Raw genomic sequence first — 126937 nt, forward strand, 5'->3', positions numbered from 1 at the left:
TTTTTGTGATCCTTTAATTATAAAAACAACCTTCTAAGACAAATTTATGTTACAGTGATAAATCCTTAATAATATTTAATCTTTACATGGTATTATCATAGAACATTTTTCCTTCTAAAAAATAATAGCAAATTTTGGACAAAATCACACCTGGCATTTTTTTTCTCAAAATTCTTCATTTTCAATCTTCAATATTTTGTTAAGAGAAGTGCGATTTTTCCCACTTAAGAGTATACCCGACCCATTAATTAATTGTTTTTGTTTTTTTAATATCAAGTTCTGTACAACAAAATTATCAAGTGCTTAATTTACACAAAAAAAAAATATATTTATTGTTTCAACTTTTCATGCATTAATGCACGTGTAAAAATGTTGAGCTTTAGGTAGAGAATTTTTTATTCCCCACATTGTATTTTGGCCATTATATATTATATTATTAGTTTTTCTTTCTTTTGAAAAAGAGAAAGAGTTTGATGCAACAATAATATAGTAAAAGCTGCTTACTCCTGGAAATTGTAGTTAATAATCCTAAGAAACAAAAAAGTTGGCACGACATGTTCTGGTTATGGCGTCCTTTTTGTTCAAACATATGATAAATTTTTATCACACACACTTACATATCAATATATAATACTTCTTCTTGCTCTTTTTTCTTTGGGTGGGGAGCACATTCTTTTTTTTTTCATATTGCTTCAAACATAGAAGAAGATCACACTTTTGCAAGGAAAATGTAACAATATTCAATTATATTATAATTTTCATAAAAAAAAGAAGTTAAATATGTTGTTTATACTGTTTCACATATTTTTTTTAATGTTAAGTCAATTATATTGCATCTCACGATTGTATGCAAGGAAAAGGTAACAATATTCAATTCTATTCAATTATATTATGTTGCATCTCACGATTGTATTTAAGTTGTTTATACTGTTTGACACATTTTTATTTAATGTTAAGTCAAATACTATTATGAAATACGCTTGAAATGTCAAATAAACATAACAAAATTTGATTAAAATGACTAAATTTACGTATTTTGAAATATGAAAGACTAAATTGCTCCAAAATTTCAAAATAGACTAATTCCAAAATTTACTAAAAGTTAAGGAGTCGAAAACATATTTTAAAAAAAATTATCTGATAAAGATCACATCCATATCCTTTTTTTTTTTCAAATAACATCAAAATTTAAAATTAATTTTGAATAATGCTTCGTTAATTAATCCAGGTAACACTTGTTTTTCTGTCAGAATTTTTATGGTATTGTGGATAGTCGTAAGACACTCTAATACGCAAAAAAAGAAAAAAAAAATATAAAGAAAGAGTGCGAAATGATGGAGAAAAATGTTCACAAACACAACAACTGTATATGAAATTGATTTGTTTTCAGTGATTTCATGGTGAGTCTCGTGTAAACATCGAATTAATTTACGTATGAAATTGAAAATGGTATGAAGATCATTTTTAAAAAGATGCAAATGCAAATACCAATTAAATCAGAACTCTCTGAGACGTGTTACGATCATATGCTTTAATAATTTATTTTTCTAAAGTTAGTTTCTTATTTTTGTAGTCATTATATTATGATAAACTTTTCGACGATTATTTTGTACATAAAACTTTTGAATTTATTTTCTATTTAAATATTCATGAACTAAAAAGTTTTTGAAATGGAAAATTATTTGAGTCTTAATAAATCTAGAAGAATTTTATAACCTGTAATATATACTACATGAGTGAAGATGAAGTAATTGAACTAATTTAACATTTATTTATTTTCTTAGTTATAGTATATGTCAACGAGTAATTGGATTAGAATTTAAATTAAGAACAACTATAAGTATAACATAAGTATCATTTTGGTTATATATTTGTATTAAATTTTATTGATATTACACAAGTATAATTATACAATTAGGATATATATATATATATATATATATATATATATATATATATATATATATATATATATATATATATATATATATATATATATATATTATTTAGATTCATTTAAAAAAATATTTAAATTCACTTTTACTGACTTAATTTAGATTTGTATATTATAAATTTTAGGATTAAATATGTTTTTTGTCTTTTAACTTTCAGTGAATTATGAAATTAGTTATATTTTGAAACTTTGGACTAATTTAGTCATCATTCTTTCGAAATACGTGAATTTAGTTTATTTAATCTAATTTTTTAAATTTATTTGACATTTTAAGCGTGTTTCATAATAATTTGACTTAACATTAAAGCAAAAACGTGTCAAACAGTATAAACAACTCATATACAATGTTGAAATGCATACGAAATATCAAATAAACCTAACAAAGTTTGATTAAAATGATTAAATCCACGTATTTCGAATGAAAAAGACTAAATTGGTCCAAAATTTTAAAATAGACTAATTATAAAATTCACTGAAAGTTAAGAAAAAAAAAATATTTAACCTTAAATTTTATCTTATTACTTAAAATTTGTAGTCATAAATTTATTTTATCGTTAATTAATACCAAATGTCTACCCAAATATGATATAGTGTGAATGAAATCTAGACTCGAACCTCTCTAAATTTAGTTGGCGTATCTTTTCACACAATAATGTTTACAACTTATATTCCACAAAAGCTTTTTTATACATATCATCATTGAATTTAAAATCAAATACACATCTCTCCCATTTGGATTGGCACATGTAATAGTGTTTGTGACTGAGCAGGTCTAGACCCACACACTCACTTCATTCCTTGAACCTGTTCTTACTTATTGGATTTTTGTGAAGAGGACAAATTTAAATTAGTTTAATAATTTATGAAAACTCAAAAAAGAAGAGGATAATTCAAAAGTTTTTACAAAGAAAAAAAAGGATAACAAGAAAAGTTTGCAGATCTAAAATAAATGATTCAATAATAAAATTTAGATGTGGTTATTCTGTCAACAACTTTAGGGATCATTTTATGAAAAATTTACATGTAAATTGTTATACCTTTAATTTATATTTTTATTGTGAATAATGATTTTAGTGAAAATACTGTTTAAAAAAACAAACTACACTGTATTTCTAGAGTCTAAATTCTCTATTATTTTTATGATGTTCTCTATTAAACATTAAAAATAATTTATATTAATATTTTAAAACGTTAAAATTAGCGACAGTCAAAGTATAACAGAAGAACACTACACAAAAATCAATCAGAAAATTTAAATTCGTATTTTTATAAAAAGAAAGAAAAAATATTAAATAACTAAAACCACATGTCAATCACATTAAATGTTAAAATTGTTTTGATTATGTTCAAATAATAGTAATTATTTAGAAAAAAAAAAATTTATTTTACTGCGCATTGGACAAAAAGAATCGGGTAGGTAACATGGCTAAATGGCTCCAATTTGATTTTTAATGATTAAAGAAAAGAGGCTCTAGTTTCAACAAGATTCCAACATCTGTGCACTCCTCCGTCTTAAATATTGAAAGAAAACAAAACACAATAATTAAGAGATTTTTTTAAAGAATTTCGTATCGCTATCTTTGTCTTTGAATGCTCACATTTTTCTTCAAAAAAGACAAAAAACATTGTAAGGAGTCGACTATGGAGTTGTCAATGTTTTAGTCACAGATGATAGATAATTAAAAACTGTGTACGCAACTTCCCTTGATTAAAATAATGTTGTTTTGGAGAGTAACCATTAAAGATTGTTGATTGTTGTCAACCTTCAATACTTTGGAAACAGACAAGACCAGCACCCCCATTCAAGCATGTCTTTCAAATCACAATTTGGCCATTCTAGGACTTTCAATGCCCTAATAAAACAAAATTAATTACACATGCAAACCAACATTAATTAATTAACTTTCTAACCTCTTTATCTCATTTTTTCATTTTGTTCTCTCCAAGTATAGAACAACTTGTCCTCCGGATTTTCTGTGATTGGAATGGATGAATTGTTCAATTATTGAAAAACTATACGAGTAGGAGTAATGGTAAACTTGCAAGTGACATCAATTGTTCCGTGACTTTAGTTTTTTGTCTAGTGGTAAACACTCGATCTTAACCATATAGTCATTAGTTAGGGTACAACTCTTTTTATTTAAGAGTGTAACTGTTCAAGCGTCTGTGACCTGGTTTACTTGACCTCTGTTACAGGACAATTGATGTTACCTGCAACAATTTCCCCCTCAGCAATTGTTCTACTAAGAATCTCACTTGCAGTGTGACTTGGCCCACCATGGGACAATTGTGCAACCCGCAACAATCTTCCCCTTAACAATTGCCCACTAGAAACCGACGTACAATGTGTATATTTACGTCCACGACTACACCAAAAAGTATTTATTTTTGGTGTATCTCAAGTTTTATATAAGTCTCTTATATAGTAAAATAAGAACTCACATCTTACAATTCTAAGCGATGTGAGATTAAATCAAACACCATAATATTAACAAAACCTAGATGCAAAAAATCCACTATAGTAAAACAATTTATATGCAAGTAAACCTTTTACACAGTTAACCTAACATAACAAATTAGATTTTTATGAATGATATAACATGATCATCATGATAATCGTAACAAAAGTTGTTCTAAATAATCATAGTAGCATCTTAATCTTAATCGATATAAGTGTGTTTAACTTACTCTAAAATACCTAACTTATTTTTGAAAAATGCATCGCATTAAAATTTGAAGTTATTTTTAGATGGTGTAGGATTTCTAAACATTATTCTCAAACTTTAAAAATTTACATCAATATTTTATTTTGTTTGTTTTCAATTATTTTATTGTATAAAATTATAATTGCATTACAATATTTTAAAAAATAAAAATTTGAGAGATGGTTTTTTTTTTCCTGAATATGACTACATTTAATGCCATTAATAAAAAAAAAATTATTTGAAGTGAAATAAGTTGTATACAAAAATTAATACTAACCTAATAATAAATATGAGTTAACAAAAATGTGTTGTTAAAAACTCTCACATGGATAAGAGATAACACAAAATTAGAATATATAAATTCGTATAAGTTTCATCTAACAAATTAATTATATGAATTATATTAAACTTAAATTTCATTTCTTCAAATAAAATAAATGTGAAGTTTATTATAACGAAATTAGGTGTTAACTAAAAATTAGACGTAGTGTTTTTAAAGGGATGAACCGAAAACTTTATTGATATTAGAAATGTGTGGTCTAAAGTGATAAGTTATATTTTGATTTTCCTTACAAAGAATAACAGACCAACTTTATTGAAGCTAAGTATATATATTTGACTACAACATGAACACGAGATGAACCTAGACAGAATATGTACGTAGCAAGCATACAAAACCCTAAAAAAATGAGAAGGAATATGAGGAACAATTTCTGCAACTTGTAATAAAGAAGTGTGAAGAAAGGAATTGGTGTCAGTTGGAGTGAAAAAGCATGCTCAGGAGTTAGCCAAGAAGTCACATTTTGGCAACAAAGGTCGGTTAAAGTGCTGGAATCTAAAAAAATTAAAAACATCTGACAAAATGAAATCAAAGTGTTTATCTTTTTCAATTTTTTTTATTTTTTATGTTATGATCAAGAATGGTAGCCTTAGGTTGAATATATCATGGCTGAGTGGCTGCCACACAATATAGCAGTAGCCATCACTGCAGAAAAGAAAGAACACAGTTCAATTTAATTTATCCACAATAGTTTAAAGCAGACATTCCACACAGTAATTTATCCACAAGAGGAAGATTTTTTATACTGTGCTTTGAAGAACCTGCATTTTCTTTGTTTTAGTTAATGATCCATAAAGTTGTCCAAAAAGAACCTTAAGATATATATATATATATATATATATATATATATATATATATATATATATATATATATATATATATATATATATATATATATATATATATATATATATATATATATATATATATATATATATATATATAAAGCTGTAAAAAATTGGATTTTCAATATACTTTCTCACGTCGAGATATATTTAATTTGTGTGTGAATCTAAAAATAAGTGATTGTGAACGGCTTAATAGTGTGTGAAACAGAATGTTTAAAAAATTTTGTTTGGATACCATGTTAAAAAATGAAGTTTAAACCTAACTCAATTCTATAAAATCGACTTTTAACATGAAATTTGTACCTCACTTATATATTATAAAATATCTTTATCGTTTATTGTGTGACTTCCAACATATATAAATAAAACTATATAAGAGATTAAGACACTGATTTCAACGTGAAATCTAAAAACAATGAATTTATAAGTTATTCTATACTTGTATATATATACTATTTATATTTTTCGTATTAACTTTCAAATTATTTTGAACTCCTTAAAGAAAGGACCCAGATAGTGTGTATTAGTTAAATTGGTATATTTTCGGTGAAGATAACAAGATTTGCAACGGAGGGTTGGCAACAAATTTGGAAGAATAATTCGAAACTTTCAGAAGAAACATGGAAGTGTATATATATATATATATTTATATATAATCTGGTGTTTGGAATTATCTGAAATTTGAATGTTGTGTTGAAGAATAAAATCTTATCCTGATATGTTCTACAGGGTGAGGATCAAGATATCTTTTTGTTCCTTTGATTAAGAACTCATGCATTGAAATGGAAAGAATAATTCTCAAAATGCAAAAGGAAAACAAAAAGAATGGTGGGCATGGAAATGAAAGCAGAGAGTTTCTTTTTAGGATGCTCCATGGTACTATATATGTATATGTTATTGTGTGGGATCAAAACAAGCTATAGATTGCTCTCTAAGGAACCAAAATAAACGAAAATGGAAACTATAAACATGAAAGTGCTTAGAAAATAACACTTGAATAGATCGATAAAGATAAAGCTTTCTCTATCACCAACTCAACCATCCAGCATTTGGGACCGTTCATAAAAAAAAAATTGAAAGCAAAGGAAGCACTATGGTGAAAAATACTAGTTATGTTATTTTGTCGAACACTTGGTGTACGTCTCTTATTAGTGCAGTTATTACTCCTCTGTAGAAGCGAAGACTTTGGGTGCAAATGTGGAGAAAAATGAGTGGTACAACAGATTGTTTGTTTTGGAGTAAAAACGTGTCACCAATTAGGTTCTCACACATGCAACATAAAAGTATCGGGTTTTCATAATTTGCTCCACTGTCAACGGCACATGAAAAGAAGACGTGACACTAAGACCCCATGTTCATGTTTTCAAAACTTTTCTCACACTAAAAGATAATACAAAACAACAATTGAAGAAAAAACATTAAAAAATATAGTTTATTAAGGTTTTATAGAATAAAAATGGAGAAGTCTTATAATATTGTTTGATAAAATATAAGTAAGAGAAAGGTAGAAGAGAAATATTTTATTAGAATTATGAAAATGAGAGTTTGTATCTTGTTTATTAGAAACTTGTTCAATATATAAGGAACAATATTCTATATTTATAAGAAAAAAATAAAATTTATTATCTATTATAACAATAATAAAAAATAATAAAATATGTAATATCTCTATTAATAAAATTAAAATTAGAAAATATATGATATTTTTATCAACTTATAAATCAAATAAATTTGTAAATGTTAGATCATAAAATTTCATATCATTGTAAAAGCTTTTTATGAAGTAAAAATAGATAAACTGATAAGACTACATAACATTTTATTTGTTTATTCCATTATTTATCTTATTATTTATTCTATATGTATGACTTTTTTTAATAAATACTATTTTTTTAAATAAAGTTATTTAAAAGTAGTTCTTTAAATTATAAATTCACATAAAAATTTGAATTTGAAGTATAATTTAAATAAAATTGTATAAAATATTAGTGTAAGTAAATATAATAAATATAGTTTTTCTAAAACATGAAGAAGTAGTAAAGTGTAAGTTTTAAAAAATTAACCTTTTTAAAAAAAAAATCACATATTTAAATAAAAAATAAATAATTCTTTAATAACTAATATTTTTCTCATTAATAACTTTATCTATATAAATTAATAGTTACAATAATATATAAATAAAATTTATTAATAATGATTAGTAGGTAGAAAGATTTCACATGTTCAATTATGACATAATTTCAATACATGTAAATCAATCCATCGTTCAAAAATATCCATTAAAAATATTCATTTGGTATTTATCCGTTCCGAATTTTACCCATTTGCATATACAAATAAAATATTTTATAATCCTTAGTTTTAGGTTTATTGTACGATTTATTTGTTTATCCTTATTTATTATATTTTTAACTTATTAATTTTTTTTTTGCTTTGATAGCATGTAAAAATGAAGACCTAGAGATATCAAGAATGATAGATGAGTGATGGTGTGAGGAAGAAAAATTAGTATGGAAGTTATATTATTATATGGATGTTTATAAGTTGAAGATATGAAAAGAGGAGACAAGGATGAGAAAATGTCCCACCATGGCTTCTTCTTTCTGGTTTTTATTGCATCTTAGGAAACTTTATTTATATCAAACAGATAAGAGCATGTGGCCAACCATGTCTAAGACTTTTTTTTTTTTTTCTATTGGGAACAATGCAACTATTTTATGCTACCTATAGTAGCTACACTCATCTACGATTTGTTAATTTCCTAAAGATGAGATCCACTATTCCCATAATATAAAATAAATAAGTTGAAGGATACAACAATTATTATAAATATGATGTATGATGTTTAGGTTAAGTGAAGATATGCATTTTTTTTAATGTGTAGTTACTTGTAACAATCAAAGTTCATTGAGGTATAAATAACTATTTAACAAATAATGAAGATAAAATATACAATATTATATAATTGTGTTATCGATAGTAAAGAAATTTACAATAAGATCATACAATTAAGATAAGATGACCTTGTAATCTATGTTTAAGATGATTTTCAATATATTGCACTATAATGAGTTAACTCGAGACAAATTATTAAAAAAAATCATGAAATATATATTTTTATAAATTTCATATCAATTAGTGATAAGGTCAATTTATAATATAAAAAATAGATGTAAAATTCACTTTATAAATTAGTTTAAAGTCCACTTTTTAAAATTATGGATTGAAACTTATTTTAGCAAAGTTCGACTAATGATAAAATCAATTTATAATATATAAAATGGGTGCAACTTTACAATACAATCTAATTTTTGTAGATTAATTTAAGCTTAAATTACATATCTAGAGATATTTTAAAAATATATTGAAACAGTAAAAAAGATAACAAATATATTTTACATAAAATTGTATCCTTAATAAACAAATTAAAAACTTATTAGAAAGAAACAAAATTATGGTAATCTAGACTCATGGGTCCATTAAGACTTTATAAATAAATTCACATTTTACATTTTACATATAGAACACATTAAATAACATTTAGTAATGATAAATTGACTTGAGTGTCAGTATTTTTTATTTTTTTTTCAAATACGTTCCTTTAAAAAGTCAAGCGTTCAACAAGAATATTTATCATTTTTTTTCTTATAGAAAGTTACAAGCATATTTTCTTTTTAGAAAAAAGATGAAAAATTGATGACAAAAATATTGTTATAGAGGAGAATTATATAATTAACAATAAGCTAAGAATTATTTTCACTAATAGTAAAGAAATTTTTTATATTGAGTATTTTTAATATTTTACATCAATTATTGTATAATTAATGTATATTTCGTCTATATAAAAAATAGTAGAGTTTATATATCGATTTAGCACGTAACATATGTATAGAATATGGTATTACATCACTTAGTATCAAAGTCATTGTAGATTTAAAATTTTAATTTATAGTAAAGTCTCATGAATTTCTATAATTCATAAACACACAACACTATAACTAAAAACATCTCATATTTTTTTCTATGGAAAAAAGTAAGAGTATGTTTGGTTTGAAATGTTATGATTTGTTTACTTTATTTTCTGTTTTAAAATATTTATTTAGGTAACAGTGAAACTAAATGGGATACTTTTTCCCGTGCATAATAAACATTTTAAAACGGAAAATTACCTATTGACAAAAAACAAATGAAATTGTATACAATCTCAAGAAAAAAAAATTATGAGCAGGCATATATATCAAATATAATTTTGAAATAATTATTGCAAAACTTAACTATCTTACCATACACTTTGAATGGCGATAAAAATTAGTATTATTATTATTAAATAAAAAATAAAAAAGTTTTTTTTTTAGTTAGTTTGATTTTGAAGTAAGTAACAATATATTTACTCGTGACTTTAGTGAAATAAAATCATGATATACTTTAAACTAAATTAAGAATAAATAGAGTATACTTTTTCTTCTATTCTCTTCGTAGTTAATTTTAAACACCCCAATTTTATTGCAGCTTTATCCTAATTATCTATAATAATATATAAAGAAGATTCATTCTTTTGTGTCCATATTTTATAATGCCAATTCTATTATTTACAATATAATTATTTATTAAATTTTTTAAAATTAACAGTTATTTTTACTTATTTTCTATAAAACTGTTTATCTTTTTTTCTTTTTTTTTTATTCATCAACAATTAATTTTTCTATTCATTTCACTTTATTTTTAATAAATATAAATTTATCTTATATATTAATTTAATAACATTACACTATTATCACTTTCTAACATATTATTATTCACATATAAAGTAATACGTAAACACAGACGTGATAACTCTATGTTTATCTAGTATATCATTATGACTTTTCATTTGTTTCACTTAATTAACAAGCTGGATTATATTAAAACTAATAGGGATTAATTATAATGTTTCACTTTTCTTACTCACGGTAAAGGGAAAAATTAAAAGCAATTTTTATAAAGTTTTTCTTTTTGAGTGGGTGCACATAGCGACCGCAATAAAATGGGATACAAATATGGAAATATTTGATTGAAGAATCTAAACCAAACTATGAATTGAGCATTAAGAAGGTTCTCTAAAAGAAGAAGAAAAACGACACTAGAAAAACATCCATTTTAAATTCATTATTTTAGAATTTTCTTGGATCGATTTTAAAATCAATTTTAAAAAACTATATTGTAAAAAAATGGATAGTTTTGCACTGCTTTTAAATTAATTTAGAGAGAATTTTTTATATTTGTTTTGAGAAAGGATTTTAAACAGATGGACTTCATTGTCATAGCTATTCCTTGTGAATAAAGTGACAATGACTTAAATAAGAATAAAAAGAAACTTTTAAATAAAGGTTTATTAAGAGTGGATGTGCAATAAAAAAAAATTACAAAGAGCATATTTCAAATAAACTAGATATAATACATTAGTTTCCTCTTAAATTGATTATTTGTATAAATGATTTAATATAAATATTATGTTCCTTTCAATCCTTTACGTCGTAAAATTATATTTAAATTAAATATTTTTTATATTTACTTAAAATTGTGTATAGCAAGCTTAAACTTGTGATTAATATGATATCAGAGTTTATTTTAATACAATTTATTAAATTATTTATTATTAAACCACTTATAAATATGCAGTCTCAAACACGAAAACGTGAAAGAGTGAGTTAATGATTTTATATTGACTATAACTAAAATAAAGATGAAAATAATTTTTATTTAAAATAAATTAATTTTATAAAATGTCTGAGACCTAATCTCATTTTGTAATAAAAATAATAATAAAAGTGAAGAAGAATAAATGATTATGTAATACTCAATCTAAAATGCTGAATAAAATCTACAGAATTAGCATTGTATTTTATGTTAAATAGGTTCTTATTAAAGATTCGCATTGTGTTGTGAAAGATACTTTTGGTAGAAGGGAAAGGGAAAAGCTTAGGGAGGGTAAAGGTTTAAATTAATTTTTATGGTGCGAATTGATTGAATGTGAAATGAGGTTGTACAAGTTTGTGTGGTAGTTAAATTAGAAAAGAAAAGGCTACATAACTTTGTAATGTAGTAGCGTCTCTTCTAGCTTCTACCAAGTTGTAGTGTCCAAAATATAGGTTGTTTCTTCTCTACACAAAAACCAAATATATAGGATATAGAACAATGATATTATTTTGACTATTAAATTTCGATAATTTTCTCTTACATAAGTAATTTTGAAATATTGAAAATGAAAAAATAAAAAATTACTTAAAACATGACATTTAAGATTGTAAGAAAAAATTATTAAAATTTAATAGTGAAAATTTTCCTATACATAAAGTTCTTATTATCAATTTTTTTTAGTGATAAAATTAGAAAAGATTTAAAAAAAATTGTGGATTTAGCTTTCCGTTTTAAAGATATAAAATTGAATTGTAAATTTTAAATTTTAAAAATAATGACAAAGAAGTAAAGAGCTTCTGAGTTTAACTCTACCTATTAAAAATATTAATAATTAATACTTTTTATTTTTTGTCTTCTAGAAATCATGTTAAAAAAGAATGCAATTGACGTACTATTATTATTAATCAAAGTTGATGAGCATTTTATTGAACGAAAAAGAAAAATGTTTTTGCTACCATTTTTTATTTTCTAAAAAATGGAAACGAAAAGATAATAGCTAAGTTGAGATGGTCCATTAGGTGATTTAGGTTTGGTGAATCGAGACCTTTGTTTGAGGAGAAAAGGTACAGTTACAAAAAATTAAAAAATAATAAAATTCAAAATCTTATCTTCAAGAGAATAAATGTGGCAAACAAAGTAATAGTTCATATTTAACACAATTACCCATCTTGTTCAACCAGTCCAATAATTGCAAATAAAAATAATTATATTTAGTTTGTTGAATATGAGTGATAGAGTAGGTTAATAATTTTTAATAAAGGTTGGGCTCCAATTCCAAATCTACTTCAAAAAGTAACTCAATTTAGGCAATTTCTTTCTGAATCTCCATAAGGCTTTTCATGCACTTTTATATAAAGAAACTATTATTTTATTATTATTTTATTATGTAACTTATAAATAAAAATGATTTTTAATTATATAATCTAAAAGCTTTTTAAATTATATAATCTTAAAGTTTTTGAATTATGTAATCCATAAAGCTTATTTTAAGAGAAGAAATACCTTTTAAGATTGCACAATTTAAAAAACAAAAAATATTTTTTAAATTAGACAATCTGAAAAAAAGTAAAATAGAAAGTTTTCTACATGAGGAGTATAGAAAGAAACTACCCTCATTTTACTCCTTCCAAAATTGAATGTAGGCCCAGTGGAGTGGAAGTGTAGTACTTCCCATTGTATTCGTATACTGCTCTTCATCTCTCTGATTTAAATCAAATAAATAATAGAGTTGGGTCTGTGTAAGACCGAAATGTCTGAATATATTCTCTAAAATATTCTATTATTCAAATCTCTTTTCTTATTGACGTAAAAATTAATTATAATAAATTAGAAGTTGTTAAGTCACAGTATACATATTTAGTGAATTTGACTCATTACTTTGCTGTTTTCAATGACTAATATTTTTTATGGAAAAAATTCTTTGATACAATAACTACCATTTAACAATCTGGGATAAAATGGTTCTAAAAAAAGTAAAATTTTATATCTGTAAAAAAAAAATAGAGTGAAAGCTTTTTCGATGTCAATTGCTGTGTTAGTATCAGTCTGCGAAAACACAATCAAGTCAAGCTACACATTTGAGAACACAATTTTTTTTGTTACTCATAAACAACGGCCATTTAATTTAAGTGAGTTCCTAGTTAATATGAATATAAATCCAATAATAATATAAAAAATATATTACCATCCAATAATAATTTGGCATATAGGTATAGATTACTGGTTTTTTTTTTTATAGTAACTACTTTGAAAATCACGTATACATCCCATTTAAATAAAGATTTCTAGAAACACTTGTAACAGAAAATAATAAAATCAAATGATCAAAGTTTCTCAAAGATTAAAATGAGCTTAATCACTTGATTAAAAAAATAATATAATTTCTCTAAATTCCATAACCCTCATGTTCAATTTATTAAATTAGTTCGATTTATTTTTTTCTCATAAATATTATTACTTAAAATTGGAGATAATATTTTTAATTATAACAGTACAAAATCCTATATTTGATTGTGACTCGAATTTAAGAAATGATGCAACGTGGTGAAGGAAAACCCTTTGGTAAAAGAATAGCAAAGGTAAAAGCAAAACTGTCATGGCTCAACCTCAAGATGGAGAAGATGAATCACACAACCATGTAGTTTTCTGTGATCAACTGTGTCCTCTGAAAAAACTTTGGAGGATTACCACCCTTTAGCGGTATGGTGTTGGTGACCTACAAAGAGAAGCGAATGCATAAGTTTAAGCTCCCATTCAGATTTAACTTCGACTCATCATTTAGATGGTACTGTACATCCATGACCATAAGTTAAATAAAAAAAGAAACTGAAATCCAAACGAACCTTCAGTTTGCTAAATGTATCTGTTGCTGTAAAATGAATGTAAATGGGGAAGAATGCTGATGGATCAGCTTGCGGAACAACAAATTCCATTGATCCACTGAAATTGTATTACGTCAGACAAAACAAGTTCAAAAATTTAACATAATAGTAAATACTGCATGTCAACTCTTAAAAAGATCATCCAAGATTTAACATACCTGCGGTTTGAATTATCAATCATAAGGATAGTCCACTCTAAAAGGGAATTCCTGGAATCATACCTGTAAAACCAATTTTATAGGGGATTATGAGAGAGAAAGAAAGAAACAGTGAAATGAAATAATTTCACAACATAAATAATATGTATGCTTGCTAACTAAGTCATCAACTGATGATGATCTTGGGAGGGGAGAGGAGCAGAGTTGATTCTGTGAAGCTTTCTAATTCATCCAAATACGGTCAGCATTTCAAAGATTGCCATCCGTTAACATAACACATCGATTTTAATATAAACCGGCTCATTTGCAGCAATGTCCAATGCAAACCACAAAAATTTGGCCCTAATATTTATTCAGAGGGAAAAAAGTAAAGAAACAAATCCCACACCTCCATTCCCCATCAATCTGGTTAACAGATGGTGCTTCCCGAAGAGATGGAAGAGGTACTGAAATCATAACATCCCGCAAATCAAACATTGAGGAAGCCTCATACTCGATGCTGACATAAGTATTGTTTCCAGAAGTAGAGGGCCAGCAGTTGACTGCAATAGGCATCGTTAAGTTATTAATGAGTTAATACAAATACAAAATAGTGAACCATATGAGCAGCAGTTGTAAACCCACTTGTCAGCGGTACCATTGATTCATCAGTGCTTTGCATTCTCCACTTTAAAAGACCCACACCTTCAGAACCACCAGTTTGACCAGTGGGGAAAGGTCTATTGGGATCCTTTAGGCCTAGTATATTTTCATTGGAAAATAAATCTTTATTCATGTTGGGGTGTGTCTTGAAAATGATGGCTTGATTGTCACCAGTCTGGACCTGTAAAAACATGGCACAGTACGCAAGTGCTCATAATTTTAATTGTCCTCTAGAATTGATATTTGAATTAAAAACCGTCTCAAGCAAGAAACCCTAACAATACATGCTGACGAAAATTGTTTTCAGTTAAACATCAACTATACATGACATATCGAAAGCACAAAAATACTTCATATTAATCAAACTACTGAAGCAGCACTAATATCATCCTGCAGGAATTTTAACCGCCAGTATCTTCCACATCATTTCATCCTTTGTGCGTAACTGAGTTATATCTGATCCCTTCCTTTTGTCCTAGTTATCATGATGTCATCATGCTTCATTCATAACTGTGAGTTTTTTTCATGCAAGAAGACTAAAACTGATATATTGTAATCCAACTGTATTAGTTGATGGTTGTTCACGAAAAGATCGTTCAAGTTACTAAGGCACACCAAAAGTTATGAAAATCAGAAGCTCACTGGAGACACGTCGAGGTAGAAAGAGATAGTGAGAATGTGATACCTGAACTTGAATGTGTCCATCCTCTTTGCTGAGAATTTGGAGGGACATTGTGCCTTGAACATCAAAATTACCGATTCCACCGTCTCGTTTTAGTGTCACATTTAGTTTTTCTTCAACAGTTAAAGTGATGGGATCCGTAGGTGGTGGGGCAGCTGCCTGAGACAGGCCAGGTTTTGGTTGAACATCTTCAAGAAAGACCTCACCTTCTGCTTTCAATGATTCCAAAAACTGTTTTGTCTTTTGGGATTTACCAAGCTTCATTCCAAGACCTTTTGGTGGAGCAGTAGCAGATGATGTAGGACGACCTAAGGATGGGAATAATACACAAGTACATACATGAACATCTTAATTTGGATATAGAATAAACCACAGCCGGGATGCAACATGTTGCGATGCCCTTTCCGGTCATTATTAGAAGCATTCTAGAAGATTTCATGAAAATCCATGAAGACCAAACCTTTAGACTTGGTAGGAAAGGAATCAACATCAGAACTAAATCCGAGACCAGAGCCACTTCCAAAAGCAGTTCCGCTGCTAGATATGCTCAAATCACTAAGGCTATTTTCAATTTTTCCAGAGCCTAGTGCCTGTGAGGGACCAAATCCCCCTTTCTCTCCTTTGTTCTTTTCAACCTGGAGAAAACATACATTAATTTGAACAAATAATGTCACTCCCAGGATATAAAACAATGTAACATAGTCCCTCCAAGCATACCTTGCTTTTATCAATCTCACTAGCTTTCCGCTTCATAACATCCTTAGTTTCATTGATTTTGCTCTGCATAACTAGTTTGTGCAGTTTTTCTTCATGACTCTCCATCTCACAGTAGTGCTTAACTTGTGCAACAGTCACATTTTCCTTGTGCCCAAGAGAGATGACTTCATCAAATGCAAAAATCAACTCAAATGCATGTTCGCAAATACCCTCTTCATCGAGGGAGTAAGAATATTCAGGCACCTAAAAGTATTAAGGAATGAACTAATTATAACTATTCTTGAACTTTTAAGTCTCTTATAAATTTGGATACTTTAGTAGAGCCTCTATTTAAGAGGAGAACGTGGTTGTCATTTTACCCTTTGTTTGTGATCTTCTATTTTTTTCATGTGCATGTGTTAAGAAATGTGAGATCTTGTAGTTAATATAAAACGACAATACAATTAATGTAAAATAACAAGTAACTTTTATTGTTTTCATTGAAAAAGAGACCATCATCGACGCCTACATCAATAGTGGTAAAGACAATATCCTCTAGGTCAATCTAGGTGATGACAGGTAAGACATGAAGAGCATAACGATGTTATTATTCAACATGTTTTCTTAACACGTGAAGATAAACAAGTAAGATGACGGAACAAGATAATAACTATATCACTTAGTTAACGAAAAAATTAAAAAACTAAAGTACTCAATAAATAAATAAATAAGTAACTAAATCGAAAATACGTAAATTAGTGAAGGATTTTAAACATAATAAGTCTTATAACTATAAGCACAATATTTTGGCAAAAAAATATATAGATATTAAATGGCTCCAAATCTGACCGATAAAGTTTAAGAAGATCCTAAACTTGCAGTACTAACCAATTGATCAATCCTGAACCATCCTATAAAAATTAACATACTAAATGCCATGTTTAAGAAAATCCTACATTGATTGATTGTACCTTTAAAACCCTAAAAGAAAATCAAAATGAGTAGAAAAGGCACAAAACAAATTCTAAATTCAGGGCAAGACAAAACCAAGCAATTGAAAGAAAATTGAGCTAATGGCATAATACATTAAACATAAAGCATCAAAAAAGGATACAAGTCTGGAGAGGAGTCTGAGAGTTGACAAATCTTCCAGTATGTTGCTACTTTTGTTTGTTATAATAAGTAGATAGAGTGCTTCTATTGGCTGGTAAACATAGCGTACGTTCTCCGTCTCAAAAAATGTGTGCTGCTTTCCGGTGCCTACCAATTTGGGAAATGCTGCTAGAAGACCCTCAATTCTGATACGAGACATGTCCACAAACTGTCTAGAAACTAGCACTGCAAACAACACAAAATGGTGCGTTGGTAAAAAAGAGCATAGATGTTGAATCCATTCTGTTTTTCAACATTGTAAGCGATGCAAATTAAGCTTTGCAGAACAAACTAAAAATTAATCTTGAATTTGATAATATTAAATAATGGGCCAATTGATAAGATATAATATTTGAGTAACATTCACAATTGAACATTTTGAGTTATTAAGTAGAAAAAGATTTCCTACCTCCATTTATGTTGCTGACGGAGAGTAACGGGAAGATAGATTACAGATACAAGAAAACAAAGACTAAAAATTGTAAATTATGTGTCCAAAATTTAACAATAGGAGTATACAACATATATTATTGGGAGTAGATCAAAAGATATGGTATTGAGAGTAGATTCCCACATATCAAACTTATGTATATGCTTTTTAGTTCCTAAGACCATATAGCCTGTTTTTCAGGTTCAGATTACTAAAAAGGAAGAAGCCAACTATTCTTTCAAAGGAAAAGTTCAGGGACTTGGGTAGAAAGCCACGGAAAACGCACCTTTTCCAGATTTGCTCACAATGGATGCAGCAAGGACAACCTGATCAACAAGTAAAACAAAATTTAATTGATCATAAAGAAAGTCAAGAATAGATCGAAAGAGAGAATACCATTTCCCTTAGTCAAAAAATAGTACTTCTTTCAGTTACAGAAGGGACTGAACATGTGACCTGTCTAAATCTAATCCCAACCCCGCATTTTAGTAACACCAATTGGCCATTGACACGCAAATTGATCAGACAGTCAAGGCCAACATTAATTAAGGATTAAATTAAACATTCAAAGCAATATAGCTAGAATTGATATGAAAAGAAGGAAAAACAACACACATAGAAGATCCAAAATTACGAGTAATCTTGAAGCAAATTCAAACTTGAATGTTACCAGAGGATGCAGAGGACATATTTATACAAGATTTCAATTTCAAAGCAAATAAAAATATATATTAGGAGGCTCCTTCGGACTGTAGTTCGAGATCATGATTTAAAACTAGATGTATAACAAATTGGAGTAGCTACAAAGAAAATATATTATAAGAAGTAAAAGAAGTGACAATTCAAAGAATTTAGTTGAAGAAAAATTAAATAATTAATGTTAAATAGTCAAGCAAATCAAGCAAGTCCTTCAATATTTAACCAGGGGACTGTAAGGAGACAAAAGTGTTACCATCTTTTCACTTTATCTTTGAGATGAGGGAGTGTTTCCAGTGTCAAATTGAATCTGCAAAATAAATCCATGATGTTGTTAGCAGCCGCTAGCCGCCAGATCCTGATGCAAGTATACAATTATAGTAGTCAATATGAACACCCCTAGCTTATTCCGGTCATTGTTGAAAAAGTTTGCAAAATCAAAAAGCCTGTAAAGGCCAAAATTCCCACAGGCCTAAAATCAACCCTTGCATATCTTTGGGCTTTTGAAATCAGGCACATCAAGTTATTAACCAAAAAATGAAAATCAATCAACTCAAGAAATTATTATTTAAAAGAAAAATCCACCTATATACCAACACTTATGCTGCTGACACAGTGACACTCAACAAAAAAATGAAACAGTGTAAATGATCAAGGTTCAAGTCTATTAGGTGAAAAATATCAACAAATGCTGTAATTTCAAAAGTTCAACATAAACTCATTCATAAAAGGGCGGCTATTACACAGGCGCAAGTCGTGCATTTGTAGGAAGAAAGGTAAAATTAGTTTTTCCAAAAAGTTAAAACTAACTTCCATAGAAGTTGATTTGCAGAAGATATCTCATCATATTCTCCACAAGTTGTCTTTTAACCTGTGTAAGTTTATAACTTATTGAGAAGTTAGCGCCATAGTTCTTTCTTATAGTACACTAACGTAATTGACATCAGACACCCTTGGAACACCGCCTTGAGAATTCATTGTTTATCATCCCAGGGGAACAAAAGTAGCTAAAAACACAACCACATAAAAGGAAATCGCCCGGTTTCACGGCATTTCGAATTGACTCTGTTGAATCTAAAGCTACGCAACCAAACACAGCGACATAAGACATTCCATGCGGCGGAGTCTAAATCTAATCAACAACGACTCGAATCTCATGCAGCCTATATCTACGTCCTGATCCTATCAAAATGGCTACATTCCCAAACACGCATAATTAGAACCAAAATGATACAAGGTTAAGTGCAGATGGATCTCTTTTAACGAACCAAAACACAGAAGTTAGAAATTATCGCACACGAAAACTAAAGCGAGACGAAACATTAGGAAGAACGAAATGTGCAAGAAATAAGAACACAATGTTACCTGCTGGCGCTGGATCTATGAGCACCGTGCAACTGAGAGTGATTACGAAAACTGGTAGCAAGGCTTATAGTTATGATCGGAAATGAAACGGAACCAAATCAAATAAACATTTTCATTTCGCCCGGCTCAAGAATTTATAGATTTCGTAAATTCATCTTTTCGCTCGCTTCTCTGTCGTGTAGGAGAATGGTTTCCGCTTTTTAATAAATTTTATTTATTTTTCAAAATTGAATTATTAGTGAACTTGGTCACAATTTTGTTTTCTTTGTTTAAACTAGTGAAAATACGTGTGTGTCTATTTTTTTTTATGGTGATCAAAAAAGTAAAAAAAAAAATAATGAAATAATGAGTCCTATATTCATTAAAAGAATATCAATAATTGTCTCTTTCATCAAATTATCATCATGATCTCGTTAATTGTATAAGAGAAACATAATAATAATTGACGACAACAATTAAAATCTTTCCGATGCAAAATAAGATAGTCGCGAATTAATTCTTAGAGAGATCAAAATTCTAACTTTTTTTTATATTTTTAAATCTAATTTGTCTGGAACAAATTGTGTCATGAAGATCAGTTAATTGTTTAAGAGTAAAACTAATGTAATTGAGATAAAATATTAATATTTTTATTATTGAAGTATAAGTTTTTAAATAGAAAAAATAAGTTAAAAATTTTAATTTTATTTTTTTATCTTCTATTTATACTTTTGAAAATTTTGTTCTCGTTTTATGGGTTGGGGTAGATAATAAAGTAAGTTTGTTTGATTACATTTGGTTTTAAAATAGGTTTCTAATTGTCTCTTTTATTAATTTGGTTTTGCATGTATAAGAACTAGGAATTTTGCATATAGTATTTTAAAGACCAAGATGAATCTTTATTAGATGTGCTAAAATATTTGACATGAATTTTTTATGAACGATATTTAATTTGTAATAGTAGTATAGTTGAGAGATTAAACTTGAGTAAATAAATTCCAATAGTAAAAGAAACTAGTTAAATTTTTTGTAATATCTTATGGTAGATGTTTTAGATGTGAATGTAACATGACGACAATATATAATTGTATACATGATAATTTTAGATGAGTCTTATTGTATACTTTAATAATTAAAACTTATAATATTTCAATTGAATCATATTGATTCAAGTTCTTATTATTTATGAAAAAAAAATAGTTCACGTTAGACACAAGAAATGAACTAAAGTTTAGTTTTGACCAATTAGACCACTTTATATATTTAGTAGAATTTTTGAATTATGTAAAGTCCGAACTGAAAATCTGATAGTTTTGGCTACTAGTCATTGCATGAATACTTTGTTCATTGACCAACTAAAAATTGTAGGGTGTGATGACGTATTTGCTTGAGTGATCATAATGATGGCTGAACGAACATACGAGAGTGTATACTATTCTAAAACTCTAACTTGTCTTATTCATATTACAATATAATTATGATTATTACAACAAATAGAACATTATTCTTTATTTAATTTTTTTTAAAACATATTTTACAATTGTTTTTATAAAAAACATTGAAAATACATGTGTTAGATCCATATGTGAGGAGAATTCCAACAGCAAAAATATACTATGTAACACAATTGATTAAGTTATCATATATTGAAGGACTAAAATAAATTTAGTTAACTAAATTTAGAGACTTTTTTAACATGGATTTATTACAAGTGTCTGGACTACTTATATTATCATATACTTTTTATGTGTTTATTTAACTAATGCAATAAATTTTCTTAAAATATTCATACTTTTTTATATTATTATAGTAAAATCATTTTGGGTTAAAATTATTATTTTTTACAACTTTTGTGCAGAAATAGGAGATTGAACACTTAAGAAGATGGAAGTTGTTATTTAAACTATTCGTTCTTACCGAAAACGGGTGTAAGATATCATAGGTAAGGTGAACAGATTGATAGTCAAAGTATAAGTGAAAATCGAAGACAAATGTAATTGTAAAAGATTTATCGACAATAAATTAACAAATATTTAAGATAATTTTGACCATATTTCGGTATATCCACTAATCCAATATTATTTTAAGAGTTGAGATTAATAACAATTTAGATATAAATATATTTTTTAACTGTTCGATACATTTTTAAAAATAAAACCATAAAAAGGTTACCACTCAAAAGCAGAAAATACTAGAAAAGAAATCCAAAATGTCTACAATTGTTAATTATGCCATTTTTACTGGCCAAAACATCAAAATCACGAAGCAAAATTTCACTTCACATGTATAAGACATTGGATTATGATATTTTTGACAATTTTTTTTTTTTTGATATAATTTGCTTTATAGCATGTGTTAAACTTTTTTTTTTCTCTTTTCAAATCATTTTAAACCTTTTTCTTCATCCATTAAGGTACGGTCATATGTGCATTGTAAAAAATTTGTCAAAAATATTTTTCGAACAAAATTTTACTGCGAGGGAAATCACTTTTTGCATTGTGAGAATTTTTTAGTGCATGGGGTTATATACGGATGACATTAAAGACACTATCAACCTTTTACGTTTTCTTTTATTTATCATTTTTCTGAAATATTTTTTAATCATATTTTACCTATATTTCATAAATACCGTGAATCTCACCTACATTTTATATAAATATTTTTTTTTCTGAAATGATTACCATGATAACAAGTGAAGGAATAATAAAAGAAAAATAATATTTTGACTACTAAATTTTGATAACTTTCTCTTATAACTTGAGATGACATTTTTTAAGTGGTTTTGAAATATTGAAAATAAGAAAATCAAAAAATAGAAAATCACTTAAAAATGACACTTAAAATTATAAGAAAAAGTTTTTAAAATTTAGTAGTTAAAAAATATTTTCCATAATAAATATAAATAAACGTGCTTTGATTGATTTAGAGATTAAATTATATTGAAATTCTTATGGATAACCCATCTAATTTCGTTATCAGTCTGTACAATGTAGCCCTGCAATCTCCTAAAGAGTAGTTTTTTTGTGGACAAAAAAATGTCGTGAAAATATAATCGTTGGATCTTTTCTTGATTTAATTACCTTTTGTTCTCTTTGATCTCTTTAGTCCTTGTTTTGCTTGTTCAAATTTCCAAAGATAGGATAAATTTGTTCAAGATCCAATTCCTCAACAGACCGAAATAAATGCTCCAATTATCAGTTTTGTATGTTTTTCCTCTCCTTTTAAACTTCTCACTTTACTTATTATAACACAAAAATTAGACTAAAACCTAGTTACATGCATTAAATAAAAACTTCCAATTGCTTTTGCAAGGAATAACATAATATTTGTAGCACTTCTTTTTCCCTTTCAGCAACTGGGTTTGGAGAACACAATTCATCACATAGGTTATAATTGACAAAGGCACCACATTTTCCCCTTTCTCTCTCGTTTTTTTCTTCTTTTGTTTGAAAAATCATCAAAAATTTTATTACATATCTTCCTAGGTTGAATCTGAAAACAAAAAGAAAAGAAAGATGAAGGACGCAGATGTTTCAAGGCAGATCCAGCAGATGATCAGGTTCATCCGCCAAGAGGCTGAAGAGAAAGCTAATGAAATATCTGTTGCTGCTGAAGAAGTATATGAACATTTTCTTCTTCTTTTTTGACATTTTTTTATACTTTTTACATCGATGTTTTCTGACGTTAAAAGTATTGATCTTATCAAATTATCGATTTGTTTGTCCTTTTTGATTCATCCTAATGTTTGATGATTTTGATTTATTACATTTGTTATAGGAATTCAATATTGAAAAGCTGCAAATACTTGAAGCTGAAAAGAAAAAAATCAAGCAAGATTATGAACGAAAAGCCAAACAAATTGACGTTCGCAGAAAAATGTAAGCTCATGCGTTTCGTTTTCATGGCATTTGATCACAAATTATGAATTATTTCACGTACAAAATTTTTAAAATGTTCGCAAAAAAACTTGTTCGTTTCATGAACAGTGAATACTCAACACAACTGAATGCATCCCGAATAAAAGTTCTTCAAGCACAAGATGATGCAGTGAATTCCATGAAGGACGCTGCTAGAACGGCTCTTTCAGATATCTCAAACGACAAGAAAGTATACAGAAAACTCGTCAAAGACATGATGATTCAGGTATTTGAAGCATAATCATATAATAATGTTCATCCAAATTTAGTTTTTTGCGCAAAACACAAAATCTTCTCATGTTTTTGTTGTACATGTTTTAGGGTTTACTACGCTTGAGGGAACCATCTGTGCTAATAAGATGCAGAGAGAGTGATCGTAAGTTAGTTGAGTCCTTGGTAGAGGAAGCCAAAAAAGAATATTCAGAGAAAGCAAGTGTGCAAGCTCCTAAGATTACCCTTGATGATCGTGTTTATCTCCCACCACCACCTAAGAATAATGCTGCCACGGATTCTCTTGAACCCTTTTGGTATCTTCTTTTCTTAGTTGTTACCTATCTTTCATTATAACAAACACCATATGTGCACTTTTTTTCATAGTATTATATATACTAAACCTAACTCTTGTGTGTGCTTAAATGAATCAATAAAGCTCTGGAGGAATAGTTTTGGCCTCAGAGGATGGAAAGATTGTGCTGGAAAACACCCTCGATGCACGGTTGGATGTTATTTTTCGACAGAAACTGCCCGAGGCATGTTCTTGTTAATCTTCAATTTATTTGTTTTGAATTTTTCAATTAAAATTTTAATTTAAGACAATAAATTTATGAATTTCTATTCTTATATAGTATTTTATTTTTTTTTCCTAATTAAGGTGGAATTTAGACTCATATTTAAATTCTTAATCGATTAAAAAGTTATTTGATATATAGATTTATTTGTTCTTGTTGTTATTGGTGTTTTTGCAGATAAGGAAGATGCTGTTAGCTGGAGTTTGAACACAACATGCTGCAGTTTGAAATTGAAGATCAAGTGATCCATTTTTGTTGTTATTTCACTTTGTTTTTCTCTTAGACCAAGTTTTAAATGATTCCCCTGTCTTTTGTTTTGTTGTTGTGATTTTTTTTTTTTAATAAGCAAAACTAAAGGAATAATATTTCACTCATACTTTCGAGAGTAACAAAATTGATCAAATTTTTACTTAAAATAATGTTATACGCAATTTTATCATTTTGAGCATTTAGTTTATTTTCTGTACGACTGTTTTTGATTTATGAAATAATTTAACCACGACAATAATATCATATAGACATACTAATTAAGTGCAATAATGTATAACATAAACGGTTATTTTATGCAATGCTTGATTTTTAACATTCAATATAATTAATAATGAACAAAATATAAAAATGTTTATTTTAAGATTAAAAAATTAATTTCCACTTCAATTTTTTTGTTCAAGATAAATAAATATAATAAGATGGCTAGAAAAGCTATACATTTAATTATAGAACCATTTATATACTATCCTATAGCATTGAGCAATATGACCATTTTTCCTTGTAATTAATCACATTTTCATACAATATAAGAGTTAATCATGCTTTTTCAATCACAATGTCAAAGAAAAAATAGAAAATCATCACCATCACCAATAAAATACTATTATTTCCTTCCCATCCACATCCCATGTCCATATATAGGGCTGGACAAAATAAACTAAACTGTACTGCACTACCAAAAACTGTACTGAACTAAAAAACTGTTTGCATGAACTTAACTGAACTGTTATTCTTAAAAATAAATTGGACTGAACTGCACTGCACTGCACTATAATATAAATTGAACTGAAATGTTATAAACTAAACTATTTTATGAACTGCACTACGTCAGAACTGAACTGCACTATTTTTGGACTGAACTACACTAATTTTTAACTTAACTACACTGTTTTTGAACCATTTTTTAATCGAATTGCACTGATTTTGAATAAACTTCACTCTTTTTGAACTGAATTGTACTATTTTTAAACCGGATTGCATTGATTTTGAATTGAATTGTACTATTTTTGAACTGAATTACACTATTTTGAATTGAATTGCACTAATTACATATGATTGTACTACGCAATAATAATCTAAAGTTTATAATTTGAAAATGCTTATAAAATAATACTTGAAATATGCATCATACTTCAATACACCAATTAACATTTTTATATTTTTTTATTTATATTAAAGTTTTTCGTAACTTAAAATGTAATTAAAATATTAAAATTAATATAATAAATATAAATATCGGTATTAACTTATTTTTTATATTTTAAAATCTTATGTAATATTACTTTTTAGTTTTACGATGTTTATTATGTTGCGTAAAAATTTTTAAAAGGATTTATTTTAGAAAATTCTCAAAATTAATATATTTTTTAACATTTGTATTCATTAATATTTGTGTGAAAAATGTTATAGAAATTTTATGAAGTTCTAAAATTAATATTTTAAGAATTTTTTAAAATAAATTCTCTTTAAAAAAGTTGATGTCACATAATAAATATTTTAAAACTAAAAAATAATATTACATAAGATTATAAAATAAAAAATAGCATAGTACCAATATTTATATTTATTATACTAATTTCAATATTTAAGTTACAAAAAACTTTAATATAAATAAAAAATTATAAAAATGTTAGCTGTCACAGAATTTAATTTTTAAAAATAATTTCTATAAAATCATAACATAAAAATAACATTACATAGTAAAATTCATTCAAATTAATTATAAATATTTTATATTTTTCTCAAATAAAGAGTAAAGAAAAAAATTAAGACAAAATAAAATAAAAATTTCAATATGAAAGAGAAAGAATAGAAGGTAAGATATAAAACACATAAGTCCAATTCTTATCATAATACTAATATTTTATTTGAGGTATTTTGCTATTTCAATCTACTATAGTTCAATAGTTAACTTAGTTAACTAAGTTAACTTAACATAAGTTTAGTTTTTTAAAACTGAACTATTTTATAATACAATTCAATTATTATTATGAATAGTTTAGTATATTTTAATTTAATATAGTACAATTAACTATAGTTTAGTATAGTTTAGTAAATTATGCCCAGCCCTATCCATATATAATAATTCTCGTATCACATTTTTATAATCTCTCTTATTAACTACTTGGGAAAAAAATAACAATCAACATTTTTTTTATTAATTTTAATAATAGAAAGTAATAGAATAATAATTAAAAACTTGAAAATAATTCATTAAGAGTCAGACATAAATATAAATTATAGTGATTTTTACAATACAAATATTAATATAATACTGTATATAAAAATATTATCATTTAAATGCTAACTTTGGGTGACATTATACTAATAGAAAATTAAACTATGATTAATATAGTTATAATAAATTATAAATGTACTAAAAATAACACATTTTTATTTATAAAAAAAATCCAGAGGTTTTTTTTAAGTAATCGACATTTATTCTTTAACAAAAACTGATTAAGACTACTGATTTAACTTAAAGCTAAAACATATACGATTTTTGTATTCGTTTTTTAAATTACAAAATACATTTGCTTACACAATATTATTTCAAAATTTATTTTGTTAGTATACATTTCTTGTAAATGAATTAAATGTAATTTTATAATGTATGTTATCACATGAAAGTATTAGTTATATGAAACTTAGTTTCTACCAAATTTAAAAGAAAAAATCAATAAAATTAAACTAAAGAAAATAAAACCAATAAGAAAAGTTAAAAAACGAACGAGAATGTCTATGTGGAAAAATAAGGACGGTAGAATAAATATGAAATTAGAGGGAGAATAAAGGATAAAGTGGTGTTATTTCTTTTAAGAAATTTAGAGGTGAAGTAAAGAGGTTTAAACTTTGTTCACATCTGAAAATGAATTTGGGGAGAGTAAATAAAAGGGTTTGAAATGATAAAGAGGATATTATGGTATTGTTTATTTTGAGACCGAGAGGTGAAAGTAAATGAATTTGAAGAAAAAGTATGTGAAAGTTTGTGAGATATTTGATAAAAAAATAGAAGAGTTAATCATGTTTTAAATCTTTAGTAAATTTGAGAACTTTCAATCCTATTGGAGTTTGATGGTCTACTATTGAATATGGAATGAATCTAAATTTTGATGTGAATTGTAATATAGTTACTGAGTGAGTGGCATTGTTATTATTTTGTCATATCACATTGTTTACTTTGTTGACTTGTCGTCACATGTAATTGTATTTATTATTTATTTTATAATTATAATTTTATACTTTATGATTAATTTTAAACTTTTGTAATTTTATAGTCATATTGTTATATTGTCATTTCGTCATATTGGCATGTCGTCATGACGTTATATAATAATATCGTTACATCATTATATTGTTATATCATTATATCATCATAATGTTATATCGTCATATTGTTATATTGTCACATCGTATATTGTTATGTTGTCATATATTCATATCGTTATATTGTTATATCGAGTTATCATTATATCGTCGTATTGTTATATCGTCAATATCATCATATTGTTATATCGTTATATTATCATATTGTTATATCGTGTCATCGTTATATTGTTATATCATCATATTGTGATATTGTTATACCATAACATGCATTAGGGAGTGATGTTTGATGCAATTGTTTGTAGTATTGCTGGTTTTTGATAGGGTTATCAAGTTTGTAGTGCTTTAGAGTTTAGGATTGTTAAGATGCATTTAAAATCTTGTAAACTCTATTTGATATAGTCAAAATCTTCTAGCTAAGTTTGCTATAAAAAAAAATTAGAATCTATGTTTCTTGTATTATTCTTTCTTATAATTGTTTATATTTTGAGTACTAATTAGATCCTTTAATTATACATTATCCATCCCTTCGTTAGTTGGTTATAAAAGATGATGAAAATTGTTTCTGAAAGTGAAAAGGGATAAATTTATAGACACAATCAATTTACCCCTTTTGTGTGAATATTAGTCACATCTATCTATTTTAACATAAGATAATGTGAATTTTATAAAAAGTTATATTTCAATCTTCTATCATGGTAAATAGGTAAATAAAACACATATTAAAAGTAAATTGGTAATTACATTTTTCATCTCCTCAAACTGCCTTATCGTAGGATAGATAAAATTTCATATCTCTCCCTCCGATGTCCACAAATTTTTTAAAAGAAAAAAATATGTTATCTTCATTTATTCTTTATCAAATAGTAAATATTATGAAAGTAACATAACAATATAAAAAGAAATTAAAAAGAGAAAATATATAATATATCATCATAACAAGAAAAAAATTTATCTGTTTCTTTGATTCCAAAAAATTAATGTTTTATAGTAAGTAGTTTAAGCCGGTGTTTGATTGAGAGATAATGAAGTGGATGAAAAAACTAAAATTTAAATATTATTTTGTTTGACAAAAAACGAACAAAGGTAAATGGAGGGAAGAAAAAATCCATTTTTATTATTTTCTCTCTCTCTTATCTTCTAATATTAAGATTAATTTAGAGAAGAGATAATTAATTAAAAATATTTTTGAATACACAAAATATAAAGTATCACATGTTAATTTTCAATAATAGAACTAATTTTAATTTTAAATATAGTGATTCAATATATATATTATAATAAAAATATGTATTTTAATAAAATAATTTTATTATTATTTTTTAAATATATTTATCATTTAATAAAATTTTAAACAGATTGTTTCATGGACTTAGAATTTGACTCCACCTAATCCTACTTAGATTGTAAACTTAAAGGTCAAGTAGAAACTGACTCCATTAAGTTATAAATTTTTCTTTCCAATGATTGTGTTTGTAATAAAGATTTGAATAATTATAAGAAATTCAAATCTATTACATTTGAATCAGGACTTGCAGTTGTTTTTTTTTTTGTTTTAAAATATTTTATTTAAATAAAATAATTGAAATATTTTATATTTATATTTTTATTTAAATCAAAAAAATAACTTTATTTTTCAACATATTTTTTTTAAATTCGGAAAATATTAGTCAAATTTTAATATTATTGAGTAATTCAAAATTTTAATATATAATTATATTATGTATTATATATATATAACAATTCATTTTACTCTAAAAATATTAAATAAATGAATTAAACTAGAGGGGCAATGCTATTGGGTCAGCCCGATTGATAAGTGAAGTAAAATATGGGCCGTCATGACAATAATTAGGGCCCATTAATAATAGCATTCTTCCCCAATATATATGTTTCATGCCTAAACCCAAAATTGTTTGGCTGCCGCCTCTTCTTCTTCAACGTGTACCTTCTCTCTTCAACCCTAGCTTAGGGTTTATGTTCTAAAACCCTCTCTAGGATCGAAATCCTATTCCAGGTTTTATTCTTCTTCCATTTTCCTCTCTTTTTCTTTCCATGCCGTAACACTAGTTTTAACTTAGGATTTACACTCCTGGTTTTTATGTAGTTGTTAACTGTTTGCTTGTAACTTGTGCTTGTTACGGTGATCAACGCTTTAGTGTAACTTTTCCAGAAAAGAAAAAACGTTTACTTCGTTCGGTCAATGTTTACAAGTGTTCCATGCTTCTTCTTTTTTGACCTTTGTCCGTTCATTACACTAACGTTTGGTGTTTTTTACAGGTTTATCGGAGCAAAGCAAAAAAATGCTTGTGTTGTTTGAAACTCCTGCGGGGTTTGCCCTGTTTAAAGTTCTGGATGAAGGCAAGCTTTCAAAAGTTGAGGTATGCATTCCTCATTTTTGTCGTGAAAATTTAAAGCATGCTTCGCTTGATTATTTTTGTAGAACGTTTTCTGTTGGATTTTCTTTATTTTCTTAGTTTACTTGTAAGCTTCTGAAGGGGAAATGCATTTTTCTTTGTCATAATTATTGAAACTATTACATCTTTAGAAATTTCTGAAGCGGAAATTAGATTAAACTTGAAAGATTAGTACAGTTAGTATGTTACTTTAACGAAATGCCTTACATGAAACTATTGCTGAGATCCACATTTTTTAATCATTTTCCTGCTCTTTATTCTTACTTGCTCTTTCATGCATTTGAAATTTGGAACGTAGTTGAGTTTGTATTATTATTAATATGTTATTTCGTTTGTTTTTATTTCTCACGTTCTGTAGTTTTGATCAATCGGTTTAATTTATACTTGTTTGTTAACGTAGGACTTGTGGAAGGACTTTTCCAGCGCGGACACTGCTAGACAGGTTTTCCTTTTTCTGCCTTTCTTGTCACCTATTTTTTCCCTGGCTATTATTTGCTGATGGTATCAATGAGACAGTGAAAACTGTGTTCAATCTATTTATACGAATCCAGTTTTTATTTTCCGGTGAAGTTTTTTAATTGCTTGTGAAGCTAATATAAATTTCTGCAAATATAGGTGGTCAAGTTGAAAGCATTTTCTAAATTCGAAAACACTTCAGAAGCTCTAGAGGCAGCCACTTTATTAATTGATGGAAAAGCAAGCAAGGGCCTGCGCAAGTTCTTGCGTGTTCATTGTGAAAATGAAACACTGGGTGTGGCTGATTCGAAACTTGGGAATGTGATTAAAGAGAAATTGGTGGGCCACCTTATTTCCCATTAGAATATGTGATATGATAATTTATGTTCCACTCAATTAATTGGTAAACTAATATGTTTTGTTGATCCTTTCAGAAAATCGACTGTATTCACAATAATGCAGTCATGGAGTTGATGAGAGGTGTCAGAAACCAGTTAACTGAACTCATATCTGGTCTTGCTGTTCAAGACATGGCTCCAATGAGCTTGGGTTTATCCCATAGCTTATCCAGATACAAGTTGAAGTTTAGTGCAGATAAGGTGTATTTTCTGTTGACTTTATGGTTATAAGGACTTGAGGTTATAATTGATCTTGTACCATTTTTAATTATGTTTTCCTATTAAGTATATTGACATCCTCTAGATTTTTCATATGTAGAAGTTATGTCCTAGTCTGCTATTCATCAAAGAATTCTCCCCAATTATTGTTACTGATTGGTAGGAATGAGGATATAATGATAGTGTTCTTAGGGCTGTGAAGCTTTTGTTAATCATATCATGCGAGGAAAGTAACATTGTTAAAGTATGGGAACATTACACACGTTCTCTTTGGACTTTTTTTCCTGGAAATGTACATAATCCCTTACTTTTAATGGTTACCAAATCCTCACAGGAGTGCACAGTTTATTAAATTTTGAACAATTTCCGGCTTTAATGTGTGGACAGAGAGATTGGTATAGTGTGGAGTGATGAATTCTTGCGGGTGTTAATTGTAATTTCTCTTAGAATGTGTTTGTTTTAACTTAACAGTTTAATTTTTTTTATCTCGTAACTAATTCCAGTGTTTTTGTCCTGATATTTCTATTTAAACTCTATTACATCCTAAATTTTAAGAATAAAGTATGTCCCAATCAAGACCTATCTTTGCCACAAATTATGTCTTTAGATTTTATAGTTTGCTTGTTGTCTCTCTCGCTCATGCTATTTCCGATCAATGACCTTATTTTTTAGGGTTTCATATCTTTAGGTGGTTTCACTGGCTGCTTATTTTACATGTCTGAATAACTGTTACCTTAGTAGCAATTTAAGCATTTCATCTTAAAGAGTCCTTTAGAGTTGGAATAAGATGAATCTTTGCCTTTCAGATGTCGATTGTACAAACAAGATTTTGTCTAGTGTGACAAACTTATTTTGGTTATGCAAATTTTTACATTTGCAAATGATTTTTTATTGTGTAACTCTGCTGACTTCGAGATGTTTGTTTAGGTGGATACCATGATTGTTCAAGCTATTGGTTTACTTGACGATCTTGATAAAGAGTTGAATACATATGCCATGAGGGTTCGTGAATGGTATGGTTGGCATTTCCCTGAACTTACTAAAATAATACAAGATAACATCCAATATGCAAGGGCAGTCAAGTTGATGGGTGATCGTGTTAATGCTGCTGAGCTTGATTTCTCTGAGGTATAATCATGATCTCTAAGTTAATTGCTGCCAATTTATTTTTTGTACTTAAGCCAATATGTTCACAATCATATGTAATGTTCAACTTTTACGCCATTTGTGAACACTTTAGGCATCCTTCTTTATGTGAGAAATGATGTTTCTATTTTTAACTATGTTTCTTGATAAATTTTAATTATTTTCTTTTGTTTTGTCCCAGATTTTGTCTGAGGAAGTGGAGGCAGAACTTAAGGAGGCATCTGTAATATCTATGGGAACCGAAATCGGGGAGCTTGATTTAGCAAATATTAGGGAACTCTGTGATCAGGTTTTGGCTCTTTCGGAATACAGGGCACAACTCTATGATTATCTAAAGAGTAGGATGAACACCATTGCACCCAATTTGACTGCGATGGTTGGGGAGCTTGTTGGTGCTCGCCTCATTGCCCATGGTGGTAGCTTATTAAATCTTGCCAAGCAGCCTGGTAGCACTGTGCAGATTCTTGGTGCTGAGAAGGCTCTTTTCAGGGCTCTGAAGACTAAGCATGCTACTCCCAAGTATGGTCTTATATACCATGCATCCTTGATTGGTCAGGCAGCTGCAAAGTTCAAGGGCAAAATTTCTCGGTCACTTGCTGCAAAGACAGCATTGGCTATTAGGTGTGACGCACTTGGAGATGGCCAAGACAACACGATGGGATTGGAGAACAGAGCGAAGGTACAATTTATATTTTGTTTATGTATTTATTCTTCCCTTTTTTTTATCCTTTTAAACTTTTAACAAGTTTTTTGTTTAGCTTGAGGCGAGATTGAGGAACCTTGAAGGCAAAGAGTTGGGCCGTTTTGCTGGTTCTGCTAAGGGAAAACCGAAGATAGAAGCTTATGATAAGGACAGAAAGAAAGGAGCGGGAGGACTGATAACGCCGGCTAAGGTCTGTTTCTTGTTCTTTTTGGTTTTGCTAATACTTTACATTTATTGTTCTGTTTATGCTGATTGTTGTTTACTTGTAGACATATAATACTGCGGCTGATTCTGTTATTGGGCAAATCAATTCTGCCATGGATGAGGATACACAAGAGGCTTCTGTTGCTGATAAAAAGAAAGAAAAGAAGGAAAAGAAGAAAAAGAAGGGTAATAAAAATGAAGAGGATGCAACTGCTCAAGCTGATGGAAATGTTGCTGAGGAGGCAGAACCTGAAGTTGTGAAGAAAGAAAAGAAGAAGAAAAGGAAGGAGGCTAGTGAGAGTGCTGAGGTGCAGAATGGGAATGAGGAGTCGAATGCAGGAGAGAAGAAGAAAAAGAGGAAAAAGCAGGCAGAGCAAGAAGAATCTGCTGAAATGCCAAGCAAGAAGAAAGGGAAAAAAAAGAAAACTGAGGACTAAAGTGTAATAGCGGTGTAGTCATCTGTGGTGAATGACAACCATTTTTGTATACTTCTGGCAGGTCGGTAGTTTGTTCGGTAAAATTTTTGTTTTCATTTTTATGCAACTTGTAGCCTTATATACATCCTTATTATTTTTTAATGGGATACATTCCTTTTTTCCGGACTTGAGTGGATAATTTGATGCAATTATGTTTGTGAATCATCGAAGATGGTGTAATGCTATTTTCACATAGTCGCTCCTTTCTGTGGTAGGTTATATGTGCAGGGCTTCTTACAGCATCTTTGGTTTTGCTATCCCAAAATCTTAACTAGCTTGTTCATACAGAGGTTTTTGGTTTTACTTCAGTTACCGCTCCTATATTTTTATCTTTCTTAAATTCTCTAATGAATGTTTGGATATTGTTCTTTTCGAACGATTCATAATTAACCACCTACTCTTTTACTCATATTATCAACATATAAAACTTCAATTAAAAATGTTTTTCACCGTAACAAAATCAAGACAATTATTTAAAAATTTTTATTCACAAATCTTAGTTGTAAGATACATGAAACCTAAAATATCATTTAATGAAAGTTTGTTTTAGTGTAACGGTACATGTTTAATTTATTACGGGACACTGCTTATAGAATAATTAACTAATCTAGTGCTGTCATGTTTCTATGTTTCTTTGGGTTGAAAAAAATGTAATATGGTTTTATCTTGGTGACAGCAACGAAGAAATATCAGAAGGTATCTTATCGATTTTGCTTTATTTTATATGTAACTCAAATTTTATATCCTTTTGGTAATAATTTTGTTACCTCAAATTATAATTTTTTTATCTTTTACCATTCTTTTGCATCATATTATTTCATTTTATATTTTACATATAAATTTCTAGCTGGAAGAATTTATAGTTTATTTATTATTTACACATACACATAATTCTGTTATTTCCATAATTGTATTTTTTTAATAATTGTTACTTTGAAGCATTTCTAATTTATTTTATGCGATATAAATCAAGAAAGAATTTTGTAATTAAGGATTTTCCAATTTATTTAACTTTCTTAGCATTCTAATAATTGAACTAAATCAAGAAAAGAGTAGTTAGGAAATCCTTGAAGTATATAATATATTCTATTTAGTTTTTTTATATAAATTTATTACTTAAAGAATTTCATAATTTATACATTAATTTTCTAACTTTTTTTTAATCACAATAATTAAAATTTAAAGGATGTAAAAGAATGAAAATAATGGCTAGTTGAACTAATAATTATGTTGCCATTCTTTTCATATTTAATTATCATATATAATGAAACTTTGCATAACCTAGAAAAGGTGCATGCAATCAAGCTGCAACATGGTTTTAAATTTAAACGTGGATGATGCATGTTAATCATTTAATTCTAATCGCAGAAATTTTATGATCACTGGCATGAAGCTCTTTTTTGAAGCATCACTGTGTGAGAATCTGGACATTGTAAAAAACAAAGAAAAAAAAAGAAGAAAGAAAAGACATGTTAAAGGATAAATATGAGATTAGATATCTATAAATGATTTAAGGGTAACTTGATAACAAATGATATAATAGGTCTAAGTAAATTTAACAACTTTCCCTATAATAAATTTTAATATAAGTTATATAAACTTTGTTCTTCCTATATTTGTAATATTTGTTTTTTTATTTGTTTTTACTCAACGTGATATTTTAGAATACTTATTTTTAAAATGATGTTTTGTTAATATAGTTATTCATTTTTAATGTGTTTATTGTTTAATCTAAAACAAAATGAGATGACTAACGGTTATATTAATTTAACATAGGGATCGCATTAAATTATTTAAAAAATATAAAAAATCAAATTGAGAAAAATAGAAATAAAAATAAAAAGACTATAAATGAAGAATCACAAATGCTTTTAGGTCATATAAATTTAAAATTAAAAATTGACTTATACATTAAAAATTATCTCTATTTATATAAAATTTGATTTATTTATAATTGAGGTGGAATCTAACTCTCCTCTTCAATTAAGACAATGGAGTTTAAGTGGAAATGTTTGGTGCGGAACCAATTGAAATGAATAATGTGAAACAAATAGAATAAGATTCTGCAATTTGTATAGTGCTTGATTGTTGACAGAACAACTTAAACAGAGAACTGATGCTTTGGCTTTTCCATGGCAATAATTATCACATTGATGAAACTTCTTTTATTTTTATTAATTTTTTTAATTTGCTGAATTACGTAAAGTGACTTTTGTTCCATTCCAAATGAAAAGCTTAAAACCTCACAATGTCAGGAATATATAAACTGCATCTTTGACTTAATAAAATTCGTGAAGTGCATGGCCACCTAATACACATAAAAAAATGTAAGAATACTTTAGTCTTATAAAAAATATTTAACTTTATACACATTTACTTGAAAAAAATCCCCCTCTAAACCTTTTGTCTTAGAGATTTTCTTGGTTGGAACATTATAACATCCATTATGTAGTCGGAGAAATACTTCTCGACAATTTTTGTTTTTTTCCATTTAGAAGCAAATTCATAATAAAATAGAGAAGGGAAAAAAAAATCTGCGATATTCGATAAAAAGTATATAATTTTCTTTTCTATAGCTTTTATTACAAGGTATTACTATCTGTCATCAATTTTATTTGGTTACATTCGAATAAAAAAATTGTGTTTGGTAAACATTTTATTAATTTGACTATTAGTCTCTGCTCCAAAGCTATTGAATGAAATGAGTATAAGACTATTTGGAGAGAAATCATGCGGAGTTTGAAGACCTTTTAGAGTTATTACTTTTTTAAATATGATTTAATCAACACAATAATGAAAATAATAAATAAATTAAATAGTAAAGAAAATTTTGATATTATGATCTCTATATTAAGAAAACCTTAATTATAATAAGTGGCGGAACTTCTTGTTATTAGAGAAGCTTTGGCCCCAATTTCTTTTAATGTATGGTATTTTTAAAAAAATTATATATTTGTTTCTATAAATTTTAACTTCCCTTTTATATTCACTATTTTATTTTTTATTTTGTCCTTTTCTTTACTAATTTTTTTTTAATAACCATATTAGTTTTAAAAATGGATTGTTAAGTGATTACTAGAATGCTATTTCTCACAAAATAATAAGTTCAACAACAGTAAGATGTAAACGACAAAACACACACACACACACACACATATATATATATATATATATATATATATATATATATATATATATATATATATATCATCTACAATTAGATATAAAAAAATATTAAAAGGAAAATATCACGCTATTAAAAAAAAGACAATTTTTAACAATTCAATATATCAATATTTTAATTATATATTTTTTTATACTTTAATATAAATTATTAATATATTATTATATTATTAGAATAAATTGTAAAATATTTACATACTATGAGAGTATAATTTTTGTCTCTCAACATCGGGGTCCACCAAAAAATATCCTTTATTTGTTTGAGACTGAATTAGCCATGACACAACCTTTGAAAAAAAAAAGAATTGAAGACAAGCATTCTCTTTATGTTTCTCCTTTCTTCAAAGTTTGAATTTTCCTAGTCATCTGTGTTTTTCGTTCCTGCTTTTGATTTTCTCTCCTTCTTTTCCTTCTGGTTTTTTCACCCCTGCTTTGTTTCTTCTTTTCAGAACTCACTTTCACTTATCGTAATTTGACAAAAAAATATCTTACTAAAGTAGACGGTCTCAGTTTCAAGACGTAATTTTTCCTTTTCTTTTTTCGATTTCCTCTCTAATTTTGGATGTTACTTCATATCTACAAATAATAGAAGGTGCATGCAGTAGGAGGAGTGTGGTAGAAAGAAGAAAGAGAGACATGACAAAGATACTGTTTTTTGTTTCCTTCGTATGGTTCCGCATGATGACTTGTTCATCGTTCAGTGACATGGATGCGTTGCTGAAGATGAAGGACTCCATGAAGGGACACAAAGCCAAAGACGATGCGCTCAGCGACTGGAAGTTTTCCGCCTCGCTTTCCGCGCACTGTTCATTTTCTGGCGTCGAATGCGACCAAGACCTTCGAGTCGTTGCCATCAACGTCTCCTCCGTTTCACTCTTCGGCCACCTTCCGCCGGAGATTGGACAGTTCGACAAACTCCAAAACCTAACCATCTCGCAGGACAACCTCACCGGCGAGCTCCCCAAGGAGCTTGCTGCCCTCACTTCCCTCAAGCTCCTCAACATCTTGTTGGGTATTGGGCTCCCTTCCTATGTGGAGAAAAGGCCCAAAATTTGAGAAGCCCATGTCTCACTTAAACCTAGTGGAGAGGAGGCTATAAAATAAAGAGAGAGGCAGAACAATAGAGTAAGAACACACTGAAAGCCCTAACACATAGAGGGAGAGGTAGAGGGAAAATTCTGTTCACGTTTTTCATAGAGCTGTCGCAGTAAATTCGGCGCTGCGGATTCGTTCACCGTTGGATCGGGCTGAAATTTTTACAGCAGGTTCGGAACTCATTGCTCTTCATTCTGACCGGTCGGATCTTTGATACGAGGTCTGAGTTGGGAGATATTAATTTCGCACTGCAGCAGTGATTTGTAGAGGTTTTCCTCTCTTGTTCTTCTCTATTTGAAAGCTTTGTTGCTTTGTTATTTGGTTGGGTGTTGGCACTAATTTGTGCTATTGATTGAGACTCTTTTGTACTCTTGTTGATCATAGTGAAGCTATTTCTTTGGTCTGGACGACTCGTGGTTTTTACCCTTGATTTGAGGGGTTTTCCACGTTAAAAATCTTGGTGCCTTTATTTGTGCTTTTGGTGATTTATTATTGCTGCTCTTTGATTATTGCTCCTCATAGATTCTTGCAAGTTAGGGGAAATTATATCCGCTGCATTCTCTGGTATATTGTTTGTTGTTGTTTTCCCCATCAGAGTGGTATCAGAGCCGATGGTTAATGCCGGCTTAGACGAGTGCAGTACCAGTATGGTCCTAGTATCGAAAGTCTTCCTGGCAAGAGTCCCAGTTAAGGGTTCCAGGTAAGCGTGTCCCGTTAAGATGAACGGCGGTACGAGAAGGGGTACTCGTGGTTGGGAATGCTTCCGCTGGAGGGGGAGTGTACCAATGTGGTTGAAGGGACTCACCCTTGAGGGAGAGATTGTTAGGAATCCAAGTGTGAGTCTAAGTCCCACATTGACCAGAAATGAGAAAGTAGAGCACTATATAAGAATCAAGACCCATAAACCCATTGCCTTAAGGTTTTGGGTTGAGAGTGGTGTCAATGTCTTATGTGGTTAGGCTCAGGTCTCATTGGTGTTGTTCTCCCCGGTGAAACCCCCTCTGTAAAACCTAACAAGTGGTATCAGAGCCGATGGTTAATACCGGCTCAGACGAGTGCAGTATGGTCCTAGTATCGAAAGTCTTCCTGACAGTGTGGGTCAGGTAAAGCGTGTCCCGTTAAGAAAGAACGGCGGTACAGAAAAGGACAGAAAAGGAGTACTCGTGGTTGGGCAGCTTCCGCTGGAGGGGGAGTGTACCAATGGGGTTGAAGGGACTCACCCTTGAGGGGGAGAATGTTAGGAATCCAAGTGTGAGTCTAAGTCCCACATTGACCAGAATTGAGAAAGTAGAGCACCATATAAGGATCAAGGCCCATAAACCCATTGCCTTAAGGTTTTGGGTTGAGAGTGGTGTCAGTGTCTTATGTGGTTAGGCTCAGATCTCATTGGTGTTGTTCTCCCTAGTGAAACCCCCTCCATGTAAAACCTGACACATCTCTCACAACACCTTCTCCGGCAATTTCCCCGGCCAAATCGTTCTTCCCATGACCCAACTCGAGGCCCTCGACGCCTACGACAACAACTTCACCGGACCGCTTCCGGTGGAATTCGTGAAACTGGAGAAACTCCGCTACCTCAAGCTCGACGGAAATTACTTTTCCGGCAGCATACCGGAGAGTTACTCGGAGTTTGAGAGCTTGGAGTTTTTGAGCTTAAGCACCAACAGTTTGTCGGGGAAGATTCCCAAGAGTTTGTCTCGGTTGAAGACGCTGAAGTATCTAAAACTCGGATACAACAACGCTTACGAAGGTGGGATCCCGCCGGAGTTCGGAGCCATGGAATCACTGAAATACCTTGACCTCTCTAGCTGCAACCTCAGCAGCGAGATTCCACCGAGTCTGAGTAGTTTGAAGAACCTGGAGACGTTGTTCTTGCAGATGAACAACCTCACAGGAACCATTCCGTCGGAACTCTCTGCGATGACGAGCCTCTTGTATCTGGATTTTTCCTTCAACGGCCTCACCGAAGGAATCCCGGACAGCTTCTCTCAGCTCAGAAACCTCACTCTACTGAACTTGTTTCACAACGACCTATACGGCATTGTTCCGTCCTTCGTCGGCGAGCTTCCGAAGCTGGAAACGCTGCAGCTCTGGGAGAACAACTTCTCCGCCGCGCTTCCTCAAAACCTGGGCCAAAACAGTAAGTTAAAATTCTTCGACGTCACGAGCAATCATTTCACTGGGTTGATCCCTCCGGGTTTGTGCAAGAGTGGGAGGTTACAAACCTTCGTCATCACCGATAACTTCTTCCACGGTCCAATCCCCGATGACATTGGAAACTGCAAGTCTCTCCTCAAGATCAGAGCCTCCAATAACTACCTTAGCGGCGTCATTCCGTCGGGAATTTTCAAACTGCCATCCGTCGCTATAATCGAGCTCGCCAACAACCGTTTCAACGGCGAACTGCCTCCCGAGATTTCCGGCGACTCTCTCGGGATTCTCACGCTTTCCAACAACTTACTGACGGGGAGAATTCCACCGGCGTTGAAGAACTTGAGGGCGCTGCAGACACTCTCACTCGACGCCAACGAGTTGGTCGGAGAAATCCCGGCGGGGGTTTTTGTCTCACCGGTGCTGACCACCGTCAACATAAGCGGCAACAATCTCACGGGCGCAATCCCCACGATGCTGATTGACTGTGTTTCACTCCATTTTATTGACCTCAGCAGGAACATGCTGGTCGGGGAGATTCCCAAGGGCATAAAGAAGCTCACAAGCTTGGGCCTTTTGAATGTTTCTAGAAACCATTTGACAGGGCGAGTCCCTGAGGAGATTGGGTTGATGAGTAGCTTGGTGACGGTGGACTTCTCCTTCAACAATTTCAACGGCAAGCTTCCTACTGGGGGGCAGTTTTCGGCGTTCACCGATAACGCCTTTGCCGGGAACCCCAACCTCTCTCTCAGTCAAGGATCCTCCATGAACAATGTGGGAGCAGCGGCTGCTCCCACACCCATCACATTTCTACATGTAGTATCTGTGGCTATAAATTATCTACATCTATATTATTACAAAATGTAATCATGTATCGTAATGAAGACATTAAATTTGATCGCTTTTATTTTTTCTTTCTTGTTCATTGATTATATAACTATTTTTTAAATATTTTTACTTGTTTTAATTCCTGAAATCTTTCTCATTATCTACTCCTTGTGTATATTTTATCGTATATTTGTATTTGTTTTAAGAAAAAAAAAATGATATTTCAGTATATATTAGCATGTCAAATGGACCTCATGGACCAACTTGCTGGTCCGACTATAATCAAGCATGACTATAATCAAGCATGTTGGGTTAACTTTTCGAACTTATCATTTGATCGTTGGGAATAGTTTAAGTGTGAGTTAAAGTTTCACATTAGATAGAAAAGAAAAAGTTAAACACTATATAAGATTAAAGACCTATAATACCATTGCCTTAAGATTTTGGTGTAAAAGTGGTGTCAAATACTTTATATGTGTAAGACTAATGTTATATAACCATATGGAACCACAATCTCCCAATGTTTATAACCATAACCCATATGACGTCCCAATGTCTAAAACCATTAACTCATATGACGTAAAAATACAATCCAAGAATGGTATCAGAGCCGATGGTTCAGAATGACTGACCGCATAACCATAACACAAAAAGGGGTCACTGAAGTGACTTGAAGTGACTGACCGCATAAACACAACCAAAAAGGGGTCACTCATACACCTAAAGGGAAATAGCTCGATTTGTCTAGTCCACCAACCCGTCGAGTTATAGGTGAGTCAGCTCGTCAACCCGCAATTTCGCGAATAATGAAAAGCCATTTAGTAAGAGAAATAAGACGCAGACGAGAGAGACAAATATGTAGGCGAAAGAGACAAACGCAAGCAAACCCATACCACAACATCCACCTCACATACCCGCGACGCGACGACAAGTCCCATCTTCTCAAATCAGAGGTTAGGGCCAGAGGTTTCGGCCACTATTGGTTCGTTTCTCTCCCTCATTTTATTTCGATTTCGATTCTTCCTGTTTCGACTTCAATTCCTCCTCTTTCGATTTTGGTTCCTCTTCTGGTGTGAAATGGCTTAGTGAATCAAGACTGAGAATTTGATTTGGTTTAATCTATTGTTTGAGATTGAGATTGATTTTGTATTTGGTTCAATTTGTGGTTTAGTTGAGATTCAGATTCCCTGATCTTATAATTGTGTACTTCGTTTATGCACTTGAATATTTTTGCACTAATTTTGTCTATGAAATTAGGGTTACTTTACTTGATTGTATACCATTATCTTTTTAGGGTTACTTCGTTCAGATGCGAGACGAGTTCCAATCTTCAACCCGTTTTTTAAGTTATGGGCCGGCGTATTTTGACACTCCTAATGTATATGTTCTCAAGTGACAACTTTCCTTTCCAAATTCTCTTTCTCTTTCTCTTTTATCTCCTTATTCTGACTTTCTACTTAATTTATACTAAACATTTCATCAAATATTTTCATTTAATTTACAACAAATATTTCATCAAAATTCAGAAGAAAAATAACATACGAATTTATCGATAGAATTATCGAAAAATTATCGATAGAATTATCAAAAAAATTTAAAAATACAATTACTAATGAATTTACCAACTAATTTATGAATTTTCAAAAAAATTGATTTTCGACAAATTTACAAACAAATAAAAAAAATCATTGACGACATATTTATAAAGTCTATATAATACTACCAATTTTTGCTTTTATTTCACCTTCCCCCGTTTGCCTTGTTTTTATTTTCTTTAACAAGGTTTAATTGTACAGTCTAAATTTAATAGCACCATTTCCTCACAATTTTTATCGCACGACCATTTTGTATATTTATTTTTATGAATATAATAGAACAAGTAATGTATTATGTGATTTTTCGTAGCTGATTTTTAATTATGACTTGATTATGATTAGATCATTTTTGTTAGTAATTATGTCTCGCAATTATAATTAGATCATTTTTTAAGTCTTAAACTTCTTTTTTAAATAGGTATACAAGACAATATAGTTGTTTATCATGTAACAATGAAATGAAAGCTTGTGAAGACTTTTGAATAAACCTACGCACATTAATAAAATGGAAGATGAATATTTTGCAGATAATATGATTATTTACATTGAAATAAAAATAGCTGAAAATTTTAATTATATTCAATTATTTATGAATTCAAAAATATGAAAAGTGATAGGTAATCCTTTTGACACTACAAAAAAAAAAAATAGACACTACAAAAAAAAAATAGTAAAGGTTTATTAATTGAGGTTATAATAACCTTGACTAAGACATAAAAATAATGGAGGTTTTAGAAACCCTCCTTTAAGTATCATGTATTTTCAAGAAATCCCCAATAAAATTTAGATTTCCAATTTATTATTTTTATTTTCGCTTAAAAACCCTAAAAGCAGTTTTGGCTCTTGTTCGCCCTCATTCCCTCATCTCTGCGTGCCTTTCAACATTCTTCTCTCTGATTTCATATATGATTTCTTCTCTCTGATTTTATTTATCTGATTTCATATCTCAATGTCTAGGAGGAAGATGAAGCATTGTTCTCCTTGCTTTCAATCTCGTGTCACTGCTCTTTCAATTTCATCTCATTCAATTTCGTTTTCCCTCTCTCGCTAAGAGAAACTTGTGTTACTGGTGCTGGTGATGAGTTGTAATGTTAGATTATCACACTTTGCATAAAATCTTCTCCTAAAACCCCCGATTGATTAGTTGTAAATGTAAATCCTTTGTGAACACTAACCTAAATAAAGAACTCGTGTGGTTCAGAGACGAAAATCAAGTAAAGGTTTGTCAAGCTAAAGATTAATATGTGATTTTAAAACCCCAGACAAGTTGCGTTTTCTCAAGGGTCGTCAAAAACTTCCAATAATCTATTAGTTACGCTGGTTCTTCAGGTAAGTTGCAATCCTACTAAAAACAATTATTTTTATAGTGAAATATGTGTTATTTCTTTATAATTATAAATATACTAAATTATGTACATTTTTATTAAATTAATAATAATAATATTAAATGTATAAATTTAAATATATTATTTTGATTCTATAACAAATTTTGGTTAAAACCAGCCCGCTGTATGTTTGTTTCCCATAAGTTCATTAAATTTACAAATTTTGATGTCGTATTTTATTTCAATTAGTTTGGTTGACATAATAATTCCAAATATTAGGAAATATTTTTCTAAATTCATGACGTGTACAAATTTTGATGTCGTATTTTATTTCAATTTCAATTAGTTTGGTTGACATAATAATTCCAAATATTAGAAAATATTTTGGGTAAGAGCGAAAAATTATCTAACACTTCTAAATACTTAATTATGAGAAAATCAGTTTTACACGGTAAAGTTAAACAAAAATATAATATATCGTAAGTACTAGATCTAACACTCTAATTATATGAAAATATTAAGTCTTTGGGAATGACCAACAATACAAAAATAAATAAATAAAATTTTATTTAAATATGAAACAATATATAAAATTCTAACATTAAATTCTTTTAATGAACCTTTCTTTTATAGTGGTCTTTGCATTTCATGGTCAACTAAATACTTCACTACACCAAGTAAATAAAGTAATGCCTGATTATTTGAACATTTACATCGTTATTTGTATCCCTTACTCGTTTGTTTAATTATGGATGAAAATGAGGCATTAACACATTTACATAAGTGTTCGTATTCCCTTGATAGTTTATTTAAGTGTAAGATGAGTTGAGGGTAAGATCTTTATTTTATATTTTATCAAACTCCCATTTCGTAGCTGCCTCACAGCTACTTATTTATGTGGGCGCTATAAATGTTTTAATAATATTTGCTGTGATGTTTATGAATGGTTCGGACTATTACCAAAATTTTCGTGTTTGGACCGTTGGGGATGGAATTACTTTGATGGTTTGTACCAGTATCTTTCTTTCACAAATAACTACTATTCTAGAGACATCATGGCACGGAATTTTTTGGACGACAAGACCCAATCAGATTTTAGAGCAAGATTTGATAAGTACTAGTCAACAAATTGGAATTCATTTATCAATAGATTTTTTTCTTCCATTTGAACTAATTTCAATAATTCTTTTAGTTGCTTTAATAGGTGCAATTTTCGCATAAATGATGAAAAAAAGAGATGCTAGTTGTTTTGATGGGGAAGACAGAACAAATTAACTTGAGGTATATTAAATTACAAAGTTTCTTTAATTAAACTTTTAACAAGGAAGAATATAACTTAAACTTAAAAAAAATATAATTAATTATGGAATAATTATTCTATAAAAATAGAAATAATATCAAATTATACAATAACATAACATTATATTATTTATTTTTTATTGTAAAAAACTAAATATCACACCTAATGTGTTTAATTCAAACAAAAAAGTATGCTAATTTATGCGCATAATAAGATCCAGAAGACTCAAATAACATGGATTTTAATAACATTACTAAATAATTATTTGTTATATATATATATATATATATATATATATATATATATACCTTAATACATCTAAATTTTGTTTTTTATTTTATTTTTTAATATATTTTTTTCAAATAAATATTTCTAAAATTTAATAACAAATTTAAGTAAGAAAATATAAAAAAGGACATTTTAAAATATATTTATAAAAAAGTTATATATTATAACATATCATCAGAATATAAATTGTATGGTAGTTCTCCATTTAACATACTCTCCTCGTTAGTAAGACAATTCAGAAGTTTGCATTGATTTTTAAACTAGTTTCTCATGAATATTTAATGACATGAAATTACATCTTCACAAAAAGTGAATGACTCAACCCTCAATCATAAGCCCAGCCCAATGTACTTTTATCATTTTTTGTCTCTTTTTTTTTCTCTCATTTTTTCTGTAAGGCCCCATTTTATTCCTGCCCTAAAAATTAGTGGGTTGCCCTACAGTATTGGGCCTAAAGGCCGGCCCATAGGATAAAAGCTTCCTTGTTGCCCTAATCTCACACTCACACTCATTCTCACAGATCCAGCAGCCGTCACTCTCCTTACCCCTCACAGAACGCTCTGCTAGGGTTCTGCCTAAGGTTCCTTTCGAGCTAGCTCAGACCAGTTCCTACTCCGCGTAAGTGCCCTTCTAGCTTGTATGTACTTTTCCTTGGCATTAAGTCCAGTCAGGTCTTCGTAACAAATTCCCCTTTGTTCTGTTCCCCCACTGTTTTCCAGCTCCTTAGTAGTTCTCGGGACAGCAGTGCTAGCTACCGTACTACCAGGACTTCCGTTGACCCTTCCTCCAGGTACGGGAAGCTAGACCCTCTTCGTGTGATGTGTTTTGTCTTGTATCGTTGTGAGTTGTGGTTTGCTTGAGTTTGTGTACTGCTATGGGTGTATGAACTGCTTGGAAATCTCTGTTGGGCGTGGGTATGCGTTGTGCAGGTGCGAACAGTGGCGAACACTGATAGTCTCGCCCAGGCGAGCTCGACTCGCCCAGGCGAGATGTGCAGGGGCTCGCCCAGGGTTTTCTGCGCGAGTGGTCGCCCAGGCGACCAGAGTGTGTTTTGAGCGAGCAGACAACTCGCCCAGGCGAGAGGGGTCTCGCCTAAGCGAGATCCCGCATTGCTTTCTTACTCCTTTTGAGCCCTCGCTTAGGCGGTGGAGGACTTGCCTGAGCGAGATTGTCTCGCCTGAGCGAGATCCCTCAGCCTGGGCGAGGTGCTGGGCGAGACAGTGCTGTGTTTTTGGATGTTTGTTGTTCCTGGATGGTTTTTTTTGGTTGGGTATGAATGTATGATGAGTGGTATGTATATAATGGGGTATGAGGTATAAGTAGTATGATTCCTAAATTACAAATGATGGGTTCGGTATGAAAGTTGGCATGATCTCTACATGACTTGTATATGATGAGTTGGTTACATATGTATGTGTGTGAGGCCACAAACTTGGCATGAGTAATAATGAATCTTGGTGGTTGGTAAAGCTTTGGTATGGTTGGCACGAGGAGAAACACCTCCCGCATGATAGAGGATAACGAGTTGGCAATGGTTCAACATATGAGAAATGGAGATTTGTTATGGGTTTTGGGTTAAAACCTCATGTGCAACGTATGTATAAGTCCTTGGTTGTTTATGTGTGCTGGTCCGCGTCAGTGCATAATCCCCTGGGGTCTCTAGGTGAGACTTTCAAGGTTGCGCTTCAGTGGTCGGGACGTAATCCCATGGCCCCTGTTAGTGGGTGTCCATGGTGGTGCCCCATCTGTATAACTAAGTAAGGATTCAAGGTAAGGACTGTATCCTGACACTCTAAGGGACCAGTTAGTCTCACTTAGAGCGGGCTGACTCCTGTGGTGAGAGTAGCAGGAGGCCTGAAATTCATTAAGGGCTAACCTTGTGGTGAGGGAGATTTGATTCATCGTAACACTTGTAACACATAGCTCGGGAATGAGCAGCTCAGGTTCGAGCAGAGGTATCCACCACAAGTGCAAGCATCCGCTGAATCCGACTAAGTTATACGTATCCGGATGAGTCGAGTCGAGTCGTAGTGTATTGAATGAAGAGTCATAATATGTTTGGTTGTTATATGGATACGAGATGATGAAAATATATTTGACTATATGATGAATATGTGTTGGCTCTAACTTACCCGTTTGTTGCATGGTTGTGTTGTATGTGGTTGTTCTTCCTTGCGATGATCATCAACTTGGTTGATGGGAGCAGATGGGCGAGGTTCTCGTGGTCAACAAGGGAATGGTGATTCCACCGCTTAACCGTTCGGGCTGGATCTTACACTTCTCTTCTTGATGTCTTCTTTAGGGCTATGGCCCCTGTATTTGCTGTCTTTGGATTGTAAACTCTTAGTTAAACTGTTATCCTGCTTTTGTTGGCATCATGGTGTGCCTGGTTTTGTAGGGGTGATGTTGGGAACCCCAGGACTGCGTGATTTTACTATCTTATGTGTGACGTTTCCTTTAATTGTGTTTAGAAATTAAATGGGATGTTACATTTTCTCCATACCCTGATTAGATGTGAAGTGAATTAGCAAGTAGAGTATAACTCCTAAGTCGAACAAAATTTTTAAGTTGCTTATAGGCAGAGCCTTCCCATATCTGACTGTATCAAAAAATATTTATTATCAACCAACAAATTAATACTTTTATCAATTATATTAACAAATAAAATCTCAAGTATTTCTGAATAATATATATACTTTATTCCAATTCAACACATCATATATAGTCTAACCACTCAATAATTATATTCATAGTTATCTCTGAACACTCAAAAACCTATACAAAAAATGTAATTACCACTATAGCAATTTTAACTATTGATATTGTACATATTAAAATTACTTGAAATAATTGGTTTATTTTTTACCAACCCCGTTTTACTCAATTGTGAGAAAAAGAAAAACAAGAAGGATATATCAGGGATATCCAAAAAATGAAGTATAAAGTGTATCTTTAGCCAGATAATGTGTTGGATGCAACTGCATATTAACTAATAATAGAGTGAAATAATGAAATTAGAAGTTAATTAGGCTTAGGGAATTAACATTGTCTGCCACGTAAAAGACGAAGTAACCAAAAGGGCCAATGAAACGAGATTTTTGTGGGCACTTCACCAACACTAACACTCACTGTCACTATCATCATAGGAGTTGACAAACCCCAATTATTCAACACTTTTTGAGAACCATGTACCACTCTTCCGTTTATCAGTGCCTCCCAATTCACAAAACTATCATATAATAAGCATCATTCTGTGAGAATCTTGACCTTCTAACACTTTTTTAAGCTTTCAATGAAAGAAAAAACTTGTCTCTACCTATTTTCTTTTCTTTTACCAATGTTCTGGGTTTTTTTTTTTTTATATGCCAAATACGAATCATCTAAAGTACCTACAATAGACCCAAATACACGACAAAAGACTAGGGCAAATTTGAGGAATCCCAAAAAAAAAATTTAGAATTTAGATAAGTCTTGTAAGAACAGTGCATGCAGAAAAGGGAAAATAAGTTACATGCATGCACCCACTTGTAATAATCTGGTTTGGCTTCTCTTCTCAAAACTCCAAAATGATAATTTGCATTTCGCTTAAGACAGCAACTTGAGATGAATAATTTGCTTTAAAATTTTATTGATTCATATCCATTAATCGTCATGCATAGAATACGATTCTGCAATATTTCTGGTTCTTGATCGTTGACAGAACAACTTAAAACACGGAATTGATGCTTTGCTTTGCTTTACTTTACCCTGGGCAATAATTATCCCAGTGATATACCAAAGAACAGTAGCTAAGAAGACTTCTACGTAAAGGAACTTTCTTTTATTCCCTTTTTTAATTTGGTGAATCACGTAAAATCACTTTCGTTTCATTTCAAAGTTAGGCTCATGAAAAGTTTACACCTTCATAAATGGTGAGAAAGAAACTTTGCATCTTTGTATGTTCACAAAAGCTACCTCCACCTTCGAGCTGACTCGGCTGCTAGTGGTAAACCAAGCATATTTCTTCATCAAACAAAACAATTTAATTAGTAGAGTGTAAGAATATTACAGTCATATTATAAAATACAATATACCAAGATATATATGTACCGAATAAAAAGATTTGACAAGGTTTGCATAAACTTTCTCCTATAGACTAATTGCTGGTAGGTCCTCACCCACCACTAAAATCAATATATAATTAATCTGCGTTACAAATTGGTATACAATTTTCTTCAAACATAATTATACTTGATGTTTCACAAGCTTATAGTGGATCTCGTGCAGCTACTGGTGATGCATATGTATTAATATTCTTTTCTTTATTTTTCAGGGCATCCACTTTGGAAGAACTTTTATCATATAGTAGAAACAGAAAGCTATTGTTGCATGCCATGCCACCATGCACACAAGCTATTTGATTAAATATCTACACACATTTATAGCAGTGTATATAAATAGAGACAGCACGAGGTGTGTGGTGTCAAAAGAAGGAGGCAGCCAAATGTATGCATTTGGCATAGGTATATGAAAGAAGGAGTAGTAGGAAGCAACAGAGACATGAGAAGCTCTAAGTCTTACACGCTATTGTTGTTTCTTTTCGTATGGTTCCGCTTGGCCAAGTGTTCATCGTTCAGTGACATGGATGCGTTGCTGAAGATGAAGGACTCCATGAAGGGAAACAAAGCCAAAGACGATGCGCTCAGCGACTGGAAGTTTTCCGCCTCGCTTTCCGCACACTGTTCATTTTCTGGCGTCGAATGCGACCAAGACCTTCGAGTCGTTGCCATCAACGTCTCCTCCGTTCCACTCTTTGGCCACCTTCCGCCGGAGATTGGACAGTTTGACAAACTCCAAAACCTAACCATCTCGCAGGACAACCTCACCGGCGAGCTCCCCAAGGAGCTCGCTGCCCTCACTTCCCTCAAGCTCCTCAACATCTCTCACAACACCTTCTCCGGCAATTTCCCCGGCCAAATCGTTCTTCCCATGACCCAACTGGAGGCCCTCGACGCCTACGACAACAACTTCACCGGACCGCTTCCGGAGGAAATAGTGAAACTGGAGAAACTCCGCTACCTCAAGCTCGACGGAAATTACTTTTCCGGCAGCATACCGGAGAGTTACTCGGAGTTTGAGAGCTTGGAGTTTTTGAGCTTAAGCACCAACAGTTTGTCGGGGAAGATTCCCAAGAGTTTGTCTCGGTTGAAGACGCTGAAGTTTCTAAAACTCGGATACAACAACGCTTACGAAGGTGGGATCCCGCCGGAGTTCGGAGCCATGAAATCGCTGAAATACCTTGACCTCTCTAGCTGCAACCTCAGCGGCGAGATTCCACCGAGTCTGAGCAGTTTGACGAACCTGGACACGTTGTTCTTGCAAATGAACAACCTCACCGGAACCATTCCGTCGGAACTCTCTTCCATGGAGAGTCTCATGTCAATGGATATCTCATTCAACGGTCTCACCGGAGAGATCCCTGAGAGTTTCTCCCAGCTGAGAAACCTCACTCTCATGAACTTCTTCCACAACAAGCTGCGCGGTTCTGTTCCCCTCTTCGTCGGCGAGCTTCCGAATCTGGAAGCGCTGCAGCTCTGGGAGAACAACTTCTCCTTCGTGCTGCCGCAGAATCTGGGCCAAAACGGTAAGTTCAAGTTCTTCGACGTCACGAGCAATCATTTCACCGGGTTGATCCCTCCGGGTCTGTGCAAGAGTGGGAGGTTACAAACCTTCGTCATCACCGATAACTTCTTCCACGGTCCAATCCCCGATGACATTGGAAACTGCAAGTCTCTCCTCAAGATCCGAGCCTCCAATAACTACCTTAGCGGCGCCATTCCGTCGGGAATTTTCAAACTGCCATCCGTCACTATAATCGAGCTCGCCAACAACCGTTTCAACGGCGAACTGCCTCCCGAGATTTCCGGCGATTCTCTCGGGATTCTCACGCTTTCCAACAACTTACTGACGGGGAGAATTCCACCGGCGTTGAAGAACTTGAAGGCACTGCAGACACTCTCACTCGACGCCAACCAGTTGGTTGGAGAAATCCCACCGGAGGTTTTTCTCTTACCAACGCTGACCAACGCCAACATAAGCGGCAACAATCTCACAGGAGAAATCCCAACGACGTTGATTCACTGCATTTCACTCAACCTCGTCGACCTCAGCCGGAACATGCTGGTGGGGGAGATTCCCAAGGGTATGAAAAACCTGAGGAGCTTGGGCGTTTTGAATGTTTCTCAAAACCTGTTAACAGGACCGATCCCCGACGAGATTCGGTTCATGTCCAGCCTCACAACGCTGGATCTCTCCTACAACAATTTCAACGGCAAGCTCCCCACCGGCGGTCAGTTTCTGGCCTTCAGCGATAAATCCTTCGCAGGGAACCCCAATCTCTGCTCCTCCCGCTCTTGCCCTAGTTCCTCCATGTACCCAGACGACGCCCTGCGAAAAAGGCGCGGCCCGTTGAGTTCGAAATCGACGAGGGTGATAATAACCGTGATTGCACTGGCCACCGCGGCGCTGCTGGTGGCAGTGACGGTGTACATGATGCGAAGGAGGAAGCTCCTCCGGGCGATGACGTGGAAGCTGACGGCGTTCCAGCGGCTGAACTTGAAAGCGGAGGACGTGGTGGAGTGTCTGAAGGAGGAGAACATAATCGGAAAAGGAGGTGCGGGGATCGTGTACCGCGGGTCCATGCCGAACGGAACCGACGTGGCCATAAAGCGGCTGGTCGGAGCGGGTAGCGGGAGGAACGATTACGGGTTCAGAGCAGAAATCGAGACGCTGGGGAAGATAAGGCACAGGAATATAATGAGGCTTCTGGGTTACGTGTCGAACAAGGAGACGAACTTGCTGCTCTACGAGTACATGCCGAATGGGAGCTTAGGGGAGTGGCTGCATGGGGCGAAGGGAGGGCACTTAAGGTGGGAGATGAGGTTCAAGATTGCAGTGGAAGCTGCGAGAGGACTCTGTTACTTGCACCATGATTGTTCTCCTCTCATCATTCACAGAGACGTCAAATCCAATAACATATTGCTCGACGCCGATTTCGAGGCCCATGTCGCCGATTTCGGACTCGCCAAGTTCCTCCATGATCCCGGTGCCTCTCAGTCCATGTCCTCCATCGCCGGCTCCTATGGCTACATTGCCCCAGGTTCCATTAATCTTCTTTATCTCTTCATTTTCATATAATAATTCATGATTTTTTATAGATATAAATAACTCCATACTATAGATCAATACGGTATTTATGTATTATAAATGATTATTTGTTTAAGGAAAAATGATTGATGTAGATTTAGCTTACTTGATTTAGTGTGGAAAATGATTTTGTTGTTTGTGATGGGTGGGCAGAGTATGCATACACGTTGAAAGTGGACGAGAAAAGTGATGTGTACAGTTTCGGGGTGGTGCTGTTGGAGCTGATAATAGGGAGGAAGCCAGTGGGGGAGTTTGGAGATGGAGTGGACATCGTTGGATGGGTCAACAAGACTCGAACGGAGATATCTCAGCCGTCGGATGCAGCGTTGGTGTTGGCAGTGGTGGACCCAAGGCTCAGTGGGTATCCATTGACAAGTGTCATTTACATGTTCAACATTGCTATGATGTGTGTTAGGGAAATGGGCCCAGCCAGGCCCACCATGAGGGAAGTCGTTCATATGCTCACCAATCCTCCTCACTCCACCACTCACACCCACACTCACAACCTCATTAATCTCTAAACACATCATAATTATGATCTTTGCTCGCTCATCCACATTCACTTTTCTTTAAAAAAATAAAAATAAATTAACACAGAGGAAACTGTACCAATAACTTCATCTGTTGTTTGTTGAAAGTGGAGCAGCATAATCAAACACTGTAGTAGTACTGTATGTATCTATCAAATGTAAAATAGGTTTGGATTATTTTTGCATTCATGTCAACTGTCAAGTAATTTCAAGGGTTTTCCTGATTCTGCATATACCAAGAAATTTTGTAGAAAATAATTACTCCTATTTATAAATTTTTGTCACTGCTATTATTTCTTCTGTCCCAGACTGCATTGTATATCAGTTTTAAAGTTGCATATTAAAGTTATTTTTTTCATTTGTATAACGGTTTATTTGTCTTAGTAAATTGGAGATTTTAATGAAGGTTAACATTTTATTTGAAATTGTTTAAAAGTGAAGAGCATGTTATATCAAACATGTATAAAACTACAGTTTTAGCATTAGCATAAACTACTTTATATTAAAAACATAAAAGAGATTAAATAAATTGGAATATTTAAGTGTGTGTGTGTGAAGCGTAAAGGAGCACAAATCTTGTGTGACAATATTGATATGCATATTATTCGGGGCCTTATCTTTTAAAAAAAGAAAGATTCCGAATTATTTAAATTAAAAAGAAATACTCATTTTATTTGTTGGTGGAAAGATGTTCGCCCAAAAGAATTGGTATAAAAATAAAGTTGCAAAATATAGAATGATTATTTATAATTTTGTGATCTAATTAAACATAAATTACGATTTAAATGTTTGTGGTCTGACGTATTTAAAATCAATTTCATTGAAAATATTTAATTTGAATATTTTAAAGAATTTATGTATTTTTTCATCAAAAAGTGTCAAATAAACTCCTATGATTACAAGTGTGAATGCGATACATTATTTATTCTCCATCCATTACCTAATTTTATGAATTAAGATAATTCTATTCTAAAATTATATATTTTCATCTATTCCTCTATTATATATTTTCACATCCCAATTTTACAATCACCACAAAAATAAATAGTCCGTAGGAGGACATAAGAGTAATCACAAATATAAATAAAATTAAATAAACCAAAAAATAAAATATTAAAATATGCTGTTAAGTAATATTACTAAGGGAAAAAATCTTTTCATCTACTAAAAAAATGTAACTTTTAAAATTTCATATTTATAACAGTAGAGATATTTTATTTTAAGAATACACAATAAAAAATTATATAAAAATTAAATGTACAGTGTAATACAAGGCCAATTTTGAGCCACGTATAAATAAATACACAATTTATCCACTTTTAACCACCAATGAATGTCGTAGGAAACAGATGTATGAAAAAATCGTCACAAGCACGGTCTTTTAGTTCGCTTTATCGAAGAACTATTTCAAGAAATTTTTCTTCAAGCGAATTAGAGATTTTCAATTGATCCAGTTCAAGTGTTTTTCAAGAAACCAAACCAAACCATTGTAAAGAAATAATTCGTCTGATCTGAACCACTTTACAGAAACAGTTCAGAGTGCTAATTACAGTTGAGAACTTCGAATTCTAATATCAATGTTCAGTTAAGACAAATCTAGACAACAGTATTCATTCTACACGAGACTACCACCACGTTCGTGAAGACTACCTGATTCAACAAGGAGTTAGTGGGCATGGACTATTTCTGTTCGGAGTACATCAATCATAACATAATTAAATTCCTAAATGTGAATTATGATGTGCACGATATCAATAAAACAGCGCAATATACTTGTTCCATCTAAATTTCAGAAACAACTCCATCAAAACTAATTTTATATCAAAGCCAAGAGTGAGACAAAACAAGAAGGATTTGAACACCCGACACTTACTACCTAACAGTGAATAATGCAAGATGACAAGCGCATTCGGGTGTGTACCTAGTTAGATGGAGGAAAGCAGATTTAATAGAGAGAGTATTTTAAGTGTTTAGAGTATATGACAGGAGAACTGAACACCTGAAATACTTAAAATGGTAAATCAAGAAGAAAAAAAAATTAAAAACACAGAATATATAACGATGGCACAATAACAATAACAATCTAAGATGCCTTGGTCTCCTCGGCAGCTGTCTCAAAATCCTGTCCTGGAACAAGCTCTGGGACGTCGTCGTCATTCTCCTCTTGAGCTGCTCCTGAGGCAGCAGCTCCTTCGGGAGCCTGCTTCTGAAATTGCTCTGCAAGCTTCTTAAGATTTTCTAAGTTATCTGGTCCTGCATTTTAATAATCAAAATATTAGATTGAGGCATCAGAAACATCAATAGACAACTTTGAAAATAATTCAGAAAACATACCTAATTGGTGGATAATGCTGGGGAGTATATCCTGCAACTCTGTAAAATAAAAAAGTTCATGTCAAATTTCATTACATGGAAAAAATCAGTGAAGAACTAGTTGCTTGTTTTTCAAAAAAGTTCAAATGTTGACAAAAACAAGCAAATACACGTCTGTCTAGTACTCTAGAAATTCCAGGAAGCAATGTGTTTGCATAGTCCAACTTATCACGATCCCCGGATATTTCAGATGTCAATCTAAACAAAGTACTTGTGTCCTTAATGCATTAAAGCCGAATAAAAAAAAACAAGGAAATATCTGTCAAAAATAAACTGAACCAAATACACTTCTGTCTAGTACTCTAGAAATTGGAGGAAGAGAAGTGTTGGCATAGTCCAACTTATATAACAATCCCCGGATATTTCATTGTCAATCTAACCAAAAGTGTTTGTGCCCTTAATGCATTAAGGCCTGATTAGAAAAACTTGAAGATTAACAGAGTCACTTTTTTTTAATTCATTACTATTTTGCAAAATTTACAAACAAATTGGGAATACTCATGGAAAAGAGGGCATACGACAATCAAGAAAAGAGAAATAGCTGCTTACTCTTTGTTTGTGGAGAACCACTGACAACCCAAGTGTTTGCAGCAATAGATGCTTGAACTGTAAAGAAAAAAAAACCCAACTTAATATGATTGAAGCAAAACATATAGCCTATTATATTAAAATATATAAATACTTTGAACTGACACTACCTTTGGGATTTAGAAACTGGATAACTACATCATCCTTAAAGATATTGACCTCCTCAATTGCAGGAATGGCATTCACCCCTATTCTCTTCAGAGTGCTCTGAAGCCTTTTGTCATCTGTGGTTGTGGTCTTGTGTACGGCCTTCTTCTTTCTGGAAAAAGAGAAAACATCATTGGAAAATCCAACCTAACAGATGCATTGTGTGTTTATTTCCAAAATAGGAAAAAGCCAGCAAATTGATTACAATCCCTCAAATAAGTGCACAGTGGAAAGGGGGAGCAAGGAGAAAAGCTAAAAAAATGTCTGGGTAATGTCAAATACAATCACAAATGATAAGGTAGCATGTTAAAATCCAAAATTGTCAGTACACTAAGAAAACTGAGTTTAATCGATATGAAAAAACAGGTTAAAATGTATGGAAATACCTTCTCACGGTACCCTTCCCTCCAGTTCTAACCGAACCAGCCATCTTCATCAACTTTTCCCGATTCATCTGGGTAAAGGCAAAGAAGAAAAATAAATAAATTTCAACCTAGCCAATTAGGAACATAGAAAGACAAATTCAGAACAAATTTAAAGTAGATATGTTACTTCAATACTGAACCAAAAAAATGGATTTTGAAGATGCCGTGCTGCCTATCAAAACAAGACAAAACTCCTAAACTTGGAAACAATTCATCTAAACTGCCTATCAAAACAAGACAAAACTCCTAAACTAGGAAACAATTCATCTAAATCAATATACTAACTACATCATCAGACAGTGAATACGAGGTACACTGAGAATTGAAAAAAAACAACGTGCAATCCGAGAGAAAAAAAAAACAAAGTAACATACAAAATACAGATGGACATTTCACACAGCCTCCTCAGTTCAGGTCTCCAGTAATTTTCCGCATTGGAAACAGCTCAGAAGAACGAAAGTTCATTTTGTTCATCCTCGGAGGAAATGTAAAACACAATTAACAATCTTCACTAAAATTATCTTGCCCTACACATTACAACCCTCAATTAATTGCATGTCACAGCTTCACACAACCTATCCACTTTCAGTCTTTCACACAATAAAAGAATCCAAAGCAACCATATAATTTATCTTCAATACACTATCCACCAAAAAATAGTTCGAAATTGGAAAAAAAAAACTGTGATTCGAAACAGTACAAGCCCTAAAACCAAATAATGCAAGAAAACATTGCAATTTAAAATCCAATATTCCCAAAACCCATATGTCAAAGGGGGAAAAATGTCATACAAATCCCAATAAAAGGACCAAATTCAAAGAAATGAAATCAGAGAGAACCCGCAATCATGACATCATCAAAACAGCAGTACACGGAGGTCAAAACAAAAACGGCTTAGAGACCGATTAAACCAGTAATTAACGCAAACCTTGACATGGCACAGTAAAAGAAAGATGAAATTTAGTGATTGAATGGTAGAGCAATAAAAACGGTACCTTTGTGAAGTTGGATTAAGCTCAGTACTGAGAGCAAGGGTGACACTCGCTAAGAAAACCTAAACAATAAGAGGAGATAAGGACTACCTTTTATATCTACCAGCAAGCCAGCAAAAACCCTAGGTTTTTTTTTTTTTTACATTTTTAATATAAAAATAAAAACCCTATGGTGTTGGGTTGGGGCACCGTCCATGTTAAACCCAACAATAAAAGCCCATTTCCAAATAGGAACTTGTGGATGTGAAACAACTGCAAACTATTCTATAGCTACTATTCTATAACTATAGATCTGTTGTAAATTATAAATGTTTATTAAATTAAATTTTATAAATAATACGATAAAAAAATAAAATTACAAAACATTTCAAATAATAATGTTTTTCAATAAATGAATTAAAAAATACATATACATGTACATGTAACAATATAACTAAAAGACCTTTAGCAACATATATAATGAATTAAAATAAAACAAAATACCTTTAAATTTGTGAAGGAAAACATTTATATTTATTGGACATGATTAAACATGTTATAAAACAAAACATTTTACAATAAAGTCAAAGAAACCATTACTTTACAACAAGTCTAAAATAAAAATATAAGTATATTAGTATTAAATGTATAACATTTAAAATAGTTAAATATATTTTTGGTATCTTGACTTTTAATAAAATTTAAAATTAGTTTCTTTTTGAAATTTTTGACCAATTTACTTTTGTATACATAAAATTATGTGAATTTAGTTCTTTTAACCAAATTTTAGTAAAATTATATGTTATTTCATTATAATATTTGAATTAACATTCACACATTTGTAAGGATGAAAGACTATATTAATCTAAAACTTTGAAGATGATAGTATTTAAATTAACATTCACATTAATAAAAATGAAATACTAGATTGGTTCAAAATTTTAATAACTAATTTCAAATAGTATTTCAAATTTTAATAACCTATTTAAAAATTATATATATATATATATATATATATATATATATATATATATATATAATAAAAAGAATGTGTGTTGATCAGCACACTTGCTCTTGTTGTATTCGTATAAACATTTTGGTACAAACATTTATAGATACCTGATTTTAGTTTTTGTCTATAATAAAGTTAGTGTAACTAACGTATATGATGCTAATTACAAAACATAAATACAAACTCCCAGGCACATAATTAAAATGTTAATTAAGTTGTCATTAGTTAAATAATTCAATCGCAACAAATATTTTCTCTCTTCAATACCATAACATGATTGTAATGTCTCTATAAACTATAACTAATAATACATGTACAATTGAGTGTATGTTTCATTACACTAATCCATAACTCCGATCCAACCTTTTTACTAAATTGTTTTTAGAGGAAGTTTGAAGGTGTGGCTATTATTAAGAGTAACTAAGTACCAATATAGAAAATTTGTGGTATTGACCAAATTATTTAATAAGGTAAGAGTATAAAATTGTATTATTTACTTAATGTGTTTCGAGCTTTTTCTTAAAATTGTTTGAGGGGATGACAATATATACCACTCAATGAAGATAACCTCGTTAAATTTGAATGGTATTAATAATTTATAAGATTATATTATCATTAACAACTTATTTTTAAGTTTTTATGTTTGTTTTAGGTGAGACTATACATCGTTCCACATAAAAAAGTTTGTTACTAACAAAAAACTATAATGAAATAATCATTTATAAACTTCTTTCAGTTGTGCATGTTGCATACCAAATTGAAAATTTTAATAAAACTGAAGAAAAGTGAGTGAACAAAGAAAGTAACTTAAGACAAATGTTGGGTCAGATGGAAAGAATTCGAAGAAATACTCACCTTCAATATGCTAACACATAAAACAAAAACAAGTTTGAATATACCTATTTCATAGTAGTATTTTTTTTATTGGTAGTAGAAATGAACGATGGTGATAACTAATGTTCGATATTAATTTTAAATGTCATTAAAGTTCAAAAGGCACATTTTATTTATCACTACAACATATTTTTACAATGACAAATCAGATATACAAACAAGTAGATATTTATGTAAAATCACGAGTTTTTCAAAAATTAATCATTGTTGTAAACAAAAATACAAAATTTAACAAACCAACCTCAACTAACACAACAAATTGAGCATAAGATTGTCTCATGAGAAACACATCACAAAAAGAAATGACTTGGTAAAAAATAAATTTCCAAACCAACTGTGTTTCTTCGTTAAAGAATGAACTCTAACTCGAAAAAACATTTTCAACGTGTTTTCGCACAAAAAAAATAAATAGGACTTAAATCAAATTTAAAATGAATTTTACGTAACATCCCTTAGTGGCAGACGTATACTATTTCTATTTATTTATAAAACTGTCATCACACTTTCTTTGTCTGCGTTAGTTATTCTGTTGTTAGACACAAATTAGATGACTTAAATGACTGTTATGTGTTTGTGTATTCAGTTTAGGTGTTTGGAATAACCCTTAAATAATATCTAAATATTTAGAGTGAAATTTAAAAACCAAGAAAAAACACATAGATATTACAAGTAGGACTAATGTAGGAATACAACAAGATGATTCAGTAAAGTTTTAAAATTAGGCTTTTGACTATAACAATTAATAAAAAACAAACAATCAATATATTAATACTCATAATGTTAATCTTTTGGACGCTAACTATGATTTTATGATTTTAAAAATACATTATAGTCTGAAAAAGAAATTTGAAAAGAGAAGTATGAATTAATAAAGTCGATAAAATGGAATAAAAGGTTAGAAAAATTGCTGGTTTGGTTTGTTTGCCTTATCTAACAAACAACAGAATAGGAACCAGAAACTAAATGGGTCGGTTCCTCTGCGTTGCGAACACTGCGACACATACTTGTTGCTGCTGATCCTTCGCTTCCCCTCACACACATCACACATGGCTTGTTTACAACCTCCATGGTTCTCTTCGTTACGGGTCGCGCCCCCAACGAAACTCGCAGGCCCGCCTTCAGCGTCTCTTAAGCCCGCCAAGCTGCTGTGTTGGGCCTTGGGTCCCGACAATACCGAATCTTCTGAACCCTCACCCGAAGCCCGAACGGGCCCCGTGGATCCCGTGAAGCTTGCGTTCAGCAAGGCCCAAGCATATAAAAAGTCCAACAAATCGAACTCTGGTTCGGGAACTACGCAAGACGCTGATGATGGTAATTCGGTTAAAAAGGAAAACGTCGGTGGTGAGGGCCAAAAGGATTTGCCAGAATCCGTGAAGATTGCAATGGAGAAGGCCAAAAAGTACAAGCAGAACAAAGGTGTTGCTCTTAGCGAAACAACACAAACACAAGGTAATACTAATTGGTACTTGTTGTTGCTCATAAATTCATTCATGTGTTCGATTAATGCAATATTAATATAATTCTTAGTGATTAAGCCATGCTCATCTCCGATGTTTTTAACAATTATTATAACACTATGTGATTAAGCGATGCTTGTTACTTCCGATGTTTTTAACAAATTGTCTTAACTCAAACTTTGCTTGAATAAACTTGTAGAAGAAAATTAGGAGGATAAAATGAATTGGGTTTTCCTTTTAAAAATTCAGGAGGGAGTATTCAATTCAGATTTCAAACGGTTTTAAGTCTTTTAATAAAATAGCCTTGTAGTTCAATCAATAATTTTAAACATTGAAATGATATTCACATGTGAGTATTCGTTTAAAAGTTACCCTAATTCTACTATTTTATCATTACTGATATTTTATGAATTTTCTATTGAATTAGGAAGATGAATCTTCGTGTATGCAATTATTGGATAAGAAAACAATCATGACTATCAACTTATTACTCAGATTCAAAACTAAGGATGAGAAAATATTAATATGGAGAGTTATTATAAATTTAAATATGTAGATAAATGTTATATAAGAAAATAATATATTAAAGTTAATTAGTCATTAGAATTTATATTAGTTTTACATTTTTTAATCAAAATCGTATTATTTATTTTTTATTTGTCTCATTAATTATGATAATTGTTTTGAAATTTATTGATCATAAGTTCAATTAACTTTTGCCTGAAATAATAAATTGTCATGAAGTATTTTTTTTTTAAACTGGATGTTTAATATTTTATTTATTTAGCTGCTTAATATTTGTAATAATGACTTGATAATTTAATATCAAATGTTATATCTTGGATATTTGGCATGAAGTGCAATTAAGATATACTTTAATTACAACTAAGATATACTATTATTCACATAATTGGTGAAAAAAATAAAATATGGACTAGTTGTACATTTTTTAACACGTAAAATCCTTTAATTCTTATAAACCATTTCCAAATATTATAATTTCATATTTTAATAATCCTTTAAAATTGAAATTACAAAATCCTAATCAAATTGTTTAGAAATTCATTATATTCTTAAATAGTTTTGTAGAATCTAGATGACTTTTGTAAAAGTCTTTTCTTTAATCCCAACTTGTATACTTGTTGACTGCTATGGAAGGTTTTTCATCTAGAAACTAATTTAATTTTAACTGATAAAAGAGTTTAGTTTTCATTTTTTTCCCCTATTATTAGTACATGTAGAGAAACTGATACTTTAGAAACAAAGCAGAGGGAACTTGTGTGATAGATATTAGATGATATCTTCCATCTTACCAGGACTTCCATCGATTTTTCTTTGGTAATGTATAATGAGAAGGTATTAGGTATGTATCTGCCCTTCGATATGCATATGTGAAATTGGGTGTTTGGTTTCATTTTTAGGATCCTTGAGAGGGAGTGAGAGGAGTTCAGGGGAAAATGTTATGGACGACAAAGTTGGTAAGAAGGGAGAACTTTCAGTTTCAAGAATGGATTTTGTGGGGCTTGACTTTGCAGATAAGAAGACCACTAGGGGATTGCCACCTGGGTTGGTTCCTATTTCGGACCCTTTCTTTAATGATGACTTGCCTGAGGTGGAGCTTATTGTTGGAGACACAAGCAAGTTTGGTGATGCAATGGCTCCAGAACCTGAACAAACTGAGGAAGACGAGGCTGAACTTTACAAGCCAAAAGTTTCTACCTGGGGTGTCTTTCCTAGACCTGCCAATATTTCAAAAACAGTATGGCATTTAGTTTTTGTATTGAAATATAGATGAGATATTATCATGATGGTTTATTTTATTATTGATCAAGAGATATATTCTTGACTTATTTATGTCTATAATTATGTACATCTCACATCGATCGGAGATAAGACGAGTTTACAGTGTATATAAAAGGGTGTAAACTTCTATTTATAAGTTGATTTTGTAAGATTGAGTTAAAATTAAAGTCTACTTTTTCTCACGGCATTAGAGTCAAGAGTTAGACTTGGTTTTAGAAGGTTAAGTTAGGCTTAAAGTCCACTTTTTCTTGTCAAATGCTCCTGCATAATGAAACCAATTTTGTCCACTTGTTTTTGATTCCCCTTTATCCTTCCCCCCTACCTTTTATACTTTCCTTTTGGCACTTTCAGTTTGGTGGTGGGAGAGTTATACGTCCAGGAGATGTTCTAGAGACTGAAGAAGAAAAGGCTGTTAAAGAAGCACGCACAAAGCAGCTTCTTGCTGCCTACAAAAAGAAAATTGGATTGAATATTGATCCAAAGCTAAAATCTGAGTGTGAGGAGGTACGCATATATAGCGGTATACCAATATTGCGGCAGTTATGTCCTTCTTTTAAGATTTTTTTTGTAATATTTGTACTGGCTGTTGATTATCATTAACAATTGATTGCTATGACCAGTATAAAGAAAAATACAGCTCAAGCTGCTCTGGTTTCTTGGCTTATTCAAATCATGGACATAACTTTGTTTGATAGAATATAATAGATTGACGTTCACCTTGTATGTTCTTCCCAAAATGTTCAAAATGCATTCAGTGGTAATACACTAAATTTAGAGCCTTTTATCAGTTTTCATCTCAAAGCAATTATACTTGCAAGAAAAATATAAGAAGTAATTTGAGAAAAAAAATCTTTTAATTCTTTTTTCCTGCTCATACCAAACAAATTAATCGAGCAACATCAAAATGGCAATTTGGAATGAATTGATTTAAGCTTAACCTTTATATTGACGGACGTGTTAATAATAGTCTCTTGGGTTTGCAATGTAACCGCAATTTTCCTCCTGGTTAGTAAATTCTATCTCCACTGGTTATAGCAATGAAGCCTTAAGTTCAGTATTGTGATTGAACGATTGAAGCAAGGGGTTGGGCAGAAAGATGCGATGAGAATGAAAATTAGCTTGCACAAACTTTTTTGATCCTTTAGCTAGGATATCTTAAATTCTAAATGCTTTTTTATTTAGATGGTTATCTTTGTAATTTAATGTGTTATTGCCTCTTAGTTGATTATCTTTTTCTTGATAACCCCACCTACTTTTTAAATTGCATGCGATATTTATAGGCATTGAAGGACGGCGATTTGTTAATGAATGAGGGAAAGCTGAACGAAGCATTGCCCTACTATGAGAAGGTCATGGATAAATTAGCCTTCGAGGTAAATGTTTTAAGTTTTATTGAGCATAGTATCACATCTATTTTTTGAACTTTTAAATGTAATAACATATACTCTATCAGGGAAACTAAGGAAAAAAATATGGAGGAATGTATGAGATTAATCATGTCTTTGCAGAGTGAACTCCATGGATTAGCTGCTTTGCAGTGGTCGATTTGTCAAGACTCCCTCAGTAGGTATGTTCAGAAACTTCACATACCCAAACTTTTAATGGGAACTAGGAAACTATATTCTACTTAGAATTGATGACATCCTATTATTGAATATGCATGTGCAAGGTTGTAACTTCAACTTGTGTGGTGTTCGTGTTCGTGACTGTTTCTTATTCAAAATTATGCATTTTGTTTGTTAGGTTTAAGGGTTAAATATGATTTCAGTCTTGAATTTTGATAGGAAATTAGAATTTGTCTCTGTCTGAAACTTTGATACATTTTAGTTCTAAAATTTTAGAAATGAATGGATATAATCATTTTAACCAATTAAGTTAAATTTTGTTGAAGTGTCAATTGTGTTTTACATTAGTTTTTGAATTATTTACACCATTTAATACGTTCTCGTTTCAATGTTAACTGAGAAATGTATTTGACATGTAAAAAAAATTTGACAGGAACCACTCCAACCTCTATACTTGAAAGTGGTGGTGTTCATTTTTAACTGACCCGTTTTTCATTTTTCAAGATTTCCAAACATATTTTGATGATTGACAGGTCCAATGAGGCTCGAAGTAAGTACGAGAAGCTTGTATCTCATCCAAATCCTAAAGTAAGCAAGAGAGCAAGACAGTTCATGTACAGCTTTCAGGTAATTTCTGGTGTCCTGGACAATGTCTTTGTCTTTCAGCAAAATGGTACTCTACGTAACAGTTCAACCTGAATTTACAAGAACTGTACTTTATCTAATGTCTAAAACACTACTCTATGATGTTTTCTCCGCACATCATTAAAAAGAAAGAAGTCCCACGATTAATTATTTGTTCTTATCTTTTACATTCATGGCGTATTACAAACTCTGGCAGGCTATGGAAATGATGAAAGTGTCAACAAGTTCTCCGTTTTATTTAAAGAACACAGGCTACCAGAATTATTTTGATGCATTTGTAGAGAAAAGGTCTAACTATTCTGAAGAAGATGACCTGGTTCAAGAAAGTGCAATGAATCAGGTTTTGCCGTATATTCTTTTTCTTCTTTCTCCCATTTTTATTGTATTATTTGTTGCTCTTAGGAAAGGAATATAAATAATTCTCTCTCTCTCTTTTTTTTTTTAAACTTTGTATACTTATCCCTTTTTGTTTTTCTTCATAGTATTACATGTCAATGATCAAATCGTCTAAACAGAATAAAATTCTTCCAATTTGGACTACTTCATTCAATTTTTCTGCAAAATTAACCTCTACGATTGCAAATGTAAGAATTCTGCAAGTACCCTACATACTGTAAGCATTGTGAACCTCCTTGTTGACTAGTTTTTTTTTTTTTTCCGACATATTACTTTTTTTTTTCAGAAGAAAAATTACAGAGGGAAAAAAACAAAAAGAACGCCCCAAGCAAATGCGTATTAATCATTTAACTATATCAAACTTATTAGAAAGGTTATATTATAATAGTAATAATATTTTTTTTTTTAATTCATGCTATATTATACAGAAGCTGTCCTATTTCAGTATGCAATTATCAGTTTGTTAGAACTAATATACTTAATTAATAGTTACTAATTTTTGAAATGATAAATTTGTTGGCACTTTTTGTGCTGAATCTGTAAACAAATGTTACTGTTCATAATTTCTTCAAGGAAATAGTAAAAGAATAAAGAGCAGTTTTTTTTACATTAAATTTTGATATTTAATATTACGAATGTGTTTCTATTGTAGTTTTTTTTATAACGATTCGTATATTATTTGGTTAACCTTTTTGTTATAAATTTAATGGCTAAGAAAATTCTTCTATTTTTTTGTTGCTTAAAATGTTATTTAGTAATAATAAAACTGTTAATTATAATGCTTTATAAAAAATACATTCTAAATTATTATTAAATTAAAAAAATTGGAAATCAATAAGTGTACAATGGATATTAAAATAATATTTAGCTAATATCTTGCGCATTTAATTATTACTTACAAAGTTAATTGATGGTTTGAATATTAATTAAAAATAAATTTAAATAAAAATTTAATTCAATTAAATAAGAAATAAATAATTTAATTTGATGAACAAGTCTAAATGATGCTTGTGGTATAAGAAGAAAAGCAAGTAGCTAAATATGTTCTTTCACTGTAAAAGAGAAAAAATAGACTGAAATTTGTTATCGAAAGATATATTTTGATATCTATATATGTGTATAACACCATAAAAGCAGTATACACAATCAAATCTATTTCTTAAAATCATTATAAGTTAAGCTTTTTCTAGTTACACAAATTAGTTACTAGTTATTAAATTAATATGGTTTTAGTGTTTTTTTATGTATCTGAATTAAAAGAAATACATTATTACTCTAAGTGTTATGTGTTTTTAGTATAAATATAAATGACACAGAGAATGTAAATATATAACATTAAAGTGAAACTGATTTTTTTTAAAATCCGTTGAACTGATCTTTAAATCAAATAAATGAAAGGTTGAAAAAGTATATGAAAGGAAGGATTATCTTTCTCTGTCACAATTGACTCAACTTTTAAAATGAACTTCTTTGCTTACTGTTATAATGATAATTAAATATAAGCATTAAAAATTCAATAAGTAACGTCTATTATCTAGAAATTTGTATTCATGTTAGACCTTTGGTCACCCTCTCTCTTGAACACTGATTTAAACGATTTTTGAATTCTACCCAAAAACATCTTCTTTCACCTTATTTCAGAAACTACGTTTTTAATTTATGATCATTATCGATTACTAAGAGAAAGCATTGGTTGGTGGAGTTTCGTTGCCTCAAAATCAATAAAGATACAGTGATCATATATTTTTGTTTTGGGTTATCACTTACCATTTGATTTTAAGTTTTACCTTTTATTTTTATTTTTGTGGGCCAAACCATAATTACCATTAACCATTCTTTGAATCTTTGAAGGAGCTGAGAGGTTAGTTTGAGACGGGCCCATGGCCCATTTAGGGCCCACAGGCAACCCATATTTGCAGTTATCTTTGCCTCTCTTTGCCTCCTGCTCAATATGTTCTTAATTAAAATTAATTATAAATTTCAAAAGTATGAAATTACACGAGAAATAATTAATTATACAAACTTCCAAAATTTGAATCATTGGTATTAATTATCATGAGAAATACCATTTATTAATCGTTGAATTATAAAAAAATGTTCAATTCATTCATTATCAACTTCTGACATTACATGTGATGTGAGTTGCACCGTTCATTTAAACACAAGGAAGATCCAAAATAATGTGAGAACGAAGTAGGTATACTGAAATTGAAGAAAACCGGTTTCGGTAGAACCATAATTCAAATTTAAGATATTTAAAACACTGGTTTTTTCTTTTTCATTTACTCATCAAAATGACTTTTTTTTTTTCTTAACTCCTCCACTGTATTATATTTTCCCTCTTATACCACATGTGATCTTTTGAAAATTTATCAGCAAAAAGTATACTAATGAGACACATGAGCCTAATTTATATAGAAATTGAAACTATCTCGAATTCAATATCTTAATATATTGAGTTGACTAATTTTCTTTGTCATATGGTAATCAAATTTCTTATCTTTGCTTAATGTAAAACTTAAACATACATTTAAATTTCTAATACCTGAATAATTAGACTAGTTATCAAATTTAGGATATGAGATTGCTTAATACATATTATAATACATACAATTTTTTTATACTATTAGCAAAGCATTGTTAGCATGCATTTTTTTGTATGCAAATTGTGTTTCAAAATTGAAGGTTCCGCGTTCTCCATAACTTCTACAATTTATTCGTAGTTATTTCTATGTACTATGTAGAAAATTTAGCTACTTCGAACTCCTCAACAGAAAACTAACCCAACATTGTACGAACTGAAGACTACTCTCAATGAAAAGAGTTATTCACAATCACAATACTTTGAAATCTGTTCATGCAACACCATTAACATGCAATTGATTGAAAGCAAAAAAACCGTTGGGGCGATTTTGTGAACCAAATGGGTGCTTTAATAGAACTTAATTGCCTCTGAACAAAAGCCATGCAAAGTAGAAAAAATTGTGTTGTCTTCATCTGTCACAGAAAAAATTGATTAAAATTTGTTTATCCAAATGAAAGATAGGGTAATTTAGTCATTCGAAGGGGAATGAGTTAAGGAATTAAATCAAAAACGATTTTATGCTTTAAATATACGAAACAAGTCACTAGCAAATGGAGAGTTCTGGTGTTTCAATTACTAATAATGCTCAAACACAAAGGGTTCCTAAACCCTGTGTTAGTAGTACGCATCACAATGGAACACTTGTATCAGCCTTGTTCAAGAGGGAGGAATCTTTCTTGGTTCTTTTGGGTATATAGTTCCTTCTTTTCTTTTGCAATGTGAACTTCCTTTTTGTGGAAAACAAAAGCACAAGAGGATCTTTTTTTTCTTGTGCTTGAATTTCACCACGGAAAGGAACACTGATTTTGCTTCCAAATCTCTTGTTTTTATGTATGTGGTTTTCTGTTGAATATGGTTCAAAGAATAGTTCTAGGAAACTCGAAGCCATCTTTCTCTCAGCACCAAGATGGCAAAACCAGAAAAACTGATACGATGAAGAAAATGATGATGTCAAGGTCCTTTCAGCTTTCTGATTTTGAGCTTTCTCGTTCATCGTCTTTATCTCAACCGAGAAAGTCACCAAATTACATGAAGCCTACCAGCAGTTCGGAAGCAAAGAAAGAGCTTTTCTCTGTTAGTCATCGGCATAAACAATCTAGTTCAGATGGTAAGAGTCTACCACAAAAGGGTATGAGAAATTCAAAAGCTAGTTTCGTTTCTTGCAAAGAACATGCAAAATCTTTGTCTAGATCGTGTAGTTTGAATTCGGTGAGAACATTAACGAAGAGTCATAGCTTTAAGCCTTGCAAAGCTTGTTCAAAAAAATTCACATCAGAAGTTATGTTCGAAGACGTGAATGCACCAGAGAGGGCTACGTGTTCTTCAACTTTGAAAGAGTATAACTTCCCCGAGTTCCTCACGCTTCACCCCGGAGGAACTGAGTCTGAGGGAGTTTCGGTCATGAAGGTTTGCCCTTATACATACTGTTCTCTTAATGGCCATGGTCATGCTCCTTTGCCTCCATTGAAGAGCTTCGTGTCAGCAAGAAGGCATCTTTTGGAGACCCAGAAGAAGAACACGAACCTGGAACTTGTGATCCCTCAAAGATGTGATATTGAGCAGATTTTCTTTAATGAAAAGCCTCAATTTGATGAAGCTGCTATAGGTAATCCAACAATCTCGCCCTTGGCACAAGAAATTGGTATGGATTTCCTTTTTGAAATCTATGCCAAGGAAAGGGAAGGAGCTGAAGAAGTGAGAAAATTCAACACCGTCAAAGAGATTGAAAAACCAGAAGATATCAATTTTGCAAAGGATGAGAATCGCATTGCAGCAGAAGAGGATGGTGTCAAGCAAGTTACTCAAGGTGTGACTCTTGATCTCCTAAAGTCTCAGAAAGGGGATTTCAGAAACTACTTCACTGTTGCTGCAGCTGAAGTAGATAACAAATGGAGCTTTCATCTAGGAGAAGATGTTGAAGATGCAGAGGAAAATCATCCAACTAGCTTGTTTCATGAAGAAACCTGTACAGAAAGCTACTGCAATGTTGAGTTGGATGAGTACTATTCTCCATGCTGGGAGGAACAACATTTCCGTGAATTCATCTATGAAGACACTACTGATTCTTCTATCTTCTCAGTGGAGGAGATCAACTCAAAACTCGAATCGCTATCAGAGAGATCGCGTGATAAATCTGAAATGTTGTTAGATGACATCTTTAACAGCAATTATGCAGACATTAATGTTGAAGATGTCAGACTCCAAGAAGACAAAGAAGAGAGGACAATATGTTTTGAAGCACAACCTCATTGCACTGATTTTGTTCTTGAAGACACAAGTGAAAGCATCGAGTTTCTCATTCAAGAAAAATATTATCCATCCAAAGATATAGATTCCGAGTATGAGGAATCTACTTTGAGCAAGGGAGTATTTCAGACTCTAACTAATGAACAGGATAACAACGGAGAAAATGAGAAACATGTGGATTACGAGGTTAGTTGTGTCTCAATGTTACTTGATGAAGAGATTGTTGAAAATAGTGAATGCCACAGCAGTAGTGAAAGCTGCAAGATTGATGAGAGCTATGAAGATAAAGATGCAAGCCTAGAGAATGATGATGATGATGATGATGATGATGATGATGATGAATTTAACCGGGAGCACATAATTCACATGTCTAAAGTGCTTGAAGAAAGCACCACCATTATTATTCAGGAGCAAAAATTTTCAGAGGAAAATGAAGTTAAAAGTAGTAACTTGAAGAGCACAGGAGGTGAAGAGAAGCACGCAAACAAAAATTGGCAATGGGGAACTAAGCGCAAGAGAGCTGTAGAAGAGGAAGAGGAAATGAGAAAGATAAACCCACGAAAGCCAAATTTTCTGCCATTAGTTTCTGAGCTAGAACCAGAGAAGGTTGATCTGAAGCACCAAATGATAAATGAAAGGAAAAATGCAGAGGACTGGATGCTTGATTTCGCACTGAGACGAGTTGTCACAAAACTTGCTCCAGCTGGGAAAAGGAAAGTGTCATTGCTGGTTGAAGCTTTTGAAGCAGTAATGTCAATGCCCAAAGGCGAAGCTCGTATAAGAAATGATTCACCCTTTGTTCATGCAAGACCTATTCAAGCTTGTAGCTGATTTATGCATGCTACAAAGGTAAACACTGAGAGTCTTCTCTCATTCCTTACATCAAGTGCTATCTTGCAGAAATCAAAGACACCAGAAAAAAGCCAATCTCCACGACCAGGAGAAATCTGAAAGTACCCATTTCAATGAGTAACTTTCTATGCATCTGCTTTCTGAAGCTTGGAGAAAATTCCACCGGCAGGGTTTTATGGCTTTTACATGAACACAGAAACAGAAGAAACGGACGTGGATCTGCTATATGAATTTGTTATGCTTACTTTGGTATTTGCTTTGTTTAAGTTGTGTTTGATGGACTATTACTTTCGTGTATAATAAATGCATTTTATTTCTATCCAAAAGCGTAGCTATCAGTATTTGTTTTCTATGATTTTGTTTTTTATTTTACTCATTTCATAATCGGGGAATATAGAAGTAGAACTAGTGAATAATTGTGTTCGGTTGATAATTCCAACCAACTGTTGAGGTTTAGTTACCAATAGAAGAATTTATGGCGGGTGAAAAATGAAAAAAATATAATAATGCTTAGTCGCTGAGGTTTTGTAATTCAAATTGTGGTTGGAAGTTTGTATACGTGCACCTGAAAACTATTAACTGCAGTGAACTCGAATTTTTCTACATACGGGAAACTTAAGTTAAACTGCTTTGTGACTATATATAAACGTAGTCATAATGAACTGCATGGAAATTGGTTTCATTAACTATGATTCAGAAAACCAAATACATTGCCATTTCAACTTTGTTGTGTTTTATTAAGCAAAAGTAGACACGAATAACATTATTCATTTAATCAAGTTAGAGAACATCAAATGGCAACACCTACTACTAAGAAAAAGGTAAAACAGCAAATTTTTAATTAAAAATTTGGTTTTAACTTACCAAAAAACTAAAGCAAACTTTTAATAAAACTAAACAATTACACCAACTGATATGTTTTTACAATCATAAAGTCGGAAAATGTGTCCTACAAGAAGCTCTTATCATTCTATGTTGAAGTATATTACATAAAATAGAGAGATCACCATTTATTTTGGTTCAGGTAAATGGATATCAATGGCCGGAGAATCACTAATCAGAGATTCAAGTTGTCCACGATAATTTCTCAGTTGAGAGCCATGGCAAGATTGTTCCGAGTGTTCACTATGTTCCAAAGCTTCTCCTGCTTTGATTTCTTCACCAAACAATCCAAGAGCATCTGGTGTTGACAAAGAATGCACGGATTCATACAGCCCTTGGAATTCGTTCCTCTTTTCTTGTGGTGGAATCAACCTCTCTTTTAATTCGTGTGGAAGATGAGAAAAAGCACTTCACAAGAAGCAAGTTACCAAAAGAATTTAAAAAAAAAAATACAATTAGTGAAACAACCACAGTGCAAAAAATGAAATAAAGTGCATGATTTCCCTCTAAGAGTACCTGGTAACACCTCTTACAACACCCCAGCTGTAACCATCAAGAACCGATTGCTTAAAACCAATATTGAAGCCCTCTTGAGCAGAAGCTTCCTTCCCTGCTATAAGACCATCTCGATACCCAATCTGAAATATGATGGAGAATTGAAAATGCATAGTTAGATAATCACAATATAGAAGTGTAGAATTAGAAACAAAACTAAGGAAAACTAATTCCACAATGCTAAACAAACACCGTATGGAATTGGTCATGCCTCCTCTGCCACTCCCTGTCCAAATCCAACGAACTATCCAACTTGTCATCAGAATCATCCCAGAAACTCAAATCATCATCACCACCGCGATCTAAAACCGTAATGAAAAATTAAAAGCATTAACTAAAGCAAGAGACTGAAAATCAATACACATTCATTCCTAATCAATTCACTCAAACTACATCATACCGTTTAACTTATCTTTTTCATCAGCAACACTGGTGGATGTGAGTTCTAATTTGGACAGTTCTAAACTTTCAGCATAAAGTTCTTCAGCAAACCTACCCTCCATCTGCAGTGCACAAAAACTATAAGACAAATTACATTCTTAAATCAGAGAAAAAAACTAAACAGAAAATAAGAACAAATACTCAACGATAGGCGTCAACGTCGCCGCCGGGAAATGAAGGTCGAAGATAAACGACGAATAACGTTTTCGTCGTTCGCTCGCTGCTCTGTGAGAGAAGAACAATGCTGGATTTGAGGGAGGATATTTTTTATGGATTAGGAGTATTAAAAAAGGCCCAATTGGAGTTTGGACAAATTAAGCCCAGTAATTGTTATTGGGCCTTTGGGTGAAAGACAGCGGAGAGTAGTTGTGTGCCGCGTTGGGATTGGTGTTACCTGTTAGAGCTTACCTGTCTCCTAAGCAATCGTAGGTTGGGTTGGTTATTCTTAGCATGACCGTTACGTTATAAAAACCAACTTCTAAACTCACACTTTCCACACTCAAATTATTCCAACATGAATCGGACTTTTATCTTCGCCGTTGTGTTCTCCGTCGTCGTTCTTGTGGCGGCTGCCTCGTCGGATGGCGGCGAGGACCCGCTGATCCGCCAGGTGGTGGGCGGCGTCAGGCTCGGAGCGGAAAAGCACTTTTTGGAGTTTAAGCGTAGGTTCGGAAAGGCGTACGCTACCAACGAGGAGCACGATTACAGGTTCACGGTGTTCAAGGCTAACTTGCGCCGTGCTCAGCGCCACCAGAGCCTGGACCCTTCCGCGGTTCACGGCGTGACGCAGTTCTCCGACCTTACGCCGTCGGAGTTCCGAAATAAGGTTTTGGGCCTGCGAGGTGTGAGGTTGCCCTCCGATGCGGAAAAGGCTCCCATTCTCCCCACTGATAATCTTCCGAGTGATTTTGATTGGAGAGATAACGGTGCAGTTACCCCTGTCAAGAATCAGGTGCCAATAGTACTAATCATGATGATATGATTTGTGAATGTTTGTTTTAGAATATTTGATTTTGATTGGTTGGTGAATTAGGGTTCATGCGGTTCGTGTTGGAGCTTCAGCGCTACTGGGGCTCTCGAAGGGGCTCACTTTCTGGCAACAGGGGAACTTGTGAGTCTTAGTGAGCAGCAGCTTGTTGATTGTGATCACGAGGTTTGTTTCCTTTCTTTCTTTCGCCCTTAATCTTCTTGCTAACGACTTTTAACTGGTTATTTGTTCGTGCAATTTTTTATCTAGTCTTCTTGCTTGATATGGTGTAACTTTTATCTTAGTTTAAGACCCTTCATGTCCTCCGTAGTTAGGAAACTAACTGTTCTGGAAAAATGATAAACTTTTAGGACATGAAGATGAAGCATGTATGTTTTTATTAAATATGTGTTCGAGTTTTATTTTCAATTGTTCGTTCTTTTGGGGTTTATTATTGATCAGGACATGTCACTATATTGTGCTGAGTTTGAGAGGTGAAATTTGGTAATGGTTTGTTTAGTACGAGTGTCCTGAGATGGCTTTACCATTTAAGGTGCTTTTTTCTGAACTTAGTTCTTCTATGCTTATCGATGGAAAAATTTAGTCTACCTAAATTCTTTTGTGGACTGCCAATAAGAGAATATGATTTCGGAGGGTGATATTTTTAGAGGATAAAATACTCTTCTTTCATTCATAAATGCTCACACGTCAATGCAATAAGTGCAGTCAATCTTCTAATGTATATCCTCTACCTCAAAAGGTGTGGAATCTAAAATGGTCCATATCATTCATAATTTTAATGTTAAGATCTTTCCATAGCAATGTGCGTACCATGAGTATGCCTTGCCCTATGTTTGGAACCTTCAATTTTAGACATGGCTTTGAAATTTAATTAATAATTTTATAAATACTCTTCAAAATAGTAAATGAACAGAAGTCTTAAATTAATCACTGTAAAAAAAGTTTGTTATAAGTGAAATAACTCTATTGATTCAAACACAAGGAGGGAGAAATATTATTAATTACCAATCATTTCCTTCTTATCTTCCCTAAGTTGGATCGATTTCAATGTGCAGTGTGATCCGGATGAACCCGGTTCTTGCGACTCTGGGTGCAATGGTGGATTGATGAATAGTGCTTTTGAGTACATCCTAAAATCCGGTGGGGTGATGCGCGAGGAAGATTATCCTTATTCTGGTACTGATCGCGGTACCTGTAAATTTGACAAAGCAAAGATTGCAGCATCAGTGGCAAACTTCAGTGTGGTGTCACTTGATGAAGACCAGATAGCTGCAAATCTTGTGAAAAATGGCCCTCTTGCAGGTGAGAACTACTACTGGTGTTATGTTATTATAAACTACTATTACTATCATTACTACGCTGATATGTTGTCACTTTGAATGGGCACAAACACAGTGGCGATCAATGCAGTATTCATGCAGACATATATGCATGGAGTATCATGCCCATACATATGCTCAAAAAGGCTGGATCACGGAGTATTACTGGTGGGATATGGTTCTGGTGCCTACGCACCCATTAGGATGAAGGAGAAGCCATATTGGATCATTAAAAACTCCTGGGGAGAGAATTGGGGAGAAAATGGATACTACAAGATTTGTAGGGGGCGAAATGTGTGTGGAGTAGACTCCATGGTTTCAACTGTGGCCGCAGTTCATACAACTACTCACTAAGACGACATAAACACACTGTTTGCTGTTCTCTTGATCTGCTGTAAAATACCAGTAATATATGATGACTTTTCTTCTCAACTATTTAGATTCAAACCTTAGACATTAGTGCCAACAACCCCATGCCAAAAAATGATGACTTGTATGTAATTCATTATTTACTAATAGAAAAAATATATTTTGACATTTTCTATCTAATAAACACACTATTTTATAAATTTATGCTTTTTTTTATTAAATCTTATAAAATTAAAGTTATAAAAAAAAATTTAAAATATTGACGATAGCATACAAAGTGATTATATTAAATTTTATGTATAATGTATAGATAGAACTACTGAAATCCTTATGATAAAAAAAAAAAAAAAATCCAGTCAATTTTGAGCTTGGTCTTAATTGCTATTTTTTTTATCAAGTTTACCGATGAAGAATAATAGGTGAGTTTAGTTATGCTTACATTATTTCCGAGCGAATTCTTGCTGAACCAATGATTTCTAACCTAATTTTATTTTCCTACTATATCCAACACCATAAAAAAATTGATAAAAGTTTTATATCTTAATTAATTTAAAGATAAATACTTAAAAAGTACAATAAACAACATGAATCACAAAACTATGTAACCAACTTCTATAAATTAATTTCTTACAAAGAGAATTGTATTTATATTAATAAATTATAACATAATTTTATTTAAAATATGCTTAAAAATATTTTTTTTCTCAATGTGACTTTATATTTTACAAAATATAAAAATATTCATAAATTCATGAAAACTTGAAAATATAAAATAATTCAAAAACATTTTTCCAATAGAAAAAGACAACTTTTATAAACGGTGCAGGAAACGGAGGGCTACGGTCCCGTTGCCATCCTTATTTACATGAACCAAAACAAATCTCAACTAAAAAAAGCGTCAAGAATTACTCAACAAATTCATTTCATATACTAGTAATTTTTTTCCAATATTATGCATATTAAGACATCATATAAGACATATTAAAATTAAAACACATAAATACATGAATATTAAGTGTACGTTGCAAGTATAATTATTATTACACATGGCCACCCTGCCTAGCTCAAGCGAAGTTACTCCCCTAATTGGGAATATTTATTCCCTCAATGGATAAATAAACAAAAGCGCACGTTTGATGAAAACCTTCTCAAGGATTCCACCGCATACAATGCTGCAGATAGTAATCACTGACTACTTACATCAAATAAAAGAATCAATACAAGTCCAAAGCTACATAACTACTCCTTATTAATGCGATTTTAGAGCATATCATTCCTCATCATCCAGTAAGGAGAACGAGAAAGGGTGGAACTTGTAACCATCGCCTTCGTAAAACTTGTTTTGAAACTCCACCCAGTGAAGTCGCAACGCATGCAAGAAGGCACTCAGAGTTTCCATGACAAGTAACACTCCGACGGTAGCGAAGATGAAAACAATGAGACCCACTATCAGAATAATCACATTATTGTACCTGTAACATCATGCAAAGAAATTACCAGCCATTCACCGGACAAATTATTGCTAAATTTAACGGGTAAAGAACTGACCTATTCTAAAAATTAAACCATGAGCAACAAGAATCAGGTACATAGAGAAAGCATTCAGTATGCCTATTGCATAACATTTCCATTCCTTTACTTTCAAAAGCATAAAATTCCAAAATCAAATTGTTGCATTTTGACGGTAAGTTACTAAGTTTCCACTTGTATAAGTCACGCTGAATAATTTCAATTGGTTTAGCGTTCACAACTCTTACCCTCCACAATCGACATCATGAGTCGCAAAGAAAGAAAACGTAACAGATTTATAATTTTAACATACCCCCATGCCATCAGCAGAACCTTCTCGTAGAATACACTTGATAACTCTGAATGAGCAAGACTGGGTACAAAAAACGAACACATCAGTCAATGCATGACTGCAATTTAATATATGCATGAAACATATCTATAGTCAAACAGAGAAACAATTGTAATATACTGCATGATGTGAGGTTCCAAACTTGTTTCTCTGGTGGGACTCCAGCATCTATTAGAATACGATAATTGCGACTTATAGACATACCTAAGGGCCCATAGACGGAGGTAAGAAGCTGTATTAGAGACTGCTCCAAGCACAAATTCTATGGTATGTATAAGTTGATGTACAAAGACTTCACTGAACTCAAATTCCTCATGACCATGGGAATCGTGGTTTGACTCCACTTGCAAGCTCTCATCTGTACTTTCAAGTGGTGTATACGATTCAGCCCCGTGCCTCTGAAGTAGCATAAATATTACAAGTTAGAACTACAACAGATACAATAGTTCCATGTAAACGAGTTGGAAACTTAAGTACTAAAAAAAGTGAGCATACAGCATCATGTTGCTTCTTTAAAATAAAAGGTTTTGGCAACAGCATCCAGGGGACAGAGACAAAAGCCAGAAGCAAAAGCACAAGCTGGTAAAAAACAAAACAAAGAACGTAAGTACTATTAATATAGAAGTACATTCTTAAGATTTACAAAGATGACGAGCGAGTGTTGGAAGTTAACCAACCTGCAAATTCTTCTGACCAACAAAGAGTTGGTTCTCACCCAAATCATCAGTCGGGCTAAGGAACATGTAGATCAAAATATGGTACAAATCAGCTTGAGAACCAGTACACCACTTCACAATAATAAGAAGGGCTAGGTAGCCAAATAGACTGTTGAGAAATATCATCTGGGGAATGAACTGGAACCTGAGAGTGAAACATTGAAGTAAAAAAATACCAGATTAATATTAATTAGTCAGAAACTGTACTGATGGAATCAGTGAATTGATTGCAGAAGCAAAGAACTTCAAAAAACTACAAAGTAAGTGTTTTCTACCCCCCATCCCACCTGTATTCTCAAGAATAAGATTTCTCCATAACAAATGTTGCTGATTAACTTACCACACATTCACTTTGTTTCTAAAGAATAGGGCATTGCAATAGCTCATAACAATTCCAAGGTTCATTTGAGCAACTCCAAGAAGAATTGACATTTTCATTTTCAATGAGTTCAGAAATGGTAGTTCACTTCGTGTTCCATGCCATACAGGATCAACTCCAAAAGGATAAGTGTCACGCACTTTTATCAAGCCCACAGTTGTAGCATCCCTGCATCAGAAACATCGTTTAAAAAAAAGATGGTGACTTAATTTTTAAAAGCATAAAGCACAACATTACAATGTTACCGATCAAAAGGTTTAATTTACCTGCAAGAGAGGTCACGACAATCATAAGCAGAGGGGGCAAAGAGTGCAAATGGAACAGAAAAGAACTCATTATAGATAAAGCCAGTGTAGATTGAGAACAGCGCCATCAGCAAAATAACATAACGACCTCCAAAAGTCATCTCCGTGATGTCATCAAGCTTCTGTGTTTACACCAAGATTCCGTGTTAGAAGACTGATTGAAAACATGCAAATACTTAAAATATAAGAGGAAAAAAAAGACACACCAAGCACAAATTAATGGAAAATTTAGGAGTCATTTGATATGGGAAATTACTTTCTATTTTTACATTTTAATTATAAAAGCATCAATTTGTTTTCACGTGAAAGATTTGTATAGGAAACAGTGAAAACAATTTCATTTCTGCAGAAAACAGCAGAATTTATTTTCATTGTTTCCTCTACAAACATTTGAAAAGGGGAAATAAAGCATAAGTAAAGTGGTATTTTTGTAACAGAACATTTTCTCAGACTAAAGGGTCTCTTAATGTCAACCAGAAATGGATTTCACCAATTTTTCTTTAAAATGCTACCTATTATCTGGTTAATAGCAATAAATGAAATGATAATAAAAAAGCTAGTTAGCTTGTTGGGAAGGTCCTTTGCAACAATTCGAACAGAGCAAAAGCTGAATACCTAAATCCAACTTCATCATATAGGGAGAGGAGGACTACCTCAAGCTCAAAGTAGAACTATTTTCTTTTATAGTAAAATAATCAGTGACCTGAATTATTTAAAGTAGTCTTGGCACTCTCAAAAACCCATGCCCCAAAGTGTTCGCAGTAGGAAAGCAGTTACTGGAACACCTAAAACAATTTGCACAGATACCTAAAGCTATCGAATGCCAAAGGTCTTCATTGATACATAAGGACTCTAACCTAGTCAAACGTCAGCATTAGCCACCACTTATGAACCCCCAAACACTGTTAAAGTATTAATATGGCATGATGACAAGGTAATGGTTTTGGACTTATATCAAATATTAAGCCCAGTTACAATACCTCTAGTTCAATACTAAGGAGTATACTTAAATTTTGTTTCTTTTTAACATTGGAAATATTCAAAAATAGCACCAATACTTTGACTACAACTATAATTACCGAAAGATCTAGTTTTTCCTTAGGGTATTGCCTCTTTATCATATCAAATATCCAAGTTTCACAGATTCTCAGGTAGGCAATGCATAGATATTTTCTACTAAGATGGAGAAACTACTTAATTTCTCGAATTAAAATATATAATCTAGCCTTTTATACTTTTCTTATAGGAAGACTTTTCAAGCTAAACTAAAGGGTTACCTGACTAGATAGTTTCTTCTCCCTGATTATGAAATATAGAGCTGCCAGTAGTAAACATATTCCATGCCCCCAATCGCCAAACATAACAGCAAAAAGAAATGGAAAGGTAACTACAGTATACACAGTCGGATTTGCCTCCTGATACTTAGCAACCCTGAAATATTAGTATAAAAGTTCAAAGTATAAGATTAATATCTTTCAAAAATAAAAGTAAAACATACAAAAGCAAGTTCTTGAATTGTTAAGAATATAACTGCAGCAGTCTCTCCTTCACCTTAAAGTATAGTAATGGTCAATATTGTTCAAAAATTGAGGCACTTCAATGGGTTAAAATCATGTTTTAACCCTTTATACTCGAATTGTTTAAGATATGAAAATTAGAATTCACGTTTCTAAATAATAAATACACACATTTCCATACAGGTTTCAAATCCTGTCATCGTGATATCCATATTGAAGTTTTCTGTACTTTCTAATCTAATTATTTGAGTTTGTTGCTGACATATTCAACTTAATTTAGTAGTTCATTGCAATAAATTGCTGGACAAATACATGGTGGAGCCAAGATATACCTTCAACTATGTCTAAACGTGATGTAATATTGACAGTTATATTCAATACATGAAATCAATATTTCAATGCAAACAAATTCATTTATAAATCAGATTTTTTAAGAGTGGACCATAAATCAATTATAGTGAACCATAAATTGGAGATGGTATACTTGTAATAATAAAAATAATACATACATACATATATATATATATATATATATATATATATATATATATATATATATATTTCTGCAAAATAAGAATAACTTCAAGTGAGTCAACATTGGTAGAGCTAGTGTAAGGATCCACTTCTTAAAAGTGAACAACAAATATTTCATAGATGGGGAAAATGACTGATCTATATTGGTGACGCCCTGCAACTATAAACAGTATTATTTTGGTATATATAAACTCCTATGGCTTTTAGCACATTAAACTTAGTCCAAACTATTAGGAACACATGACCATGCACACAATATGAATGCTGCACATATTATCTATCAATAACCAAACTCCACTTTCGCACAAACAACAACAAATAAAGGGATAAAAAAGAAGGGGATTGGGGGCGGGGAGGTTGGGGTAGGTGAAGAAAACAGTATGATGCTCACCCATATGAATCGATAATTCCTTGATAAGAAGAAGTAAATTTATTTGTGCGGAAATAGGTAGGCGGCAACTCCCTGGTATGCAGAACTTGGAAAATGGCATTGACTTGAGAATTAGAGTCCAATGCTGCCCGCTGTAATGCATCCTGGATCTGAAAATTCAAGGTAATAAGTCTCATAAAATCAATGTTACAAAAAACCATAAACTCTGGTTATGTAAAACGAAAACTCATTACAAAATAAAGGATCACAATAACAACAAATACCTGCTTATTTGCAAATACAGGACTCCACCCCTCAGCCACAAGACATTTTTTCGTCACATCAAGGCTCAGCATGTTCAGGGTATGATGAATAGATTTCTCCTTCCTCACCTTCATGAATGTATTGTCAAGAGAAATTAAACAGTAATGGCAACAGAAAAAAAAAACTAAAGGTAAATTGAATACTTCAGAATTAAAATTTCTAACTAATCAAATCAAAAGCATGATAAAGTAGGGGATAGGCATATAAATTCAATTCATCACATGAATAATACAGAACAGCGTTAATTTTTATTTTTGACATACCAGAACATCCCATTGCTCAAATTGAGCCCCAATAGCATTTAGCAAGTTATCCCGGTGATGTAGTCCAGCATCTATAGTGGTCTTCAATTCCACAAGTCTTCCAGAAACCTGCAGGTGAATTTTTTGAACAGTTCAGGGAGAAAGCCAGAAAGTATAATGCATTGAGCAAACATATAAAGGATGAAGGATCTTCAAAATAAGACACAAAAATAAAACAACTTGGCTAGATAGATGCTGTTGACATAAATGGAAAGGAACGATTAGGCCATCTACTAGCAACTATAATGATTTATTTTATCGTTTATAAATTCTTTCTCCAGCAAGAATCATTTATCGACCACTGACGCAACTACAAAGGAATAATATCTAAGTTCATCAATTAATCACTTTGTGTGCTGATCAATCCGTATTTTCAAATAACATGGCTTGTGTACACATCAGAATCAGTAATAGTACATATAATCAGTACTGACAGTAAGCAAGTATAGTTATGGAGGACATATTAGAGGAAATGTTTCTTAATTATCTTTTTGGCTATTGTACATGCATAATGGCTACGGGAAATAACTAATAAACACTTAGAAATCGAGTCCATCAACTCTTTGGGCACAATAAAGGTAAGTGTTCCTTGCTACAAGGGTATTTTCAGGGAGGATGGTCAACTTCGTCTTCAAGTATGGGAAGATCACCTATTCCTTAGGTCAAGGTCAATCAATACTAGTACTACTACACCATATCTCACACACCCACAATTAAAATGTAAAGAGAAGCTTGTAATTACTTCACCTAGGAATTTACAATCCAATCGTTTCTGACAATCATTTCACATGTACTACATTAAACAGTGTGGCAGCCAAAAACTTGGGCTGCAACAGGGGAGGTACAGAAGATTTTCGTGGGGAAAATTAAGAACCAATACGAACCTCTGTGATCATTTGAGCTTGTTTTCCAAGTTCCTCAGCAAAAGGGTAACGATTAGCACCAAAGGCTTCACATATTTTGAGAATCTTGGCTTTTGCTCTTTCACCAGCATAGAAGATCACAAAAACATTTTTCTCAGTCTGCAGGTGAACATCCATAAGTCATCATAGGATAGAATATAAAACAATACACACACACACACACACACACACACACACACACACACACATATATATATATGTATATATATATATATATGTATATATATATATATATACATATATATATATACATATATATATATACATATATATATATATATATATGACAACAAGAGAAACTTATTTAAGCAAAAAATGAAGAATCTCATTTATTATAGGTTGACTAGCAACCATAGATTTATAGGAAACAGCAGAGACATGCATTACTCACAAGCATAATGCAAAATAGAAGGTAGCCAGTCTTATTATTAAAAAATAGAAGACTATAAAGCTTATCACTCAATAATCACTTTTATTTTTTAAATTTTCTTAGCCAATATTGAGTATTAACATAACAAAATATAAACCCAAGATACATTACAATTACAGAGGTTGTTCTTATATTCACATTTTAAATGAAAAGTCATTAACAGAGGAATCTGTCAATACATCTCTGATGGCATGGCAAGCTGCGATATGCGCATCAAAATATATCATTAACATGACCAATGGCCAACAAACCTAAGTAGTTAAACCAACAAACTACCTTTATCTAAAAGAGTTTATGTAACTATTGACAATAGCAACCATAACACTACAGACTCAAACATTGAGCCTATGATTGAGTCTATCATCTAGAAAGAAAGTCAAATAGCCTGCTGCATAATCCAACTCATTATTTCATTTCAAACATTCTTTGTAAAAAAATGGAGTGTGGGATTCACCTTTTCTCCAGAAATAGGGTCTGTGACAGGATCCTCAACAGTAGCCTGCCTTAAAAATACATTTCCTCTAGTAGCACGAAATAAAATTCTCTCAAATACCATGGACTTTTCCCTGGGAACAAGACCTGCTAAAAACCCCAACTTAACTTGCTTTGACGAATCACCTAACAATTCCTTCACAACACAACAAACAGCAAGAACCAATTCATTAAGAGGTTAGTATCAATAGTATAAAAGAAAATTACAAATGAGATGGTAAGAAGTCTACTTGGTCCTGTAATAAAGGTGTTTCTATAGATTCATCCCCCAGATGACGGGATTCATATTCTCTCTGCTGCTCTAATGCACGGCTTTGAGCTGAGCGGAAAAACTCACCAGCCTGGAACAAGGCAATAACTATTTAGTGATTGGTCTGTAGTACAAGTTTTATACACTTGAATACATAAGATGGAGAAAACATAGTGTATTCCACTTACACTGTTGTATCTATTATTGATGTATATGTATACATTACAAAAAGAGGCAAGCTACTTACCTTAAAAGAGTAGTTAAGGATTGTTAGAGCAGTCAGTTAGGATAGGAAGATAGGGATGTCAATTAGATTAATAGGGAGAAATAGGGATGAAGGGATACACTGAGAGAAAGTGTGTACAAACGAGAAATCCCTTTGTGAGAGGGGAACCCATTTAGAATAGTTCTTTCTCCTATTCCGAGTTCAATAAAACTGATCATTCTATCATTTCTTCATTTCTCTTCCCAAAGCAGCATACAACAATTACTAATGCTTAATTTTTTTTAATACATCAATCAAACAAGGAAGTGGAATAATATAAGTCAAGAAGGCCCCCAATGCAAGCATATGAAAATAAATTGAGTTTGGCTAAGGAGTACAAAGGGAAGAAAATAAAAGTTCAGAAGTAATTCAATTGCCATATTTGATTTTAATAAAGTTCCATAAAAACAGTAAAAACTATATTTGAAGCATTTTTTAGTTATATGCTTTTTTGAAAACAAAAAAGAGATGACCCAATACACAATAGGCAAAAGTGAAACTTCCATATATTATATTTCTAGTACAGATATATCAGAAATACCCATAGTAAGAAATGAACCAGGCCCAGATCCTATTAGGAGAATCTAACTATATTTCTGACCAATTTAGGATATCTTAACACACCATCAGAGCCTAAAACTGGACATGTGAAACATGAAGTTTGTAGGGATGAAGATCTGCAGGTGGCCCAACATTAAGACTGGATAGGCTCTAATACCATATTACAAGTTAAGTGGATCAAGCCCAACTTAACCCCAAAAGCTAGCTCTCGGGGGGAGGATTACCCTAGTCTTATAAGCAGTGTTTTGGTCATATTCCTAGCCGATGTGAGACATTCTAACACATATACTTTCTATTTCCACTTTTTCCAATATGATTAAAGGAAATTCATTAGTTACTCTTTCTTTAGCTATTTTCATAGCTACACACCATGAAAGGGCATAGTATTCCTTATAGGCACAGTACCTTCTGTAAAACAAGCTTATACTCCAGAAGTTCATTGTATGACCGTTGCAACTTCTCACCATTTGCGTTCATCTCAATTAACTCTGACTCAATATCTGTAAGTTTTACCTGTTACAAGACAGGCGAGATGTCAAATGATAAATTATAGAAGAAATAAAAAGGAAATGGAAACAAACTCTGTCCACAATCATGCTAATGTACCTCAAGGTCATCAATGTTCACATCAAATGGTGTTGTGGAATATTTTGGTGAAACACCTGCCTTCAACATTTGCTCCTTGAAGAAACGCAGTCTCCGAGCCATCTCTCCACATCTTTTAATCTTCACAACAACCGATATAAATCCCCCAACAAATTCAAAAACATAATATCAATACTTTTGTTGGTAAAACAATAAACTGACTGAAACAAGGAGAAGAAAATACAATGAGTTTGGATGACAACAAATCCCTTAAATGTAAGGGCAAAATCACAAAACCAAAGAGAAAAAGAAAACACCAATGGAGAAAAGCTGCCCATTTCATCAGCAAACCTGTAGAAGAAAACTACTTAAAAAGACCCATATGATTTACACCAAATAGATACCAAACAGTCTTTACCCAAATCAGTTGTTGTGTCAAAGAGGCCTCCTTGAAGATAAAAGTAATACTCCAACCACAATAATGAATCAATGTCTATAACAAATCTACACTGCAAAATTAAGTAATGTGCATGAAAAAATAACTCCAATGGAGAAGCTTAATCCACTATGAAAAAAAAAACTCTACTCTCCCATTCTTTGCAACCTTAGCCATTCTTCCGCTATGGAAAATTTTGGCATTGTAATTAAAATGATATGATACAAGTTGAGGAGAGTAAAGACAAAATGTGTATCATTTTCAAATCATATCCCAAAAACAAAAGCTGACAAAGAGAAAGTCAGAACAGCAATACTGAGTTACAGACACGACCAGAAAAAACAATTCATTGCAAGACATCTCCATAAAACTTTATAACAATAAGACCATTATGTCCAGGTAGCAGAAACAAAGAACTGGCTGACTAATAGCAGAAAACCGACGTACCTGAGTTGCATAGGTTCGCTGAAAAGGACTCTTATCTGCATTGAGCTGGAAACAACACAAACATTAAGCTTAGAAAGGTCTCTCAAAGCAGCACATCATGCTTCATATCATAAAAACAAGGAAACAACTTGCTTTATTAATTGCTAGGATAATCATCCCCAATCTGATCCAAACAGTCCTTTGTAACTTAATTAAAAACATGTATACAAACCAAAATTACGAAAAAACAAAAAAAAAAAAACTGTATCACGCTGCGAGGTTACTATCAATAACATCGTCCTAGCTACTTCAGCATTCTAATATCAAGAAACCGTCATCAAACAGTACTTTCCCCATCCACTCACTCGCGATTCATGAATCACCGGGATTAAGTTCAAATAACTAATCAATTTCGAGAATAATCATCAAATTAAGTTTAATCATCACTCAGAAATAAGCCAATTAGGTACGACAGTAAACCTGCACTCCTCAGCGAACATAAAACGAAATCGAAGTCTCTTTTCAGATAAATTAGCAGATAAATCACGCGACCAAAGAGCGAAACCGATTAGGAGAACACGGAAACCTAATTACGAGTTAGCGACGAAAAATTGAAAGACGAGGGAAGTGAGAAAGGGTTTATCGGAGAAGAAAAGAGTACTAACATCTTTGAACTGAAGAAGGCCAAGGTCGCCGAGGTAGGAGACAGTGCGGTGAGCGGATTCGATTGGGATGATGAGCTGAACCAGTTGCATCGGCTCCGAACGGAACAGATCCATTGGAGGACAACATCCTCTACGCGCTACCTCACCCATTCTCACACTTTCTCTCTCTCTGCTGCGAAATCAAAGACAGATGATCGAGGCAATGATCGATCTCAGTCTCAACTACGGCTTCAGAGAGACTTTCTCCGTCTCTTTCCCACCCTCGTTCTCTCTCTATAATCCCTTATCGAATCACTACCTTCCAATCTCTACACGATCCTTCCTTGCTCAATTTTAACTTTTTTTTTTTTTACTTTCACCTATTTTTTCTGGCACTAATTTTTTTTACATAATATCAGTTACGTTTATTAAATTAATAATAATAAGTATTACTATTATTATTGAAGAAGAAACAAAGAAACTATCGTTGTTTGATTAATTTGATACTGCTATTTATTTATATTGTACTTGTTATCGATTTTATCTTACTTTTTTATATATCTTGTGCGTGGACGTTTGAATCCATATATAAATATAAAAGTAAAATTATATTTAGGAAAAATTTAAATATGATTCTAAAAGAAAAAAAAAGTAAAAGAGGTGAAGAGAAATTATTATTTAATCATATTAAATTGTATGTAATAATTTTTTAACGTTCTCATATAGCTGAAAATTTTAAAAAAATAAATAAAACTAAGGTCATAACTTTTTAGTATGTATAAAAACCTAAAGTAAAATAAATAAAAAAATTCTTAAATTTACACATGATTTTGATAACATGATAACATTCTACGTATTGTTTAATAAAGTCGTATCAAATATAATATAATATCAATTTTAGAATTTTATTACATTATATAATATTTTATCTAATTTAAGACATTTATATATTTTGTAATGTTTTAAACTTGTGTACTATAGTATAATTTATTCCATAGCTAAATGTCTCTTTAAGCTTTTAAAATAAAATGTGACGTGCATTAACTCATGTGGACACAGGTGCCGCGCTGGTGATCTCGTTTAAAATTAATAATGCGTAAATACGGTATACTTCAATTTTATTATTCAGGTTAAAATATTTACTTTTAGTTAATTATATAATTTTATAAAGGATAATTTATACATGTTATATTTAGATTTTTTTTTTTAACAAACGTGATGCATTATGACACCAAGTTAGTGTTTACATAGTTATTAATTGACTAACAAAATAGAGACAATTATCTTTGTAATTAGTTAGATGGCTAAGCTAGGTTCAAGATTAATAGAGAAGGCTACTAGAGATAATAGATGGTGCCTTTCTAATAAGTAACCTCGGAAGTAAACAAAATATTTCCTCACTGGACTAAAAGCATCGAGATCTCTAGGTTTTAAACAAAATTTTATTTTTAGATCACAGTAAAAGGCACTATAATGTGAATATAATAGTAGATAATTCAGGACATGATAAGATTTTTCAGATGTCACGGACAAAGAAACTATCCATGTCAAACACGTGTTATGATGAAACAGTGACCATTTGCAATCATTGGACATTGCATATATTTCGTGTGCAGTATATGTAGTATACAATAATTTTGTTATAATATATAAACTGTTATGTATGAAATACTTTTTTCTATAATTGTTATTAGAAAATCATATATTTACATGATCATTTTTGAAGAAAGACGGACCATATGAGTTAAAAAATACATTAAAACAATTTTAATACAAAAAAATAATAGCCTTGTTTTGGTAATGATATTCTAGCTTCCTTTTTAACTAAAACTTCCAATTTTGAATTTCACTTTATCCACTATTGGCAAAAAAGGTATAAATTTTCAACTTTCATGAAATGACCTTTTTAGTGTTTCTACCTATTAACGAGTACAACAATATCTTACATCAAACAATATATATTAAAATGTGCAATAAAAATATTTACATCTTAAAATATCTGTTTATTAGAAAGTTTTCTTTATTAAACTCAACTGTCCTTTAAACCCCATTAGCTCAATAAATGAATATTTATTGTTCTTACCATTTTAATTACTTGATTCATTTATGTCGATATACTTTAAAAAACAATAGTCCTCGCATTTTTTAAATGTCCAGTTACACCTAACTTTAAAAATTAAAATTATCCCGTAAGTAGTTTATCATTCGTTTATTAATTAACATATAATTTGACATCAATATTCAACTTTTATTATTCGTAGCAAAACAACTTTCTAGTTTCTCAAAATTAAATCACTTGTTAACTTATTAAATAAATTAAAATATACTAAAAATTAGTCACAAAAATGCATTATCCAACTTTAAAAATTAACTAATTGAATTATCATATTATCAGAATGTAAAGGATAACAATGAACTACAATTACTTATTTCTTTCAAATGACTAGACTATAATGAAATAATTAAAACTATAAGATGTTTATTTTTAAATAAACTAAAGTCTTAAAATTATAACTGGAGCCAAAATTGCCTAATTACAAAAGAAAAACAAGAACACCAGTCAACTCCTACTATTTTATATAAGAAATTAAACTCTTGTAAAGAAAATCCAAGTTAACAAATTGATTTTGTTAAGATGTCGATGTTCAACTATAATATGAGTTGTCTGATTAGCATCGTTAACTAGGGTAAAGGAAAAATAAATAAAAAGAAAACAATATAACTCTAAAGAGGCCTATAAAATGCACTGTATAAAACAATATAAAAAATATATGTACTAAACATGAAACACAGATACATACTGTTAATAAGGCTTGTGGACACAATCTAAAACTAAAGGAGAAGTACCAGCAGACATGGCTAGCTTAAGATCTTTTTAAGCTGTCACCGTGCATGGTAACAAAACCTTCGGTAGCCAGGGTACCTATTGCATTTCTTAGCTGCATTAACAAAAATTAGTCAATTAGTTACCTTATCCTTTGAAATGAAATGGGATATGCGTAAAATAAGGTTAAAAATTTTCTTTCATAAAGGGGAAATGACAGACTTACATCATTGAGATGAACTTCGCTAACACCAGTCTCCTGTTTCTTCAATTCTTCCAATAACTACATGATCATTTTAATTGTATTAATTAAAAATCATTGGAAACTAAATAATCTATATAGTGGATATTTCATATAGAACAATTAACCATACATCTAATAACCGCATAGAAGGTCCCCCAATCTGCATCTTCTCCATGATTAAGTTGCGTGTTGCTTGTAGCAAACTTTCTCGTCTTATCCTCTCACTTGCCGACACTCCAGTAGTAATAAGATCCATATCAATGGTTCCTATAAAGGGAAAATACGATATGAAAATTAAACACATTTTCATTTAATTTTTTCCAGGTGAAATTTAAGAACTAGGCTTGACCGGAAACCTACCAGTAGAGTGATCCGTTGCAGACTGCTGCATTGCAACTTCCAAAAGCCTGAAAGCCTCCGTTACATCATTCTTTTCGACCTGTTTGCATAGGTTATTGAATAATTATGGTACTATTCCATATAAGTACATCATGTGCCGATTCAGTGTTACTAACCCATTCTGAAAAGCGAATCCGAGCCAATGCTTCACTTAGACGAATCAGACTCTCAATCTGCCTCGGCGTTGCTGTTATCACCTGTTTAAATAGATTGGTAAGATTGAGCAAACATGTCAGAGATACATTATAAAATAAAAACGCAAACCTTCACAATTCCAACATGGCAAATTAATTTATTCATATTACAGATTCAATACCAAAATACACTATCATGCACGTCATTCTTCGCTGAGAACTTTACTCTAGTAGAGTTACATCAGAATTGCTGTACTTGTTGCCTATATATTGATTGGTTACAGCTATTGAGTGATATTTTAAAGAACAAATTTAGCTCCATGCAACAAGTAAATACTATAACAAAGAGTGAAGTGATTTTTGAATTGAAAAGCATTACCTTTTTGCTACTCCCAGGAAAATTTCCTCTTTTTCTTATTTCCACGTAACCTCTAGTCAATTCTTCAGCAGCTTCATCAGAAAGCTGAGGGTGTATGTGCTTTCGGGCATAGCTAACATAATCTGTTAACGTAGAAAGATCCAACACATCCTGCTCTATATTCTGTATAACACAGACAAAGAACAATGTAGGTCATAACGCTTAAATTTGAATCTTAACCTTGAATAAAATAATTGCAAGGTTTCTAGACCTCGGGATTGTCAAAGTGTAGGGACACAATATGTTTGGCAAGGCGCCTGTCAGTCTGCTCATCAGCCTTGTCAAGGATCAAGTAGATTAAATCAAACCTGCATGATAGTTCAGTGACACTTTATTTTAACCCCTACTTCTCACACCATATTTTGTTGAAGAGAAATAATTAATTTAATATAGTATGTTTAGTATTTCTTTTAATAAACAAATGAATAAAAAATATTACAGGCTCCCACTGTACAACATAAATAATATATTTAGTATGCCTAGATGGGAGCTCGCATAAATGTGCTGCCAGACCCATAATCTAATAATCTAGTTATCACAGCTTATGGGCAATGCCTACCTGGACAGAAGTGTGGGTGGAAGGTGTATGTTGTCGATGACAGACAAGCGAGGATTATATCTTGAACCACTTGGATTTGCACAAGCCAACACGGATGTCCTAGCATTGAGGGAAGCAATTATACCTGCCTTTGCTATTGAAACGGTTTGTTGTTCCATCACCTGGATTAAACAGAGACAAGTGCATTAGTCACTAAATAGTACAGCTGAGACACCTGTCCTCAGTAAAATTTGCAGCATAATTTTCAACAAAGACAAATTTTGAAGGATAAATATGTATGTCACTGCAGAATACTGCATTGGCTAAAATAGGCAGATGAAGAAGGTAATCAACCTCATGTAACATGCTCCTTGCATTTTCAGACATTTTATCAAATTCGTCAATACAACAGATACCTCGGTCACTCAAAACAAGGGCACCACTCTCAAGAACCTGAACCATAAGCAGAAAAATTAGGTTCCACAGTGTTAAACGTGTAAAAGGCAGTAAAAAAATCCCATTCATGGTCCATACAGTTTCTCCTGTTTCAGGGTCCTTGGCTACATATGCTGTCAATCCAACTGCAGAGCTTCCCCTTCCACTGGTGTAAATGCCACGTGGAGATAATTTGTGTATGTATTGGAGTAGTTGGGACTTGCTAGTCCCAGGATCACCAACAAGGAGAATATTTATATCACCACGGAAGCTGGCACCAGAAGCCAATTTCAATGCATTGCCACCAAAAAGCTGCAGCCAACAATATATTAGCACCCTCAGAAAATTGGTAAGTAATCAATGAATGCATAACTAAAAGATGCCTAACCTGACAAAGAAGACCTTTCTTCACATCATCTAGCTCCCAGATGTTTGGAGCCAATGACTTTGTCAGTATTTCATATACATCTGGCCGTTTAGAGATCTCCTTCAATCGAGCCACCTGCAACTCAGACAAGCATACAATTAGCAAGTGATAAAGCCATCACTGGATTTCATAGTAAATATATACAAGCTGTACTTTTTCTTCTTCAAAGATAACTTCCTCTTCATTTCTGCCAGAGCCACTATCAATATCCATAGAGTCCTCTACCTGCATCCTGGACTTATCTGTCTTCTTTATGTGAAGACAATCAATATATGTCTACAACATCAAGAGGACAAATTAAAGCATCAGTGACACAGTATAATCAGTGTAAAAGTGTTAAGAATATTTAGCACATACCTTGAACAATGACTTAACAGTCCTCTGAGTTGGCCCAACCCTAACACTCATTGCCCTATAGATACCAGTCACCTGATAAACCAAAACACTTGATGGCATGATTAGACAATCTTATGGACATATAGCTATCACAAGCACATTAGTACATCACTAAGGTCTCACCTCAACTCTGTCACCTGGCTTTCCAGTATCCACCAGCTTATCGTGTAGCAGCAAGCTAACTGTGTGAGGTGTTCCTCCTTCAGGTATCTGATCAGGTGTCTCCTGGAGCCTCACAATTTGCTTATCAGCAAACCTGGTTGTAGAAGAAAAAATACACAGTTTTACGGTTAGTTACCAGAACTGAAATCTAAGCTCATAATTATAATAAAAAATAAACATTTGTTAGAGAGGGTCCGACTGCGACAGTTCCCCTCTAATCCCATCACCAAATTCTACCCAGTACCGATTCTACTTCAATTAAATTACTTTTTAATGCACAGCAAACCTCTTGAAAAGAAAGTATGGTTCTTAACCTTTAGATTCAACACAGTTAACCTTTGTCACAAATTACCTGATTATAGGCTGATACTTGAAAGACAGTAGACTACACAGAAAGTTAAATTACATTTAAATTGAAAGCAGGCTGATTATGTTTATTAACATAGAAAATTTGATCATCTTTACAACAATAATAAACCAGAATTCTAACCAAGGCATAATACGGATTATTAATTAGTTTGCTAGTTTTAAGAGGTGTTTAGACAGTAGGTGAGTTTACATGTGAATAACAACCGATTCAGAAGCTTAAGTTTTCCAGAAAGTTGTTCACGTATCTTTTACTTTGCCAGAAAAACATTAGTTATCCCAGATTGCGCAAAAAGCAAATAAAGGAACAGAATCAATGAAGTAGAAAAACAAATAAAGGATGTCTTGTTCGGAATTTTGCTCCATAAAAATCATAACACATCATAGTAGGTAAAACAAAAGACCTCCATACCAAATTGTTACATAAAAAGGCCATATTATCCCTTTGAAGTTGTTAATTAACAAGTTTTCCTTTATGAAGGAAAGATTCTCCATTTCAAATTGTTAGGTTACAAGATTTTCCTTATAAAAGGAAAGATTTGCATTACCTGCATCGGTTGTGAACAAGCGTCATGGAGTTCCTGGATTGACATTCTTCCCTCAGACATCTAGTGGGCTCCGTTATTCGTCCTACAAATCGCAATAGTCAGCAAAACATTACTGAGGTGAAGTGACAGTAAGTGGTCACTCACTGAAGGAATAAGCAGAAACATCCCATTAAAATTACCTCTCTCCACAGGAATTGGGTCACAGCAAAATCCACACACAAGACACCTAAATATGGCTTCCCTAATTTCAGGTATAATTGAACTACACCTTATAATCATTCCTTTCAATGACACCATCCTCTCAATATCTACAAAAAAGTGCCACGGTATAGTTATATCAGCCCAGTTGCCAACAATAAGACAAATAATTTCGAATTATGAAATGAAAGTTCACCGGAAGGGTTCAAGTTTCTCATTGAGGTTGAGGTTTTGAGATTGAAAATCCGAGTTTGAATGTGCTTCTCAAACATGGGCTTCAATCGGCTAACCATATTCATCAAAACCAAGTCAAAGATAGCAAGCACCTCAAGAGGGTATCTAACCATCTTGGTGTACAAATCAGGGTCGTGATCAAACACGTCGCGCGCATTAACGTCAAGAGAATCTCCTTCAACTTCAATAACCTGTCTGATCAATTTCTCATACTTCCCTTCGGTGTGCAAGTGCAACCCGTCATCATCACCCTGCGAAGAAGACGCTTCCCTAAAGTCCCTCAAAAACCTGTGAATCGCATCGTTCACGTCTTCCACGCTTATGCTAGTGCCCCACACGAAGGTGGGCCTGGCGTCGTCCATGTCGTAGCCATCGCCGCCGTCAGACGAGGCACCCGCGTCATCTGTTGTGGAGGTAGGTGTGGGGGGAATACGCCCACCTCCGCCGACGCCATGGCGGGAGCGCGGCGCGGTTGGGGTGGCTTCGGAGGAGGCAAATCGAGAGCGACGCTCCGACGGGGTGGCAAATGCGGAGGGAGTAGAGGAGCGGCGGCGGCGCCTACTTCCCGGCGACGAGAAGGTGTTGCCGATGGGGCTGGAAAGGGAGTCATCGGGGGAAGAAGGACCTATCAGAAAAGAGGTTTCAATAAATTAACAAATCAGAAAATTCGGAAAATGAAAACCGCAAGAAGAGACAGAGAGAGGATCTGTACGAACCGTTGTTGAAATTCGGAGAAGAATCGGAAGCCATTGATTTGGTTTACTCAGAGAAAATCAGATACAGAAGAAAGAGTGAGTGATACAGAAAGCGCGGTAACCGGTGAGCAGGGGTCAATAACGGGAAGACATGGCGGGGAAATGATTTGTGGATTCCCGCCAAAACTTGTGGGCTTGAATCCGGGCCTTGAGGTTTCGTGTAGGCTATTGCTACCTGCAACCCCACAATTACATCCCAACTTAAGATAATGTTTATTTTAATGGTTGGAGTATTAGAGAATAATTTTTTTTATAAATATAAATGTATATATATATATATATATATATAATAAATCTTATATAAGATGATATTGTACTTATAATATTATTATGCATTTTAAAAAAATGTAATTTTGAATTATGTTTTTGTTGTTTCGCTGGTTTCAAGTTTAAATTTATAGTATGAGAAATGGATCTTGGTATCATTACAAGCCCATTTAATCATACCTTGACCAATTAGTAATTCGCATCAAATGGATCAATGTTAAAATACATACAGCAGCAAAAAGTTGTCAAAAACTCTCTAAAACTAAAGCACGTGAAAGAAATCGCAACCTAAAATAAAAAGGGCATTTTTTTCTGCACTAAATAAAAATAAAATTGAGCAAAAAGTTAAATGGAGCAAAAGTTAAATAATTGATCCATTTGAAATAAAAATAAAAATACTCGGGTAAAATATAAAAAAAAATGAAAATAATATAGTAAAATTCATATATTTTTCTCTCGACCAAAAAGTTAAGTGTCGCTTGATAACCGAAGCATACCAATCACAAATTGCATTGAAAGAATAAGAAGAAACTTCCACGAATGGCTCAATCTCAACTTCCAAAAGCTTGAAAGAATCAAAACAGGTTTGAATGAAAACCATTTCTTCGCTAGTCTAATTCAACAAAAATTACGAAAGGATTGAATTGACTAATGTTCACTTTCCAATTTCGCCCTTCCCAATAGAAACAGATTTTTCCACACAAAACCAACCAATTCAAAATCAAAATCAAAACTCCAACTCCATCTTCACTGTGAAAAAAAACCTTATCCTTAAACAACCACACGAACGTAGTCCCAAGACAAACGGATTTCAAATAAACTTCCTTAGCCTTTGACGCATCCCAATGTTCTGTGTTACACTATTCAAAACAGAACCACAGAGATCATTACCCACCAAAAACATGAAATCAACACAACATATACAAAAGCATAAGAATTTTTTTTCATTTTCCATTGGTAAATACATAGAGAATCAGTGCGAGGTATGCACAAAAGAGAGAGAGAGACATCAATCATTACATGTCCTACAAATACAAATGATAATCAGGGATTCTAAAAGTCAAATTAAGCAACTAACGGCCCCCAAATCAATAATCCATAACCCTAATTAGGAGTCAGTAACGTGCTTAAGGCCCAAACCGTGCTTGCCACGGACACACCCAGGCCTCACAAACAGATAAGGGGATTTTTTGGAGCTGTGCATTTTCGAAAATGCCCTTTTCCCCAATTTCCTCATCCTCTGTCTCCCGAACTTGTTGCTCACCGTCCACGGAACAAGTTCATCATCCAAACCATACTCATCATCATCATCATTCTCATCCTCATCATCATCATCACCATCATCAACATCACGATGGGGAAAGTGACGTTGGTGATAATCGTAGTGCCGAACATCTAAACCCGATTCTACTTGCGATTCGCCATCAATAACGTGATCGTGTAAACTCTCACGAAGAAGAATATGGCGAATTTCTTCAATTGGAGCACGGTTGGGACACGAATCGGAAGAATCGGAAGAATCGAACTCGTCGAATTCCTCCTCGGCGTCGACGACATCGACGAGCTCCCACTGCAAGAGAGAATCGTCGTTGACCTTCAAAAACTGAACCTCTTCGAGAAGAAGAAAGTGCATCTCTGAGGATTGGTTTTCCATTGTTACACCCTAATTGATTCTTTCTCCTCCTTCTTGGTTTTCTTCTCCTTCTGTTTTTTTCTCTCTTCTTAGTTGCGTTGGTGTGTGGTGTGAGTAAATATAATAATGAATAAAGTATTTATAAAATACGTTGCTTGCTATGCACGGATACGTGTCGTTAAGGGACAACGTTACAATAGCTTTTATTACGTGCTTAAGCCAATACTGATCGAACACGTGTGACTCCGTACCTGTGAGTGCTTGCGAGTTACGTCTTCTTACCCACTTTTTGTTTTTCTCAAAAATAAATAAATGACTGATATTTTGTGGTGCGGTAAAATTTATTATTTATTTTTTGGTGGTAAATGTTGTAAATTAATAGAAATATTAAATGAGATTAAGTTATAATTAATATAATATAATTTATTTATTTCAATTTTAAAATAACTTATAAAAACGAGAAATTTTCCAAACTCAAATTTTATAAATAAGACAGTACTTCATTAATATTCCAGGCGAGCTTACCGAAAGATGTCAATTTTAATAAATTGAAATGAATTTAGCAATTATATATTACTGATATAAGCAATTTTATCCTATAAATATGACTTTTAAGACATTAATTTAAAATCAATTTATCATATATATATATATATATATATATATATAATAAAATTAAGTTTCAGCAGATTATTTACAGATAAAATACTCCAATTATAATGAAAGTATGGTACTGATACTTTCATTATAGTAAAAGTTTGGTACTAATACTTTTATGTTAAGTTGAATTTGCGTATATACTCTCGCATCTAATTAAATTTAAGTCTTGTATCTTATGTTTTATACACATTAACCTTTAATTAAGATTAAGTTTAAAAAGAAAACATTTAGACATCTCACGTTGGAAAAATTGGCGGCGAGGAATTTTGTCGGTGATTCAAGGACGGTTGGCGAGCACGTTTATATATGTATATGCATAAAATGTTATAAAGATGTTAAAATACTTTTAATTATATTAATATAGTAACAAAATATTAATCAACATATTTAAATTAAAAATTAAATACTTTTTAAAACCAACAATACCATGTTATTAATTTTATGTGTTACAGATAAACTTTCATTAATTTATAATAAACATTCCTATTCATGCATATTAATCATAAATTGTTAAAAAATATCGCATTAATTATAATATTTTTTACTCTCTGAAACAATAATTAAGGTCTGTTTACAAAATATGCATTTTCAAATTGTTTTAGGACGACCATAATTCATTGAACTAATATTACTTTTTCAATATTTACATGTAAACATCAGCATAAAAACAACTGTTAGAATATCACAATCTCAAAAGGTAGAGACTGACAAAATAACGGAAAACGACACCGTGGTTGTTACTATATCTTAAATTTTGTTCATTTGCGATATTTAAATTTAGCTTTCTACATTTATATAAATTAGTAAATATTTAATTCTGAAATTACTTTTAAATGAGTAAATACGAAAATTGTAGTGAAGTTTTGTCAAGAAAGTTATTTATCGTATTTGAAATACCACTAATAGATGATGAAAAATATCATTCAAAAGAATCGAAAATGATGTTCAATTTTTTTTCACCTGCAACTATAATTATCTCAGTAATACACACTTTAAAACAGAAATAAAATATATATCTAACAAAATAAAAATATGATTAATTTCATATTCAAAAAACCAATAATAAATGTTTATTAAAAGTAAGAAAATTAGTAATAATGATTAAATAATATTATCTAATTCCAAATTATAAATAAATTTCAAATATACCTTAAATTGCTATGATGGTTTTTTGTTTGTAAGTGAAGTCCTTGTGTTTTGTAATAGTTTTAAGGGAAGTGGTTGTTGAATTAGGTTTTCAAATAGAGTTGAAGGAAGAAGATGAGGGTATGGTTCAAAATGGTGGTTGAGTGGTTCAAAAATGGAGTTACGTGTTGTGCTCGCCACTCACCCATGCCTCTTATCGTCATGTAAAAAAATGGTGTGGAATAACGTACGAAATGAATTGTTGAAAAAAATAAAAATTTAAATGCGCGTTTAGAGATAAAAAAAAAACAATATTTTTTTTTAAGGAGTGTGAATGTCTTGTCATAACATAATTATAATAATAATAATCATAATAATAATATATTATTATTATTATTATTATTATTATTATTATTATGACACGTAGTATGTGAGTCTGGGTGAGATACGTGATATTAATCACGTTTGGTACAAGAGTTTATTTGTTTGTTTATTTAATTTTATACTGTAAATAATAAAAATGATGTAATTTAACTTTTATTGTAAATAATAATTTTATTATAAGCGATCTTTCTAATTTAGCTTCATAAGAAGGAAAATAAAGGAAATAAATGGTTTCCACCTATTTCTTAATTATTACTGGAGAAGGTAAATATAGAAGGAAAGCTCGTGATTCCAAATGAAAATATGTAAATTTTAGTAATAAGATTTATTTAATTTTGAAATTTATAATAATTTTATACACTTTTAGTGAATTTTATATGTTATTTTGCTTTATTTTATTTATTTGCTTTCATGATATGTAAAAGACGTGAAATGGTGTAACTAATAGAAACATGATATTGTAAAATTATGTAAAATAATGATTGACTTTTATTATTCTTGGATCTTCATGGTTTTCAAGGACTTTCACATTTTCTCACCTATAATGATTATTTTTATCACTATTTGTCATGTTCGTAAATGACTTCTGCATCAAAATTTGTCTCTATCGGTACCATTGATAGAACCAATTTTATATCCAACACACAAATGAGACTAATAAAATTCACTCGTTAGTTTACATTAATTATAATATTTTGTTTATATTAATGACATAATTCACAGAAACAAACAAGAAAGACCTGGGACAAATAACAACCACTTAATTTAGTTATTTGAAGAATTAAAAGACATACTTAATTGAAAAAATATAAAATTATTGAGTACTTAATATTTTATTTATCTAGCAATCTTTTTCAAATATTTTACTATGCTAATTTTTTTTTTAAAGTAGAAAGAATTTTTAAAAAGTTTACTTTCGTAAATAAACATGTTATGTGCAATACATGGTAAAAAAATGGTTGCATCTATTAAATCAATATATTTTATTCCGTTTTATATTATGGGATATTCAGATTTTTTCATTCACCCACTCATTTTTTACCTTTTCTTATACAACAAGAAAACGAAGTTAACAGTGTGTTGTGTTGTGACGGCTCAACCCTCAAACTATTTATTCTTTTCTTTGAGGAAATATTCAATAATAATACGTTAGGTCAAACTTTTTTTCAATCTAGAAATTCATTTTGCTTGGAAAATTAATTTAAAACACAAAGCAGTAAAGGAATGATTAATAAGGAATCTAAATTAATAATCAATATTTGTTCTCTTCCATTTCGACTGACTAAATTATTATGTTTTGTTTATAAATAATTTATTGTCTCAAAAGCATTTGAATGTAATATTGAATTTAAAACCATTTTCTTATGTTAACACGATATTTTGGTCGAAACAATCGACACACAAAGATCAAATATATTAAAATCTCACCATTCTTCAAAAGTATCGTTGAATAAGGATGAATAAAAAATGGGAAAGTGATGAAATAAAGTGAAATCGAACGAAATTAAGAGAAGACAGAAGTAAAACCACGGTCCAATAAAACCCAAATGCAGACTTACTTGTATCTTCTATGCTATTTTCCAATTAAAAGACTTTCGTAACAATAGTTTATATATTAAAGTCGTTAGCATACTATTTTGTTTATTCAACTAATTAATTTGAATTATACAATTAATAGATCGATCATATCACTTTTGAACAAAACCCATTATTTTTATTAAAATAGATAGGATTAACAGTTGATTGAGGCAATTTCGAGTTTTCAAGACATGTAAACGTTTAATAGGATTTATCACATCATAACAAACGTTTTGATACAGAAGTTATAATGTAATAGAATAGTATATTTTATAATGTGATTCAGGTCTCTTTATTGCTCCAAGCACCAACCTAAACAGGAGGAGGAGTACCCATATATCGTGGACAATTGGGCAGTTAAAAAATGCAGAAAAATGGAAACATGGTCTATACAGCAAAACAAGTCGTTATTTTAAAAAGTAATCATGAATTACGGTATAAGTGCGTTTATTAAAGCCTCAAAATGTTACTTTTTTCCAACTCAAACTAACAAAATTAATTCAACATAATACAAGAAAACTTCACATGCACGAAAGATTAATAATAGAATTTGTCCCCTTTCTTCTTGTACTTAGACGAGGGGGAAAAATCATAAAGGGAAACCATGGAAAAAAGGAAAGACAGAAATTCACTCAAACAGTAACTTTTGACTACTTCTAGTTTCTACAGAAAAATATATTAATTGATCAATAGGACTCTTATCTGCTGTTGAAAACTGACCTGAAACAAAAATTCATTAACCGCTCCTGATGCAGTGCAATCAACGAATCTGGGAAGGAGAGCAGAGCAATCCAGAAGCGTCCGCCCCTACCACCGAAAGCTCACACACAGCACATAGTATTCCCTCCTGGCTTGGCACAAACCGGGAAGTACAATAGGGGCAAGAGACATCCTTTTGTCCACGATAAATGGGCACATAGGTTGCCCCACAAATTACAAATGGGTTCCGAAAATCATAGTTCAATTGTAAGGCATCAGTCATATTTCTTTCTGCAGCTGCCAGCACTTGCCTTGCGGTCTTTGCTTGGTTTTCAACAGTAGGATTGGTCTCAAGTAACCTCCTGGCAAAGTTAGCTGCTGTGGAAAGGTTCTTTGCCTTGTAGCAGACAGTCATGGCATTCAGCAAAGCTAGCCTCAAGTGAGGCACTTGAAGATTGCAGTGGGTGAAATAAGCGGCAAGCTCTTGCTGGCGTGCAGGACTGTCCTTAATTTCCCTTCTTTTTAGCTCCATCCGCAGCCCCAAAACATACTCTTTCACTATGACAATCAATTCTTTCACATCATCAACCTCCCTCCTTGACTCAACAACAATCAAAGGAATGGTGTGAAGAATATTGACAAAGGTGCGAAGAGCATCGGTAAATTTCCCACCAGTTGTTGACTTGTAACCAGCTTTGAGTTTTTCATCTAATTGAGACAGTTTGAAAGGAAGTGCCGGTGGGCCTCTCACATTTGGACTGGATGACTCAGTCCAACCTCTTTCAACAGCAATTGGTACAACCGGTGCGGATGAAAAGGCACGCAGATAGGAATGGCTGCCTGTATGCAGATCTAGGAACATAGATTTCAAGGGGACAAAGTTCCTTATCCCGAGTTGCCTGTTCAGTAATCTCATCGCAGTATCAAAATTGCCAGCAGCTACATGATCAGCTGCAAGAGATGATCTCTGAATCCATATCTGGCTAACGGCCATCCCAGGTGTTGGGGCCACAAAAGCTGAAGATCGTGAACTGACAGAAACTTTTGGTGTTTCAGCTTCAGGGGGGAGCTCTAAATCTTCCAGGTCCCATCCCCCTTCTTCGTCTTCATCTTCAGCCACTTCTACTTCATCCAAAATAGCAGAAACATCTCCATTTTGTAATGCATCAACATCAACCATGTCAAGTTCCTCGCCCCAATCACCATCAGCAGCCTCATACTCTTCATCATCTGCATCTCTGTCTGTATTGTGAAACCCACCGTCAAATATTCCCCGCATGACCCTGAGAAGGGGCCAATCAGCACCACACAACACAGGTGATGGTGGTATCAGGAGAGATTGCACTTTTCCCTTGGGAACAGATGGAACGTTATCGCCAAGTTCAGCTGCAAGCCTTTCAGCAACATCATGTAGCCCATGCACTGATGCAGTGATGTAAGCAAGAGGCAAATGTCCCACGTTCTCCAAGATCTTGACACGCTCTCTTATGTCACCCATATACAGGGCATTGTGGAACTGGCCCATCACATCATTCTTCACTTCAGCAATTTTCAACATTTTTGAAAGTTTGTCCACGTTACCAGTAATGAGATAAAGGAATGAAAGTCTCTCAAAATTTTTGGTCCTCTGGTATGCATACTCTACTATACCAGAGTTACCTTGTCGAAGAGCTTCTACCCCTAATCGATACCAGTGATCTTTTTCATCAATTGCGGTTGCTGATGCAACAGCAATTTGAATGTTGCCACTCTCCAAAGCCAAATTGAATCTGATTCTCTCATCTTTAACAAAATGGAGGGCAACTTCAGGAAACCCTTTCTGTTGTAGATATGCAATCACAGCCTGCCCACAAAGCTGTGAATTCCTTATCATGTTCATTACATGGTCATATTTTTTCTTCAACAAGGAAAGCTTAAAGATGTATTCTGTTGCATCAACAGTTATAGCTTTGTTTTTCCCATCCCGACCCAAGCAAAAGATGGTGTTTCCAATAACCTTTGTGATATAGATGGGGACATCCAGTGTCTTTATTATTCCACTATCTCCATTGGGGAGGCAGTATTTGATATGATTTAGTGTAGTGTAAATAAAAATGCCATTGTCATCCCAGGCTCCACTTTTTACTCGGATTGTCTCATGAAGGGTGCATTGATGCACAAGCTTCTTGCTAGCAATGACAATCGCATGTTTACTGAGCAGAGCAACATTTTCCATGTCATTAGACCAGACTACATACTTTATAAAAGGGGTCTGAAGATCACCCAGAACAATCCTCTGCTGTAGATCAAATATAAAAACCCTATCCTCCGACCTACATACCAAGTTGCCTGTTCCAGCATAGAATATAGCATCTGCAGCAGTTGGAAGGGCGCTCTTTTTCACGAGCTCATTTTTCAGATTTTTTACAGAAACTTGGTTGCTTCCTTTGTCAAGGACAGCAAATCTATTCCGAGCCACAAAGACTGCAGATCCTCCAACACCTTTCTTTGGATCTTGCATATCTCCCCTACCAAAACTGTCCTTTGTGCTATCTTTGGATATGCAATACAATTCATAAGATCCTCCATCCACGTCTGAACAGAGAAGAATTGCATTTTCAGAAGGACTATAGGAAAGAGTCTTTGGACATTGATTCAGAGTTGAAGAGCCAGGTCGTCTGATTGTAAGTACTTGTGTCTCTCTCTGTGAAGAGAATTCATAGAAACGCAAGAATCGGTCTTTGGTATAGAATAGTGAGTCGCCGCTGACTGCAAAAGCAGGTCTTTCTCTCTCCAACTTAAAGACTATCATGCCACTGTCATGACCAGCTGCCAACAAATTCATTTCAGGATGTGTTGCAAGAATCCAAAACCTATCATGCTCTCTGCGGAAAGTTTGTATTCCAGTCCGCTTTGTGGCATCCCATACTCGAATACTCTTATCCTCAGAATTTGACACAATGATGTCCTGTTTGGCATGGAACATAACACATGAAACATTATTCATGTGCCCTCTCAAAGTATCCACTTCCCATGCCTTAGTGTCTGAAAACAGGTGACAAATATTAGGGACATAGAGAAGGTCAACAAAAATACTATACACTACTTGGTTCGGATAACTAAGCACTAAAAAGTTAATCCATGAAAGTACTGTCCTGTATGAAAGGTATTGCTACCAACAATACAAGAAAGTTCGTCCAAACACTGTTTTGTTAATATTCATAACAATCAGAATAGCATCAGTAAAAAATTTGGAATAGAAAGATTTTGACATTCCTAGGTAGTTACTATTTAGGACAATATAAAGTAATTATATTTGTTTCAGATTTACCATTCATCCTCCAAAGTTTCACTTGTCGGTCATCAGCTCCAGAGACAATCAGAGGCAGTGTAGGATGAAAAGCAGCCCAGTTGACACCCCGATCATGACCTTCCAATACATACTTAACAACTGCATCAACACCTCCAAAAAGATCTGTGTTCATCTGACTCAATCGTAGAATGTCATCTGCAGGAGGCCCAGCCTTCCTTTTGAGAGAACCAATATCCCAAACACGAACAGTCTGATCAAGGGAGGCTGACACAACAATATCCTCTTTTGGATGGAATGTAGCACACATAACATAATGATTGTGCCCAGTTAAAACAGATATACAGGTCCGTGACTGCCAGTTCCAAATGCGAATGGTCTGATCATCACTGGCACTCACAATCCATGGGTTTTCATGATGAAATTGCACAGTGCGGATATAATCAAGGTGTCCCAAAAGAGTGAACAAACACCTATGCATCTTATAGTTCCAAACCTTAATCTTGTAATCATCCCCTGTCCCATGAAAAAAAAATAGTCAAATTGTATAAAGTACAAACCCCTCCCCATTCTACTAAAACAATAATTTATTTTATCAAAGTACATAACACGTCATAATCTTCTCCAGTCCAAGTGACAAATGAAACTTTCAGAAAATCACATTGAACCCCACCATTAGAACAAGATGCCATGCAGCACCGTTTTGTTTTCAAAAGCCAGATTTATACTAGTTATTAATTTGCAGATCCAGAGCATTTCAACTACACTAAAACATATATGCAAATCCCCCCATTCTTACTGCTCATGTTATAATCTTGTTTCATCAATCAGGGGCAAGCAAAGAGATATAAACTAATAAAAGAAGCATTATATATAATGCAGTAAATTCCTCTCCAGCCGGACACCCAAATATGAGTCATCACTCACAATTCTACTTTTATTCGTTTAGCATGGCAGATCTAGACAGAGAGATGCTTCTTACACAAACAAATCTACATAAACCGGCAAGATTTAACCGGATTTTAGTGGAGTTTACGTATCTCCGTAGCAACTAATATTTTGCCACTAATATTTTAGATATGCGCAGACCAATGACAAGAAAGGATACACAACTTACAGATCAGAGAAAAGCAGTATGTGGGGAATTGGAGATAGTAAATTACAGAGAGAAACATAAGGAGGATGTAAACAGTGTCCCCATTCAGATATAGCAGACCAACAACAATGAAGGATATATAACTAACGGATCAGAGTATAATCAGTGTAAGGAGAATTGAAGATAGTAAATTACAGATTCAAAAACATAAGAATGGTTGTGAATAAGGTACCTCCAGAGACAAAGAGGGGCTGAGAATTATGGAAATGAACACCTCTGACCGGGCCATCATGCTCGTCGAATCTGTCAATAAGGGTCCCCATTCGGTAATCCCATAGCTGGATCACGCCACTGTGAAGACTCGCGAGGATCCAGGGTCTCTTGCTGTGGAAACTGAGTCCCTTCACTCTATTACTTTTGGTCTCGAACTTGGTAAGCATCTTCCCTCGATCACAAGCACCGTCTCTGCACGATCCAATCAAATTGATATAAACTCCAGTTTCCAATGCCTCAATAAGAACCCGAAACCCCAATCCCCATTCCGAAACACGAAAAACGTTTCTCTCGCCTCAAATGGAACCAACCTCGGACACTAATTTCATTACAAGATATAGTAATTAACAATTAACATTGCCCCCACAGATTCTCACTGATTCCGACTAATCAGAACGAAAATCGAATCTCATTTTTCGGAATTACCATTACTCGGTGGATTCGTAATGCAACGCGGAATTGAAAAGTGGAGCGAATTTACCTCAGATCTGATTACAACAAAGAGATCAAGTTCACCGACAGAAGACTGATGATAAGCATGTATGAGAGATGAGGGAGAACGAGAATATTCACTTCTCTTTTCAGATGAGATCTGGCTATGGTTTTTGGGTATGTTTGTTAATTTACGAAGAAAAAGAATAACGAGAGACACAGAGAAAGTAAGAGAAAGAGAGAGATCGGAATCAAATTTCTATAAGTAGTGTAGCATACCCTTCAGAAGTTTCAAATGCTACATTGTTATTGCATTTCTGCCATCATCATCATTTATTACATATTTATCAACCGTTAATTCCAGGGAATTAATATTTTTTTAATATTTTGCTAAAATAGACTAACTCATCCCACTACAACTGTAATTATATATGTACTTTTTTTTTGTTTTTCTATAATTAATGAAATTGATTATATTTTCTTTTATCTAAAATACATCAGTTTTAGTCTTTTATAAATTGTTATAAAACATTTAAAAGGTCTTAAGAAAAATAGAAACTGTTTTATCTTTAAAAGAAACAAATAGAGTAATTCAAATACAAACTTATCTATGAATTTCAACATTTGTTCTGTTACGACAAGTGTAAATGGTGGTCAATGACAATTTTTTTTCAACTCAAATAAACACTGACTGAAAGTAGAAATTAATTTATTATGAGTGAAAATTCTGAATTATTTGTCTATTAGTTATTTTTTAGCTTAAATTTGAAGCGAAGTGTGGTAGAAACAAGAAAAGTGTTAATTTGACAACGGAATCATGCCCAACAGTTGACGAAAACAAAGGTAGAAGGAGATGGATGTTTCGTTCCTTAGAAGCCACTTGCCAAAATTCTTGTGCAATGCACCATATTTTGAAATCTAAGAGTCATAAATTAAAATAAGTTTGTGGTAATTAGTCTTCTTTTATATTAAAAAAATGTAACATAAATATAATTATGTTTTTAGGAAAAATGTATTAGTAAAAAATATTATAATCATCTCTAGATATATTTCAGGTGCAGTTTCATTAAAAAAAAATGAGTACATTTATGCTGACACGAATGTGTCCACCAAACATTGATATGCATTTGTCATAGCAAATATAGTCTTCAGTGTGGCTTTTCCAACTCATAGAATCATCCAGCTTGATACAACACTCAAATTGTATATAATTAATAAGATGCATGCCAAGATTTAGAACACTTTAATAATAGCGTTCTATTATAAATTCCATATATTTTGAAGAAATATATAGAATACCCTTCTCAGAAAAAACACTCATCTCTTTCACAAATTCAATATTGAATCAACATTAAAAAAATGGAAATATACCAAATAACATCATCTCTGTATAGTTTTCATATTTTTTAATTAATTATTCAAAAAATACATAAAATTGTAAAAATATAAATACACATAAAATAGCATAAACTTTCCTAATAAATTCATAAACATGGTGTTTTGAAAACTCAAATTTAATCATATAATTAAATTATGCTTATACTTCAATTAAGCAAAAATTATCAATCAATAAACCAAAATTTCTACAACAATTATGGTTAACAATATACGAAGAAGGTAAGTAAAAAAATTCAATATACCGTTCTTCATTAGATCACAAAGGACGCCGTAAGGTTGTTTATAGATTAAAGAACATAAAAAAAAAATTGACTATTGTAATTTTAACACTAAATTAATTGATCATTTATCACTTTAAAACTATTTTATTCATTTCAAAAGTCAATTTATCACAATTTTATATTTCAATCAATATCCCTCCTTTCTTAAAAAACTATGATAGTTACGTTCGTATTAAACACTTATTATACTAATTCTTGAATTATTTATGATTGGATATAAATTTTAAATTTAAGCCCCTTATATAACCTACCATTGTTTGTCCATTTGTCCACTCACGTGAATTTGATCTAAATCCTCCGTAATTCTTTAGAAAAACTGCATGCTAAAAATTCTTAAAATACACTTTTCATTAATAATAATGTTATATATTTATGTTTCAAATTTCATTGTCTCAAAAACGAATTGCAACTCACTCTAGGTGCATATCCTCAAGTTGACAATAAATAACCATATGCAAGTGCCTAAGGTTATAGAAACAAAAACTAACTAAAAAGAAAACATTAACAAAATTGAAACCACAAAATGGATTAATACTTATGTTAATAAACAATTAAATATTTAATTAATTGTTTAACCGTCCTTAAGACACTTAGCAAGAAAGACTTACAATTTTGCCAATTTCCAATATTACAATAAATATGTATATTTTGTTCCAAATTTTGCCTCAGGAGATATTACTTAACCTTGTACCTGAATATGAAAGTAGACAGATACTATTCTGAAAGCCAATCTTCCGATGCGTGTGAGTATTGCTACTGATTGAAGATATGTGATTATATTTCCCCGGCTCATTGTATCAGCTTAATCTGCTCCACAAATAATAAATCACTTCCAGCATCATGCAGAATATTACTTTAGCTTATGACATTCTAACTGCAAGGCCAATTCAGGTTTTGAAGAAAATGCTATTGTGGTTTCCCCTGAAGCGCTTGAACAATCTCCTCTGTTCTTTTTTCAATGCCTCTCAGGTACTCTGTGAGAATGCGCTGTCGGTAAGAGCCTCCCTCCTTTGGTTTTTAGCAGTGAGTAAAAAGAACAAAGACAAATCAAAGAACAACATCAGTTAAGTAGAGGACGGAAAATAAACAATAACCGTACGAATGAAAACAATGCTCTGTCTCACAGTTCGAATCAAAACGCGTTCAATTCGTTTCTTTAAGACAGCGAAGAGCTCTTCTGCTGAAATATTCCCCGCACCAATTGTCAATCCATTGATCAAAATATTGTTCCATTCTTGTTCAGGAGCTGCAAGGGATAAACAATGTTTGATCATTGAAACATGCTATGTATCAGTAGTTGGAGATAAAAGACGTGACAGTATTAATCTTGAATAGATAAACAGAAATAAAGATAAACCACCGATCAGTAGTATTACAAACTGAAGTTTTACTAATTAGGTTTGCCAAAATCCCTTTCATATAAGCTAGTTTCCATGATTCTGGATCAGATTCACAAGATGTATTGGTTTTAAGATAATGTTATTTCATCCAATAAGAAATTATATTTACGATAAAAAAAGAAACATCATTTCAAATGCCATTTTTTTGCTATTAAACCAAGTGAAATGAACAATCAATAAAAGATATTTCTGGAAAAAAGAAATCAAAAACCACATAAAACATTTAATTAAAGAGGATAAAAAAAACAAGTGAAATTAAACCCAAACTCGAAAATTACGAAGCGACTCTTTGTTGAGAAGCAGGGACAGAACTCTGATATCAAATTTACAATTGAATGCTTTTCTACGACATAAAAAATTCGGATAACTAAGACACCTTGGATTATGGTTTCAAGGAACTGCTCGTCCTTTAACACTTCCTTCCCTGCAAAAAGAACACAGCAACCTTCCAAATTAGACATAAAAGCCCCACATTTCTGGTAACCCACACGGATATGTTGACAAGGAAGAATTCAACAAGATGACGAGATTTCAAGATGAAACTGATATTTTGCACGAGATACATTATAGTGATCAAATAGCAGCTCAATGGCTGCAATAACAAAAAATAAATCTCACTACGTGGGAGCCATCCCAATGCATCGGTAAACCTGATCCTAGTTCCTAAATGAATCAGTCCAACCAAACACTCGTCATATATTTTCATTGTTAAATTCTTCGAGTAAGAGATCAAATTTTACAAAGATATAATTTACCATGAAATTTCTCTGAAAAAATTCCTCCAATATCTTTCTTTATCTTCGTCCTCCCACCTCCTCGTGAACTAAAAACCATGCAATCTAATCTACGCACAGGTGTCATAGTAGCCTTTCTTGTATGTGTCCAACCTACCTTAACCAATTTTTGTCATCTTTTCCTCAATCGGGGCCACACAAATACCACCTTGTATACAATCATTTTGCATATTCTTCTGTCTTGTTTAGCTGGAAATGCATTCTTATTTATGCCATTCTCATTTTTTCCCTTGTCCCTTTAAAACCCAACATTCACTACCATATAGTATAACCAGATGCATAGCAATACTATAGAATGTCTTAAATTTTGATAGATACTTTGAGATCACAAATAACTCGTGATGCTTTTCTCCCTTTTAGACATCCCTTTTCCATCCTAAAGGTGACATTCTTATTAATTTTCCCATCATTTTGCAATGTTGATCCTAGATATTTAAACTTGGAAACTTGTATTACTTTTGTCTTATATTCTTCTTGCCTTTTGTTAAATTTGTAATATACTCTTCGATAACATGAACCAACCAAACGCTATCTCCTTCTTCTGTTCCCTCTAGGACCTCACAATTAACAGTCAATACGCTTATTTTTATCCCATCCCTTTCTTCATTCAGGGAAGAGTTTTCAGAATGGCCATTCAGATCTAAAATAAACAAAAATTGTAGCACTTAGAAAGATCATATACAAACAAGAGAAGAAAAAAAAAGAGAACTAAAATTCAACCATGATCATGTTAAAAGAAAAAATAAGCATTTAATTAAGTTTGACCATTGCAAGTAGAATGAAAATTCCTGCATTTAACTTAATTTATTCAAGTTACTTTGCCCACCTTTTCTATTTCTCTATATCTTGTCCATCGAAGTGAATGTACTCATAAATTTAGAATACAAAAATAATTAAATAAAAATAAACAGCGAACTAACACACTAATTGGTGTCATTATTTCACAAGCAAATACTCATCTCATTGGAAATAAACTTTCTGAATAAAATACATGAACAACAAACATACCTTTAATGGCATAACTACGTTTTGAGAGAACTTTGGAAGCATAGAGCTGCAACACCTTTTGCAACATAGCCTCGAGCCCAGGCTTATCACCATCTTCCTTTGCCTGCTCATTATAGGCATGATAAACAAACAAACAATTTGTTATATGTAATATTGCAGCGGAAAAAAGGGGGAAAAGTATGAATCACATACAAAATACACATCAACCAAACATAACAATTCTTTGCAAATATCTTAAACGATATCCTACTAGAGCAGGAAGCTAAGTAGAAATCTGAGCTATACACCAAAAGAATGCACACAAAACAGAAATTCTTGTGAAATATAAGCAGTTTAATATCCAAAATTAGTAAGCCTTACCAATCATCCCAATTGTTGATACCGCATACACTTGGTATCTTTTTATTACATTTGTTCAGGGTCACTTGGTACATTTTTTGACATATAAGTAACCACAGCAAGTTTTCAGAATAAGTACAGCACAGACAGTGAGGATTGGACAAACGTTTGTTACTAGAGTAGAAGGTTTTTTTGAGTATTGACAACTGAAAAAGTTAAATAAAAAGCAGTAAAAGAAAAAAACAGACTTACTTGTCGTAGCTGTGCATTAACTTCAGCGAGGAAGCCTTCATCCAGTTGTCCTTCTTGTTCCCTTTGACTTATTTCCTAATGATTGGGAGTTAAAATTTATATTTATAGTGGATTTTCTGAAAAAAATTTCAAATAACCAAAACAATCTACTAGCAAATGGAATAGCTTACCAAAATGCAAGCTCCTCTTTAGAAATTATGAGGGAAGAAACCCAGAAACAATAATAAATATCACAATTTAGCATACATCTTGTTTACTTTTTGATTCCGAAATCAATATATGGTGCTCATCTCAGTTAAGCTTGATTTAACAAGGGAGTAGACGAATACATGGAGTCTTTTCAGATAAATTTATTTATCATTTCTACAAGAAAAAAATGACATGAAAAAATGAAAGAGTTTCTCCATAAACTAAAATTAACTCGGGCATAGGTTAATTTGTGAAAGTTCTCCAAATTCAAAATATGATTTTAATTTATACATAAGTTAATTTTAATTTATGAACAAGTTTTTTTTTTTATTCTCCCTCAAGTTATTATGGAGAAGTTTATCCAAACATGCATATAGACAATTATTTACACATCACCTAGTTAATTATTGTCATCAGTCATTTGGTCTCCAAATTATAATCAAATTCAGTTTTTACAAGACCTGAAGGTGAATGAAAGACTCAAGACACAATGCGAATAATGTTGGGTTTTACGATGAAGGTAGGCAGTCCGAAATCCTTGCAACAACTAAAAAGCAAATACGCCAATTAAGCTTAATGTTAACACATGACATGAATTGTGTATTGTGGCCTGCTTTACCACATACGGAACTGAGAGGGGCACATGGGGATAGTATAAAATTTATGAGAAAGCTCTTCCAGTTAAGTAGGTTAGTCTTGCTAAAATCAACGAGAAACAGAGCACACCTTTTCCATCAATGTTACGGCCTGAGGATCTCTAGGAGGCCATGGAATCTCTCCTTCCTCATCAATCACAGGTTTTAGTACTCCCTTCAACACATCGGTAGAAGACTCTATCTTCTCCTGCAAAGCATGCACATGATAACAAAATTACTGTCAGAAGAAGCTAAAAGATAACCAAATAACGGTTTAACAATGTTCAGTCAAGAGAGAGGGTTACATTAGTCTTATGCACCACACAATCCACCACACTCATGACCGACGCAGCCAATTCTTCATAATCTTTCTGTATAGCAACAATAAAAACAAAAAATAGTGTAATGAAAGAAAGAACTCTACAAAGACTACCACAGAAATATTTTGGAAAATTAGTAGTGTACTTTATCATCCTCAGACTTGCAAGTATCAGTCCTTGCAGCAAGTCGAACCCAAAAGCTAGGATTGAAAGCAAGAATATTTTCAACAACAAGTTGCTGAAGCTGTTTGCCAATAAGGAAAACAACAAGGATGCCGTTAAAAGTGTTATCTAAAACCAATCAATAAAAATATTAAATGAGTCTGAATCAGAATTTAGCAATAAAAGTTGCTTAGAATGAATCTTACTTCGCGAGGATTAGCTTCTCTGAGTGTATCTATGAGCCTATCAATTTCAACTGTCTTCTTAAAAGCATCCTCGGGTTCTTGATTGGCTGCACATATGAAAGTTCTCCTGTTTTTAGATCCAAACACGCCATTTCACAATTCTGACTCTTAATAGCTTAATCACACACTAGAATATATTATAGTAAAATATAATTAGAATACAACATTAGGAGTGAAAATAAACCTTCACGTTACATCATACAATTAGGGGTAGACAAAAATTTTGAACTGCACTGAGTTGGGTGATAATTAAATTAATGTGAAAAAAATATCATATAGGAATGAGACCGAATTGAAAAACAAAAATGAGTAAATCGGTCTAAACTGTTTCTAAATTTGGTGAACTTTATTTGAGATATTTGAACTGAGTGTTTCTTAAACCAAACTGAAGTATTTTTTTAATCTAAACTGAAATGCATTTTAAAATAATATTTTTCAACTTCAAGTCAACACTTTTAATACAAGTACACTTCATACTAATTGAATTGAATTGTGCCCAAAACAGTTAATTACACCAAGGAACATGTTTTAGATAAAATACTCAAAATATTGCAAATCTACTAATTTGCTACTACTAAATCCAAAAACTGCAGGCTTTTAAGGTTACCAAATCTGACATTTTTTCTAAAACTCTTTACGCAGTCTCTGCACTTCTGGGTGTAGCAACAGGTTTAAATATGAAGTAATGACCAAGATAATTCATCATGAAGTTGAACTGCATTGCTATATATAGTCAACGACTTTGACTTTTTCAAATAGACATAATTTATTCATCTCGTTTAATGTTTTGATATTGCTTATCTTGCTTTATTGTTTGATATTGTACAATTAAACACAACAACTAAAACAATTCAATATGTAAAATTATAAACAGCTTAGTTTTTTAAAGTTTAATCTAGTGCAGTTCTTAGAAGTTCAATTCAATCCACTTTTTTTTACTACAGATAGATATAATAGTTATTGAACAATAATCACTGATCAGTGACAACGAACACGAATAGCTACTACCTCCTCTTTCTGCAACTCGAATTCCAAGGAAATGGCGTGAGCCTCAAGCTTAACGCATGGTTCCGGAGTTTCCAATCTTGCAGAAGTGCACCCTACAGATACGACGATTTAACGATAAGCACATAGAGGTTAAACTAAATAGAGTAAATACATCAACACGAATTTGAAAAAAAGTACCTTAGGGCTAGGAAAAGGAGAAAGCATAGAAGAAGAAGCGGAGACACAAAATGCGTGTATTCTCATTCTCAGAACGATAGATAGCTACTTCAATGGCGGGAGAGAGAGACACCTCTCGAGGGACGCTTAAAGTTTTACGCATCCAAATAACAACCATATACTCACTACCTGTCCAAATTTTTTATTTTTAAAATTTAATTTTTTTATTGTCCATACAAAAATAATTCGTAGGCCCAAAAATTGCTTTTGTGGTCAAGGAAATATGGGCCATGAGAAGCAAACCCAAAAGGGTAGCAATGGAATTATAAAAAGGTTAGGGGTGCAGGAAGAAAAACCCCAGAAGCAATAGTCGAGCGCTTTCAGAAGCCCACGAAGTTAGTTTGACGTAGGCCCACTCTGATGAATAACATTGCAGGCCCATTGTTGCCAGCGTTGATTATCATTATACGCAGACTTCAAAATATACAAAATCAAGACAAAAAAAACAATTAATTATTGTATTTTTAACTCTCTTTTCTCAAAACATCTGTGTGTTCTACACTTAAAGTACCAAAAACAAGTTTTCCATTTAAACATAGACACTCTTTTGCATGAATTTATCATCGTTTTGATTCAACTCATTTGTTTTATGAATTATTTGACTTAATCCTAAACCAAAAAGCTTACTTTAAATACAAAATCATGTTACATAATTTTTTTTTCAAAAAATAATAATAAAAGCAGTATGATAATCTAAAATTCAATTTGAATTTGTTTAAAAAAATATACTAAATCTATCTTGCAATTCGAACATGTCTAATTTAACTTTTAAATCAAATCAGATTAAAAGGTATATTTATTTTAGGAATAAATATGTTTTTGTCCTTAACTTTAATTTTAAGTGAATTTTAGAATTAATTCATTTCGAAATTTTGACCAATTTAGTCATTCATCTTTCGAAATACGTGAATTTAGTTCTTTTAATCAAATTTTGTTAGGTTTATTTGATGTTTCATATGCATTTCAAGTTGTATTTGAGTTATTTATACTGTTGACACATTTTCACTTTAATATTAAGTCAAATACTATTATGAAACGCGCTTAAAATACCAAATAAAATTAACAAAATTTGATTAAAATGACTAAATCCACGTATTTCAAATCATGAAAAACTAAATTGGTCAAAAATTTTGAGATAGACTAATTTCAAAATTTATTGAAAATAAAGGACAAAAACACATTTAATCCTTTGTTTTAACACTATTTACATTTTCACATATACCTTTATTTATCTATATATATCGTCTATATATATGAGTAATGAATTCAAGATATTTTTTATTTTGAACTTAAATTCGTTAAATAATATTATCGAGATTAGAAAAGCATTTATGAAAATTAAGAGAAAAAAGCACATTTTAAATTGCATTTGATGTCATTTTCTAAATTATATGAGACAATTAGACATATCATAACATTATATTATTTAATAAAATTCAGAAAATTTTAAACCATACATAAGTTGCTGTTTACACAGATACTGATGACGATAGGAAGAAGAAATTCTTAAGGTCAGTGAAACATGTTGCCACATTACATTAAAACGTTCCATAAGATCGTGTAACCGTGAAATTTGCAAGTCGTGGAGCAAATTCGACGAGGGCCAAGCTGCTTCCCAATATGCAAACGTATTCAAAAACATTTATAGGGTTCTTGTTTCACTCATCCAATGAATCACATGCATGATGAAGAAAAAATCTATTGAGTAAAATAGATAATGAAAATGGAATGACGGATTAAAATTTTATGGATATCCAATCCGAATCAAATTTATTTTTTAATATTAATAAATTTGTTGTTCAATTTTAAATTTCATTTTTGGTATAATATATTTTTTAAATTTAATAAAAAACTATATAAATTATAATCTATTATTAAAATTATACATGCCAACAATCTACATTCGACTGATCCAATAAATTAAACGGTCGAATATAAATTTTGAAATATTAATTTAAATTATACTAAATTAATCAAAGTTCTAAATCTCGCCTACTCGGTCGATGTTTATATCTATTATCCACACATTAAGTAAATGCTAGATTAGATATTTCTTTCAACACATTTTTATTAAAATTGTATTTTTTTATAATAATATTTGAAAAAAAAATCGGGTATGTTAAAATTTGTTGATAAATTAATAAAAAAAAAGTTATATAATATTTTGTTTCAAATTAACTTATGAAAGCTAATATAGCTCAAGTTAATGAAAAAACTAACTTTAGATTATGTTTTTTTATATATAATTTTAAAGTTTCTCTTGGAACAAATATTTCATAATATGTAAAAATATATTGAAAACAAGAAAACAAGTTAAATTATATTTCAATTAATTTACAAAATTTTATATAGGGAAATTATATAAATAGTTCAAACATAGAGGAATAGAAATATATATATATATATATATATATATATATATATATATATATATATATATATATATATATATATATATATATATTAAACATTCCTTTAAGTATCTATTTTGATCTTGAAGATTTAATGCAAACTTAATTCAAACATAGACTTATAAAGTTTTAAGAATTATATTATAATATGAAATATTAAGTGTCATATAATTACAATACGTAATATTACGAGAGTCGAGAATATAAGGATTGAGAATGAAAATATGTAAAAATTGTAAAAATACGAGAGATATAAAAGATATGTTACAAGATATACTTGTTATTTTATTTTATTAATATTTATTTTCTTTCTAAATATACATACATACATATATATATATATATATATATATATATATATATATATATATATATATATATATATATATATATATATATATATATACACTTAACTAACTTAATATGAGTTTATGTCTATCAATTTTTCGTAAATTTTATCAAAAATAAATTATTAAATAACAACTAATTTAAATAATAAAATAATTAGTTAAATAATAAAATAATTAGTATTGACTAAATTAAACACTATTTTGTAAAATAGTTTCCATTATTAATACAAATCTATAATTAGTTTTATGAATTACGGTCTAAATTAATTTGTAACTATCAATATGTTATCTACTTTCTAATTCTCTTAATCTTTAATCAATTAATAAGTAGTTAAAAATCTTTGCACCTCTCAAGTAATTATTACCATAATATCTTTATCATGTACCATCCAATTTTTATGTGTCCCTGGTTGATTTTTCTTTTCACCAGAATTCCTTAAAATTCATTCTCATCCTATCCCAAATCCATCTTCCAAAAAAACAAAGCCTTAAACAAAGTTGTCCTAATAAATTATAATATTTAGTTCAATCATGTCCAAACCAATAACATACAACAGGATAACTTAATTCTTCAGTATTAAAGTTTTGGTTTCTATCTTAAGTATAAAAACGATTATACCGCGAGATAAAACTCAAAACTAAAATCTCACGAGATATTTTGGAAAAAGACATGATAGTTTAACTTTTTTTTTTTAACTTATCACTTTAATTACCATTAAATTATCATACCACATCATTAAAAAGAATTAAAATAAATAATTTAATAATAATTAAAATAATAAATTAAGTGAATAAAAAAAATGAGTTAAAATATATTTTTTTTGAAAAATATTTGAAAAAAAGTTTGATGACACTACACTGTAGGTGGTTGAAAAAGTGATCCATGTGAGGAATCAAAGAGAAATATTCGTTTGTTATCTTGTGCCGACCTTTTTCTTCTTCCAAACCTGCATATCTCCTTTAATATCATGTTTCAAAGATTCTGAAATTGGACGATGAGTTCATATTGTTTACTGATTTTTATTATTATTTTTATTTCAATGTTAAAAATATATTGTATTAATATTTTAAATATTTTTTAATATATTTTAAAATATTAAAATTAAAAATAATTAATGTATTATAGAAAAACAATAAAAAAATCTAAATTCCAAGATGATAGACATGAACTTTGCATATCGAAAAAAGTGTTTTCTGTCGTTTACTTTGCCGACTTAGTTTATATAATTACTTTCCCATTTTGATTCTTCCACTTCTCAGATTTGCTTAATTCTGCGTCTTCATTTGGTCAATTATTGTAGCACTCAAGAGGAGCAAATTCTGCAACAACCACTCTTAATTATTTTTAAAAGCGAAACAAAGCAGCAACAAATACGAAGAAGCAATAAATACCAAAAGGTAAGTTTATGAGTAACTTATTCTTCAAAATCGCCACTTAAATTGTGTTGGATTTAATATCGGTTAAGATTTCGATTTGCTTTTAAATTTAGGACAATAATATTTTAATTTATTTTTTATCTATTTTTAATTTATTATTTTAATCATTTTTAAATTATTTATTTTAATTTTTTTAGTAATGTGATGCAGTGATTTAATAGTGACTAGAATGATAAATTAAAATTGAGTAAAAAAATAATTAAAATAATATTATCTTCAAACTAGTGCGATAACGTCTGTGTGCATGTATTTTTTAAATATACGTGACATTATATTAGTAAGTGATGATAATGTAATGTTATTAAGTTAATATATAAAATAAAATTATATTTATTAAAAATAAAGTGAAATATATCAAAAAAAAAAAATGAGAGAATAACGGTTAATAAATAGAAAAAAAAATTAAGAATAGAGATCGACAATTGTATAAAAAAAAATTGTAAAAGTAGCAGTTAATTTTTAAAAGTTTAATAAATAATTATATCTATAACTATATATAAAGGAGATTCCTTCTTTTGTGTCCACATTTCATAATTTCAACTTTACCCTTTATAATTTAATTATTTATTAAATTTTAAAAAATTAACAGTTACTTCTACAAGTTTTTATAAAACTATTTACTTATTTCCTTAATTTTTTCTCCTACTATTCATCAAGAGTTATTTTCTCATATTTTGTCCATACACTTTACTTTATTTTTTATAAATATATTTTTATTTTGTTTATTAACTTAATAACATTACAATATCATCAATTATTGATATAATTCAAAAAATGCGTACACAGTGATCGAAGGCGTATCGCGATCGACGCTTCTTATACGTTGCTTCGACTGCTGTGTACATCCCCAGCCAATAAGAGGAGTGGGTACCATACTCGCTAAGAGGGGATAACAGCGGCTCCGCGCCCCCTAACTACTTAAGACCTTAAAGAGGTGGTTGACGTTCGTAAGGCATAGATCGCTGATTCTCTTAATTTAATTCTTTTAAACTACGCGATAGACTAAGAATCCCTCTATTTTAATAGTAAGATTTTTTTTCGACTATTGGCACCTATATAGAATAGAAAGAAGGAGTTGTCACCCCTCGTCAAAGTACGCCCAAAGACTTTTCTTAAATTCCTTTAAGCAGAGAGAGACCTTTTTCAGTGAGGGGTCGTAGGCCAGTCTTTCAATAATTTCCGAGGAGTGTCAGCCATTTTTTAAGTTCTTTATAGGTTCACGAACACGACCCGACAATCGTAGACCCTTCCTCTAGTTAGTGACTTGGCTCCCTTCCTTCTAGTCACTGCTAGTAGGATAACATACATATATTAGTCCCTTCTCTTCCTTCTCCTTTTGCTTTCTTTCTGTCCTCTAGTTTTAAAAAATAAAATTGATATTTTAAAATGTAGACAAAAAAATTATACATTTAATAATTCCTTTACACTGTACAAATATTATTGTTAAAGAAGAAATAGGGTAACATGTTATGAGAATTACATGTGTGTTCAATTGTCTTTCAGAGCAGAAGAAAATAACAAATTATGACATTACCTGATTTTTTTCATCTCTTTAAATAAAAAAATTGATTAATGACAAAATATTATGTTATCCTTAATTCAATTATAGTTAATAGTAAAATATCATTTACTTATTATTGAATTTTATAACTATTACAATGATTTTATTATCACGATAATTTTCTATAAATTAATGACGTTAATTATCACTAATCTAATATTATATAATTATCATAATAATGCACTTATCCCAAATTTTTACATTGTTTATCACTATTATAAAATATGTAAATATATTATATTTTTATTACTTTCTATTAAAGTATTTTTTAATTTATTTATTTAATAACTTAAAATAAATCTAACTCAACCAAATATTATTTTTAAATTTGTTTAATATCAAGAATAATTTTGATAATCATGTTTCTCTTTTTATTAAAAACTTAATATTTAATTTATCATATCAATCGAATCATTATAATGTTCATAAATTTTATTTTTAAATTTACTGCATTCACCCTCAACAACATAAAATGTTAAGAATAAGTTATCAAAAATAATTTTTATTTTATTTTATTTTCATGGTTAAATATGTTTTTACTCAATAAATTTTATAATAAAATAAATGAATTTGATTTTCTTTTATTTTAATGCATTTAAATTTTTTTGGATATATTAAATATTATTTAAAGTTGATATTTAAATTATAATGTCTAAACAATTCAAACATCAATCTAAAACATATTTGACTTAAAAAATTTAATGCAATTGAGTTAAAATAACTATTATTTATTAACTTTTTATGTTTTGAGAGAATTTGTATTAAAATTTGGGACAAAGATATGTTATAATTTTTTTATCAAAGTATAAACTAAAAACATATTCGATCTTTATTCTTCTATATAAAATTAATTTATAACATTAAAATTGTTCTAAGTTAAAGAATTGATTTGATTTTTAATCCATATTGATATGAAATCTGCAATATATTTTGTTTATTGGTTAAATCTATTTGGTGAATGAGATACAGATGATTTATGGAGCGTAAAATTGTGTTAAGTTAGGCTTCAAAATAAAATAATTCAAAAGAATCTTTTAAATTATTATTATTATAGTTGATCTTATTGTTCAAAGTTTAATAAGTTTGTACAATTTAATTTGGATTAAATATCTTTATGGTCCTTCAACTTTAGTAAAAATTTAAATTAGTTTATTTTCTAAATCATGAATTAATTTAGTTCCTTAATTTTGTAAATGTGTGGGTTTAGTTATTTTAACCAAATTTTATAATTTTATTAAGTTGTTTATTTGACGTTTTAAACATATTTCATTATAGTATTTTAGGTTTTTTACACCGTTTAACATATATTTACTTTAATATTAGTTGAAAAATACGTTTGAAACATAAAATAAATTTGAAAAAAGTTGTTTTAAAGGACTAAAATGGTTCAAAATTATCGAGAGATGCTAATATCAATTTTGACTAAAAATTGAAAAATTAAAAACATATTTAACCTATTTAATTTAAATGATAATTGTGTCGTGTAAGCATAACAAATTAAGAAATATTAAAATGTCACCTTATATTCTTGATGGGATCATTTAATTTCAGAAACGATATTGTATCTTGTGATTAAGAAAATCTCAGATACTGACTTAATGGTTTTTTGGTTTCGTTTAAGTTTTGATACTTAATTGGAATTTTCATTTTCGTCTCCGAGTTCTTGAATAAGTGATGGAACACATTTAAACTATAAATACACCTCCATCCTATATTAATAAAAATTTAAATAATAACTAAATAATTATAGACTAATAAAATGCTAAGACCGTCTACAGTAGGATTCATACAAATAAAAATTTCAATGATATAAATATATCAAAATTTTATAATATACTATTTATTTATGTTTACTTAAATTTCAAATTCGATTGAGTTTTTATTAAAAATAATTATTTAGTACTGAAAAATTTTATATATTTTATTTTAGTATTTGACATTTCATTTTATGTGATACGATTATTATTTTGTCTCATCAATTTATATAAAACTACATATTTTTTAATAAATAGTCAAAATAAATATGACCTTCATAAAAAATATATATAAAAATTTAAAATGTTTGATAAACAAAAAATTAATAAAATATAAAACAAAAATATACAAGTTTTTCAAAATTTTAAAATTTTATATAAATCACCTTATTTAGGAACAAATTTTAATCTATAACAATATATAAATAAAGAAATTTTTTATTTTATGTTCATATTTCATAATATCAATTTTATTATTTTAAAATTAATGATTACTTTTACATATTTTTTATAAATTATTTATTTTTTACTTTTTTATTCATTAATAATTAATTTCTCTATTTATCTTATTTTAATTTTAATAAATATAAATTATTTTATATATTAATTTAATAATATTATAATATTATTATTTATTAAAATAATATCATTTATATTTAAAAAATCATACACACATATAATTATATAAACAAATTTATTTCTTATAACAATAAACAAATTTCCATCTTTGTCAAACTAAAATTCCTATTGTGCACGCAACATCGGCACACTTTTCAATAGAAGATAAGTAAGAAAAGTCTAACATTTCTGTTATATAAGAAAATAAAAATGCATATTTTATTATATTATAATTGTTTTTTGGTAATGTTAGCTGGGAATGACACCAGCATTTTGAATGAAAATATTGATTTTGAAAGTGGGGGCCGATATCTCATAAAAGCGCTTTTTTATATTGAAAAAGCTCCTTTTTTAAGGCATGGTGCATCGCAATTATTGATGGTTTGGAATATCACAATATGGACAAGAAAAACGTGAGTTTACATTACGACATTACTTTTCAATGCATTGTTTGAGACATTATGATTGAAAACTGATATTTCAATTTCGGATTCAGAACCAGTTTTTGGAAACACTGTGTTTTGGGCTTCTCTGGCTCTGCCTCTATGTTTCGTCAAATCTTATCATATTTTGCATTTTCACATGCAAGAACACCAAAATTATCTAAAGATATATTCAAAAAAATGATAAACTAATTTTGATTCATAAAGAAAATATTTCACTATCATATGCTATTTTTAAATTTTTTTTCTGACAGATTGAGCGGTATCAATATTTACTTTGTGTTTTAGTATTTTCTAAGTAAAACTAGCACCAGACCCGTGCATACGCACGGGATTTTTTTTCTGCTTTGTGAAATATTTTAATATATATTTTAGTCATTAATTAATACTTTGTCAGATATATTTTAATATATATTTTAATCAGTAATAATTACATGGTTAGATATTTTGAGGTGCAGTTTTATATTTTGCGATAGGTTTCGTAAGATTTTGAGGTGCAGTTTTATATTTTGCGATGGTCAGATATTATTGAAAAAGGCATAGGTTTCATAAGATTTTTTTCGTTCTTTGGTCGGCTGGTTCTTTGGTGGTTGAAGATGTCGTCTTGCTGTAGATACAGCTTCAAGAACTTGTTCCAGAACTCCATCTGCTTGCTAACTCCTGGTGACGTAAGTAATCAGTGAGTTTTGCGATTGATATGCGTTATGAATATTGTTTATATATATGTTTTTGCGTACCTTTTCTTGCTTTGATGTATTCTTTCGTTGTCTTTTTAATGGTTTTGATAATGACATTAATGCTTAGTTTGGTTAATTTTTCTGACATGCATGTTGTATATGGGTTTGTTGTTGCATGTTTGGGCATTGCAGGGCTTTGGGGATTTTGAAGAAGGTTTTATGGTTGAATGGGGTAAGCAGTTGGTTATTGGAACGAACTATTTCACCGATCCAATGGGAAATGTTATGAACTTTGAGTTCGAGAACGATTTGATTAGTAAGGGGATTTTTCGAGTTCCATATGTTTTTGAAGATTTCTACGAACTGGAAGACTTGCATTATATATGTACCTTGTTTTGTGGTGATCGATATTTCCGAATCAGAATTTTTGACACAAACTGGACTGAGATCGAATATCCTGGTTTAGGTAATAGTTACATTGCAGAGGAAGATTTAGTGTGGTCCAGGTTCTTGTCTTCATTTCGGGTGAAGTTAGGTCCCACAGAGGTTAACTTTCCAAGCTCATTAATTTCTTTTTTCTTGTTGTATATCTTTATTCCAATCTAATATTTAATTTTTTTCGGAATGCAGTCTATGATTTGCTTGGATGCATATTTTCATTTATTCTGGGAGAAGAAATTAATATATGGTGAAGAGATGCAGTTCATAGATCCGTGTTATAAAAGTTTTAAGTTTAAGTTTGATGTGAAACCAAATGGTACAACTATTTTTCGTGGTGGTATTGGAAAGATGTTTAAGTACTACAATTTGAAAGATGAAGTGTACTTGCATCTGAATTATGTTTCGAAGAATGTTTTCCTGTATAAGTTGTTTTCTATAGAAGGAATGGAGATTGATTATAACATAAATGGTGGGTCCTGTTCTCGTAGTGCCAATGTTGGTTCAGATCTTGCTGACTGTGGTGCAGATTATTCGTTGGTCAAGTGTTTGACTGATTACGATGTTCGTTCATCGTCGCTGGTACTGTTATTTATATCTTTAATGGCAGTATTGTTTTTGAGTATTGATTTTATTGTTGAGTTAATTTGTTAACAATTTGAATTGTTGTTTTCAGTATCTCAACGCTTCATTTGGTGGATCTGCATCGTCGAGGTCTAAGGAGAAGTATATTCTATCAAATGGCAATCGAAACAGCTGGGAATGTTCAATTAGATGGGCTGCAAGATCAAAATCTGAATGTTATCTGGGTTTGGGATGGAAGAGATTTGTCAGTGAAAATAATTTATGCGTTGGAGACTCTATCAAGGTGGAAGTTCAGAAAGATGACGACAAAACAATAATAATTACTAAAGTTTAGGTTGTTTTTTGACTTTAGATTGGTAACGCTAAATATAAAGTTATGTGATAACATTTGTGTGGAAGTGTGGCGCAAGTACTTTAATTATGTTCACATTTTTGGTTTGGTATGTATGGATATCTTTATTTTGGTAGATTAAGTAAATGGTTTCTAAAACTTAGAATTTTTGATGTATAGTAATGGATAATAATTTCGTTTTGTCGTACTTAATGGTTGGATTTTTGTTTGTCAGCTGTTGTAAGAAAATTATTGGTTTTTTAAAAATGAAAGAGTAAAATTTTTTTATTATAATAATGAGGTTTTACGATAATTGATTACACTGTTAGAATGAATATATAGATGAAGTGATGAAATGATGAATAGATAGATGAACCGATTGATTATAACAACAAACGGAATGTATTTTGACAAATGAATGTGTAATGGTTAACTTAAACTCATCTTAACAATATGAGTTGAATATAACAATTTATAATGTCATAATGTATTTCGATTCTGGCATTCGTAAATGACCATTTTTAAGAGGAAGGTGTTTTGTGGGGGATATGATTGCAATATAAAAGTGTAGCGTATTTTGACATGCGTATTATAGTTTTAATACGGGTATTGAAATAGTGGTGGTGTATATAGAAATTAATTAGGTGTCAATAGGGTCAAATTAGTAATTTTGATTGTTGCGTTGTTGATTGGTGTTGTTTTAAATGATAGGGAATCGTTTTTGGGTATCCA

The 126937-nt window shown here is 31.6% G+C and overlaps 15 protein-coding genes and 1 non-coding gene across 19 annotated transcripts; 7 read left to right on the forward strand and 9 right to left on the reverse strand.

Moving 5' to 3' along the window:
* Positions 1 to 13914: 13914 nt before the first annotated feature.
* LOC114169148 (coatomer subunit delta-like) lies at positions 13915 to 20395 on the reverse strand. Of its 2 annotated transcripts, XM_028054186.2 has the most exons (12): positions 20227 to 20395; positions 19118 to 19171; positions 18452 to 18491; positions 17698 to 17921; positions 16605 to 16847; positions 16348 to 16522; positions 15891 to 16195; positions 15188 to 15386; positions 14952 to 15105; positions 14564 to 14626; positions 14367 to 14463; positions 13915 to 14239 (listed from the first exon to the last, which is right to left on the reverse strand). In XM_028054186.2, the coding sequence occupies exons 2-12, from the start codon at positions 19118 to 19120 to the stop codon at positions 14150 to 14152; spliced, it is 1593 nt and encodes a 530-aa protein (XP_027909987.1). In that variant the 5' UTR covers positions 19121 to 19171; positions 20227 to 20395; the 3' UTR covers positions 13915 to 14149. The 2 variants fall into 2 exon arrangements, with proteins under 2 accessions (XP_027909987.1, XP_085524853.1); XM_085668727.1 differs by lacking the exons at positions 19118 to 19171; positions 20227 to 20395.
* A 3064-nt stretch (positions 20396 to 23459) lies between these two features.
* On the forward strand, positions 23460 to 25286 carry LOC114170418 (V-type proton ATPase subunit E2-like). 2 transcript variants are annotated; one of them, XM_085669475.1, is made up of 7 exons: positions 23460 to 23591; positions 23691 to 23822; positions 23983 to 24083; positions 24192 to 24348; positions 24444 to 24649; positions 24772 to 24871; positions 25088 to 25286. In XM_085669475.1, the coding sequence occupies exons 2-7, from the start codon at positions 23721 to 23723 to the stop codon at positions 25115 to 25117; spliced, it is 696 nt and encodes a 231-aa protein (XP_085525601.1). In that variant the 5' UTR covers positions 23460 to 23591; positions 23691 to 23720; the 3' UTR covers positions 25118 to 25286. The 2 variants fall into 2 exon arrangements, with proteins under 2 accessions (XP_085525601.1, XP_085525600.1); XM_085669474.1 differs by having other exon boundaries at positions 23462 to 23607.
* A 5126-nt stretch (positions 25287 to 30412) lies between these two features.
* Positions 30413 to 34648, forward strand: LOC114169691 (putative nucleolar protein 5-2). Its single transcript, XM_028054954.2, has 9 exons — positions 30413 to 30524; positions 30788 to 30888; positions 31325 to 31366; positions 31540 to 31719; positions 31815 to 31979; positions 32925 to 33125; positions 33325 to 33822; positions 33902 to 34036; positions 34116 to 34648. Exons 2-9 carry the CDS (start codon positions 30811 to 30813, stop codon positions 34485 to 34487), a joined length of 1671 nt encoding a protein of 556 aa, XP_027910755.2. The 5' UTR covers positions 30413 to 30524; positions 30788 to 30810; the 3' UTR covers positions 34488 to 34648.
* Positions 34649 to 38150: 3502 nt separating this feature from the next.
* Positions 38151 to 41867, forward strand: LOC114168615 (uncharacterized). The gene is made up of 2 exons (XM_028053501.2): positions 38151 to 38711; positions 40239 to 41867. Exons 1-2 carry the CDS (start codon positions 38346 to 38348, stop codon positions 41820 to 41822), a joined length of 1950 nt encoding a protein of 649 aa, XP_027909302.1. The 5' UTR covers positions 38151 to 38345; the 3' UTR covers positions 41823 to 41867.
* An 8785-nt stretch (positions 41868 to 50652) lies between these two features.
* CLV1 (Leucine-rich receptor-like protein kinase family protein) lies at positions 50653 to 54306 on the forward strand. The gene is made up of 2 exons (XM_028055291.2): positions 50653 to 53429; positions 53630 to 54306. Exons 1-2 carry the CDS (start codon positions 50798 to 50800, stop codon positions 53995 to 53997), a joined length of 3000 nt encoding a protein of 999 aa, XP_027911092.1. The 5' UTR covers positions 50653 to 50797; the 3' UTR covers positions 53998 to 54306.
* Positions 54307 to 55793: 1487 nt separating this feature from the next.
* Positions 55794 to 58673, reverse strand: LOC114169905 (basic transcription factor 3-like). Its single transcript, XM_028055292.2, has 6 exons — positions 58535 to 58673; positions 57501 to 57568; positions 57078 to 57226; positions 56929 to 56985; positions 56341 to 56379; positions 55794 to 56259 (listed from the first exon to the last, which is right to left on the reverse strand). The coding sequence occupies exons 2-6, from the start codon at positions 57566 to 57568 to the stop codon at positions 56090 to 56092; spliced, it is 483 nt and encodes a 160-aa protein (XP_027911093.1). The 5' UTR covers positions 58535 to 58673; the 3' UTR covers positions 55794 to 56089.
* On the reverse strand, positions 57939 to 58023 carry LOC114170938 (small nucleolar RNA Z159/U59). The gene has a single exon (XR_003601291.1). It is a non-coding gene; the product is annotated as a small nucleolar RNA Z159/U59 (small nucleolar RNA).
* A 2650-nt stretch (positions 58674 to 61323) lies between the features above and the next one.
* On the forward strand, positions 61324 to 66449 carry LOC114170511 (cytochrome C oxidase subunit). Its single transcript, XM_028056002.2, has 7 exons — positions 61324 to 61865; positions 63295 to 63632; positions 64028 to 64180; positions 64957 to 65049; positions 65185 to 65243; positions 65775 to 65868; positions 66083 to 66449. The coding sequence occupies exons 1-7, from the start codon at positions 61463 to 61465 to the stop codon at positions 66299 to 66301; spliced, it is 1359 nt and encodes a 452-aa protein (XP_027911803.1). The 5' UTR covers positions 61324 to 61462; the 3' UTR covers positions 66302 to 66449.
* Positions 66450 to 69444: 2995 nt separating this feature from the next.
* Positions 69445 to 72291, forward strand: LOC114168864 (uncharacterized). Its single transcript, XM_028053832.2, has one exon. It carries the CDS (start codon positions 69719 to 69721, stop codon positions 71942 to 71944), a length of 2226 nt encoding a protein of 741 aa, XP_027909633.1. The 5' UTR covers positions 69445 to 69718; the 3' UTR covers positions 71945 to 72291.
* Positions 72292 to 72847: 556 nt separating this feature from the next.
* LOC114169943 (uncharacterized) lies at positions 72848 to 74117 on the reverse strand. Its single transcript, XM_028055350.2, has 5 exons — positions 73990 to 74117; positions 73803 to 73905; positions 73595 to 73704; positions 73364 to 73485; positions 72848 to 73255 (listed from the first exon to the last, which is right to left on the reverse strand). The coding sequence occupies exons 2-5, from the start codon at positions 73903 to 73905 to the stop codon at positions 72976 to 72978; spliced, it is 615 nt and encodes a 204-aa protein (XP_027911151.1). The 5' UTR covers positions 73990 to 74117; the 3' UTR covers positions 72848 to 72975.
* Positions 74118 to 74289: 172 nt separating this feature from the next.
* Positions 74290 to 76687, forward strand: LOC114169942 (Papain family cysteine protease). Its single transcript, XM_028055349.2, has 4 exons — positions 74290 to 74795; positions 74877 to 74996; positions 75887 to 76133; positions 76227 to 76687. Exons 1-4 carry the CDS (start codon positions 74358 to 74360, stop codon positions 76502 to 76504), a joined length of 1083 nt encoding a protein of 360 aa, XP_027911150.1. The 5' UTR covers positions 74290 to 74357; the 3' UTR covers positions 76505 to 76687.
* Positions 76688 to 77500: 813 nt separating this feature from the next.
* VHA-A2 (vacuolar proton ATPase A2) lies at positions 77501 to 88167 on the reverse strand. The gene is made up of 18 exons (XM_028054380.2): positions 87861 to 88167; positions 87217 to 87261; positions 86355 to 86474; positions 86154 to 86261; positions 84903 to 85013; positions 84635 to 84808; positions 83712 to 83849; positions 82789 to 82896; positions 82486 to 82593; positions 82223 to 82371; positions 81058 to 81211; positions 79742 to 79902; positions 79437 to 79643; positions 79058 to 79241; positions 78876 to 78959; positions 78585 to 78778; positions 78342 to 78401; positions 77501 to 77991 (listed from the first exon to the last, which is right to left on the reverse strand). The coding sequence occupies exons 1-18, from the start codon at positions 88008 to 88010 to the stop codon at positions 77790 to 77792; spliced, it is 2457 nt and encodes an 818-aa protein (XP_027910181.1). The 5' UTR covers positions 88011 to 88167; the 3' UTR covers positions 77501 to 77789.
* Positions 88168 to 90558: 2391 nt separating this feature from the next.
* On the reverse strand, positions 90559 to 96036 carry MCM4 (Minichromosome maintenance (MCM2/3/5) family protein). Its single transcript, XM_028053188.2, has 18 exons — positions 95879 to 96036; positions 95125 to 95787; positions 94910 to 95038; positions 94731 to 94812; positions 93778 to 93910; positions 93616 to 93687; positions 93412 to 93534; positions 93220 to 93333; positions 92931 to 93143; positions 92751 to 92849; positions 92418 to 92578; positions 92070 to 92166; positions 91820 to 91981; positions 91423 to 91503; positions 91268 to 91346; positions 91038 to 91174; positions 90890 to 90946; positions 90559 to 90778 (listed from the first exon to the last, which is right to left on the reverse strand). Exons 1-18 carry the CDS (start codon positions 95910 to 95912, stop codon positions 90704 to 90706), a joined length of 2511 nt encoding a protein of 836 aa, XP_027908989.1. The 5' UTR covers positions 95913 to 96036; the 3' UTR covers positions 90559 to 90703.
* A 1069-nt stretch (positions 96037 to 97105) lies between these two features.
* LOC114168593 (uncharacterized) lies at positions 97106 to 97940 on the reverse strand. Its single transcript, XM_028053478.2, has one exon. It carries the CDS (start codon positions 97836 to 97838, stop codon positions 97293 to 97295), a length of 546 nt encoding a protein of 181 aa, XP_027909279.1. The 5' UTR covers positions 97839 to 97940; the 3' UTR covers positions 97106 to 97292.
* Positions 97941 to 101994: 4054 nt separating this feature from the next.
* LOC114169819 (Coatomer, alpha subunit) lies at positions 101995 to 107677 on the reverse strand. Of its 2 annotated transcripts, XM_028055139.2 has the most exons (4): positions 107403 to 107677; positions 106881 to 107113; positions 105574 to 106068; positions 101995 to 105287 (listed from the first exon to the last, which is right to left on the reverse strand). In XM_028055139.2, the coding sequence occupies exons 2-4, from the start codon at positions 107086 to 107088 to the stop codon at positions 102325 to 102327; spliced, it is 3666 nt and encodes a 1221-aa protein (XP_027910940.1). In that variant the 5' UTR covers positions 107089 to 107113; positions 107403 to 107677; the 3' UTR covers positions 101995 to 102324. The 2 variants fall into 2 exon arrangements, with proteins under 2 accessions (XP_027910940.1, XP_085524904.1); XM_085668778.1 differs by having other exon boundaries at positions 106881 to 107658.
* A 1856-nt stretch (positions 107678 to 109533) lies between these two features.
* On the reverse strand, positions 109534 to 115720 carry LOC114168819 (uncharacterized). Its single transcript, XM_028053779.2, has 11 exons — positions 115562 to 115720; positions 115385 to 115476; positions 114338 to 114443; positions 114115 to 114213; positions 113955 to 114020; positions 113741 to 113857; positions 112826 to 112900; positions 112235 to 112337; positions 110809 to 110856; positions 110157 to 110278; positions 109534 to 110040 (listed from the first exon to the last, which is right to left on the reverse strand). Exons 1-11 carry the CDS (start codon positions 115625 to 115627, stop codon positions 109939 to 109941), a joined length of 996 nt encoding a protein of 331 aa, XP_027909580.1. The 5' UTR covers positions 115628 to 115720; the 3' UTR covers positions 109534 to 109938.
* Between the last annotated feature and the right edge of the window lie 11217 nt (positions 115721 to 126937).

Source organism: Vigna unguiculata, chromosome 11 (assembly GCF_037176805.1).
Source record: "Vigna unguiculata cultivar grain cowpea cultivar isolate G323 ecotype 2 chromosome 11, ASM3717680v1, whole genome shotgun sequence".
NCBI classification, from domain to species: domain Eukaryota; kingdom Viridiplantae; phylum Streptophyta; class Magnoliopsida; order Fabales; family Fabaceae; genus Vigna; species Vigna unguiculata.

Bases quoted from the DNA above. Each gene is read 5' to 3' on its own strand.
- LOC114169148 (XM_028054186.2), bottom strand. The intron at 15,106-15,187 runs GTGGGTTTACAA...TGCCTATTGCAG, and splicing joins ATCAATGGTACCGCTGACAA to TCAACTGCTGGCCCTCTACT. The intron at 14,627-14,951 runs GTGTGGGATTTG...TTGGTTTTACAG, and splicing joins CAGATTGATGGGGAATGGAG to GTATGATTCCAGGAATTCCC.
- LOC114169819 (XM_028055139.2), bottom strand. From the start codon at position 107,088: ATGCTTACCAAGTTCGAGACCAAAAGTAATAGAGTGAAGGGACTCAGT. The intron at 106,069-106,880 runs GTACCTTATTCA...TTCATGGGACAG, and splicing joins GCCCCTCTTTGTCTCTGGAG to GGGATGATTACAAGATTAAG. The intron at 105,288-105,573 runs GTAAATCTGAAA...ACCTGTTTTCAG, and splicing joins GAAACTTTGGAGGATGAATG to ACACTAAGGCATGGGAAGTG.
- LOC114168593 (XM_028053478.2), bottom strand. From the start codon at position 97,838: ATGGAAAACCAATCCTCAGAGATGCACTTTCTTCTTCTCGAAGAGGTT.
- LOC114168864 (XM_028053832.2), top strand. From the start codon at position 69,719: ATGGTTCAAAGAATAGTTCTAGGAAACTCGAAGCCATCTTTCTCTCAG.
- VHA-A2 (XM_028054380.2), bottom strand. From the start codon at position 88,010: ATGGGTGAGGTAGCGCGTAGAGGATGTTGTCCTCCAATGGATCTGTTC. The intron at 87,262-87,860 runs GTTAGTACTCTT...TGTTGTTTCCAG, and splicing joins GCCTTCTTCAGTTCAAAGAT to CTCAATGCAGATAAGAGTCC. The intron at 79,644-79,741 runs GTAAATTAAACC...TTTCTGATGCAG, and splicing joins TGTCGTGACCTCTCTTGCAG to GGATGCTACAACTGTGGGCT.
- LOC114169942 (XM_028055349.2), top strand. From the start codon at position 74,358: ATGAATCGGACTTTTATCTTCGCCGTTGTGTTCTCCGTCGTCGTTCTT. The intron at 74,796-74,876 runs GTGCCAATAGTA...TTGGTGAATTAG, and splicing joins TTACCCCTGTCAAGAATCAG to GGTTCATGCGGTTCGTGTTG. The intron at 76,134-76,226 runs GTGAGAACTACT...GCACAAACACAG, and splicing joins GAAAAATGGCCCTCTTGCAG to TGGCGATCAATGCAGTATTC.
- LOC114168819 (XM_028053779.2), bottom strand. From the start codon at position 115,627: ATGAGAATACACGCATTTTGTGTCTCCGCTTCTTCTTCTATGCTTTCT. The intron at 114,021-114,114 runs GTACACTACTAA...GTTGCTATACAG, and splicing joins GCAAGTCTGAGGATGATAAA to AAAGATTATGAAGAATTGGC. The intron at 110,041-110,156 runs GTGAGACAGAGC...TAAAAACCAAAG, and splicing joins AACGCGTTTTGATTCGAACT to GAGGGAGGCTCTTACCGACA.
- LOC114168615 (XM_028053501.2), top strand. From the start codon at position 38,346: ATGACAAAGATACTGTTTTTTGTTTCCTTCGTATGGTTCCGCATGATG. The intron at 38,712-40,238 runs ATCTTGTTGGGT...AAAACCTGACAC, and splicing joins CTTCCCTCAAGCTCCTCAAC to ATCTCTCACAACACCTTCTC.
- LOC114170418 (XM_085669475.1), top strand. From the start codon at position 23,721: ATGAAGGACGCAGATGTTTCAAGGCAGATCCAGCAGATGATCAGGTTC. The intron at 24,349-24,443 runs GTATTTGAAGCA...TACATGTTTTAG, and splicing joins TCAAAGACATGATGATTCAG to GGTTTACTACGCTTGAGGGA. The intron at 24,872-25,087 runs GCATGTTCTTGT...GTGTTTTTGCAG, and splicing joins TTCGACAGAAACTGCCCGAG to ATAAGGAAGATGCTGTTAGC.
- MCM4 (XM_028053188.2), bottom strand. From the start codon at position 95,912: ATGGCTTCCGATTCTTCTCCGAATTTCAACAACG. The intron at 93,688-93,777 runs GTGAGACCTTAG...TTGGTTTATCAG, and splicing joins AGCCAGGTGACAGAGTTGAG to GTGACTGGTATCTATAGGGC. The intron at 91,347-91,422 runs GTTAGTAACACT...CTATGCAAACAG, and splicing joins GGATTCGCTTTTCAGAATGG to GTCGAAAAGAATGATGTAAC.
- LOC114169905 (XM_028055292.2), bottom strand. From the start codon at position 57,568: ATGAATCGGGAAAAGTTGATGAAGATGGCTGGTTCGGTTAGAACTGGA. The intron at 57,227-57,500 runs GTATTTCCATAC...CTCTTTTTCCAG, and splicing joins GGGAAGGGTACCGTGAGAAG to AAAGAAGAAGGCCGTACACA. The intron at 56,986-57,077 runs GTAGTGTCAGTT...TTTTCTTTACAG, and splicing joins CCAGTTTCTAAATCCCAAAG to TTCAAGCATCTATTGCTGCA.
- LOC114169691 (XM_028054954.2), top strand. From the start codon at position 30,811: ATGCTTGTGTTGTTTGAAACTCCTGCGGGGTTTGCCCTGTTTAAAGTT. The intron at 30,889-31,324 runs GTATGCATTCCT...TTGTTAACGTAG, and splicing joins GCAAGCTTTCAAAAGTTGAG to GACTTGTGGAAGGACTTTTC. The intron at 33,126-33,324 runs GTATAATCATGA...GTTTTGTCCCAG, and splicing joins CTGAGCTTGATTTCTCTGAG to ATTTTGTCTGAGGAAGTGGA.
- LOC114169943 (XM_028055350.2), bottom strand. From the start codon at position 73,905: ATGGAGGGTAGGTTTGCTGAAGAACTTTATGCTGAAAGTTTAGAACTG. The intron at 73,486-73,594 runs GTGTTTGTTTAG...ATCATATTTCAG, and splicing joins GGCATGACCAATTCCATACG to ATTGGGTATCGAGATGGTCT. The intron at 73,256-73,363 runs GTACTCTTAGAG...CTTCTTGTGAAG, and splicing joins GTTGTAAGAGGTGTTACCAG to TGCTTTTTCTCATCTTCCAC.
- LOC114170511 (XM_028056002.2), top strand. From the start codon at position 61,463: ATGGCTTGTTTACAACCTCCATGGTTCTCTTCGTTACGGGTCGCGCCC. The intron at 65,244-65,774 runs GTATGTTCAGAA...GATGATTGACAG, and splicing joins TGTCAAGACTCCCTCAGTAG to GTCCAATGAGGCTCGAAGTA. The intron at 65,869-66,082 runs GTAATTTCTGGT...AAACTCTGGCAG, and splicing joins AGTTCATGTACAGCTTTCAG to GCTATGGAAATGATGAAAGT.
- CLV1 (XM_028055291.2), top strand. From the start codon at position 50,798: ATGAAAGAAGGAGTAGTAGGAAGCAACAGAGACATGAGAAGCTCTAAG. The intron at 53,430-53,629 runs GTTCCATTAATC...ATGGGTGGGCAG, and splicing joins CTATGGCTACATTGCCCCAG to AGTATGCATACACGTTGAAA.